Raw genomic sequence first — 144,179 nt, 5'->3', positions numbered from 1 at the left:
GAACTGAACTGACTTTTTTTTTCCAGTTTGGTCTGGTAAGGCTACAAGTTTCATGTCCAAATTTACTTTAAGGCACTGCAGAGTTGATTCCTGTGTGGTTATAAAGGGAATACTACCTACTAAGACAGGTGAACCAAAGTTCTCAGAGATTAAATTTGCTTTTTAACAGAGGGAATAAGCTCAATGATATTTGAGGGCCGGTGTGTGTGTGGTGTGATGATATTGTAAAGTCAGGCCTTCAACAGGCATGTTGTGTTCATCTCTGAATTTAATGCTTCTGAAACCCCATGCATTCTCACCAACGGCAGGAAAGAGGGCCTAAGGGCTACCAGAAGGGAAGGAGATTTATTACATTGTTATATTATTGATAAAAAGAAAGCTGAGTGATGAGTAAGACATTTCCCCCTAGAAACAAGACCATCTGGAAGGTCCTTGGCAGAATTGAAAACAATACAAAGAATATTAATGATCAAATCCTCCTTCAAAATTAAAAGCCATTCTTGTTTCTCAGCTAATGAGTAAAAATGCTACATATTTACCTGGAATATAAACTGCAAATGCCTGTCTCACTGTCCTTGAATTTTTCGAGAGATGAGTGGGGAGGATCGCTATTTTAACAATTGAAATAAAATTACTCTCCCGTTGAAATGATCCACTTCCTGGTGGGAAGCCTCGCCTGGAGAATGGAGCTCTCTGTAGCCACATACTCAAATTCAGTTAAGGAGACAATGAGAAATAATAGAAGAGTCATTTAAGAGGAAGTCAATCTTTTGACGAAAAAGAACAAAAGACTGCCCCCCAGGAGGCTTCACGTTTCCTTCTGTCATTTTCTGAAAAGGCATAGTATAAAGTAGTCACTAGTGAATGAGAACAGCTTGGTTCTGATCCAGTGGAGTCCTTGGATAGCCCGGGCCACAGTGAGAAAACACTGGGCTAAAATATACTGGTAACCTAGAGCTAATAAGCACACTGTAGAAGCCACTAATGTTCCCATGGCAGTAGCCCCCACCTACACCCCAAATTCCATCTGCCATAGATGATTCACCTGACTGTGTTCCTCCCACCATTTGAGCTTTTTTTTTTTTTTTTTTTTGGTTCATTCATTTATGCTTCAGATTAAGTGGCATTTAGTTGTGTGGGAGTCCTCTTTGGTTAACATGTGACAATCTTCTGAAGACTCTAGCCAGTCTTCACTCGGGGCTGACTGAACCTTCTCAGGAAGGAAGACTCAATGGTTTTTTGTTCTGGACTTACTGAAGTCCTCTGAGATCCAATCCAGACCTCCAATCAGATTCTTGAATAGTCACTGCTTTCCTGGTGTCCTCATAATTCTTGAGCTGCCCTAAGTGCAGGATGAAACTTCTAGATACAATAACTGTCTTATAAAGGGTTTCTAAACCTTACTTGACTTCCAGAAGAAATTTAAGGACCTCTTAAGCCATTCTTGGACCCAAGGATTTGGGATGAGTATACTTAGTGGTCTAAATATAGTTTTGGGGCAGGAAGTCTAGCCACCTTGCTTCTGGGGTAGAGAGAGAGAATACTTGTTACACTTAACACTTGATTAGTGCTTTACCGTTTTCAATGTGTTTAATATTGTCTCATTAAATCCTCCCAAGCTGTGAGGTGAGGGTGTGGGTATTCCCATAAAGAAACTGAAGTCAGAAGGTTAAGTAACTTCCTCAAATGTACTATTCCAAACTCTTTCAACTGGAAAGGTAACTTGAGCACAAAAGTGGATTTATTTGTTCTCATAACTCTGTGATACCTGGCAGAATTGAAGGGAGAAAATGTTGCCAGGAACCAGGGCCTCAGAGATTGAAATAAGGAATCAAAGTTACCAGAAATGTCTCTCTAATCATCTTTATTTCTTCTTGTCTCTGCTTGGATTCCTTCTATATGCAGGCTCTCTTTATATGGTGGGAAAGATTGTGGGTAGTAGCCCCAATCATATGCCCTTAAAAAGTCATGATCAAAGTGAGGACTACCTTTACTTCAGACAATTTTGGGTAAGGATTCCAATTTGCTTAGCCTAGGTCACGTGCCCTATCCCTTCGGCCAATCACCGTTTCCCAGGAGATGCTGTGCTATGGTTGGTCCGGGCCTGGACCATGTGCCCATTCTTGTAGTGCAGAGTTGAGGGTAAAGGGGGAGCACTTGATTGACAGCTTCACCAGGAAGAGAAGGAATGGGGAGAGGGTTCACTAAAGGGAAGATAATGTTACTAGGCAAAGGACGATGGGCAAGTGTGTGGGGTAGACAAGAACCACAACTACCACTGCCCACTACACCAATATTCTGGAAAATGCAGGTCACTCTTTCCAAAACACCATGCTAGGAGAGAGTGAAGAAAAACAAATTGGGTGAACACACAGGAGAATGTTTAAGGAATTTTAGAAGGCTAATTTAGAGCCCTTAGTCATTATTTTTGAGAAGTCATGAAGAAGAGATAGACCTGGAGATATGAAAAGTCTGCGTACAACCCATAATTGAAAATTTGTCTAGTTGAGAGTCATGCTTGGAAAGTTAAGAGAGCAGCAGTTTTCAAATATTTTGTTCTGAAGAGCCTCTTACACTCTTAGAAATTATTGAGGACCCTAAAGATAGCTATCCATGTTGATCAAATTAGAAATTAAAACTAAGGCAATTAAAAATATTTATTAGCTTAAAAATAAAAATAATAATGAATCACGTGTCAACAAAAATAACATTTTAATGAAAAATAATTTTAATTTCTACTGCTTCATCAAGGATATTCCTAAGCAAACTGGCATGTCTTTTTCTGTAAGTGGATGGTGGTAAAGACTACAATGACTAGTAGTATAGTTTCATGCCTCTGCCTTGATTCACACTAAGGCACAAGCAGTTTTACCCACCACTGCTTTTTCACCATCAGCACAAATGCCAACACTCCAGGAAAAGGAAATCCTATTTTGACCTCTCCAGTGCCCCCAAAGGGTCATGGGAACCCCCAAGCATCTGTGAACGATACTTTGAGAATCACAACTGCTCCAGGGTCAAGTACTGGATAGCAATCAGCCCAGCTTTATATAAAGGGAGTCATTCCATGACATTTTAATTTTCTTCTTTGATAGAAAAATAGGCCAAGGCGTTGAGTGAAACAGTATCATTGTAATGAAGTCACTTTGAAACTGTTTAAAAGTCTTGTTAGGTTTTCACAGTCATCACCATCAAAAAGCATTTGTTAAGCTTGCAGTTCCCTAGAATAGATCCCCGTTTCTTCTAAGGATTTAAAAATGTAAGCTAGAATATATTGACAGAGTTTGCCACAGGAATAAATATGTAAGAGAAGCAGGTGGCAAATTAAAAAAAGAAAGAGCTCAGATTTAAACATTGAATTTATATGTCAAATACTCAGATTAATTGATTGTCACAGTCTTGCCCATGATAGCATCGTCAATGGCAAGTTGCGTAGACTTGTCAATATGAACAGCCCAAGGGAGCCACATCTGTCTGGAAGCTCACACCCAGAAAAGAGATACACGGTGTTTCACACGCTGAGCCCTGGGGATGATATATCAAATCCATTCATGATTCCAAAAAGAAATGGATAGAGTGAGTAATATATCAATGTATAGCTCTAACCAGGGCACTTGGTTAAATTGGGACTGCATCTTGGGAACAGGCCAGGTAATTAAAAAAAAATGTATCAGGCCACTGGACAGAGTTTTGGGGCATTGAAATTCTAGAGGTGGAACTTTGTTATTATAGATTTATTTGTGTGCTTGTTTAATTGTCTGCCTTTTTTCACCACAGTATCCAGAGCCTAACATAGTGTTCAGTAAATATTTGCTGAATAAATAAATGAATGATTGCTTCTAGGTGTTTCTGCATGGTCTGACCTCTACCTCCCTTCCCAACCCCTTCTCCCACCACGTTCCACCTGGCTTTCTGGACTCAAGTCACAGTGACCTTATTTTCATCCCTTGACCACACCATACTTTCTACCACCAAAGAGCCCACGCTGTTCCCTTTGCTTGGAATGATCTTCCACTCTATTCCCTAATTACCACTCATTTGTCAGGTACCAGCTCCAGCTTTAGATTTATGTTCCTCAGGAAAGCCCACCTTGAGCTCCATGACTACAGCAAACCTCCTCTTATAAGCTTGGGCAGGACCCAGCACAGTTGTGGGGTTCCATTTATTTGTGTGGTTATTTGACTGATGTTGGTCCCTATTCCTACCTGATGAGATTGTAAGTCACATGAAGGCTGGGACTTGGTCTGTTTTCACTCAGCATTAGAGGTCACAGCACAGTGCCTGGGGCCTGGTGAGTGTTTCACCATTACTGGTGAAATGAAGGAGAGAATGAATGGAATATGCTCTTCCCTTGTCATGGAAGACATCTAATACCATGTAGGATGGGGGAGGCACATTGGAGGAGCCACTGCTTATCCTCCGGTTTCTTCAATTCTTCTCACTCCCTCTATTCCCCTCTGCAATTTATTTGCTTTCTGTGGTTACTCAGCTGAAATGGCCATTAGAATCCTGATAGGCTAGGATAATTATTTAGAGCAGGAGTGGGCCAACTATGACCCATGGGCCAAATCTGGCCCATGGCCTGTTTTTGTAAATAAAGTTTTATTGGAACACAGCTATGCCCATTCATTTACATATTGCCTGTGACTGTTTCTGCCCCACAGAAGCAGAGTCAAGTAGTTGCAATAGAAACCGTCCTGTGAAGCCTAAAATAACTCCCATCTGGCCCTTTACAGAGAAAGTTTGCTAACTCCTTCTTACAGAAATGTACGGGTTTTTTGAAAGCCCAGTATCTGAGTTTAACTTCCCATGTATTGCTGGAGTTCCTAGTTACACACTTACAATGATCACTGTGTGTGAGGGCTTAACACAAAAGGATATTAGGCAACTAATAGTCTTTCCACACAATCTTCACAAAAGAAGGTGTTCTTTGATTTGTAGCCAAAGTCGGCCCTACTGAGCCTGCAAATTTTGAGTACCTTGCATGATGATAGCTAATATTTATTGAGCACTTTCAATGAACCAGGCTTTTAACACCTTACATGGAATTTTCTCATATATTCCTCACAACAACTCTTTGGTGCATAGATTATTATTATTATTCCTGCTTTACAGATGAGGCAAGTAAGGCCCAGAGAGGTTACACTGCATGTCAATATCACACAGCTTGTGGAAGTACCTGAGCAGAATTTGATTTGGAAGATTTTGACTCCACACAAGATCTGTGCTTTTAACCACTCTACCATCCTTCCCATTTGATTCCTTCACTCCAAAAAAGCCACCCCGTTTCTGATTTCTAAATATGAAGACAGTTCATGTGCTGTTGTTTCCAAGAGGGACCACTCAGAGTTTTGAGGTTTGAAGGTAAGATGTGGAAAGGTTTTAAAAAAAAAAAAAAAAAAAAAAATCCCAGTGCTTGGCAGACTGCCAGACACATAAAAGTCAATCAATAAATGTCTTTATTATAGTTGGAAGTGAGATGGCATTGAAGAGGAAGAGGATGAAAACAAAGAATTCTCCACTAGGAGATTCACCTCATCCTAGGTCATTGCCAGTGGATGAGGATATAGTTCCAAGTACTGGATTCACTGCTTAGAGATCTGGCTACCTCTGAGCATGTGAGTGGAAGTAGAAATATCTCAATACTTTGATTAGTTCTTCCTTGTAAACAAAACGGAAGATGGACGCAAACAGTAATTAATTAACTATAGTACAGAATCAATAAGCCATACTCTATAAATATTAAAAATAATGAGAACACATTTCACTAAATGAATTATGAGTACAAAATCTAACCCATTTCATTCAAATTTTCTGATATGATTGAACGGACTTCATCAAAACAGTTTTGTCTCCACAATCAATGCTTAGCCCTTTTTTCCTTTCTTTTTTTCCTTTTCTTTTTTTTCTTGTTCATTGTTCTTATGGGCTCTGGTTAGTTCAGTGATGTACTCTGACTATCCCCTCCTCTCATAAAATGGTCATACGATCTCAGACACAAGATCATTTACAGAGCAGATGCCCAAATTGCAACAAAATTAAGATTCCCACACCTCCCCCCCCCAACAGACAGGACATACTGTGCTTCAGTTTGTGCACAAAGCTTTGCCTTGGCCTTCTGTGTTGATAACTGCACCATTTGGGGTCAGCATTGGCAGCAGTAAGTTTGGTGTCCTCTATTCTCTGGTTTGTGTTTCAATGAATTCAAGTTGTTTCAATGCCAGTAGCCCGGTTGTATTCCAGGACTTGGTTATTGGTGAATCTAACCTGACAATTAATGCTAAGTATAGCTTGTAGCTGACCCCAACACACTTAATTTGCTAAGATAACAAGCTTAAAGGACACCTAGATGAAATGTCCAATTCCCACTAACAGGCCCATATTGTTTTAGTAAGAGGGAACTTGTGAACCTGCTAGACTTCTCGAGGCAGCCAGATTTATTCAAAAGTTGCCGAAGCCCAGTTCTGTCGATGGCATTAAGGGCTTCGGTTAGGTCAAAATACCCTGTGTGATCTTGATGCCCTTCTCCGCATTTTTGCAAAACCAGCCTCATGATCGTGCCCAGCGGAAGCATCCTGCTACTTTGCATTCCATTCTGATTTCTTAAGTTCATGGTTTTGAGGTGCTGTGTTAGGAAGGACTTTGCCAGCCAGAGGAGTGGTAGGAATATGTTCTTTCATTCTTCCGTTCAACAGCTATTTATTGTGTACCTATATGCTCTAAGTACTAAGGATACAACAGTGGAACAAACCAGACAAGAATCCCTTGCTCTCATGGAGCTTACATACTTGTTGGGAGGAAAACAGAAAAACAAACTCAAGACGTCAGGTGGTTGTAAGTCCTACGAAGAATAATAAAGCAAGTTAAGAGGAGGGAGTGAGAGAGAGAGACATGGATGATCAGTGTTAGGGATATGTACTACTTTAGGGAGGGCAGTTAGGGTAGTTAAGGATCCACTGAGACCTGAATGAAATGAGGGATGTCAGAGGGAATTGGATGACTAGCAGCAAAGCAAAGTCCGTGGGGAAAGACAGTGCTTGGGTTGTTCAAGGAATAGCATGGAGGCCTTTGCTAAAGGGCAAAAGCAGAGTGAGGGAAGAGGGAAGTAGTACATGGGGAGGTCAAGGAGATAGTTGGGAGCTAGATAATGTAAGGTCTAGTGGGCTCAGGTCATGTTATGATAAAAACTAATCTTGGTTTTACATTTTTTCTTTTAGAGTTTCCATTTGTAAACTGGACCATTGATTAATATAATAATGTTTTATTTAGATATTTTTATATTTAGTTGCAGAGGTAAAAGCAGCCAGCTTATATCTCAATAGCTCAGAAACCTTTAGTTTCAAAGGAAACATGGTTTGGAAATAAAACAATTAGAACAGGAATTGATACTTGTGTGGTGTAACAAAGAAGTTGTGTCTTATTCAAAACAGACTAGTTCCCAGTGGATGGCTTAATTTTTGGCATGATAATGCCTGACATTTTCAAAATGCTTTCAGATCTGTGGTCTCATCAGACTCTCATAACAACCCCAAGAGATGGGGGAACAGGTGACATTGCTGATATGGAAACGGAGGGAGTTGATATGGTTTACCCCAAGGTAACCCAGTGTATGAGTCAGTATTAGAGCGAGAGACTCCTGACTCTGAATACCAGCCCCCCCCCCCCAATAATCCTTTTAGCATCGCCTGCTAAAAGGATTATTGAGTAACTTTTTGACTCAGAGGTCAGCATGTTGAATCAACCAAATTATTAGCTTGTTCCTCCCTTCTACCTCCCAAGGGCATAAAAAAATGCACTATAGAGTTGAGTAAGAAGGCAAGGGATTTCTCTCTGCCTCTCTGTCTCTCTGTCTATGTCTCTGTCTCTCTTTCTCCCAGAGCAGTCTTTGACCAGAAGCCTATAGAATTTGAAAGCATAGCTCTACACTCAGAGAAAGGTTGGGTACGTAGGACCCAACCATATTGAAGATCACAATAGTACAGGGGCTACCCTTTTCCCACCCTGCCAGAAACCACTCTGGAAGAGTACAGCAGCTCTCTCTGAGTCCCACGCATCTATGAATAAGGCTCATTACTTTAACAAGTTAAACTTCTGCCATCATATTCTCAACTTAACAGTATTTACACTATATATATATTTTTTTTTCCAGTTTTACTGAGAAGTATTAACAGTATATTTACTAACATCTTCCTAATGATATATGGTAAAAAGTAAAAGTACCCCCTCATAAAAATAGCACAATCCCCTTCAAGAAATGGAATGTTGATTTAAAGAGGGGAGAGTTATTTTTTGGACGTTATCAAGTGATTGAGTGGCAAAGCGAAAGAAAGAATTCAGGATTTTTGAATTCTGGAAGTGGAGAGAGAATCCACATATTGTCACAGCTACTTTATCATTACAGATGTTGACTTTTCCTGCGGCCCAGTCCTCAGTCGTCTCCCATCTCTATGCTCTCACCCTGGGCAAACTCACCCACATCCACAGCTTAATTGCTAATGCACACCCATGAGTTCCCCAATTTATATTTCCAGCTCAGACCTCTCATCTGACCTCAGACTGGTATATCCAAATGCCTAACTGGACCGGTCCTCTAGGATGTCCCAATGCCCCCTCAAACTCAACTTGCTCCCCAACCTGGTCCTCTTCTAGCCTTCCCTCTCTCAGTGGATTGCCCTGCCATTCTATCCAGTGGTACTTAGGGATATTTTGATACCTCTTTGTTCCTCCCCCACTTTGAAACCTGCTTTTCTGGGGTCAAATTTTGCTTATTTTACTTCCTAAAATCTCCAGAATCCATCCACTTCTTTCGATCTCCATTACCACCATCCTACCACCTCTTTCCTAGACTACTGCAATAGCTCTTCATCTACCCACATTCACTCTGGCTCCCCTCTAATCTGTTCTCTTGATTGCGGCCAGAATGGTCTTAGCATAAGGGATGCCATATTGTCTTCATGCTTAAAAGCTTTATGGCTTCCCATCACTCTTAAAATAAACACAAAGAAAACTCCTTAATGTAGCCTACAAGGCCCTGCATGACCTGGCACGTACTTATTTCTCCAGCCTTATCACAGACCCCTACACTTTCCTCACCTACTGCCACATTTGTCTTTAAGTTCTTCATGCCACCATGCTCCCTCCTGCTATGGGGCGTTTGCATATCCGGATTTCTTTGTTTGATTTCTTTGTTGTTCCTTCCTTTCTCACCTCTTATTCATCCTTTAGATCTCATTTTGAGTCCCCAAGCAGGTCAACTCCAGCTGTTATCAAGTGTCTGGGCACTGTGTACTAGCCTTTGTAGCACTTATTATAGTTCCCTTTTGACATCTGTTAGTGTGATTACTTGATTGTTGTCTGTCTCTCCACTAGATTGTTAGCTCTTTGAGAGCAAGAACTTAGCACAGTATTCCTAGAGCCTAGCACACACTATATGCCTGGCACATAGTAGGCACTTAATAAATATTTGTTGAATGAATGACTAAGTATGTTTAAGTACATTGGCTCAGTACTTTTTTCCCTGGAAAACAAACACTGGGCCTTTTCAGTTTTTTACATTCCTTAAAGCTACTGGCTGGATTCCATGGCCATGCCCAAGTTTAAATAGTTACTTATGTTTTGTAACAGTAGATTCAAGGATGGCAAAAAATAGGCCTAGTTAGGGCTCCCATAAATTTAAATACCAGTGAAATAAAAGGCATAGAGTTTTGCAACTGGAGTTTCTGATGTAAACCATTGAAAAGAATGCCACCTTATTAGTGCCATTAGAATAATTTAATTTTTAACATTTTGTCCATTGTGGTTTTTCCCCTTTTAAATAGACTTTATTTTTTAGAGCAACTTTAGGTTCATAGCAACAGTGAGCTGAAAGTACAGAGAGTTCCTATATACTCTCTGTGCCCAGGCACGCACGGCCTCCCCTGAACCAGAGTGGTACATTTGTTACAATCGATGAACCTACGCTGACACATTATAATCATCCAAAGTCCAGAGTTTACCTTAGGGTTCACTCTTGGTGTTGTATGTTCTATGGGTTTTGACAAACGTATAATGACATGTATCCACCATTACAGTATCACACAGAATATTTTCACTGCCCTAAAATTCCTGTGTTCTGCCTATTCATCCCTCTCTCCCCCCTTATTCCCTGTGTAACCACCACATTCACTCTGGCTCCCCTCTTTTTATAGTGACCTTTTTATGGCAACCATAATTTCGCCTTCTCCAGAGTGTCATATAGTTAGAATCACACAGTATGTAGCCTTTTCAGATTAGCTTCTTTCACTTAGTAATATGCATTTAAAGTTCTTCCTATCTTTTCATGCCTGGATTGCTTTTTAGCGCTGAGTAATATTCGATTGTCTGGATGTACCACAGTTTATGTATCCATTCACCTACTGAAGGACATCTTGGTTGCTTCCAGGTTTGGGGAATTATGAATAAAGCGGCTATAAACATTCATGTGCAGGTTTTTGTGTAGATGTAAGTTTTCAGCTCATTTGGATAAATACCAAAGTGTGTGAATGCTCTACCATATATTAAGAGCATGTTTAATTTTGTAAGAAACTGCCAAACTAGCTTCCAAAATGGCTGTATCATTTCGCATTCCCACCAGAATCTACATCCTCACCTGCATTTGTTGTTGTCAGTGTTCTGAATTTCGGCCATTCTAATAGGTGTGTGGTGGTATCTTATTGTTGTTTAATTTGCATTTCCTTAATGATATATGATGTGGAGAATCTTTTCTTATGCTTATTTGCCATCTGTATATCTTCTTTAGTGAGGTATCTGTTCAGGTCTTTTGTCCATTTTTAAAATTGAGTTGTTCATTTTCATATTGTTGAATTGTAGGACTTCTTTGTATATTTTGAGCAACTGTTCTTTATCAGATATGTTTTTTTGCAAATATTTTTTTCCCAATCTGTGGTTTGTCTTCACATTCTCTTGGTGTTGTGTTTCACAGAACTGAAGCTTTTAATTTTAATGAAGTCTAGTTTATTAATTATTTCTTTCCTGATTCTGGCTTTGGTGTTGTACCTAAGAAAATCATTGCCATACCCAAGGTCATCTAGGTTTTCTCCTACGTTATCTTCTAGGAGTTTTATAGTTTTGCATTTTACATTTAGGTCTATGATCATTTTCAGTTAACTTTCGTGGGAAGTATAACTAGATTTTTTTTTTTGCATATGGATGTCCAATTCAAGCACCGTTTGTTGACAGGATTATCTTTGCTCCATCGTATTGCCTTTGCTCCTTTGTCAAAGATCAGTCGAATATATGTATTTTTGTGGGTCTATTTCCAGGCTCTCTACTCTGTTCCTTTGATTTATTTGTCTATTCTTTCACTAATCCCACTTGGTCATGGTATAGAATTCCTTTTATACATTGTTGGATTTGATTTGCTAATATTTTGTTGATGATTTTTGCTTATATATTCCTGAGAGATATTGATCTGTAGTTTCCTTTTCTTGTCATGTCTTTGTCTGGTTTTGGTATTAGGGTAATGCTGGCTTCATAGGATGTGTTAGGAAATATTCCCTCTCTTTCTATCTTCTGAAAGAGATTGCAGAGAATTGGCATAATTTCTTCCTTAAATGTTTGATAGAACCCACCAGTGAACCTATCTGGCCTTAGTGCTTTCTGTTTTAGAAGGTTATTAATTATTGATTCAGTTTCTTTAATAGATATGGGCCTATTCAGATTGTCTATTCCTTTTTGTGTGAGTTTTGGCAGATTGTGTCTTTTGAGGAATTGGTCCATTTCATCCAGGTTAAGAAATATGTGGGCGTGGCATTGTTCATAGTATTCCTTTATTATCCTTTTAATGTCTATAGGATCTTTAATGATGTTACCTATTTCATTTCTAATATTAACGATTTGTGTCCTCTCTCTTTTTTGTTAATTAGCCTAGCAAGAGGCTTATTGATTTTATTGATCTTTTCAAAGAACCAAATTTTGGTTTTGTTGATTTTCTCCATTGATTTCCTGTTTTCAATTTCATTGATTTCCTCTCTAATTTTTATTGTTTTCTTCCCTGTGCTTGCTTTGGGTTTATTTTGCTTTTTAGCTTTGGAGGTTTCTATTGATACATCCTCAAGCTGAGAGATTCTTTCCGCACCTGTGTCCAGTCTACTAATGAGGCCATCAAAGGCATTCTTCATTTCTGTAACGGTATGTTTGATGTCTAGTGTTTCTTTTGTATTCTTTTTTTTAGAATTTCCATCTCTCTGCTTACATTGCATATCGTTTACTTTTTCTTTAGAGCCCTTAGCATATTAATCATAGTTGTTTTAAATTCATGGTCCTAATTCCAATATTCCTGCCATACTGAGTCTGGTTCTGATGCTTGCTTTGTCCCTTCAAGCTGTATTTTTTTTTTTTTTTTGCCATTTAGTATACCTTATAATTTTTTGTTGAGAACAAGACATGTTGTACTGAATGAAAAGATCTTCGGTATATAGGCCTTTAGTGATATGCTGGTAATGTGTAGAGGGGAGAGAAAGTTTTCTATAGTCCTATGATTAGGTCTCAGTCTTTTAATGAGCCTGTACCCTTGGGCTATAAAATTCATCAGTGTTTCTCAGTCCTCCCTTCTCACCTTAGGTAGGACAGGATGGCTGGAGGGAATTGGAGTGGGTATTTCTCTTTCCTCATGTGGAAGGCTAGAGTAAGCTAAAATTGAGTATTTCATTTCCTCCAAGTAAGTCAGGCTCCACTACAACCCTAATAGGTTAGGCTCTGGTAAAATAGATTCTCTTGAGGGTAAGTCTTGTTAAGAAGAACAGAATGCTCTGGCCTATTTGAAAATGGATACTTTTCCCTTCCTCCTGCCAGAAGCCTGAGGGACTTGCCCTCTTTTCCTCACTATAAGAACCTGGTAGACAAATGTAAAATAGATAGCTAGTGGGAAGCAGCCGCATAGCACCGGGAGATCAGCTTGGTGCTTTGTGACCACCTAGAGGGGTGGGATAGGGAGGGTGGGAGGGAGATGCAAGAGGGAGGAAATATGGGAATATATGTATACATACAGCTGATTCACTTTGTTATACAGCAGAAACTAACACACAATTGTAAAGTAATTATACTCCAATAAAAATGTTAAAAAAATAGTAAAAAAAATAGTAAAAAAAAAAAAAAAGAACCTGGTAGAGCTCCAGGAGATAAAACTCACAAAAGTGTGGGGTCTCCCTTTGAGTTTTTAACTCATAGACTTGTCCACACTAAGCCTCCAGTAATTCATCAATTACAATTCAGGTTTTCCTACCCAGACTGGTTCCTTTGGAGATTTCTGCTTAGATAAGCTGTGATTCTCTGTGTCTGCCTGTCTGTCTCTCCAATTTTAAGGGAACATTTTACCCTGTGACCTCACTTCTTCTGTGGATCTAAGAAGAGCTGTTGATTTTTCAGTTTGTTCAGCTTTTTACTTTTTGTCAGGATGGAGTGCCGACTTCCAAGCTCATTACATGCTGGACAGGAAACCAGAAGTTCCTGTTATGTTTTTAATGCCACCTTTCAATGTAGATGTTATCTCTGCAACGCTTAGATAAAAACCTTAAAAACAAAAAGGTAATCTGATCTGTGTTAAAGAGTGAGTTGCTTACTGAAATATTGGCAGGCTAGAATGACAGGCACTTCATTGTATATTAACTGTACAACTGATCAAATAGCTATTATTCTCCCCAGGCAAGGGTTAAGGTTTTTTTTTTTGTAAGAAAAGGACTTCAACCTCAATGGGTGGAGCAATAATGGTTAACTCTCAGAAGACAGGGACTACACCCTAAGCCATTCTTATTTATGATTACTTGCCTCCATCTCTGCATCATGATCACCGCCTCTTGTACTATTAAAAGATGCCACTGTTGGTGGAGTCTTCCATGTGTGGAAGAGTGATTGAAGGGTCTCAAAAGTGAGGCAGTTTCCTCTACACTCATGTGTGTAAGGAGATCTAGGTGCCGTTTCTGTGGCCTTTCACAGTTCACAGCTCTAAAAGTCTATTCCCGTTCGCAGTCTGTCTCTCCCAAACTTCCTTTCAACTCTTCCCAACATGAATCTTCTGCTCCAATCAGGCCAGTCTTCAGACTCTCCTTGACATGCCATGTTCATTCCCAGCTTCCACCATCACTCATATTGTTTCTTCTTCCAAGGAAGTATTCTGTTATCCTCTCTTGCCCTCCTTCAGGATCCGTCTGCCTCAAATCCAAACTTCTCGGTAAAACTTTCCACTACCTTGGCCTTTTTGCACTTGTTCTGACACTTCTAGTCAGTACCAGGGCATTTAGCCCATTTGTTTTGTTTTATAGCTTCCTCCGGTTTATGTATTCAAGTCTTGTCTCCACAATAAGAGATTATATCTTATGTCTCTTTCATATCTCCCATGGCACCTAGTACAGTGGAAGGCACGTTATCATAGTTTCTGCTTGTGGATGACTTGCTTGATTATTATCTGCCGAGGATGTCTGGAATTCTACAGTAATGGGAAAATCCTGAGGGTTCTGCTTTACTTCGACTTTATGGCATTTTCCTGGGGAGAGGGACTACCTGTCTATAGTTACCCAACTTGTACCTGCTATGTGGAAACTGTTAGAATGTGCAACAGGCCTAGTATAATTCCACTTACCTTCATTCTAAGACCTCTTTTTTTGGTGATCCTCGTTTTTCATTTGATTTTAAAGACAATGATGATATAGTTATTAAAGAAACCCTAGACCCAACTCTGAAGATCTTTGGATTGATCTAAAGATTGATATTGCTTTAACACTATTCTTGCCTCCTTAATCTCCTGAGACATCGATTTTATAATTTTGATTTTCTGCCTTGTCTAGATAGCAAGATTTGTCACTAGTTTTTAGTTGTCTATCTCCATGATTATCTTAGGATGTTATGTAATGTTTCCATTGATATAGCCAGTAAATGACCTCAGTGGTATTTGCATTTATTTCCTTGATTATTTGCACGTCATCTTGTGAATATCTTCCATGGCACACACTCAGACTACAGGAGCACTTGGATCTTGTATGAATTACATGCTTATTGAGAAGAAGATTGGAAGCTTACTCCAAAGATGAGTTTCTAAATTCCTTGCTGGGTTATTAGTCTTGGCTACCAAAGATAAAAATGGACCTACTACACAATTTTTTTTTACATCCTTAGTGACTGAGGGGAATGGTCAGGATACCAATATCTACAATATAACTGACCATATTATTATGGGATCTTATGGACATCATCTGAATCTTAGCAATAAGACAAGTGACTAGGGTTCAAGAAATCTGTGCTAAATCTTTTGTCAGTTGATAATATGTTCTAGAAATCTTAGTGTTGATGGAAATTTTTTTTGTATCTGTCACAATGCAAAGAGCATGAATGCCTGTTATTCCACATTAAGTAAACGGTTCAAAGAAAATGAGACAAGGAACAAAATGGTGTTATATTTATCCAAGAGTTGTAAAAGTCTGGATTTTCAGCAAAGTAATGGTTTGAAGCTATCTACTTTCATAAAAAGAAACATTGGTCACTGAAAGAAGCAAGTGGCTCCCTGTGTGAAGTGTTTATAAAAGGATATTTAGAGCTTACCACGGGAGATAAAGCTAGATGATTCCTCTGAAGGAGAAGAAGAATCCTTGTTGACTTAAGAGACTATCTGAGGAAGACTAACTCTTGGGAATTTACAGAGGATAAGAACTGTAGCCAGTTAATGACATTAGATAAGATAGCTTGAAGGACTCTCGGTGGAAACTGCAGTAGAATTCCTTTAGCTCTGGGAGGGGAGTGATGGCTTAGGCCTGGAGGAGTAGCAGTCTTCTATGATGGAGGTAGGCTTAAGAAGTCCCAGTTTTTATTAGAAGCGTGGCCTAGAAGACAAGAATTATTTAACACAAATATGCCAGACTTTTCCAGAGGGTGAAATGAGATCACATGAACACTGCTATCCAAATTTCATCAGCTGCAGGGCCCTGCAGGCTCGCAGAGGAATGTAACCCCCTTCCAAAGACTCTCCAGTTATTTCTAGCCATCCTCAGCAAGAGGGTTTACCGCATGTGTTTAAAACAGTATCATTCATATTCTTATAGCCCAGCCTACTAGACAAGGCACCTCATCACTACCTCTGCTGCTGATACCCTTCATGCAAATAGCACTGAGCTTTCAGTCCTTGAGGTATTGATATCTGGGACCCTCACCCAACTTCATATTCATTTTATCAATTAATTTTATCAATTTGGCCCTAAACAGCAATATTTGAGCCTAGAATCACAGAAGGTCCTTCATGAAAATGGTTTCTTCAGCTTTTGGCTCTGTCTTCCACACCGAGCCTTGAATCCAAAGGGCTAGCCAGAGCACCAACACTCTACCTTTCCCTCTATTCTTTCAAGCTCTCTCTTTCTTCTTTTGTGTGTCCCAGCAAAAAAACCAAAAAAAAAAAAAAAACCCAACAAACAAAAACCCAACTTATCACTCCTTCTTCAGGCCAAACCACAAGGTCTCCATGTATACAGAATTATGCTAATAGGTGAAGGAAGGAATAGGGGAAAGTGTCAGCTGATTGTTTTCAGACAAAGTTCTAGCACTAGCTTCAGCCTGGTCAAGATAGTCTCTTACACATATATTAAAAACATAGGCTATGTTTCTATTAGGGCCTGGGTGGAAATAGGAAGAGCATATCAGAGGAAGGAAACAGTGGTATAAAAGGAACCACCACTTCAGAAAGAGAATTCAACCTTGAAAGAGGTTTTGACTGTCTTTGTCATTCTTTCTTACTGCTCTCTTTCATTTTTTCAGGTTTAGTTTCAATATTGAGTCAAACTCTTTTGTTCCTTCCTCTTTAGATCCAGAAGAGTGCAGAGATTAATTAGTATTTGTGGCTGAACAACCATGAGTTAAGATGGGTTTTCATCATGAAACGCTATGGAAAGTGATGGGTGACGTTGAGTTTGGTAGACCTCTTTGCCTTGAATTAATTCTACTTTATATCTAAAGCAGAAGACTTCTGTTCCATAATTCAGTGGGGTATCTTTTCAGGAAAACCAGCCTTATTATGAAGATAATATCACTCTCGAACTACAGTTACTGCAACAGTGAAAACATGCAAGTACTCCCCCCACCCTTTTTTTTGAGCAGAGAAAGGTTTATTGCAGGGCCAAGCAGGGAGAACCCGTGGCTCGTGTTCAAAAGACCCAAACTCCACAAGTAGCCCTTTTAAATTAGTTATCTCACTATGAAGATTTTCAAACCATAAAAAAGAAATAGTTGAACAATTACCTCATGTCTTGAAATGGAAGAATTTACAGACTTGATTTGTTAGATATTGTTACCCATGAGGGAAATGACAGTAAACCCCACTTCAATAGGTATGTTGTGAATTGCCAGACAAAAGTGGAGAGGAGGAAAGTTCTGGAAGCTATGGGTCATGACTCAGGAGATTTTAAAGTTATAAGAAAAATTCTTGAACATCAAGAGTTGCTGACAACATAGAGAAGAATCTCGACTTGGTAAAATATTACAAGGGATGGAAAGTGCTATAACGAAAAAGCAAATGGTTAGATTGACCTAGAGCTCTGTTTCTCAATCAGGGGAGGTTTTGCCCCCTAGGCGATGTTTGGCAATGTCTGCAGACATTTAAAAAGAAGCCTTTTAAACTTTAGTATAGCTTTAGAGTTACAAAAAAGTTGCAAACACAGTACAGAGATTTCCTGAATACCTCTAGTTAGTTTCTCCTATTGTTAACATCTCACACTCGTATGATACTTGTTATGACCAAAGAAACAATATGGGCAACATTATTATTAACTAAAGTTCATGACTTATTCAGTCCTTAGTTGTTACCTAGTATCTTTTTACTGTTTCAGGATCCCATCCAGGAAACCACATTGTATTAATTGTCATATCTCCTTAGCTTTCTCTAAGTGACAGTTTCTCAGATTTTCTTCGCTTTTGATGATCTTGACAGTTTTGAGGAGTACAGGTCAGGTATTTTGTAGAGTGTTCCTCAACTGCTATTTGTCTGATGTTATTCTCATGATTAGACTGGGGTTGTGGGTTTTTAAGGGGAAGGACAATAGAGGTGAAGTGCCATTCTCATCACATCATATGTAAGGCTATCAACATGACATGACTAATGGTGTTAATCTTGACCACCTGTTGAAGATAGTATTTGTGAGGTTTCTCCAGTGTAAAGTTATTCCCATCCACCTCCCGCCCCGCCCATCCCATACTCTATTCTTTGGAAGCAAGTCACATGCTTGTGTAGCCCTCCCTTGCAGCGTGAGGTATGCTCCATCTTGTCAAAGGGGGAGTATCTACGTAAATTATTTGGAATTCTGTACAGGAGATTTGTCTCTTCTCCCATATTTATTTATTCATTGTTCACTTACATTTGTATGGAATCCTGGATATTTATTACAGACATTTAGATTTTTATAACAGTCTGGGTAGGGTGCTTATGGCATCTAGTGGGCAGAGACAGTGGTTGCTGGTCTTATAATGCACAGGACAGATCTCCACAACAAAGAGTTGTTTGACCCTAAATGTCAGTAGCACCAAGGTTGAGAAACCCTGCTTTAGAGTCTTGGATGTTCTACTATGCTAGATATTGCATATGGAAATACAGGTCTAATTTCATAATTGAAGTCAGTGAATAAAAGTTGTATTTTCAGAGAACTTTGTTGGAATACATAAAATGAATAATTCTTTTCGTGTTATATAGACATAAAGTAGGAGATTTAATGTCTCTAAGACTGTTCAAAATGAGCCGGAAAGTTGAGGCAGCTACCCAGACTATTCAAATCCAGTGGTATCCTCCACCTATCACCCTGCTATTGAAAAATTTTGAATAGTACGGAGTGGTAGTGTGCACTGAGTGAATTTACTGAATATTTACTTAGCACCAGTGTATGAGTTCTGGGAATCAAGAGAGGCTTTGGAATGACCCTGGAGGTGGGAAGGTGAAATGAAAAAGAAAATGCCATTTCCTTCAAAGTCTACCTCTGTACGTGCTCCTTTTCACTTCCTTGCCTTGTACTAGAATGGTGGTACTCAACCAAGGTCAATTTTGCATCCCGCAAAACATTTGGAAACATCTGCAGATGTTTTGGAGGAAGTCACAACCTCAGGGAAGGGGTGGCGCTGGCATCTAGTGAGACCAGGGATGCTGTTAAACATGGTATAATGCACAGGACAGCTCCCCAAATAAAGAATTATCCAGCCCCAAATGCCAATAGTGCCAAGGTTGAGAAACCCTGGACTAGAGGGGAAGAAAACAATCTTTCAACTTGATCAAATTAATTTCTCACAACCAGAGAAAGGTGTAGTTATCTTGGTAGAGCCCTTTTAAAATTGTGTGTGTGTGTTTCACCAAACTCTTTCTGCTACTTCTTTGTCCAGATGACTTCTGGTGCTGAAAGACATTTTCAGAGCATAGGTGCATCTGAGTAAAATCAAACTTCTCACGCTAGCCTATAAAACTCTGAAAAACCAGGCCCTCCCCACCTTTCTGTCTTCTTTCCATGCTTTTCTGCCCTTGGTTCTCTTGATCCATCCAACTGTGAAAGGTGCGAGCCCAGACTGCCTGTACCACCTTTGCATTTGATGATCCTTCTGCCTGAACCACGCTTCCCCGAGATTTAAGCATGGCTGGCTTCCTTTCATCAACCCCATCTCAGCTCAGACATCACCTTCTCAGTAAAGCTTTCCCTAATCACCCTGTCTAAAGTATACCGCCACACAAAACTCTTGATCCCACAGTTTTATATTGTCCATAGCACTTACCACTTTCTGAAGTTATCTTATTCGTTTGTCTTCTACATTAACATACAAGCTCTCTAGGAGCGAGAACCATGTCTCTTTAGTTTAGCTTGTATCTGTGTGCCCCACACTCAGTCTGGCACAGAGTCGGAGTTAAATGAATATTTATTTAATGACAAAATGGATAGATAAATGAGTTTGGAGTAAAGATTTTAAATTTCTGGAAATTCGAATTTCTAAGAAATTTTTTTTTTTTTTTTGCTTCAGTAGGCTCTTAAGAAAAAAATGAAAATTGGGGAGTAAAATTTCAAGTTCAGAATATTTAAAAAGAACTATTTGTAGTTTGAAGTCTTCATCATTTAGGAGCACACTACATGGTATATAAATTTCATTAGATCAGAAAATAGTTATGCTTGTTGTATTGCATATAAGTGAAGAATTTATTCAAGTAATTACAAATTTGGAATTGAATTAAAAATAATTAAAATTTCATTCCTAGATTATTTCCCATTTAAGAGAAGTGGAAAAAGCCTTGAGGACAGGTGAAAACATCAATGCTGGAGCTGTTAGGTTTTAGGGCTTAGGATCCCAAGCAGAGACTGAAAACATTCACTCTTAGAAAACAAGCCAAGAGAAGTGAGCAAGAAAAATACCTCACAACTCACTGAACATAGATTTTACCCCCAGGGAACGTTGTCTACTCAGTTTTATTTTCTGAAGTATTACTATCAGCGTGGAGGTATTACTGAGATATTACTGTCTTCTTTGATGCTCCAGTTCATGATCTTTTGAAAATAGAAAGTTTATCATCTTTTGCTTTGTTCTTTCAATGCAGATTTTTAATAAATAACTTATTGAGGTGAAATTCACACAGCATAAAATTAGCTATTTTAAACTATACAATTCAGTGACATTTAGCCCATTCACAATGTGGTACAACCGCCACCTCTATCTAGTTCCAAAACATTTCCAGAACTTCAAAGTAAAACCCTGCCCCCATTAAGCAGTGTCTCCTCTACCCTCAGCCTCTGACATTCACTTTTCCGCGTTCTGTCTCTATGGATTTATCTATTCTGGATATTTCATATAAATGGAATTATAGGGACTTCCCTGGCGGTGCAGTGATTAGGACTCAGCACTTTCACTGCCGTGGGCCAGGGTTTGATCCCTGGTCGGGGAACTAAGATCCCGCAAGCCACATGGCACGGCCAAAAAAAAAAAGGAATTATACATTATGTGACCTTTTGTGCCAGGCCTTTTTCACTTGGCATGCTGTCTTTAAGGTTCATCCATGTAGTAACACATATGAGTATTTCATTCGTTTTTATGGCCAAATAATATTTGGTTCTATGGTTATACCACATTTTGTTTATCCATTCACAAAATGATGGATCTTTGGGGTGTTTCCATTTTTTTTTGGCTATCATGAATAAAGTTACTAGGAAATTGGGTTGTACATGTATTTGTTTGATTACCTGTTTTCAGTTATTTGGGGTATATGCCAGGGGTGGAATTACTGGATTATATGGTAATTCTGTGTTTACATTTTTGAGGAACTGCTGAACTGTTTTCTGCAGCTGTACCATTTTGCATTCCCACTAACAATGTGGGAGGGTTCCAATTTCTCCATATTCTTGTCAATACTTGTCATTTTCCTTTTTCTTTTTTTATAGCCTTCTCAGTGAATGTGGTGTCTCACTGTGGTTTCAATTTACATTTCCCTAACGACTGATGAGGCTGAGCATCTTGTCCTGTGTTTATTGTACATTTTCAGTGTAGATTATTTCTTTTTTTTTAATTTAATTTTATTTATTTAGTTTTTTTATACAGCAGGTTCTTGTTAGTTATCTATTTTATACATATTAGTGTATATACGTCAATCCCAAACTCCCAATTCATCCCACCACCACCACTCCCACCCCCCTCTTTCCCCCCTTGGTGTCCATACGTTTGTTCTCTACATCTGTGTCTCTATTTCTGCCTTGCAAACCGGTTCATCTGTACCATTTTTCTAGATTCCACATATATGCGTTAATATACGATATTTGTTTTTCTCTTTCTGACTTACTTCACTCTGTATGACAGTCTCCAGGTGCATCCACGTCTCTACAAATGACCCAGTTTCGTTCCTTTTTATGGTTGAGTAATTTTCCATTGTATATATGTACCACAACTTCTTTATCCATTCGCCTGTCGATGGGCATTGAGGTTGCTTCCATGACCTGGCTATTGTAAACAGTGCTGCAATGAACATTGGGCTGCATGTGTCTTTTTGAATTATGATTTTCTCTGGGTATATGCCCAGAAGTGGGATTGCTGGATCATATGGTAATTCTATTTTTAGTTTTTTAAGGAACCTCCATACTGTTCTCCATAGTGGCTGTATCAATTGAAATTCCCACCAACAGTGCAGGAGGGTTCCCTTTTCTCCACACCCTCTCCAGCATTTGTTGTTTGTAGATTTCCTGGTGATGCCCATTCTAACCTGTGTGAGATGATGCCTCACTGTAGTTTGGATTTGCATTTGTCTAATGATTAGTGATGTTGAGCAGCTTTTCATGTGCCTCTTGGCCATCTGTATGTCTTCTTTGGAGAAATGTCTGTTTAGGGTTGTTTGTTTTTTTAATATTGAACTGCATGAGCTGTTTATATATTTTGGAGATTAATCCTTTGTTGATTTGTTTGCAAATATTTTCTCCCATTCTGAGGGTTGTCTTTTTTTTTTTTGCAGCCATTTATTTTACTTAGATCTGTCCGCATGCTGGTACATATAGATCAATTTCATTCACATAAATACATTGAATAAATATACCATATTTTATTCATCCACTGATGAAAAAAAATCTTCTTCATTAAATAAATCTTACCCATTAACAGAATGATAAGTACTTGTGTTTTATTGGAAAGACACTCTAATCCCCTTTCAAACATGTATTACAAGCATATCTTTTTAATAACCTTTTGAAGATTGCTGACATGTGATAATGAGGTCTGCTCTCCCCTCCCTGCTGAGTGTCATGAGATCCACCTGTATGTCAGAAGGCTTCTGAAAACCCAAAAAAATTCTTGAAGGGCTTTTTAAAGAAGTGCCATATACTAAAGAAAGTTTGTGATTTTTGACATGTTAAGGAACTGAGGTATGGTGTTTGCCTAGCCTCTGGATATTAAGCATTCCCTCCTTCCTTCCTGCAATGCCATTCTTAGTAAATGACCAAGTTTTGTTTAAAATTCTACATCTATGGTTCTCTTTTCATAGCACCATTCTTTGATTAATTGACATTACATTTTCCCCAGTGATGCATTGTGCATATTTTTATGTGTCTCTTTGGGCGGAGTTTCTGTGTAAGAAACTGTGTAAAAGTTGCTGTAGAAAAAATACTTAGAAGTTGAACTGTTGGTTTAGAGGGTTTGAGTGTTTTTGGGTTTATAGAATATTGCCAAGTTGCTTTGCTAGAGTAGCTATTCTAATTTGTCCTACTTTCTATATAAGATTTCCCTTTTCTCACCACTCTTACCAGCAGGTGGTGTTGTCAGACATTTAATATGGTTGCTGAAAGTGGTATCTTTTTGTTGTTTTCATCTACATTTACATGGTTATTTATGGTACTGTTCTCTGTTCTATACCGTTGATCTGTCTAGTCTTACATGAATAACACAATTTTAATTCCTATAACTTTAAGTAATAAAGAAATAACTTTAAATAATACATTTTGATATTGGTAGAAACCTATGTTCTTTCTATCGTGCAACACTGCCTTGATATCGTACTTTTTATATTTACTTAGCTCTTTCCAGTATCTTATCTCTGTAAAATATTTTAAGCTTCTGGAAGCGAAAGAACGTTTATTAGGCACCATCTGTATACTGAATATGGGTTAATTTCTGTTGCATCTTTCTTAGCACTTATTAGGGTGTGATACATATAACAGGTAAATGAATGAATGAATAAACTAGCAGATCTCTGCCTCAATTTGTCAATGGGTGAGTGAAAGAAGATCTCATTAGGCTGTGGCCTTGCCTGATGCATTAACTCATACCATTATTGTACCAGCACCTGGCACCTACAGTAATGGGTCCTCTCTTAGCTTTATCAGAGCTCCTGGAAGGAGTGCTATTAAAGCTGTTTCCTGAGTTCCTGCTTTAGTTTCTAAAACATTATTCCACTGTGTCTTCCTGCCCCAGACTCAAGAGAGTATCATTGATGAGCTAGGACAGTAAGGGACCATCTCTGAGTGATACATAGCACTGAGGGTTGTCTTTTTGTCTTATTTATAGTGTCCTTTGCTGTGCAAAAGCTTTTTAAGTTTCATTAGGTCCCATTTGTTTATGTTTGTTTTTATTTCCATTACTCTAGGAGGTGGGTCAAAAAAGATCTTGCTGTGATTTATGTCAAAGAGTGTTCTTCCTATGTTTTCCTCTAAGAGTTTTATAGTGTCCGGTCTTACATTTAGGTCTCGAATCCATTTTGAGTTTATTTTTGTGTATGGTGTTAGGGAGGGTTCTAATTTCATTCTTTTACATGTAGCTGTCCAGTTTTCCCAGCACCACTTATTGAAGAGACTGTCTTTTCTCCATTGTATATCCTTGCCTCCTTTGTCATAGATTAGTTGACCATAGGTGCGTGGGTTTATCTCTGGGCTTTCTATCCTGTTCCATTGATCTCTATTTCTGTTTCTGTGCCAGTACCATATAGTCTTGATTACTGTAACCTTTGTAGTATAGTCTGAAGTCAGGGAGTCTGATTCCTCCAGCTCTGTTTTCTTTTTTTCCTCAGGGTTGCTTTGGCTACTCAGGGTCTTTTGTGTCTCCATACAAATTTTAAGATTTTTTTGTCCTAGTTCTGTAAAAAATGCCATTGTTAATTTGATAGGGATTGCATTGAATCTGTAGATTGCTTTGGGTAGAATAGTCATTTTCACAATATTGATTCTTCCAATCCAAGAACATGGTATATATCTCCATCTGTTTGTGTCATCTTTGATTTCTTTCATCAGTGTCTTATAGTTTTCTGCATACAGGTCTTTTGTCTCCTTAGGGAGGTTTATTCCTAGGTATTTTATTCTTTTTGTTGCAATGGTGAATGGGATTGTCTCCTTAATCTCTCTTTCTGATCTTTCATCGTTAGTGTATAGGAATACAAGAGATTTCTGTGCATTAATTTTGTATCCTGCTACTTTACCAAATTCATTGATTAGCTCTAGTTGTTTTCTGGTGGCATCTTTAGGGTTATCGATGTATAGTATCATATCATCTGCAAACAGTGACAGTTTTACTTCTTCTTTTCCAATTTGGATTCCTTTTATTTCTTTTTCTTCTCTGATTGCCGTGGCTAGGACTTCCAAAACTATGTTGAATAATAGTGGTAAGAGTGGACATCCTTGTCTTGTTCCTGATCTTAGAGAAATGCTTTCAGTTTTTCACCATTGAGAATAATGTTTGCTGTGGGTTTGTCATATATGACCTTTATTATGTTGAGGTAGGTTCCCTCTATGCCCACTTTCTGGAGAGTTTTTATCATAAATGGGTGTTCAATTTTGTCGAAAGCTTTTTCTACATCTATTGAGATGATCATATGGTTTTTATTCTTCAGTTTGTTGATATGGTGTATCACATTAATTGATTTGCATATATTGAAGAATCCTTGCATCCCTGGGTTAAATCCCACTTGATCGTGGTGTATGATCCTTTTAATGTGTTGTTGGATTCTGTTTGCTAGTATTTTGTTGAGGATTTTTGCATCTATATTCATCAGTGATATTGGTCTGTAATTTTCTTTTTTTGTAGTGTCTTTTGTTTTGGTATCAGGGTGATGGTGGCCTCATAGAATGAGTTTGGCAGTGTTCCTCCCTCTGCAGTTTTTTGGAAGAGTTTGAGAAGAATGGGTGTTAGCTCTTCTCTGAATGTTTGATGTAGTTCACCTGTGAAGCCATCTGGTCCTGGACTTTTGTTTGTTGGAAGATTTTAAATCACAGTTTCAATCTCATTACTTGTGATTGGTCTGTTCATATTTTCTATTTCTTCCTGGTTCAGTCTTGGAAGGTTATCCCTTTCTGAGATTTTGTCCATTTCTTCCAGGTTGTCCACTTTATTGGCATAGAGTTGGTTGTAGTCGTCTCTTATGATGCTTTGTATTTCTGTGGTGTCCATTGTAACTTCTCCTTTTTCATTTCTAATGTTATTGATTTGAATTCTCTCCCTCTTTTTCTTGATGTGTCTGGCTAAAGGTTTATCAGTTTTGTTTATCTTCTCAAAGAACCAGCTTTTAGTTTTATTTAACTTTGCTATTGTTTTCTTTGTTTCTATTTCATTTATTTCTGCTCTGAGCTTTATGATTTCTTTCCTTCTACTAACTTTGGGTTTTGTTTGTTCTTCTTTCTCTAGTTCCTGTAGGTGTAATGTTAAATTGTTTATTTGAGATTTTTCTTGTTTCTTGAGGTAGGATTGTATTGCTATAAACTTCCCTCTTAAAACTGCTTTTGCTACAACCCATAGGTTTTGGATCGTTGTGTTTTCGTTGTCATTTGTCTCTCAGTATTTTTTGGTTTCCTCTTTGATTTCTTCAGTGATCTCTTGGTTATTTAGTAACGTATTGTTCAGCCTCCATGCGTTTGTGATTTTTATGTTTTTTCCCTGTAATTTATTTCTAATCTCATAGCGTTGTGGTCAGAAAAGATGCTTGATATCATTTCAATTTTCTTAAATTTACCACAGCTTGATTTGTGACCCAAGATGTGATCTATCCTGGAGGATGTTCTATGCGCACTTGTGAAGAAAGTGTAATCTTCTGTTTTTGGATGGAATGTCCTATGAATATCAATTAAATCTATCTAGTCTATTGTGTCATTTAAAGCTTGTGTTTTCTTATTAATTTTCTGTCTGGATGATCTGTCCATTGGTGTAAATGAGGTGTTAAAGTTCTCCACTGTTATTGTGTTGCTGTCAATTTCCTCTTTTATAGCTGTTAGCATTTGACTTATGTATTGAGGTGCTCCTATGTTGGGTGCATATATATTTATAATTGTTATATCTTCTTCTTGGATTGAACCCTTGATCACTATGTAGTGTCCTTCCTTGTCTCTTGTAACATTCTTTATTTTAAAGTCTATTTTATCTGATATGAGTATTACGACTCCAGCTTACTTTTGATTTCCATTTGCATGGAATCTTTTTCCATCCCTTCACTTTCAGTCTGTATGTGTCCCAAGGTCTGAAGTGGGTCTCTTGTAGACAGCATATACATGGGTCTTGTTTTTGTAGCCATTCAGCGAGCCTATGTCTTTTGGTTGGAACATTTAATCCATTCACATTTAAGGTATTTATCGATATGTATGTTCCTATTACCATTTTATTAATTGTTTGGGGTTTGTTTTTGTAGGTCCTCTTGTTCTCTTGTGTTTCCCACTTAGAGAAGTTCCTTTAGCATTTGTTGTAGAGCTGGTTTGGTGGTGCTGAATTCTCTTAGCTTTTGCTTGTCTGTAAAGCTTTTGATTTCTCCATCAAATCTGAATGTGATCCTTGCTGGGTAGAGTAATCTTGGTTGTAGGTTCTTCCCTTTCATCACTTTAAGTATATCGTGCCACTCCCTTCTGACCTGTAGAGTTTCTGCTGAGAAATCAGCTATTGACCTTATGGGAGTTCCATTGTATGTTATTTGTCATTTTTCCCTTGTTGCTTTTAATAATTTTTCTTTGTCTTTATCTTTTGTCAATTTGATTACTATGTGTCTCGGTGTGTTTCTCCTTGGGTTTATCCTGCCTGGGACTCCCTGTGATTCCTGGACTTGGGTGGCTATTTCGTTTCCCATGTTAGGGAAATTTTCAACTATAATCTCTTCAAATATTTTCTCGGGTCTTTCTCTCTCTATTCTCCTTCTGGGACCTCTATAATGTGAATGTTGGTGTGTTTAATGTTGTCGTAAAGATCCCTTAGGCTGTCTTCATTTCTTTTCATTCTTTCTTCTTTATTCTGTTCCACAGCGGTGAATTCCACCGTTCTCTCTTCCAGGTCACTTATCCGTTCTTCTGCCTCAGTTATTCTGCTATTGATTCCTTCTAGTGTAGTTTTCATTTCAGTTATTGTATTGTTCATCTCTGTTTGTTTGTTCTTTAATTCTTCTAGGTCTTTGTTAAATATTTCTTGCATCTTCTAGATATTTGCCTCCATTCTTTTTCCGAGGTCCTGGATCATCTTCACTGTCATTATTCTAAATTATTTTTCTGGAAGGTTGCCTATCTCCACTTCACTTAGTTGTTTTTCTGGGGTCTTATCTTGTTCTTTCATCTAGTACATAGTCCTCTGCCTTTTCATTTTGTCTGTCTTTCTCTGAATGCGGTTTTTGTTCCTCAGGCTTCAGGACTGTAGTTCTTCTTGCTTCTGCTGTCGGCCCTCTGGTGGATGAGGCTATCTGAGAGGCTTGTGCAAGCTTCCTGATGGGAGGGATTGGTGGTGGGTAGAGCTGGGTGTTGCTCTGGTGGGCAGAGCTCAGTAAAACTTTGATCCACTTGTCTGCTGATGGGTGGGGCAGAGTTCCCTCCCTCTTGGTTGTTTGGCCTGAGGCGACCCAGCAGTGGAGCTTACAGGCTCTTTGGTAGGGCTAGTGGCGGACTCCGGGGAGGGCTAATAGCAAGGAGTACTTCCCAGAACTTCTGCTGCCAATGTCCTTGTCCCCATGGTGGGCAACAGCCACCCCCTGCCTCTGCAGGAGACCCTCCAACACTAGCAGGTAGGCCTGGTTCAGTCTCCTATGGGGTCACTGCTCCTTCCCCCTGTGTCCTAATGCACACATTACTTTGTGTGTGCCTTCCAAGAGTGGAGTCTCTGTTTCCCCCAGACCTGTCGAAGTCCTGCAATCAAATCCCACTGGCCTTCTAAGTCTGATTCTTTGGGAATTCCTCCTCCCATTGCTGGACCCCCAGGGAGGAAGCCTGATGTGGGGCTCAGAACCTTCACTCCAGTAGGTGGACTTCTGTGGTATAATTTTTCTCCAGTTCATGAGTCACCCACCCAGCGGTTATGGGATTTGATTTTATTGTGATTGCACCCTGCCTACCATCTCACTGTGGCTTCTCCTTTGTCTTTGGATGTGGGGTATCTTTTTTGGCGGGTTCCAGTGTCTTTCTGTCGATGATTGTTCAGCAGTTATTTGTGATTCTGGTGCTCTCGCAAGAGGGAGTGAGCTCACGTCCTTCTATTCCACCATCTTCAGATTATTTCTGACTTTAGAATATTTCTGAACTTTTACAGTTTCTTTTATCCTGTGCAGAAGATAGAAAGATCAGAAGCAAACAGGAATGAGAGAGCTAGTGTTATAAAATTATATTTGGCAGATACCCCAAATGTCTTCCTGGCCTCAACTCCTGAGAATATCACAGTTTCCATAACACTGGAAAGTTCCTTTCTGATATCAGGTCTTACTGGCCTTGAATATTTGCTGATACAGTTACATTTAACTGTATCATAGCAGGGATGTCATAAAAGTGGCAGACAGGAAATATGGAAGGCATATAGATGGGGCAAGTTGACCACCAACTCCATGTATCCATTGGGTAAAGAGAAGGTTGCAACCTCCTCTACAAAGGAGTGGACCTTTGTAGAGTAGATTGACCACATGCAGAAAATCGACAAATGTATTGGAAGAGTTTACTTTTTTTCTTTAACAAATTAGGTAATGGAGAAGAAATCACCTTTCCCCTCAAAATTTCCATTTGCTTTCTCAGACACATTCCACATAAATAGAACAAACCATATTTTCCTGTTTTTTAAAAATGATATTCCTGATTATTCTTTTAATCTGAGCAATACAGGGCACTTTAATAAATGTGGTTATGGTAATTTGCTTATGGTTAGATTATCAAACGTCTGGCAAATTGACATGAGGTAGGCAATGTAGCAAAATAGGTTGAGCTTTGAGCCCAGTCAGGAGATTTGTGTTCTGGTCCCCAGTTCTGAAATAACTAGTTCTGTAAACTTGGATAAATTACTTAACCTCTTGAAGCCCCAGTTTCCTCATTTGTAAATAAATGAATGATTGGACTCTAGATTATCCTTAAAGTCCATTACAGCTCTAAAATTCTATTTGAGAAGTTCATGTGTTATGTTAAATTTCAGAGGCAATGCATACTTTTTCTATGTTTGCATATATAAAAATTAAAACTGTTGCCTCAGTTCAAACATGTATCAACAGAATAAGTTAAAAAGGAGAAAAAAAATAAGGCCTAGGGACACAGGCTTTCAAGTTCTGAAGCCATGCTCCTCTTTGTGTACTGGCTAAGTGCCTCGGTATTTTCTACATGTGATGATCTGTCCTCTGCCCTGAGGTTTCTTAATCTACGTTTTGCAATGTGTGTCGTAGATATTTGTTTATCAAACATAATGCAACTGGCTCAGACAGGACATAACACTATTTCCTAGTCAGTGGCTAAAACATTTCTCACCTCCTGAACTTCACCAGTCTTAAATTCCCTAAGTTCTGTGACCTCAAGTGAAGATACCTTGACTTTCACTTAATCTGATGATGCATTTTATGTTTTGCAGGAAGATACTGGGTTTTGAAACGATCCCACCCCCTTCACTTGCGGAAAAGGTTATACTAAATGATAAGGTGATTCTGCCCTGCCACCCATACAGCCTCCTTCCAGGCCTTGTGGCACAAGACCTGGGGAGCTCTGGGTCATTTCATTGCCGTTGCCAGGGGAGTAAAACTGACAACTTTAGTCCCTGATGAAGAGTCAAGAGCTTACGATCTATCTGGGAAGGGTTATGTTACATGTAGGTACAGCATGTTCATAATCTTGGGATTAATATACAAAGCCAATGGAAAGGGTGAAGCTGGTCATCTCAGATGAGAGAAGCTGACGTGGTCTTTGCATTAGTATTTATTTCCAATTTTAGAGGTTTCCTCACATTAAGATGCTACCAGAAAACTACTAGAGCTAATCAATGAATTTGGTAAAGTAGCAGGATTCAAAATTAATGCACAGAAATCTCTTGCATTCCTATACACTAACGATGAAAAATCTTAAAGAGAAATTAAGGAAACTATCCTATTCACCATTGCAACAAAAAGAATAAAATACCTAGGAATAAACCTCCCTAAGGAGACAAAAGACCTGTATGCAGAAAACTATAAGACACTGATGAAAGAAATCAAAGATGACACAAACAGATGGAGATATATACCATGTTCTTGGATTGGAAGAATCAATATTGTGAAAATGACTATACTACCCAAAGCCATGTACAGATTCAATGCAATCCCTATCAAGCTGCCAAGGGCATTTTTCACAGAACTAGAACAAACCATTTTACAGTTTGTATGGAAACACAAAAGACCCCGAGTAGCCAAAGCAATTTTGAGAAAGAAAAATGGAGCTGGAGGTATCAGGTTTCCTGACTTCAGACTATACTACAAAGCTACAGTAATCAAGATAGTATGGTACCAGCACAAAAACAGAAATATAGATCAATGGAACAGGATAGAAAGCCCAGAGATAAACCCATGCACATATGGTCACCTTATCTTTGACAAAGGAGGCAAGGATATACAATGGAGAAAAGACAGCCTCTTCAATAAGTGGTGCTGGGAAAACTGGACAGCTACATGTGAAGAATGAAATTAGAACACTTCCTAACACTGTACACAAAAACAAACTCAAAATGGATTAAAGACTTAAATGTAAGGCCAGACACTATAAAACTCTTAGAGGAAAATATAGCCAGAACCCTTTATGGCATAAATCACAGCAAGATCCTTTTTGACCCACCTCCTTGAGAAATGGAAATAAAAACAAAAATAAACAAATGGGACCTAATGAAACTTAAAAGCTTTTTCACAGCAAAGGAAACCATAAACAAGACGAAAGGACAACCCTCAGGATGGGAGAAAATATTTGCAAATGAAGCAACTAACAAAGGATTAATCTCCAAAATATACAAGCAGCTCATGTAGCTCAATATCAAAAAACCAAACAACCCAATCCAAAAATGGGCAGAAGACCTAAATAGACATTTCTCCAAAGAAGATATACAGATTGCCAACAAACACATGAAAAGATGCTCAACATCACTAATCATTAGCGAAACGCAAATCAAAGCTACAATGAGGTATCACCTCACACCGGTCAGAATGGCCATCATCCAAAAATCTACAAACAATAAATGCTGGAGAGGGTGTGGAGAAAAGGGAACCCTCTTGCACTGTTGGTGGGAATGTAAATTGATAAAGCCACTAAGGAGAACAGTATGGAGATTCCTTAAAAAACTAAAAATAGAACTACCATATGACCCAGCAATCCCACTACTGGGCATATACCCTTAGAAAACCATAATTCAAAAGGAGACATGTACTACAGTGTTCATTGCAGCACTATTTACAATAGCCAGGACATGGAAGCAACCTAAGTGTCTATCAACAGATGACTGGGTAAAGAAGCTGTGCCACATATATACAATGGAATATTACTCAGCCATGAAAAGGAATGAAATTGAGTTATTTGTAGTGAGGTGGATGGACCTAGAATCTGTCATACAGAGTGAAGTAAGTCAGAAAGAGAAAAATACCATATGCTAACACATATATATATGGAATCTAAAAAAAAAGAGGTTCTGCTGAACATAGGGGCAGGACAGGAATAAAGATGCAGATGTAGGGAATGGACTTGAGGACATGGGGAGGGGGAAGGGTAAGCTGGGACAAAGTGAAAGAGTAGCATTGACATATATGCACTACCAAATGTAAAATAGATAGCTAGTAGGAAGCAGCTGCATAGCACAGGGAGATCAGCTCAGTGCTTTGTGACCACCTAGAGGGGTGGGATAGGGAGGGTGGGAGGAAGATGCGAGAGGGAGTGGATATCGAGATATATGTATACATATAGCTGATTCACTTTTTTATACAGCAGAAACTAACACAACATTGTAAAGCAATTACACTCCAATAAAGATGTTAAAAAAAAACCGTACTAGATAAGATAAAGGCTCTATCAAAATTTATGATCACAGAACTTTATCAGAAAAGTGGTCTGTTCTGCACTATCTTAAGACCTGTTTTTCATATATTTATTACTTCTTGGCTATTTCTTTTTTGTTAATTCACAGGTGTACTTTGCATCAGTGCTTTCCTTGTGTTTCTGTATTTAGTCTTTCTCTTAGCCCTAGGTCAGCTTGTTTATTTCCCAGAAAGCAGCAGCTTCTGCAAAATGCCGGGAAACAGGGTAGAATATGGGGTGTGGGAGAGGGAGGTGTGATTGAAGCTGAAAGGGACTTTTAAGGTTAGTGTGTTCTGTTCAATTAAGCTATCCCTTTCTTGACTTTTCTTCTGCAGCAGAATGTTAAAATATTGTACTCCTGCCAAAAAATTTCCCAAACTCAAATTCTACACAAAAGAAACAACCTCTCTCGGACTTCCCTGGTGGCGCAATGGTTAAGAATCCGCCTGCCAATGCAGGGGACATGGGTTTGTTCCCTGTTCCGGGAAGATCCCACATGCCGCGGAGCAACGTAAGCCCGTGCGCCACAACTACTGAGCCTGTGCTCTAGAGCCCACAAGCCACAAATACTGAGCCCGCGCACCACAACTACTGAAGTCCGCACACCTAGAGCCCGTGCTCTGCAACAAGAGAAGCCACTGCAATGAGAAGCACACGCACCTCAATGAAGAGTAACCCCCTGTCGCCACAACTAGAGGAAGCCCGTGCGCAGCAACAAAGACCCAATGCAGCCAAAAATAAATAAATAAAATAAATAAATTTATAAAAAACAAACAACCTCTCTAAGCTGAACCAAACACTATTTATTTTGTTGGTGACTTATTTCAAGAATCATTATATTTAATTTAATTTAAAATTACCTTTGTGTGGGCTTCCCTGGTGGCGCAGTGGTTAAGAATCTGCCTGCCAATGCAGGGGACACGGGTTCGAGCTCTGGTCCGGGAAGATCCCACATGCCGCGGAGCAACTAAGCCTGTGCGCCACAACTACTGAGCCTGCCCTCTAGAGCCTGCGAGCCACAACTACTGAGCGCACGTGCCACAACTACTGAAGCCTGCGCACCTAGAGCCCGTGCTCTGCAACTAGAGAAGCCACCGCAGTGAGAAGCTTGCACACCACAACGAAGAGCAGCCCCCGTTTGACGCAACTAGAGAAAGCCCGCGTGAAGCAACGAAGACCCAACACAGCCAAAAATAAATAAATTTATTAAAAAAATAAGATAAAATTACCTTTGTGATTTTACAGCAAATAAGTACTTGCATTTGTTTTCTTATTGGGGTTTATTGATAAATGGGACTATTACTACAATTATTGTTTTCAATTTCTTTTGAAAATCAGAGAAAAACTGTTTTGGTGATATGATTCAATTATCTTGAAATGTATCATTTGATTCAGTAAGTCTATATCTAGGAGTTATTCTAACAAAATAATTAGGGAGACACAAATTTATGCTCACGAATGCTCAGAACATCATTTATAGTATTGGAAAAATTTATGACCCAAACTAAATGTCGGGCAAAGAATAGGTGACTAGTTAAGTAAATTATGACTTCAATATGCTAAAATACTATGCAATCCTAAACATTGTTTTAAAATAATTTTTAGTAACATGGGGGAGAGCTCATATTAAATGTCAAGTGAAAAAAAGCACACAATATCCAATTTTGGAAAAAAAATCCATAAGAAAAAACTAATAAAAAATATATCAAAATATTAACAGTGGTTCTCCCTGGGCTGCAGAATTGTGGATTTAAAAAGCATTCTTTATGCATTTTTGGTGTTTTCCATATTTTCTATAGTGAATAGTTATTACTTCTGTAGAAAAATATAAACAGTTATCAAACATTTTAATGAAAGCCAATTAAACAACAATGAGATGGCATTGTTTTCCTAGCAGATTGGCAAGATTTTTAAAGATTGATAGTATTCAATGTTTTCAAGAATATAAGGAAAATGGTACTGTTGTGCACTCTAAGTAGGACTGTTTGACCCTTTTAAAAGACAATTTGACAGTATCTTTTAAAATTTAAAACACACATACTCTTTGACCCAGCATCATTTCCACTTATAGGGCTCCACTATAGCAATGCTTGAACAAATACACAGAGATTTATGCATAGGGATATTAATTGGAGTATTGTGAAAAATTCGAGGAAAATCCTGAATGTACACGAATAGGTATATGACTAATACATTATGGTATATCCATACTATGGAATACTGTGCAACAGTGAAAAAAGGATGAGGTATAATTCTTTAGATATCTCTCTACATACAAACGTAATGACATGGAATAATGTTTGTGATATATTATTAAGTGCATAAGAGCAATTTGTAGAGCAATATGCATAATCTCATTTTGAAAAAATAAGTGTATGTGCCTGTATATGTGCACAGCAAACATTTAGAATGATATATACCAGATTGTTCACAGTTATGTCTGTGAAGAGGGATCAGAGATTCTTTTGCTTCATATACTTCTATTTGAACAAAAGAAGTAAACACGCACTTTGTTTGTAATAAAAAATATATATATATAATAAAGAGACAATCAGTGGAAAGCGGGGCTTGCTGCATGAAAATTTGCTTTGTAAATAGCTTTTCAGAAATGTACTATTCCATGTACAGTGGTGTACAGCTACTAAGAGTTTGTCCACCTTCATGTAGGACCTAATCTGCACCATGGCTCAATAAAGAGAGAGCATAGTCTCAGGCAGGAACTGATTCATAAACTGATCTAGACTGCCATACTTAAATTTTGCCCAGGGGCAATAAAATCAGATTTGTTGAACTCTTTCATAAATACCATTGAAATGAGCTTGCAGAAAGTTGAGGTTAGCCACCGATTCTGAAAGTTGCCTGTATGGATGGATTAGATACATATCATAGCTAAAAGTGACTTTCAAAATCTATGAATTCGCCTTCAAGGTATTTGCTTTAAATGTCTTTTTATAGGAAGGGTTTTCCCTGGGTCTAATATAGAAGTAGGATATTCCAAAATGAGACTTTGCTTCTCTCTTAGATGGGTTTATGTGATAATGAGATGGACATGTGAAACATTACTTATTCAGTCCTATGTACATTTCCTCTGGAATAATAATAGCATCCACCTCATGGGCTCATTGCGAGGGTAAAATGAAATAATACATGTAATGTGTTTGGGGCAGTGCCCGGCACATACTAGGTATTCAATAACTGGTGGCCATCATTATCCAATCACTTGCTAAAGATTTTCCATTTGAATAACAATAACTTGGCCTGTACCAGGTGCCATATATGGTCCAAGTGAAGGAGACAGATTTCTTACAGTATTTTAGCTTGAAAAAAGATTGCTTTGAATGAGTGTTCGAAGGTTTAAGCAGAGTGAATACCTAGGTATAATGATGGGGCTTGTGGATTTCACAGAAGGCATTAGAAAGGGTACATTTAGAGGGTTGAAAAGAATGGGGGTTGGCTTGGAGGTCAGAGAGTGATTTAGTGAATGAAAGTGAAGGTGGTGGTCGTAGACCACTTCGAAAGGAATTTAGCCCTTGGCTTTAAAGAAGTCACTCAATAAATAGGAGAATCTGGAGAAAGATTGGTGTGGTGTAATGGAAGGATACGAGTTTTGGTTCTAGTGTCCTTTTTTCTCACCTGTGAAATGAGGAGGTCAAAGTTAGTAATTAATAGGCACCATTTTCTACATGCTTGCCATAAGCCAGGCATCTTAGGAGCATGATTTCATTGAACCCTCCCTCAGAAAAGCCTTATGAATGAGGTACCATTATTATTATTATTTTTTTAATATTTATTTATTTATTTATTTTTGGCTGTGTTGGGTCTTCGTTTCTGTGCGAGGGCTTTCTCTAGCTGCGGCGAGCAGGGGCCACTCTTCATTGCGGTGCGCGGGCCTCTCACTATCGTGGCCTTTCTTGTTGCAGAGCACAGGCTCCAGACGCGCTGGCTCAGTAGTTGTGGCTCAGGGGCCTAGTTGCTCCGCGGCATGTGGGATCTTCCCAGACCAGGGCTCGAACCCGTGTCCCCTGCATTGGCAGGCGGATTCCCAACCACTGCGCCACCAGGGAAGCCCCATGAGGTACCATTATTATCCTCAACTTACAGATGAGGAGGCTGAGGCTCAGAAGAGGTTATATAACTCGGTCTAGGGTGGTCCAAGTCCAAAGCCCAAATAGTTTTCCTCCTGCCACTCTGACTCTACGTGGCCTCCTGACTCTAGTAGTCAATGATTCTGAGTAAGGGACATTTAAAAATTTAAAAATTTAAAAATTTGCCTTGTCTTTTAAGAATGGGTGATGAAATCAAATATTCTTGTATGTGAAAAGGAAAGGAAAATAGAGATTTAAGGCGAGTTATGATATTGATGACCTTGTCCCCTAACATTACTGGGCTAGAATCACTACAGAAAATGGGCAAAATATACAAAAGGTAACTTTTTGCAGATTTGATGACTACCACCGCCCATGAATTTGCCTCTGGTCTTATGGATAATATGAATATTTTGTTCTTTTTTTTTTTTTCTTTTTGGGAAGGTTGCTAAAGCAATTTGCAAGGATATTGTGGAGGATTTTATTTAGAGGGGATAGGAATTCGTTTTTCAAAAGAGAAAGAATGAGTTAATGAGAGACAGTAAATTCAAGTTTCATTAAAACCCTGCTGGGATTTTGATTTGGACTTTACAGATGAATTTGGGAAGAACTGAGTTTTTACTATACCGTGTTTTCCCATCCAGATGCGTTCAATGTCTTTCCATTTGTTTTGGCTTTTCAATTAATTTAAAAGCCAGTGAAATGTACTGGAATGACAAGAAATGGTTGTTTGAAAAGATAAAAAAGTCATTTCTCAAAAAATGACATTAAATCTAGCTGCAGTGGCTTTGGCCATTTTTGAAAGGAGTAGCCTAGGTTATTATTTATGTTCACAGTGAGAGCATCTTCTGCCTAGGTTTCTGATTTCACCAGTTGTTTCAGACATGCCATTGAAGACAATATTTGGCTTGGTTATTGGGTCTGAGAAAAAAAAAAAAGGTCTCATGAATGACAAAGCATAACATCATTTGTCTGTGCAAATATTATTATAAAGTCCTGCTGCTTGTCGTGGGACCAAAAAGGAAATTATTATTTTACAAACATGTGAAGTATGTTTAACATGCAAAGGCTTGTTACACAGTCAATGAAGAACAGTTGTTTTCTGCCCTTCCATAAATAACTAATGCCAAGAGCGGCCTGGCTATCTGTTTCAGCTTCTTGTTACAGGAGAGTAAAATGGGCAAGGCCTATGTATCAGTACCTGCTAACAGAGCTGTCTTGGTAAATTCTGTTTGCCTTCAGTTTAATTTCCATGCTTTCGGTGCCTTTTATGTTGTATTTTGAATCTGTCAATTGCACTGTACATTTTCCTAACTCTTCTCCATTTTCATATGTTTATCTCTTCTGTTTCTAATTGGACTAGTAGTTCTGGGCAAAACTTATTACCTAGGAAGCCTGATGTAGTGGCAGGCACCCTGGTCTAGGAGTCTTGGGAACTGTGGTAGGATATCCAGGCTCTGCTACTAGTTAGTTGTATGACTAGACAAGTCATTTAACCTGCATCTGTTTCTCTATTTGTAAACTAGGGATAATAATCCCCTGTCTTCCAAACTACTAAACAATGGTGCAAATGTTCTCTCTAAAATGTCAGACAGTTGGCTGGGGGAATGTTTTGTTCCTGGGTAGTTGTTCTGGAGGGTTTCTGATGACAAGAAATTAAGCAAGGTTTATTTTGACCCTGAAAAAGTGAAAAAAGAGCAGCTAGAAATAGTGTGGATACACTTGGTTTCCTTTTTGGAGATGTAGCTCTTTTATCCTCTTCACCCGGGATGTGGTTAACTGGAGAGGAAAAGGTGGGGTACAGTAGGCGATAAAAGTAGCCAGAACCGTCAGCATTAATGAATAGTGTAAGTGATAACGATCTTGAAAATTCAACTAGTTTCTTGTCTGATAAGTACCTCTATATCTATATTTACAGACATCCTTATACATAGGTATATATGTAGACATATTCATACATACAAACAAAAACTGATAGCTTCAGGCTCTTCCCTTTATACCTCGTAAAGTTGGAGGAACTTCAGTAACCTAGGACTGACTCAGTGTTCAGAGGAAGTTACCTAATGGAAAAGGTCTGGGCTCAGTGACTGCTAGTAAAGGAAATTGACAAGAGTACTCTTTCATTACGTGTTCTTTTTCATTTTGGTCTGATTTATGTGCTACACTGGGTCTGTTCTGTGTCTGTGTTTTAATTCCACCACTAGACACTAAGTTTGTTGAGGGCAGGGATGATCATTTCTTTGATTTCGTTTGTGTTAACCCTACTGTACATGACAGTGCTCTGTCACTATAGGTACCCAGTGAATTATATAGCTGAGAAATGATTAGTTATTTCTGGTATTACAACAAGATCTTGTAAATAAACATGACAATTAAACTTGTTGTTTGAAGTCCTGAACTTTCTAGGTCAATCTCGAAAAAGGAAGTTATGTGACTGCCATAGCAAAATTCATAGGCATATTATATATAAGTGGGTGGGCCTGTTGTAAATTGGATGAGTAATCCCACTTCAAAGAAGTAACATACAAAGGCTGTAGCTCTATGCTCTCCAACTGTGGGCCTCCAACCACGTACAGTGTCACCTGAGATGCTTATTAAAGATTCATATTTCTCAGCCCTGCTCAGATCCAGGTATCCATATTTTAACAATCACCCCAGATGATTCAGATGCATACTAAAGTCTAAGAACAACTCTAGCCTGTAATCTGAGGTGGTCACACACACACACACACACACACACACACACACACACACACGTTGTTACCTCCAGTAATTCTATGGGAAAATACAAAACAGCAAGTGAAATGACATGTCCATTCCTAGCAAGAAGAGGAAGCTAGCCCTCCATCATGCATCAGACAACTGGAAGCATACTGGCATTTTCTTTCTTTTGGTGATATATTCTTGGCAGTTTGTCGTGGCTCATTTGCAATTATGGTCTGTCTCTTTTGAAACCCCGAGACAGTTCGCCAGCATTTTATTTTTAACAACAATTTCTTGAATCTCTTAGGAACAGTATTTGTAGGACTGGCTCAGAAGCAACAGTCGGGGCCAGTAAGATGTCATAGTGCTGCGGTGACATTTCCTTATCAGTTATGAGCTCTTTTGCCATTATACCATCGTGGAAATGCAAGGCATTAAGTGAAAACCCTGCATTCTTGTGATATTTCATAAGTGGGGATGGCTGGATGGGGTCTTAACGCAGTGAGAGGCGAGATAAAGGGAAGAGAGGCGTTAGCTGGGGCTTGGAGAAGCAGGATGTCTTAGGCAAAGAACGTTAAGATCTCTCTCTATAGGAAGAGCAGTGAAGTCCCAAGATGAATATCTTGAAAGGGCAGCTGGAAGACGACCCGAGGGGAACTTTCATTCTGGGGTGGAGTCCTGGGAAGCGAGCGCAGGTGCGGGAGTGGGTCCATTCTGCACCTCGCTGAAATCAGGCGCCCGGACCTCCCGAAAACACGCTCAATCACCCGGCCCCGGGGACTGGAGCTGGACCCTGCGGTGAGCCCGCGGGGAGCCGTTAGCGGGCTCAGCTCCCCCGGAGCACACCGAACAACCCCCCCCCCCGCCACCGCCGCTAGCGGCCCGCTCGGGCCCTCCTTTTCGGCTGACGTCGGGGTGAGCGGAGGCGGGAGCGTGGGTGGGCCGAGCGCGCCTTCGCCGGCGATTCGGCCGGCTGTGCCACACCACCGCGCGCCCCCGCTCCGCCCGCCCCTCCGGGCGCGTCTTTTCCGGGCCCGCGCCGCGCTGCGCCTCGCTCCGCCTTCTCCTCCGCCGGCCCTCCGTGTGTGCGCGCGCCGCTGCGGCTTTTTCTCCGGCCTCCGTGGCGCGCCCCTCCTCGCCCCAGCGCTAGCGGGCACGCGGCTCCTTTCCACCAGCCTCTCGCGTGTCGAGCTTTGGCCGGCTGCGGAGACGCCGCAGGCAGCGCCTCCGGTGAGTAACCCCAGCCGGCGTGGCTCCTGCCCCGGCAACCCCTGCCCTGTCGCTGTGCCGGGGCCCCCGCTCCGGCCAAGCTGTCGTCCCACACCTGAGCCCGGAGGAGGTTGAGGGGACGTTTCCATTACCGGAATCCGCTCGCTTTCTTCTGGAGCCCGGGCGTTCTACCCTCCCGCCTCCTCCGGGGCCAGGAAGATTCCCGAGGTCCCGGTATCATCTCCTTTGCTGAGGTCTGGGGTCCTCGAGACCCTGGCCTGCCTCTTCCTGCCGCTCACCGCCCTCCGAGAGCCAAAAGCATCTTCCCGATCGGGGTACTAGGCTTTGCCATGACCCTTTCCAAATGAGCACATCAGGGGCTCGCCAGACCTCCAAACGACCTTTAGGGCGCTCCTGGACCTCAACTCCATTTTGTCCCCTTCGAGTCTCTCTATATCTGAGAGCTAGGGGATCTCTCTGGCCCTAGAAGCATCCGCCCTTCGAATTTGTGGGATGCCCTAGCTTCCGATATCCTCTTAGCTTCCGTATCTTTCGGTAGGTTAGAAGAACGGCTGGTTTCTAGAAGAAACATGCTCTTATTTTTTCCTGTTCTACCTATCTACATCCCTGTTCTCCATGGGTGCTGTATATTTAGCATCAGCTGTATTCACTTCCTCTTCCTCTCATTCGATTGCCCTACAGAAAAGAACTGTGGTCGATGTCAATAGCACAGAGAAGAATCGAGGAGAATATGATTCACTGCCTAACCCCCATTAAGGGGTTACATATTTTAAATAAGACGTCATTTCTTCTCTTCACTCCAGCCATCTCCTCCTTCAAAGGCATTTTTTTTTCACCCTCTTGAAATGACTTTGCTCTAATCGTTCTTTTCACCTTAAAAAAAAAAATCATCCCTCTAAGAAACGGCGAGATGGAGAATAAGGGCGAAATGGCATTTAAATGAATCCCTTTGAAAAAGTAAGCAGTCTGCTTTATTGGTTAATGGTTTAATCAACGCCTCAGTTTCCTCATTTACAAAAATGAGGATGTTGAACGAAGGTTCCTTCTAGTGTTTTGATTCTAGGACCTCTAAACTCATGCTTAGTAACATGTTGCAGCATAACGGAGATTTAACCTGATGAAATCCTCATTTCCCGGTAGTTGCTTGCCACGTTACTTTTTCTTTTATATCGCCTCTAACAAATAGTTTTAACTGCTCTTGATACATAAGGCTGTAAGCAGAGATCCAATGACTGTTCTGTCAATGAGCATATCAGTCAAGATTTTAATAGTGTGAGGCCTCTTCCTTGGATTGTAATATAGCTCATCTTTTCGATTGAAAAGAAGTGTGAGACTTGTAAGACTCCTGTAATAATTAACACCCTCTCTGCCATTTAGGTGGAGGATGAAACATTAAACTGTTAGTCTGCTCGCACCACAGAATAAAGTACCTTATTGTTCTGATAGGAGAAGTAATTTGACACCTAAAAATCCACAGAAGGTGTAATGCAACAATTAACATCTTGAATAAATTCAATTTTCCCCCTAAAACCCCCATTTTAAAAATAAGCGATTCAGATTACGATTTTTGTTTGAGTGTTTTGGGTAGGGGTGGGATGGGTGGAGAAAGGAGAGGCTTGCCCAATTCAGTGAGAAGAGAAATGAATTGGGACTCCGGAGAGGCTCAGGTGCCAGTTCCAGTGCTAGCTGATGGTATAACCTTGAATAAGTCGCTTTACCTCTCTTCATTTTTGCATCTGTCAAAGGGTCTTGATGTTGGCAGAATAATCCGTATAAGTCCCCCAATTTGAAAAAAAAAAAAATATATATATATATATCACAATTTGCGTTAAGGCTGTGCCGTAAATCCTTAGTTAAAATAAGCTAAGGTAAATCCTTAGTTATTTAGAACGTTTTTCTGAAAGATCTGCTTACACTAGTTCCAATCTATATATGCATAATTCTTAATTCATCCTTATCAAATGAATGACTATATGTGGAAGTCTATAAATTGGGAAGCATTTTACAAAAGTCAGGTATTGCTAACTTAGGCTTGCAAGTGAAGGGTGTGCATACCACACTTTTTTTTTTTTTTAAACATTCAGGGCTTTTAAGAAATTTGTACGGGAATGTGTACATACTGCCTTGTAACTGTAATTGGCTAGGCTTTTGAAAAGACTATGCAGGCATCTCAGTCATTCATTCATTTGTTCGTTCATTCAACTTATCTTGTTCCTCCATCTGCCACGTATTTTGTGCCAGGCCACTAGGATATGATGGTTAAGAAGACAATCCTTACCCTGCAAGGTTTAGTTTTATAGTCCAGGATGGAGGTGATGATGGTGGGAGTTTTGGAGAGACAGTTTTTAATGTCAGTTTATTTTTATTAACAACAGTCAAATCAGGAACAGAAGCAAAATCCTGGGGAAGTTAAGGCTCCCCAGGGGAGGAGGAGATGATTGTATTAATTGTAGCCTGTAGACTCTCTTCTTGGCATTCCTTTTTTTTTTTTTTTTTTCTTTCCTTGACTTTCAGTTATTGAGACTTTAGCAAAAATGAAAGCTTTATTTTTTCCACTCCTGCTATTGGCTGGTCTTATATATTCTTTTTCTTCCTTTCTCTTTTAACTGTTTAAGATAGTTGTAGCTTCTCATACAGTCATAAAAATAATCCCCTTTATTTTTCCCCAGTGGTAACATCTGGCATAACTGTAGCATAATGTCACAAGGAAATTGAGACAGATACAGGCCATCCACCTGATTCAGAGATCTCCAGTTTTACATCCACTCACTGGCGTGTGTGTATTTAGTTCTATGCAGTGTTACCATATGTGTAAATTTGTGTGGCTACCACCACAGTCAAGATACAGAACAATTCCATCACCCCAAAGGTCTCTATGTTGCCCTTTTATAGCCACAGCCATCTCCCTCCCTCCCTGATCCCTGACAACGACTGATCTGTTTTCCTTGCCTATAATTTTGTCATTTCAGGAATGGTATACAAATGAAATCATGTGATATGTAATCTTTTGAGATCGACTTTTTTTCACTCAGTGTAATTCCCTGGAGATTCATGCAGGGACTGTGTCTTGTATCAATAGTTAGTTCCTTTTCATTCCTGAGTTGTATTCCATGCTGTGGATGTATTACAGTTTAATCGTTCACCCATTGAAGGACATCTGGCTATTTCCCGTATTTTGTAACCTATCATGAATAAAGCTCCTATGAACAATTGTGTACTGGTTTTTGTATGAACATAAATTTCCATTTCTCTAGGATAGTTGCCCAAGAGTGCAATTGCTGTTCGTATGGTAGTTGCACGTTTAGTTTTATAAGGAACTGCCGAACTGCTTTCCAGAGTGACTGTGCCATCTTACATACCCCCCTGCCCGTGCCCCAGCAATGCGTGAATGGTGCTCCTCCTTGCTAACACTTGGTGTTGTCAGTATTTTTTATTTTAGCCATTCTGATAGATATGTATATAGTGATATCTTGCATAGTTTTAATTTGCATTTCCCTGGTGGCTAATGATGTTGAACATCTTTTCATGTGCTTATCTGCCATCTCTGTATTTTCATCAGTGAAATGTGTGGTCATGTCTTTTGTCCATTTTCTAGTTGGATTTTTTTTTTTTTTTTTTTTACTGTTGAGTTCTGAGAGTTCTTTATATATTCTTAATACTAGTGCTTTGTTGGCTACATGGTTTGCAAATATCTTCTCCCATCCTGCAGCTTGCCTTTTCGTCGTCTTCACAGGGAGGTTTCGCAGAACAAAAATCTTCAATTTTGATGAGGTCCAGTTTATCAATTTTTCCTTTTATGGATCATGCCTTTGGTGTCAAGGGGTCTTATGTACCTTTGTTATTTAATTTTATTCCTTGCTGTTCTATATAACATCCAGTACTTCTGTAAGCAGTGTGAATATTTTTTTCTTTGAGCAATCCTGGAGCTCAGATGTATTCTTCGAACTAGTGGTCTTGATGGCTTACAGTGTGTGTACATACTCATATACATGCTCTAACTATATTAAAATGTCTGCCATCCTTTTGTGCCTTAAAATATAATTTCTGCCTTACCAGGCAGTCAAATGAAACATTAAAATTAATATTTTAAAATTAAGTAGACACGTCATATGCCAAGGAGATTTTTGGTTTCACTTTCTAATTTTAAACTATTTTGGCAAAACTGTATAGTTTATAATCAACATTTGTGGTAAGTAGTCCAAAGAAAAAAAATCGTGTTTTCATTTAAATGTACTTTGAAAGTGTGCTTCTGCATTTAAAGTAGTGAAGTTGCGAATATGATGATAGATTTAGTAGGCTTTTGCTACTCAGAATAGTGAATAGAAGACTGTTGAATTTGTCTGTCTAGACTGCATGTTTTTCTTTTATAGTAGCTACTTAATGTTCATTTTATTTATCTTTTAAAATAAGCATTAGTTTTAAGGTGACTTACAGTGTTATATTTTGAAAAATATATGTGCTCATATTATGAGAACTTACAGGAAGAGCTTAGTGATCGATTTTTAGAGTATTCATTTCTGTAAGGTGGTACTGAAATTATTACTTGTCCCTTCAGCGTCGCCGTATTTGCTCAAATAAGTGTATAGCCAGGGTAGTGGATTTGAAAAAGATCAATCATTGGTATAAGACAAGGGCTGGTAAAATACTGCTGGTGGCCAAATCCTGCCCGCCACCTGTTTTTATGAATAAATTTCTGTTGGCATACAGGCACATCCACTCATTTATGTATTGTCTGGCTGCATTCAAAATACAATGTCAGAGTTGAAACAGAGAACTTATGGCCCTAAAAGCCAATTTACTCTCTGGTAAATTTTACCCAAAAAGTTTGCCCAGAGATAAAGCAACCTTAAAAATTATTGAGTCTCTATGTTATAAAGGAAATTTGACAAACTTTACCTTGACTTTTAGTATCTTTTAGGTATATTTCCATGGGAAATTGTGGTTCAGAACAGTGTATTCATTTTCTTTAACTAAGTCTGAAGGCACTGTGGTCTAGGAGCAGCATTAAGGAATGGATAGAGAGTTGGGAAGGTTGATTTTGTTGTTGTTGTCGTCAAGTGTGGGGTATTTCAGTGTGAATGTCAATTTACAAGTATGGCAAATAGTGAGATTCAGAAGCAGGCCTATCCAGTTGCGATGTCCTTTGGAGAGCCTGCTGTGAGCCAGAGTGGTAATGACGGAGCCAGGTATGGCAGTACTGTTGCTCCTGCTCCCCAAACTTCTGTGATCTTTAAATACATAGTAGTTCGAGCCTATCAAGCTGACCTTAAGACTGTTGGTTTATTATTTTGTTTGCACAGCTTCCTTTTGTAAGTTAGAAGTTCATACTTTAGTTCTTTTAAATGTCCTACCTACAAGTAATGTTGAAAATGGAAATTGAGTTAGCACCGTGGGCTGTATATTTGGAAAGAAATGGATCTCAGCCTCACATCATACACAAAGATACATTAAGGATGTATTTTAAACATCTAAGTATATATTTTTAAAATTTCTGGAAAGCACAAGACACCATAACAAAGTTAAAAAGGCATATGACAGACTGGGGGAAAATTAACTTCTGCATATGCAGTGGAAGCTTTTGTTGACTTCTACTTAACTGACTCACCATATTAAATGATACTCATTTCTTTTGTAAAATACACTGTGCACTGAACACTTGCTATTAGTCGGTTGGTCTCAGGTAAGCCAGGCTTGTGGACCCACCAGTACAACAGATGCTTTTATTACTGAACTTACATATGCTCGTATGAATTGGCCTTTCACATAAGAAGAGATTGAAATGATGATTAAAAAAGAAAAGATACCCAAATTCATTCTAGTAATTAGGGAAATGAAAACCTTTTTTTTTTTTTTTTTTACCAAATGCATTGGCAAAAACTATAATATCCACTTTTTGAAAGAAATGGGCACTCTCATACACTGTTAATGAGAGTGCAAATTGTGTAGCTTTTTGATAGAGAGTACCAAAATCCTCTCATTTTTTAAATATGCATATATTTTGACCCAGCAATTCTGTAGGAAGCTATTCTAAGGAAATATCTGCACATTTGTATAAAGATGCATACAAGATTTCAATGCAGTGAAACTGGTCATAACAGTGAAAACTTGGCAGCAACCTAAATGTCCATCAGAAGGGGAATGATTTAAATAATGACATGCTGTTCTATGGAATAACATGGGGCTATTAAAGGAAAGAAACCCTTCAGACCTATATAAACTGACATAGGAGTTCCAAAATATGTTGTTAAAGGTGGGGGGGGGGCAGAGGAGGGAGTTATAGAACAGTCCGTATACCACTTATCTAAAAGAACAAAACCTTACCATGCGTATGGTTAATACAAAAAAGTGTGATTGATATGCACCACAAATGGTTATCTCTAGGGCAAAAGGGAGTGGTGTTAGAGGAAGGCAGTATAGAGATACTTATACATTTTACCCTATACAATTCTACAATGCATTTTAATTTATGATTACTATTTTGATAGTAATTATACAGATTTCTCATATGCAACATTACACACTGGAGGATAGTTACAATGCGATTCTGAAATGGAGTGAGTGCCTTGTATTTGGAGAGCACTCAGGTAGTTTTTAAAACTAATTTTCTCCCTTTGTTAAAGTACTATTTGTATTATCTAAATTTTCTGCACTGAAAATATGAGTATAAAGAAGAATAAGAGCACCATAATCCCATACCCAGGGAGATCTATTGTCAACATTTGGGGACACGTTTGTGTACACACATGTATGGATGCTTGCATGCACACGTGTGCACACATGCATGTGTGCAAACATATGTGTCTTCTTTCTACAAAAATGGGTTCTTACTGTGCATACCGATTTGTAATTTGCTTCCTTTAACTTGACTGTATACTGTGAGCATCTTTCACGTTCGGTAACTCTGAATAAGTGAAAAAGACATCTTAGTGGGAAAAAGAACAACACCGTGCCATGTAAATGTAGTGTTCTACTTAAAATAACTGGTTTCTAGGACAAACTATAATCTTAAAGTCATGGCCACCAAAAGTAAATAACCAAGGAATTAAAAAATCCTCAATGTTAAACCAGTTCAGTTCTGTTTGGAATTTATGCACATGTTGTTTAAATTGTAGTTACTAGTAATGATGTATAAGTGCAATGTCATTAGGAATGTCATTAGGAATCTTTTGGGTGGAGTTTGGTTTTAATGAAGACTTTAAAACTGAGCTTGAACAGTTATTTTGGTTCAAAGAAAAACCAACCGCTCTAATTTTTGGTAAATGTGTGGGCTTAGTTGTGTTCTTTCACAACTTATAGAAGTAAAGAAAATCTAGGTCTCTGTGGCAACATGAATTTTTGTCTATGGTAACTCAGTCTATAGTGTATAAAATTGAACATCAGGAGAACTGTGTTTGATTTGGGCAAGTATGTACGTATTCTGCTCACATGTCCTCTAGAAGCATTTATTAAGCACATCCGCCGTAGGCTCATTATAACCTTTTCTGGGTTTATGCTGTGGGACTTAGAGGTGAAAAGACCTTAGTTTATGATGAATTCAATAGAGTATTTAATAAAAGAAGATTCTACCTTGTAGACAATGGTGTTAATGTGATGGCCCAGCATAGCTACTCATATTTTTGTTATGACGATTGAAATAGCATCGCCGCTCTCCAAGGCTGTGCATCTTGTGCATTTTGGCCTTTCTGGAATTGATTTCACAGCAAGAGGATTTTTCTTTCATAGGCGCTGTGAAGTTAGCAGATTTTATGTGGGAGTCAGAATAGAGGTTTCCCATTTCTCGCTTGATTAATGACAGGGACATGTGAGATGAGGCTTTTAACAGAGGTATTGGAAATATTTATGGTGGCTTCTAGTGGTTGCTAAGAAGTTAAGGCAGTGGAAGGCATGGTGAAATACCTGTTTTCTCTTAGGTATCCTGTTTACTACCTTCAATATGTGCCTAAAGCATTTTAATACTACAAAAAAAGTAATGATAGGGTTTTGAAGGACCACTCCCCTGGGGGTACCCGAGTGATGAGTCATCAGGGAAAACCTGCAGAAATGGGCAGAGCTGCTCCCGCTGAGATGGTGATCATTCGTTATTCTCAGAATACGTTAGTCATTTCTGCTTCTCAAATGAACTGAAAGCTGAACATTTCCCGCAGACAGGAAACAGGAACTTGGTTGAATGAGCTTAAAGTTCAGTTATGGCTTTGGAAACAGAAGAGAAGACAGAACTAGCACTAGTATCTCATGGAATGCATCCAAGTAAGAGATGCTATGTTCCCCATGACCACTGAAGATACTAAGTTGAGACATAGCTTAAAAGACTAATTGAAAAATCATCACTTGACTGAGGGGTAGAACTGGGCAGAACTAGCCATAAACAACTGTCAGATGAATGTGTTTCAGACAAATAGAGCAGAAAAGAGAAAAGCAGCCTAGGATAATGGTATTCTTGAACTTGGAACCACAGAGACCTTCAGGATTTGGTGCAAAGTTAGTTTGGGATGGTTTAAAGCCTTTGGTGAAATATTTGGGATTCCGTTTGTGCCCAGGCACTTCCTTACAGGAGTAGGTTAGAATTTCTGTGAAGCAGGTGGTTTCCATACTCTGGAAACTAGAAGAGTCATGGTTCAGGCTCACTGTTTGGTGGATTATAGCAACCTGCAGATGGAAAGCTGTGTAGTGTTTATTTCCCCCAATAGAAAGGAATGTCAGTATTAGCATATTCATTCAAATATAGTTATACATTATACATTTTTAAGCAGAATGAACTCGTAAGGACATTATATAACACAGATTTTCCACCAGAAATTTTTGGATTCCTTTGCTTAGATTTTGTTCTTAGTGTCAAGTATAAAGGCCCGGGTTTTTATGTGGAAGCAGGTTTTTAATTTATGCACATGTTTACATTAATTTTAATATTCTCTTGATCACCAAGAGATTGTTGAACATTAAACTGTTAGTAAGGGAGTAGCTTTCTTTGGGAAGTATCCCCCAAACAATTTACTTCTTTGCAAGTAATTTTAGAAAAGACAACTGCAAAATGGAAACTTCCCTGGTGAATCTCCCACCTCCTTTTTAAATCCATGTTTTGAAATGGAGTTCCCCAACCTCACTTTTTTTTTTAAAATTATTATTTATTTATTTATTTTTGGCTGCATTGGGTCTTTGTTGCTGCGCGCGGGCTTTCTCTAGTTTCGGCGAGCAGGGGCTACTCTTCATTGCGGCGCACGGGCTTCTCATTGCGGTGGCTTCTCTTGCTGAGGAGCACGGGCTCTAGGCACGTGGGTTTCAGTAGTTGCGGCGCAGGGGCTTAGTTGCTCCACGGCATGTGGGACCTTCCTGCACCAGGGCTCGAACCCATTTCCCCTGCATTGGCAGGCGGACTCCCAACCACTGTGCCACCAGGGAAGCCCCCCAACCTCACTTTTACGCCTTTCTTTTAGGACTGAGTAGAATTGAATGAGGGGTGATCCTCAACCCCAGAAGTACAAAGTGTTCATTAGGGTTAAAAAGATACTTGTACTTGCCCTGCCGGCTGACTTGAATCCTAGCTCAGTAGGGTCATTCTGGAGTCACTGTAAGCATAAGGGCTCTGCAAAGGTAGAAGAATATTCTACCTGGCTCTTGGGGGAAGAATATTCCAGTGCTCAGATAGCTTCCCAATCTCTGTCTTGTCTCAGTGGTACCCTGCATTTGAGCCGTTGTTATTTGGTTATATGAAATGTTTGTGTGGAGTGATTGGCCTGTGATTGCAGTGATATAGTACATGTGGTGCAATGGGAGAGTCGTTCCTAACTTAACTTTCAGACAGCTGATCTTTTTCTCAAAAAGCCCCTAACCCTAAAGATTGTAGGGTTTTTTTTTTTAACCTCTTAGGGAGAAAGTGCTTCCATACAATCTAGCTTCTAACTGTCCTCAACTGAGGAAGACTGTTGACCACCTCCCTCCCTGCCTTTGATTGAAGGGTCATGTTGCTTAGGGCACTGCCCACAGGAAATAGGAGGTCAGTGCTATACTAGGGCATGATCAAAGGAGTGAGAGTTGCCCATGAACATATGGTCTCTAGCCAGAGCGTACCTTGAGTTTTGAAAACTAGGAATCTCAGCTCCAGTTTGTTCTTTAGAGATGTATTTAAAAAACCAGCTGTAGCCTATTGGGTCCCTAAGCTAAGAGTGTGTTGAGAAGCCTTGCAGTGTTTAATCTGCTATCACAGTCTCCGGTGGAAATCTGCAAAAGTGAGTCAAAACTCTGTTTTTCCAAAGACAGGATTGTTGTTATGAAACACATATATGTTACTTTAATGACTTTGATGAGATGCAAGCAACTCATTTTGAAGCAGCTAATTTTGGCTGAAAGAATTGCTTTTCAACCAAGAGTTGATTTCTTTAATTTTGCATCATTCCTAGCTAATGTGACACTAAGGTCATTTTATTTGTCTGGTCTCTTCTAGATGTCATAACATTTTGTCATGAGATCATGAGAAAATGTTTCTTCTGCTTTGAGAGGAGTGATTAGGAGTCTGTTTAGGATGGAAAATCGATTCTTAGATTTGTTGCCTCTGCTGCTGACCTCTGCCTCCTGTGTGAAAGAAAATCAATGATGTTTCAAAGTCATACAGTTACATATTTGGGTTGCATAAAATTGTTCTGTGGAATGAGCTAAACTTTTAGAATTTGAGTTTGGCACTTGGCCAGATCTGGGGCCATGTCCTGCGATTGCTAGACCTTGTTTTAAAAAAAAATTTTTTTTTTTCTTGCTTTTACCGGCAATACCCCATTGCTGATGAAAGATTAGGATGTTGCCTGGACTTGGCACCGGGCGCCGAACCTCAATGCCTTTCTCTTCTACTTTCAGGCATAGCAACCCTGGAAACCATAAGATCAAGGTGCTGGAAGCATTCTGATAATCCCTTTTCTTATTCTTTAAAAATCTGGCCTGTTGCTGTCACACAACCATCAGGCCTCAAGATGTATGCTTAACAGAGAACGTTTGTTTTCAGAACGTCCTCTGTGTTGACCTTAGTTTTGCTTTTGAAGAAGAGTAAGCAGCAGGTTGCCCCGTATAGTACATGAGGAAGCGAACCGCCTTTACCTTTTACTGCTGCTCACATTGTTTGCAGATGCTTCCAGGAGGATTGAATTATACCCTAATTTAAAGATGATGTATTTTCGCTTAACTATTCACAGAAATAACTGCAAAGGGATGTTTTAAAGGCAAATTACCCATCGTAGATATAGCGGAAGTTAAATGCTTTAGGGATAAATGGGTGATATCTGCTGGTCGGAAATATCAACACTGTTGGAAGTTATAGCAAGTTTCTTGGCTGACCTTTTTATGGGGACACATAACTCCCCTTCCTTAAACAGTGTCTCATTGAGATGGGAAAAAACTTTTGCTCTGCTGGGGAGTTTTTAGTACACTGGTGCTTCTCTTTAAATCTGTTTTTGAAATTCTTGTTTTGGATCTCATCTTCTGCAAAAGTGCCTTATATTGACACACTGTCAATACTCAAGTAAGGAAACCTACAAGTAAGGAAACCTACGAGTAAGGAAACCTCCCTTGGGTGTGTTCTGCAGCGGAACTAACCTATTCCAAAGTTTACACTTGCTGGAGGATTAGAACCAGAAGGTTATAACCTGTTTGTAGCAGGTGGATAGTAGTCTGCAGATGAAATTGATCCAGACCTTTTAGTTTTCTGTTTGTGTTTTTAGCTCTGCATTGTCCTTTCCTTTATTCCTTTTCAGAACCTCACTTTCAGGCTTTGCATAATTTTCCTTGCCCCAATATTTAAAGGAAATTTTAAAAAATCCATTTTGAGCAAGCCAGCTGGTACCTAAGCATTAACAGGTATAACTGGATAATCCCAGAGGGTAGCTATTATTATTAACTTTTTTAAAAAGTCTGGTTGGGCTGTTATTATAGGGTTGAGGGTTGGCTCATGGGTATGCCTCCTTTCCTATTCTACGTATATGTCTGCTCTCTCTGTTAGTCTCATGTCCTCTTAAAATATTGTCTGTTGAACAGTAAGCTCCAGAAGGAGTGGGCTTGGTAAATGCTCATTGAATTTTTCTTGAATGAATGCATGTGCATGTACCTGTAGCTGCCCAGGATTTGGGAAACTAAATTTTTAAAAATATTACAGATGAAAAGGGTGGTTACTGGCTATACTTAATTTTAATTATTTCCCTCAAATGTCCTTATGGTGGTTAGTCTTCAGCAGTGATGATTACAAAACCAAAGAAAATAGAGACTCAACCGTTTGTTTCCTGCTTCAGTGAGCCTATGCCCAATAGGATAACATCACTTTCATATTATGAAAGCCACTGCATATGTCATTAAGTCTTTACAGCTTTCGGTTGTCATGCTAGAAGGCATAGCTTCTTCCAAGACTTCTTTCTACCAAAGAAGTTTTATTCCACCATATTCTTGTTTAAATGTAGGAATCTCTTAACCAAATGGATTTTTTCTTCTGGATTTAAAAAATGTGATCTTAATACATGGCTTATTTTTTAAAATAAATGTTTCATTTTGGAATAATTTTAGATTTACAGTGAATTTGTAAAGATAGTTCAGAGGTCCTGGATATTTTTCCCCAGCTCCCCCTAATGTTAACATTTTACATAACAGACACTGGTGCAATACTCTAAACTATAGAATTTATTTGGATTTCCCTAGTTTTACTACCAAAGTGTTTAATTTTTTTCCTGTTCCAGGATCCAAAATCGTTATACATGTTTATTTTAGAAAACACGTATGGATAAAAAAAACAAAGTACCAGTCGTCCCCCTACGCAGAGACAACTATTGAGATTTTTTAGTATATATCCTTGCATATCCCCCAAACCTTTTTGGATTCCCCTAAAAAACAAAATGTGTTTTATATACCGTTTTGTAATTTGCTTTTTTACACTTAATATAGCATTTAATTTTTTTTGTGAACATCTTCCCAGGTCTGCTATTTTTAATATAGTTTAATCTATTCCCTATCCTTATTTATTTATTTATTTGGCCATGCCAGTGGCTTGAGGGATCTTAGTTCCCTGACCAGGGATTGAACCCAGGCCCCCGGCAGTGAAAGTGCCAAGTCCTACCCACTGGACTGCCAGGGAATTCCCTGTCCTTAGTTATTTTGTTTCCATTTCTTTGTTCACTTAATTCTTCATGATTTAAGGCCAAACTATGCGTGTGTTCTCAACGTTTTCCCCCCCAACAAACCTGAGAAATAGGACACTCTTATCAGTAACAATGGCTCATTAACCCAGTGATTCTAAATATGTGTGTATTAGGTTGAACCATTTGAAATTGCTATATTTTTGTATGTAACAGCTTTTCAACTCTTGGCAATTTTATATGGTTCAACCTAATAGTTTAAAAAAGCTTTCTAGGTCATTCTGATCCCTTTCCTCCGTTCTCACTCCACGGAGAACCCCTGGCCTCTCACTCTACTGAGAATCTCTGCATTTAGAATGGTGAGCTGACTCTGAAACATTTCACCAGGCAAAAATGTTGACAAATCACCTTCCAGGTGTCTCTGATAAACACAACATCCTTATGACTTATGCCTATGTTGATGACATATGCAGAGAACTTGAACTCCGGTGAATTGTATCTGTCCATCAGCGTGTTGAAAATAGACTTCTGATCATCCAGCCGAAGCTCTGGAAAATACAGGCTGACTGACGGCTCTGCCTCCTGGTTCTGTATCTGTATTGGCTAGCCAGGGGCACTGGCGCCACCCAGTGGTACCTTGTAGACGAGCAGCTGATGTTGCTCTCACCTCTACTTTCACTTTTTTCTTTCTTTCCTGTTCTCCCATGTTTATGGTCTCATCTTCCTTTTCTTTTCTCCATCTGTGCCAGTTGCAGTAACGGGTTTCATTTAGCCCAGCTGATAAGAATCAGAGCGCTACACTAGCCATATAATTTTGCTGTGATATCCTTATTTAAGTAAAGGCCTTGGAATATGAGACATGAAATCATACGTGTAAACATACTGAGCAGACTTATTTGCTCTGCTTATGAAGTCATGATTCCTACCCAGAATGGGAGTAAAATCTGTACTCTGCCAGAATGTGGCCCCTCTTGTGTTTAATTTCAAGCTTGTCAGTGTATGAGAGGAAGCACGCCTGTGTATCTCAGATGTGAGGAGGCATACGCACATCGAGTGAAAGATTTAACTGGGAAATCATTCTTTGGTTTCCTTCCTCTTTAGTATGACTTGTTATTTCAGTCAAGAACTATTTAGTAAGCACCTACTGTGTACCTGGACTGTGCTAGGTTCTGGGGATTATAGCAGCGATGGGGACAGAGATGACTTCTGTCTTTAAAGAGCTTACAGCCCAGCCGGGGAACAGAAACTTGAACGCTTTTAGGTGCTGTGCTGGGAGAGGAAACAGCAGAGGCACCTGACGTAAAGCGGGGAGGTCAAGGAAGGCTTTTTAGAAGCGTCATTCAAACTGAGACCTAAAGGAAGCCAGGAAAAGGGAGAAGAGAATGTTCTTGGCAGAGAGAAAAGGATGTGCTAGACGCAGAGGTGAGACATTAAGCTTCGTGCTTTTGAGAACCTAAAAGAAGTTTGTGATGGCTCGAGCTGTGAGATCAACTCATTTATAAGTTTCACACCAGTCCCGGGAGGTAGGAGTCGTACTCCCTCCATTTTAGAGTTGTAGCAAATGAGGCACAGAGGGCACAGAACTTGCCCGAGGTCACCCCATTCTAGTAAGTGGTAGCGCCAGGAACTGGACCCAGGCCGTCTGGCTCCAGCACGTTGGCTCACAACTACCTCAGCAGGACGCTGCGTTATAGATACTGGCGCTTCATTGTCCTGCCCCCCTCCCCGGCTCCCCCCCCCCCCTTTACCCTTTGATGAAGCATAGCGCCTTATCCTGTTCATCTGTGGTCTTTTTAAGGGCCAAGTTAAATAAAATCTTTCTTAGTAAAACTGAACGTTAAGCTGTACTGGGTACAGCCTCTTCCAAGAACTAGAGCTTATAAATAATGTGAAAAATTCCTTAAGCTTACAGCATCTGGGTTAGCCCGGAAAGTCTCGGGTTTGCTTTAGTCTTTTATCATTGATGGGGAATCAAATACCTCATTTGATATGCAACTCTACGGTTGCTAACCCATGTTTTCCAGAAAATCATAGATGGGAAGTTGTAATTGGTCGTATTTTTAAACAATGAGTGTAAGGTATGTATTCCCCGCAAGGCTAGAATTTTTGTTTGCTTGCTAAAGTTGATTTGGCAATATCCTTTTCTCTGATTTAGGTTAAGTTAGTGAAAGGGTAAACACAACTTCTTAAATAGGACTATAGTCTTTAAAAGTCATATGAATTAAAAGCCTATTCGTGGAGATATTTTCTTACAACAGATCTGATTTGTCCTTTATGTACTTAATATACAAGTGTGTGCTTTGTAAGATGAGGAACTGACTTCGGTTTGAAATTATTAATTAAAATTTAATTCTAGATTTTAGAAGTTGGGTTATAAATAGTTGTATGTAAACTGTTTAAGATTCTAATTTGTTATCGTTGAAACACTTGGAATAAAAAGTTGTGTGTGTGTGTGTGTGTTAAATGGCACAAAGCTGGTTGTTTCATTTATTTTCCCATTTATATGTGACTGTGGATTCAGTCAGGACTTAGTACTTGCAAGTGTCTTTCCAGTAGTGAAGGTAGGCTTCTGCTGATGTAGCTGTACATTCTTGCCTTGTTCTCCGTGCGACCAGAGTTAGGGTTATTACTAGGGTCATCATTAGGGATGTTTTTGCCAAAAGGCGGGGGGACACTCTGATAAGAATTACTCTGGGACAACATGTGTAAACCAGGGGACAGACCTAGGCAAGCTGGGAAATGTGATTACCCTTGTTTTAACCAATTCACGTAGAGCTCAAATTTGTGAGCTTAGCTTCAGAAGCACTGGCTCAACCCGATTGAGGTAACCAGCAGCCACAGGTAGCTTTCCCTTTACTTTGGAGTAAAACCATTAATTTTCCAGTAAATGTATTATTGTATATTGCAGTGGAATTGTATGTGTAGCAGCTGTGTTCCTTTTAGAATTTTGGGGCATTGTGAACTCAGTGCTGCTAGGCCCTGTCGAGGTTACTGCAGGACACAGAGCTGTGTGGGCCTTACAGGAAGTGAGATTACTTAATGATACTTCACTGTTGCCTGAAACATTTTGAAATGAAAACTTTGAGGGAAAGAAATGATTCAGCCTTTTCTGCCTCCTACTGCTTTTTGAAGTCAGCTAGTACACATTAGTAAGCTGATACCACAGTTGATTGGAACGTCTGAAGCAAGACATTCTTAGGTAAGATGATAGCCTCTAAAGTTCTGAGTAGTTGGTCCCAGAGTTCAGGTTGTAAACAAGTGGGTACTGATGGAGAGCTGACTTCTGAAATCCCCTCCCTTCACCGTCCCTTTCATCACCTGTGTGGTAAGCAAAGAAGGGATACCCAGTTGGTGCCTTTTGCCCATGACACCTTCATCTGGTTAGCTGAAAAATGGTTTCCTTATGGGGCAGAGGAGTGCCAGTATGACTCTTCTCATACCTATTAAATCTTATGCTGGTATCATCTGGCATTTGCGTTCCTGTTTGTTTTAATAGGATAAGTGAGTGGAACTCTGGGCTTTAAGGAAATTATTGATACAGTATTTCCATCTGTATGGAACCCCTCATGATTATCTGGCTCTTTGATATTGTCTGTTCACTTGCCAGTAGTAGTCAATTTTTGTTAGCCACATTTTGACAGAGGGTACCACGGGGATGCTTAGCTTTAGGAAACATTTAACATTGTAGTTATAGCAAGAAAAAAAACCCACTCATTTTATCTCGCTTCATAGATCATATTACATGAGCGAAAGAAGTTTATTTTACTTTGAGTCTAGTTTAAAAACAGAAGTGTCAAATCTTCTTTCCGTAGTGGGGTTGAAGTCAACTTTTGGCTCCTTTTGTAGCATCTCTTCACCACGTGAGTGGGGCCAAATGCCTTAAGGGCCATACTCATTGTCACTTATCAACACACACATATATACACAGGCACACGCTAGAATTAGTTGAGACTGTTGCTATATTTTCTACTTATGTATTGAATGATAAAAGCAATATGTTCACTGTAGAAGTTTTAGAAAATGTAGGGAAAAATAGAAGGACAAAACTAAAAATCACCTATAATTCTACAACCCAGAGATTAACATTTCAGCTTGTAGCCTGCATATATGTGGTTAAGTTGCATCTTAAACCAATTTCACTTCATATATCTTGACCGTTTTCTCATATCCTTAAATATCTTTGACAACACTGCACTTGATGACTGTGTAGTATTCAATCATAAGGATAGATCATTATTTTACCAATCTCCTTTTGGGCATTTGATGTTGTTTCTAGTTTTTCTGTTATTTATATCACAATGGTGACTATTGTCTACATTTTTTGTGTGTGTGTGCATCTCGGACTATTTCCTTAGGATATTCGTAGAAGTAGAGAGTGAAATTATTCAGTCATGAGTTATATGTGACTTCAAGCGTCTGGATGCCTATTGCCAAATTGCTTTCTATAAAGCTTGTACCAATTTACACTTCTGTCAACAGGATAAAAAGTGCCTTTCTGTATACATTTGGCAACAATGAATAATTTCTTTATTCTTAATTGGAACTACTTTTGATGGATCCCCAGTGCATTGCTGTCTGTTTCAGCAAATAAAAATTATTCCTGGCAGAAATGAAAGTGGGGGATGTAATATTATAAACAGTAGTACTACAACGAACTGGCAGCCCCAGATACTTTGAGAATTGTTGAAACAGGCCATATTTTAGCTCTAAGAGTCTGTGTTTCTAAAAATATATTTTTCCTTTTCAAGTAGTTTATCAATCTCATCTTTAATGTAGAGGAAAATGCTAATACTTTTCTTCTAAAATTATTGCTTCACGAACTGTACAGCAGAAATTAACACAACATTGTAAAGCAACTATACTCCAATAAAAATTAATAAAAAAATATTGCTTCATGAGTGCTTATTGTTCATTGTGTTAGTGCTTTCTGTACGTATATTTATTGAGTCATGGCTTTGAAAACAAAACGTAACTTCTGGCAAAAATTGTCCAGGATTTTGGAACATTTGGTTTATTACACAGCAGTAATTCCTGGTCAAGGTCTCTTAAAGTAACACATACTTCTTTCAACTATTATTCAGTTCTTTAGTATTTTAGTAAAGGCCTTGTGAATTCAGAATCACCCATGTATCACCATACTACTTGAGTAAACTTGGAAGGAAGAGATTTGGTAAGTCCAATGTTTGATATTATGCAATCGATTTGTCCAAAACATTTTCTAAAATCAGTATCATAAGGTTGCTGGTCCTAGAGGGCAGACAGCAGAAGCAAGAAGAACTACAATCCTGCAGCCTGTGGAACAAAAACCACATTCACAGAAAGACAGACAAGATGAAAAGGCAGAGGGCTATGTACCAGATGAAGGAACAAGATAAAACCCCAGAAAAACATCTAAATGAAGTGGAGATAGGCAACCTTCCAGAAAAAGAATTCAGAATAATGATAGTGAAGATGATTCAGGACCTCAGAAAAGGAACGGAGGCAAAGATCGAGAAGATGCAAGAAATGTTTAACAAAGGCCTAGAAGAATTAAAGAACAAACAAACAGATGAACAATACAATAACTGAAATGAAAACTACACTAGAAGGAATCAATAGCAGAATAACTGAGGCAGAAGAACGGATAAGTGACCTGGAAGACAGAAGGGAGGAATTCACTGCTGCGGAACAGAATAAAGAAAAAAGAATGAAAAGAAATGAAAACAAACTAAGAGACCTCTGGGACAACATTAAACGCAACAACATTCGCATTATAGGGGTCCCAGAAGGAGAAGAGAGAGAGGAAGGACCCGAGAAAATATTTGAAGAGATTATAGTCGAAAACTTCCCTAACATGGGAAAGGAAATAGCCACCCAAGTCCAGGAAGCGCAGCGAGTCCCATACAGGATAAACCCAAGGAGAAACACGCCGAGACACATAGTAATCAAATTGGCAAAAATTAAAGACAAAGAAAAATTATTGAAAACAGCAAGGGAAAAATGACAAATACAAGGGAACTCCCATAAGGTTAAGAGCTGATTTCTCAGCAGAAACTCTACAAGCCAGAAGGGAGTGGCATGATATACTTAAAGTGATGAAAGGGAAGAACCTACAACCAAGATTACTCTACCCGGCAAGGATCTCATTCAGATTTGATGGAGAAATCAAAAGCTTAACAGACAAGCAAATGCTAAGAGAATTCAGCACCACCAAACCAGCTCTACAACAAATGCTAAAGGAACTTCTCTAAGTGGAAAACACAAGAGAAGAAAAGGACCTACAAAAACAAACCCAAAACAATTAAGAAAACGGTCATAGGAACATATATATCGATAATTACCTTAAATGTGAATGGATTAAAAGCTCCAACCAAAAGACACAGACTGGCTGAATGGATACAAAAACAAGACCCATCTATATGCTGTCTACAAGAGACCCACTTCAGACTCAGGGACACATACAGACTGAAAGTGAGGGGATGGAAAAAGATATCCCATGCAAATGGAAATCATAAGAAAGCTGGAGTAGCAATACTCATATCAGATAAAATAGACTTTACAATAAAGAATGTTACAAGGGACAAGGAAGGACACTACATAATGATCAAGGGATCAATCCAAGAAGAAGATATAACAATTATAAATATATATGCACCCAACATAGGAGCACCCCAATACATAAGGCAACTGCTAACAGCTATAAAAGAGGAAATCGACAGCAACACAATAATAGTGGGGGACTTTTACACCTCACTTACGCCAATGGACAGATCATCCAAAATGAAAATAAATAAGGAAACAGAAGCTTTAAATGACACAATAGACCAGATAGATTGAATTGATATTTATAGGACATTCCATCCAAAAACAGCAGATTACACTTTCTTCTCAAGTGCACACGGAGCATTCTCCAGGATAGATCACATCTTGGGTCACAAATCAAGCCTCAGTAAATTTAAGAAAATTGAAATCATATCAAGCATCTTTTCTGACCACAACGCTGTGAGATTAGAAATGAATTACAGGGAAAAAAAATGTAAAAAACACAAACACGTGGAGGCTAAACAAAACGTTACTAAATAACCAAGAGATCACTGAAGAAATCAGAGAGGAAATCAAAAAATACCTAGAGACAAATGACAATGAAAACACGACGATCCAAAACCTATGGGATGCAGCAAAAGCAGTTCTAAGAGGGAAGACTATACCTATACAAGCCTACCTCAAGAAACAAGAAAAATCTCAAACAAACAATCTAACGTTACACCTAAAGGAAGTAGAGAAAGAAGAACAAACAAAACCCAAAGTTAGCAGAAGGAAAGAAATCATAAAGATCAAAGCAGAAATAAATGAAATAGAAACAAAGAAAACAGTAGCAAAGATCAATAAAACTAAAAGCTGGTTCTTAAGAAGATAAACAAAATTGATAAACCATTAGCCAGACTCATCAAGAGACAGAGGGAGAGGACTCAAAGCAATAAAATTAGAAATGAAAAAGGAGAAGTTACAACAGACACGGCAGAAATACAAAGCATCCTAAGAGACTACTACAAGCAACTCTATGCCAATAAAATGGACAACCTGGAAGAAATGGACAAATTCTTAGAAAGGTATAACCTTCCAAGACTGAACCAGGAAGAAATAGAAAATATGAACAGACCAATCACAAGTAATGAAATTGAAACTGTGACTAAAAATCTTCCAACAAACCAAAGTCCAGGACCAGATGGCTTCACAGGTGAATTCTATCAAACATTTGGAGAAGAGCTAACACCCATCCTTCTCAAACTCTTCCAAAAAATTTCAGAGGAAGGAACACTCCCAAACTCATTCTATGAGGCCACCATCACCCTGATACCAAAAGCAGACAACGATACTACAGAAAAAGAAAATTACAGACCAATATCACTGATGAATATAGGTGCAAAAATGCTCAACAAACTACTAGCAAACAGAATACAACAACACATTAAAAGGATCATACACCACGATCAAGTGGGATTTATCCCAGGGATGCAAGGATTCTTCAATATACGCAAATCAATCAATGTGATACACCATATTAACAAATTGAAGAATAAAAACCATATGATCATCTCAATAGATACATAAAAAGCTTTTGACAAAATTCAACACCCTTTTATGAGAAAAACTCTCCAGAAAGTGGGCATAGAGGGAACCTCCCTCAACATAATAAAGGCCATATACGACAAACCCACAGCAAACATCATTCTCAATGGTGAAAAAGTGAAAGCATTTCCTCTAAGATCAGGAACAAGACAAGGATGTCCACTCTCACCACTATTATTCAACATAGTTTTGGAAGTCCTAGCCATGGCAATCAGAGAAGAAAAAGAAATAAAAGGAATCCAAATTGGAAAAGAAGAAGTAAAACTGTCACTGTCTGCAGATGACATGATAGTATACATAGAGAATCCTAAAGATGCCACCAGAAAACTGCTAGAGCTAATCAATGAACTTGGTAAAGTAGCAGGATACAAAATTAATGCACAGAAATCTCTTGCATTCCTATACACGAATGATGAAAAATCTGAAAGAGGAATTAAGGAAACACTCCCATTTACCACTGCAACAAAAAGAATAAAATACCTAGGAATAAATCTACCCAGGGAGGCAAAAGATCTGTATGCAGACAACAATAGGACACTGATGAAGGAAATTAAAGATGATACCAACAGATGGAGAGATATACCATGTTCTTGCATTGGAAGAATCGATATTGTGAAAATGACTGTACTACCCAAAGCAATCTACAGATTCAATGCAATCCCTATCAAATTACCAATGGCATGTTTTACGGAACTAGAGCAAAAAATCTTAAAATTTGTACGGAGACACAAAGACCCCAAATAGCCAAAGCAGTCTTGAGGGAAAAAAACCTAGCTGGCGGAATCTGACTCCCCGACTTCAGACTATACTACAAAGCTACAGTAATCAGGACAAAATGGTACTGGCACAAAAACAGAAACATAGATCAATGGAACAAGATAGAAAGCCCAGAGATAAACCCACGCACCTATGGTCAACTAATCTGTGACAAAGGAGGCAAGGATATACAATGGAGAAAAGACAGCGTCTTCAATAAGTGGTGCTGGGAAAACTGGACAGCTACGTGTAAAATAATAAAATTAGAACACTCCCTAACACCATACACAAAAATAAACTCAAAATGGATTCGAGACCTAAATGTAAGACTGGACACTATAAAACTCTTAGAGGAAAACATAGGAAGAACACTCTTTGACATAAATCACAGCAAGATCTTTTTTGATCCACCTCCTAGAGTAATGGTAATAAAAGCAAAAATAAACAAATGTGACCTAATCAAACTTAGGAGCTTTTGCACAGCACAGGAAACCATAGACAAGACGAAAAGACAACCCTCAGAATGGGAGAAAATATTTGCAAACGAATCAACGGACAAAGGATTAATCTCCAAAATATATAAACAGCTCTTGCAGCTCAATATTAAACAAACAACGCAATGCAAAAATGGGCAGAAGACCTAAATAGACATTTCTCCAAAGAAGACATACAGATGCCCAAGAAGCACATGAAAAACTGCTCAACATCACTAATTATTAGAGAAATGCAAATCAAAACTACAATGAGGTATCACCTCACACCAGTTAGAATGGGCATCATCAGAAAATCTACAAACAACAAATGCTGGAGAGGGTGTGGAGAAAAGGGAACCCTCTTGCACTGTTGGTGGGAATGTAAATTGATACAGCCACTATGGAGAACAGTATGGAGGTTCCTTAGTTTAAACTAAAAATAGAATTACCATATGATCCAGTAATCCCACTACTGGGCATATACCCAGAGAAAACCATAATTCAAAAAGACACATGTACCCCAATGTTCATTGCAGCACTATTTACAATAGCCAGGTCATGGAAGCAACCTAAATGCCCATCGACAGGCGAATGGATAAAGAAGATGTGGTACATGTATACAATGGAGTATTACTCAGCCATAAAAATGAATGAAATTGAGTCATTTGTTGAGACGTGGATGGATCTAGAGACTGTCATACAGAGTGAAGTAAGTCAGAAAGAGAAAAACAAATATCGTATATTAACGCATGTATGTGGAACCTAGAAAAATGGTACAGATGAACTGGTTTGCAGGGCAGAAATTGAGACACAGATGTAGAGAACAAACGTATGGACACCAAGGGGGGAAAGCCGTGGGGGATGGGGATGGTGGTGTGCTGAATTGGATGATTGGGATTGACATGCGTACACTGATGTGTATAAAATTGATGACTAACAAGTACATGCTGTATAAAAAAATAGAATAAAATTTAAAAATTAAAAAAAAAAAACAAAAAAACAAAAAAGCAAAAAAAAAAAAAAGATTGCTGGTCCTGAGTCAAGAATTTTCAATGTGGCAGCAATTTTCATCTATTAAAACTTTTCTTCCCCAGTGGTTGTTTCCTAATAGTCAAGCTATATCTTAGGTGGATCTTACAAGTAGATTTTTGATATTTGTTGCTTTAAAAAATTCTTATTTAAATGCAGTTGTTCTATTGAGAGCTTTTAAAAAGAATGTGCCTTTCCCTCTTGATACTGTTGTTAGTTTCATCCAAGGTAATCAAAAGGATAGGGATAGTGCACTTTTTTTTGTTTTCTACTATTCTTACATTCATCTTAAGAGTAAAACTAATCAATACTGATTAGAAAGAAATTCTTAATTTTGCTGTGTAGGGAAGCATATAAGTTGCTTTCCTAATGTTCTAGAAAGTAGACCCTATTTTAGTCCATTTGGAGGGGCGAGGGAGGAGAGTTTGATTTTAGAGACTAGTTCATTACTCTCATTTTAAAGCCTATTTCAGTTCTGAAAGTGTGCAACTTGGGAAGTAAGGAGTGGAATTTCTATGCATGTAGTTTATCTTCCCGTCCCAGGTGAAGTCTGGTACTTATATTGTAGGTTAGGTACTTGTCATTTTTATACACACACAATTTACATATGTGTGGTATGGAAATTGTGTGTGTGTGTGTATGTGTGCATATATATATAAAACCATACTAATGATAAAACTATATGTGTGTGTGTATATGTATATAATTTATATACATAATTTACCATACTAATTATAAGGGGAGAAGTTAAGTAACAGAATGGGTGATAATAGAATTCTTAGCTAGAGTTGAAGTATTTCTCCTCACATTCAAACTAGACTCTGTCTTTGAGCTAGGGTAAAGACAGTGGGTATAGTATAAATAAACATTGCTTCAAAACTTAGAAAGTGAAACAAAGAACTTACCCCTGGATACTGCAGATTTAACTACATAAAGAAATATTCATTGTTGTCATGGATATACAATTTATATGTTCTTCTAGCATTGAAAAGAATAATTTTTGACTTAGGAGTAAAATGAAGGATTTTCTGTTTGGCTAAAATTGATTATCATCATTCTAAAATATAATGGTACTTGTAGCTGTCCAGTTTTCCCAGTACCACTTATTGAAGAGGCTGTCTTTTCTCCATTGTATATTCTTGCCTCCTTTATCAAAAATAAGGGGACCATATGTGCGTGGGTTTATCTCTGGGCTTTCTATCTGTTCCATTGATCTATATTTCTGTTTTTGTGCCAGTACCATACTGTCTTGATTGCTGTAGCTTTGTAGTATAGTCTGAAGTCCAGGAGCCTGATTTCTCCAGCTCCATTTTTCTTTCTCAAGATTGCTTTGGCTATTCGGGGTCTTTTGTGTTTCCATACAAATTGTGAAATTTTTTGTTCTAGTTCTGTGAAAAATGCCATTGGTAGTTTGATAGGGATTGCACTGAATCTGTAGATTGCTTTGGGTAGTATAGTCATTTTCACAATGTTGATTCTTCCAATCCAAGAACACGGTATATCTCTCCATCTGTTTGTATCATCTTTAATTTCTTTCATCAGTGTCTTATAGTTTTCTGCATACAGGTCTTTTGTCTCCTTAGGTAGGTTTATTCCTAGGTATTTTATTCTTTTTGTTGCAGTGGTAAATGGAAGTGTTTCCTTAATTTCTCTTTCAGATATTTCATCATTAGTGTATAGGAATGCAAGAGATTTCTGTGCATTAATTTTGTATCCTGCTACTTTACCAAATTCGTTGATTAGCTCTAGCAGTTTTCTGGTAGCATGTTTAGGATTCTCTATGTATAGTATCATGTCATCTGCAAACAGTGACAGCTTTACTTCTTCTTTTCCGATTTGGATTCCTTTTATTTCTTTTTCTTCTGATTGCTGTGGCTAAAACTTCCAGAACTATGTTGAATAATAGTGGTGAGAGTGGACATCCTTGTCTTGTTCCTGATCTTAGAGGCAATGGTTTCAGTTTTTCACCATTGAGAACAATGTTGGCTGTGGGTTTGTGATATATGGCCTTTATTATGTTGAGGTAAGTTCCCTCTATGCCTGCTTTCTGGAGGGTTTTTATCATAAATCGGTGTTGAATTTTGTCAGAAGCTTTTTCTGCGTCTATTGAGATGATCATATGGTTTTTCTCCTTCAATTTGTTAATATGGTGTATCCCATTGATTGATTTGCGTATACTGAAGAATCCTTGCATTCCTGGGGTAAACCCCACTTGTAGAGTTTTGATTACTGTTTCTTAGAGCCAGGCTCAGTTACTTTTGTGAGATCCCAATAGCACGACTTTTAGTCATTTCTTGTTTTTCCTTTGGTACCTGGCTTATCATGCACAGGTAATGTGAAACAGCACGTGAGGTTTCTTTTTATTTAGTTATTTATTTTAAAAAATTTATTTATTTATTTTTATTTTTATTTTTGGCTGCATTGGGTCTTCGTTGCTGTGTGCCGGCTTTCTCTAGTTGTGGCGGGTGGGGGCTACTCTTTGTTGCGGTGCATGGGCTTCTCATTGCGGTGGCTTTTCTTGCTGCGGAACATGGGCTCTGGGCGCACGGGCTACAGTAGTTGTGGCACGCGGGCTCAGTAGTTGTGGCTTGCGGGCTCTAGAGCGCAGGCTCAGTAGTTGTGGTGCACAGGCTTAGTTGCTCTGCAGCATGAGGGATCTTCCCGGACCAGGGCTTGAACCCATTTCCCCTGGGTTGGCAGGTGGATTCTTAACCACTGTGCCACCAGGGAAGTCCGAGGTTTCTTTTTAAAGGGGATCTTTTCTCATGTCACTATACACATAAATGTTGTCTCTTATTGCAGATTGGAATCACGAAAGATATACGGGTTCATCTTAAGAGAAAAAGAGGAAATCTGTAAGTATTTGTCCTTTAAAAATTCTATATTTGCAATCTTGTCGGCTTTTGGAGAAAACTGAGTGACCAAACTAACAGGCATTTTTCCTCTCTTTATATTAGAAAAGCCCTGCCAGTATTTATGTTTGTGTTAAAAAGGCAACATTTGGGAAAGTAAAATAGGAAAGCTTTTTACTCTGGGCAACTTCTAAAATTTAAACTATCTGTCACTCACTTACGAAAGGGGAAGTGATACTTAAAATCCAAATACAATCTTTTTCTTTTGAGTATTACCAGAAAATGGAGTCACAGATTGGAGTTCCAATTCTGGCTACTGAGGCGGTGTGTCTTTGACAAGCTACTTAGCTTCCCTTTGCCTCAATTTCCTCACCTGTAAAATGAGCTTAATAAGTGTAAGTGTCCAGTGAATGGTTCATTAATATTGATGAAGTTGAATCTGTAGTAGTGTATATTTTCTCCAATAAATTGAAGCTTATTCTAGTTACTGTTTCTCAAACTGATTTACATATATTCCTGATCTTCAAAAATCTAAGCATCTATACTGTCCTTCACTGAGGCACCTACTCTAGACTATAATGTAGAATGAAAGAAATACAACAGAGCACCTAAAGTTAGAATTTTAGTGTTTGAGCCTTGGACCTTGAAAATTACCTAGTCCAGGGGTTCCCAAACATTGACCTTTAGACCGTGCCCTCGCCAGTGAAGAGTTTTTACTGGTCCATGGTGAAGTGAGGAAAATAAGACAACAGGCCATGAGATTTTTTTTTTAATTAATTAATTAATTTATTTATTCTTGGCTGTGTTGGGTCTTCGTTTCTGTGCGAGGGCTTTCCCTAGCTGCGGCGAGCGGGGGCCACTCTTCATCGCAGTGCGCGGGCCTCTCACTATCGTGGCCTCTCTTGTTGCGGAGCACAGGCTCCAGACGCACAGGCTCAGTAGTTGTGGCTCACGGGCCTAGCTGCTCCGCGGTATGTGGGATCTTCCCGGACCAGGGCTCGAACCCGTGTCCCCTGCATTGGCAGGCGGATTCTCAACCACTGCGCCACCAGGGAAGCCCCAGGCCATGAGATTTTTAAAGCTAAACTTTTTCCATTTAAAGGATTGCTTCTTCTTATAAGATATATCCTCCTAATTTTGAGGAGTTAGACGCATTCTGTATTTTATGAAATGATGGTGATAGTAAATGATAGGTTTATGTTTCTTGTTTTGGCCAAAAAAAAAAAAATTGGCAGCTGTGTCATTGCTGCCTTCTTTGTTTTTAAAACTTTTATTGGTCCATGATATCTTAAAATCTGAATCCAACTTTGTCATTGTACAGATGAGGAAAGAGACAGGAGGTTATTTAATTTGTTCCAGGTAGTGCAGCTCAGCAAGCTGCTGAGCTAGGACCAAAGCCCTGTATACAGTGCTGCCTCTCTTGTATTTCTGGTCTTCTGAGAATTGCTTTCATTATAATAGATTATGAAATTGAAACAGAAGGTCTAGTAGTTCTTATGTGCTAATTCAAAACACTCACTGTTCTTGTAAAGCTAAGGCTTAAAGTCTACTGATCAGCCTGCATTAGAAAAATCTTGAATATGACCAAAGATTTTCATCAACAGGCCAGAATTAGTTGTCCCTGAATTCAGCTACATAGGCAGCATGGTATCCCATGATTGACAAAGAAGATACCAATAAGTTTAGTGTTTCCTTTGGGAAATAGACCATAGTGCAATTGTGAGGGCTGTAGTATTCAGGCTTCTATAGTTATTTATCCAGAGAGTCTGTTTTCTCTTTCTCTCTCTCTCTATCTCTCTCTCGCTCTCCCCCCCTCCCCCCACCCCTACACACACACACACACACACACACACACACACACACACACATCCTACACACATAGATAAATACTTATAGTAGTTGGCCTGCAGCCCATCTAGATGTGTAACAGAAAAAACTACCAAGGTGAAGAGCTGGACTTGCCAGGAGCCTTAGCGAGACCATCTGGCCAGTTGTGTTCAGGAGTCAACAGACACTTTGGAGACTCCTCTTCAATTGGCGTAGCTCTGCCTTGGCTATCCCCAAATACACTTCAAAACAGAAGTACCTAATTCCCTCATCTCCCTTGCCTCACTCACGTTTGTGAAGCTCGCATGGGCCAGGTAAACAAATGAACGTGAAGAGAGAACAGAATGGAAAGTATTACCCATCCCTAACATGGAGACATTACCTCTAGGAGTACTTTTCCATGTCTTCTTGTGTTTGACTTCATGTGGCTTCCTTCTTTAGTTAAGAATTCTTTGATTTCTCAAATGTCAGGCACACACTAATGCAATGTCAATAATTTAAATACATATTGAATTAATAATAATGTTAATAATTTAAATACATATTGAATTAATAATAATGTTAATAATTTAAATACATATTGAATTAATAATAATGTTAATAATTTAAATACATATTGAATTAATAATAATGTTAATAATTTAAATACATATTGAATTAATAATAATGTTAATTTAAAAATACGTATTGAATTTTCGTTGTCTTTGGAATACCTGTGCCCTTTTCTTACCAACACTAATATTTAAGAGTTGACTGAATGGCTATATAAGATTTCAGTCTTCAACAGATTTATCACTCTTTGAGTTCTTTTATTAACCTCATTTATAAGGAATATTTACTACTGAAGCGCAGAGTGAAGCTTTTTTGTTTTGTTTTGTTTTGTTTTCTACCATGATACAGTTTCACGTCATGGTGGCCAGGTAGCTGAGTCGTAGTGACTTATTTAGCCATTTTGTAAGAAATGGTTTAAGACTACATTGCTGCATAACTTTTAACAGTGTGAAGTACTGGGAAACAACATTAGCAGAGAACCAACCTATTAAACTGGTCCCTCCTCTAGCAAAGGTGGAAGATAGGGCATGTGGCCAAAAAAGATGTAAGTTGCAAAATTCTCCCTATAACACAAAGGTACTCCCGTGGGAAGTATCACTGCTGGTTACAGATTTTTATTTGAACCTGAGTTCATGGTTGGCAGCCCACAGTTGTATTACTTTATTATAATTAGTAGATAAGATGATAGAAGACAGATGAGTAACAAATAGGTAAGATGACAGTAGAGTCTGCATATTTCTCACTCAGATGAAACACATTTGTAACTGTGAGCTAATTTGAAAGGTCAGATCTGTAGCCCAGTTGTTTTTGATTAACTAATGTTAAGATCATAAAGAAAAAATATCCAGTAAATGGAAGACTTTACAGACAAAATTAAAGTCTACACCATGCGTGATGGGCCGTCTAATGTAGCAGCAGGGTTTTGTCTACAGGGACCTGTAGCAGATCCTCTTTAGCAGCAGCTGTAGAACACTGGAATTGTCATTGTGCTGGCTGCTTCCCTTCTACGGCACTGAACCCTTATATTTCTCTCTAAACACATAACTCCTAGAACTTAGTTTGTCTCCCCTTTTTCATGATGTCTGATAAAGTTGGATTGTAACATCATGCTTTGTCAGTAGGTGCCACTTCTAGCATGATGTATCCTCAAAATTCCTTACATGTAAGCTTTGGATTAAATTATATCCAGCCCACTCTCAACTTTGGAAAGCTAGCTGGGACGAAGTGAGAGAGTAGCGTTGACATATATACAGTACCAAATGTAAAAATAGATAGCTAGTGGGAAGCAGCTGCATCACACAGGGAGATTAGCTCCGTGTTGTGTGACCACCTAGAGGGGTGGGATAGGGAGGGTGGGAGGGAGACGCAAGAGGGAGGGGATATGGGGATATATGTATACATATAGCTGATTCACTTTGTCATACAGTAGAAACTAACAAAACATTGTGAAGCAATTATACTCCAATAAAGATGTTAAAAAGAAATTGTGTGTTGCGATCACTTAAAATGAGGAAGAGATATGTAATTATACACACTGTGTGTGAAGTGCAGAAGTACAACGTGGGCTCCTAGATCTCATTTCAACATACTAGATCTCATTTTAACACATGTGAGTAGGGTCCCAATTATATACTATCCGATGACCTAGAAAAAGCATTATCTGATGAATTAATGCTGAGGATGTTCTTAAGGCGTTATGGGAGGGAACACGTGCTAGAACAAGAAAGAGCATCTTCGACATGGCAGCTGAGGTGCTTTCTTTGCTGGGGAAAGGTGGGAAGAGACTAGCAGGATGGCGACTTCAGGAGTTAATACCTGTCCAGGTGATGAAGTAAACGGGTTTGGTTAATCTTGTTAGAGACACACCCAAAGATCAGTCATAGTTGTGAGACACTCCTAGTCAAACTAGCTAGGCACAGGTGCAATGTGGTGTTAGAGAGCATCTATATATTCACCCTAGGTGTTTTTGTTTTGCTTTTTTCAGTTTTCAAATGTATTTATTATAATTACTGTATACCGGCTTAAAAGTTTGCTTGTATAAGCTATTTCATATTTATTATATTGGCTTACTAACTTTGAGTCAGATGAGACCTACAAGGGACAGACGGATGTATATTTCACATGATTATTCAGTCTTGTAGACTGCCTGCTAGCAAAAGATCCTGCTAGCTACTCTTAATGACTTTTATTTTCTTAAAATATTAACACTTAAAAAGTTTTAATGTTAAAATGTTAATTTTAATGTTTTAGGTTTAGTGTCAAGAGTTGACTGAATGGCTATAAGATTTCAGTCTTCAACAGATTTATCAGTCTTTGAGTTCTTTTATTAATCTCACTTATAAGGTATATTTACTACTGAAGAGGAGAGTGAAGTTGTTCTGTTTGTTTTCTACCATGATACAGTTTCACATCACGGTGGCCAGGTAGCTGAGTTGTAGTGACTTATTTAGCCATTTTGTAGGAAAATGGCTAGATAAGTCATTTGTCTACAAGTGTTTTAATGTTAAAAGTTTTAATATTAAAATATAAAGTTAATTATATTGTAATGTAGCTCCCGTAAAGTTTGATTTCATGAACCAAAGGCAACCAATTTCTTTACCATGTATATGAGCTTTCTTCTATATGTTTTAAAACCATTTGGAGCTTTTTAATAGTGTGTGAAAGAAAATAGGATTTTTAAAAAAAAGCACCCCAGCCCTTTACAGAAGTCTTGGTGATGTAATATCTATGTAGAAGTATGATCTTTTAAAGTGCAACCGGTATGCTTACCTGTTTAATCTCTTGGATTTTTTATAATTTTCTGATTTAAAGTTTAGTGAATAGAGCTTATCCTTTTCAGAAGGCAAATTATCTCTTTATTTGGTGTTTAAATTACCCTTAGGTGATGTGTGATTTGAAAATGTGATGTCTTAAAGTAGCACTGACATAGTTAATCATTGATTATCAAGTTTATATTTTTTGTGTTTTCATAAGGTATTATATCAAGGACAGATGAAGTTAATTTGCCCTACCACGTGTTTCAGCTTGGTAGATGTGTGCATCCTTGCTTGGTTTAGTCTATTTTATAAAACTTTTGAAAAAAAGTGTCTTGGCATTGACTTCAGTTTATTAGTTTTTCTCTTTAGTTCTTAAATGGGTGTTGTGTCACATGCTGCTGGGAAAGATGATTTCTTTTAAATTCAGACTTTAATCAGTATGTAGTATTTGTTTACTTTGTGTACTAGAGCTTAATGTATTACTAATGCTTTTTGTGTTTAACCTAACTATCTCAGAGCGTTTGAAGTAACTGGAATGAAATACTTAACATTAAACTTGACCTCAAAATTTAAAAAATTGCATCTGATTTTCACTTACACTTTAGGACTTACTAGACACCTAAAGGGCCTTTTTCCCCTATAAAAATGCCTTAGGCTGTAGGACAGATCAGTGCTTAAAGTTGTCATCAGGATTTTTTTCATATACAAAGTTTGTCACTCTCGCTCATTTAGGTTATACCAGTATGACCAAGGTCACAGACAGTACAGCTAAAAGTATGGACTTTAAAATCAGATAGACCTGGGTCCAAATCCCTACTTAGCTGTGTTAACTTGGGCAAATGATCTGTCTGAGACTGTTATATCATCAGCTATGTCATCAGGGTATTACTTCAAAAGGGTTTTCTGATGGACTAAATGAAATAATGTATCTAAAGGACTGAGCACAGTGCCTAGCTCCTAGTACAGGTTCAATAAGTCATTATTAATCTGATTCTCATATAGAATGCCGAACATAAACAGGAATGATTAGCTATCCCCTGGCTGAAGCCGATGCCCTGCCCTTTTACAGCTGAAATACAAATGCATCACTTGATTTCAAGGAAGCGCAACTCAGAGTTTATGTCCTCCTGGTGGGACAGCAGTATTTCTCTTCATACATGGCAGGACAGCATTCCTCTCTGAAAGGCATCCGTGAAAAAGCACATAGTAAAAATTCTATAACCCTCTTGCTTTTATAACAACTGTCTTTTCCCTCCATGTAGCAGGCAGTTTTTCCAGTTTCATATTTTCTCTCAAGCAACTAAACACATGTTCAAATTAATTACCAGGGACTTTAAGAGTATACCATTTCCTAGAGTGTTGGCACGGACAAGTGATTTTTTAAAAAGATGGCTAAGGTTGGTTGTCTTCCGGCTATTGCACTTACGTACATTTTTACTTTATAGTTTCAGAGCAATCCATGTCCATTCTTTTTTTTTTTTCTTTTGGCTGCGCTGGGTCTTCATTGCTGCGCACGGGCTTTCTCTAGTTGCAGCGAGCGGGGGCTACTCTTCATTGCAGTGCGCACGCTTCTCATTGCGGTGGCTTCTCTTGTTGCGGAGCACAGGGTCTAGGCGCTCGGGCTTCAGTAGTTGTGGCACGTGGGCTCAGTAGTTGTGGCGCACGGGCTTAGTTGCCCTGCGGCATATCGGATCTTCCCGGACCAGGGATCTAACCCGTGTCCCCTGCATTGGCAGGCGGATTCTTAACCTCTGGACCACCAGGAAAGTCCCCCCATGTCCATTCTTATTTCAGTCAACAAGCTTATTGAACAGTTAACACACAGAGGTACTGTTGTAGGAGGATTCAGCAGCAAACAATAAACTCTCTGCCTCTTGGAGCTTTTATGTTCTAATGGGGGCATTCATAATAAACATGAAAAATAAAGCATATGACATAGTAGTTACAAGTACTAAGGAGAATAATAAAGCGAGAAAGGGATAGGAGGTCTTGGGGTTTGATTTTGGAGTGGCTAGAGAAGGCCTCACTGAGAAGGTGATATTTGAGTAAAGACAAAAAGAAGGTGAGAGAATAAGCTGTGCAGGTATCTTAGAAGAACATTCCAGTCAGAGAGCATAGCATGTACAAGGGCCCTGAGGCAGGGTCATGCTTGGTGTGTCCCAGAAACAGCAAGGAACAAGTGGGACGGTAGCAGAATGAGACAGGGAAAAGTGTTGGAGATGAAGATGGAAACTTGAGGTGGAGGACAGATCCCATCTCCTAGGTCAGAGTAAGGACTCTATTTCTGAATGAGTCATATGGGGATTCTTTGAAAGATTTTGGGCAGAGGAATGGTACGATCTAACTTGCACTTGAACTAGAGCACTCTGGCTGCTGAGTTTAGAATTTAGTATAAAGGTGGAAGCAGGGAGATCAGCTTGGCTATTGCATTTATCCAGGTGAGAGAGGATAGTGGCTTGAGCCAGGATGGTAGCAGTAGAGGTGGTGAGAAGTAGTTGAATTTGATATCTGTTTTGTAAGTAGAGCTGGTAGGATTTGCTGTTGAATTGGGGGTGGAATGTGTGAGAAAGAGAGGGGAGTGAAAGTGAACCTGGTCATCGAAGACTTTTGGTCAAAGCAACTGGAACTACAGAAACAGGCAAGACTGGGTGTGCTAGGTTTGTGGGAGGACGATCAGTGGCTCAATTTTCAACATATGTATTAAATTTGAATATGTAACTGATATCTAAATGGATCTGTTGAGGAAACAGTTGGATATACAAACCTAGGTGCCTAAGGGAGACCTCCAGGCTAAGGGGGGAACATTGTGAGAGTCATCACCATATGTATGCTATTTAAAGCTGTGAGACTAAATGAGATCACCATGGGAGTGAGCATAGATAAAGAAAAGGTTCAAAGACTGAGCACTATAGCATTTAGAGGTCAGGGAGATGAGGAAGAAGCAGCAAAGAAGATGGAGAAGGAATGACCAGGGAAGGCGGAAGAAAACCTGAAGAATGGGGTCTCCTGGAAGCCAAGTGAAGAAGTTTCCAGCAGGAAAAGAGGGGTCAACGGGGCTAAAGGCTGGTGGTGGGTCAAAGGGGATGAGGACTGAGCTTTAATTGACCTTGGGATCTGACAACATGGAAGTCATCGGTGACCCTGATCAGAGCAATTTTGTGGAGTGGTAGAGGGGAAAGCCTGAGCGTAGTGGGTTCAAGAGGAAATAGGAGGAGGGAAGTGGGTGACAGAGCACAGAGACAGCTCTTCTCCTTCTCCTACAGAGAAGGAGAAGAAATGGGGCCGTAGCCAGAGACGAAGGTACAAGAGAGGGAGTGGTTTCTAAGATGAAAGAAATAATAGCCTGTTAGGATGCCGATGGGACCGATTCAGTGGAGCCGGAAAAATTAATGAGGCAGGAGAGAGAGGGAAGAATCGGTAGAGTGGCGCCGCCAGGTCTTTGTGGTCTAGACAGGGGTATCACACACAGGTGAAGGGGTCGGCCTTAGCTAGGGGCATCACTAGTCCATCTCTAGTCACGGGAGAGAAGAGAGCACGTGGCCACAGATCCGAGTAGATGGGAGTCTGTGGAAGTTCTCTTCAGACGGTTTCAGTTTTCTCAGCCAAGTGGGAAGCCAGGTCAGCAGCTGAGAATGAGGATGGCGGAGGAGCCTCGGTGGCCTGAAGAGAGAGAACAAAGGGTAACCCCAGGAGAGCAAGCCTGCGGGCAGCCTAGTGCAGGGCAGCACGGTTTCTGTGCAGCTTCAAGGGTCCATCTGCGGGAGCAATCACGGATCTAAAGGGGGACGTTCAGCACAGCTGGGTGTTTCTCCAGCCAAATTCAGCTGCATGGGGACAAGTGCAGATTAGGTGGCGGACAGGATTTAACCAGGTTGTGGTTTAGCCGAGTGAGTACCACGAAGACGGAGAGATGCAAGCGGGTCGGAAGTGTATTCCAGGAACTGATAGTTAACGCTCACGAAATCGAAGCTGGATCCCACGAAGGATTCTCCCAACAGTGCCATGGAGTAGATGACACGAGCGATATTCCTGTTTTACACACAGTGCCACTGGTACAGAGCTTTTAGGTGAGAGGTCATATATCTCACCCGAAGTCACACATAAGAGCAGACACTGAGGTTAGAAGCCAGACCTCCTAACTTTGTTTAGTCCATTTACCACCCAGGATATCAGACTTTCTCTTCTTTAGAGAACAATTCATTTTCCCCTAATATAGTAGCAGGGTGCTTAATCTTGAGTTGCCAAATCATCATACACGTGTCTCTTATAGTATAGTGGCGTTCTAGTAACGTTGACTCTGAAATAATTCAATTTTCCCATTGACTTAGATCATAAAAGGGGAACAGCACTTTACACAGAAAGCTCGAGAGCGTCTGCTACTCTACTTGGCTGTTTTCTGATACATCCTGCAGTTCTGCCCCCATCCATTCCCCAGTCCATGAGGACTGTCCTCATTTCCCAATCTTTGTCCTCTCCTTTTGAAAACATATCCATCCTCCATACTGACTCCAAATACTGTGCTATTTTGTGAAACCTTTCTGGATGGTTCTCCTTCCTCCCTCTTTTTGTCCCCCCAAAACTGGATGTAATCTCATCCCTCTTTTGAATACCTTTAGCGTTTTGTTCTTGTTTCTCTGATGGGATCTATCATATTCTACTGTATATATTTGTGAACTCATCTCCCTGCACCCTACCATACATATGGACACATATGTACATGCACACGTGCATATAAAGGATTGAGAGCATGTTTTACTCATCTTTGTGTTAAGTGCTCAAAACTTACACATAGTAGGAGTTCAAATCTTTTTTTTTTTTAAATGAATTTATCAATAGGCTGGATGTAACACTGGAAAACCTTTGATAAGGAAGGATTTTTAGATGATAGGCAGAACTGGGCAGAGCCTGGCTGGGGAGCTTGAAAGAGCACCAGACTCGGGGACAGGCCTTGGTTACAGTTTGTACTGTCACACATTTGCTTCTCTTTGAGATGAAAGATTAGACAATATCAGTGGCTCAAATATTCAGCTGAAATGGAGGTTCCAGTGTGCCCCCACCAAATCAACTCTGCCTTTTGCTTTTATCTGTACTTGTGTTTTCACGTCCACATAAGATTTTATTCAAATGAATGAGCCATGCCTCGCCCCCTGCCCCCAGTACCACCAGAAAGAATTAGAAAACTTCTGGACTAAATGACCTCTCTGATCTCTCTTTACCTGAATGTTCTTTGAGCCTTGTGTGCTCTGTGTGTGTCTGTGTGTGTGTGTTTATGTGTATGTGTCTCTGTACTATGAGGATTAAGTAGATGTTTCCCTACCTCCAAGACTTAAGGCAAATCTGTTTAAAAGATTAAGTGTATATAACAACATGAATGACTGAACACATACAATACAGTTTAAATCTAGCTAGATTGTAAGCCCTTCAAAAGCTGTCTTCTACTTCTTCAGCCCCAGGGGTGAGCCTGAGGTGGTACTTCTGGTATTGTCCCTGATAATTTACATATTGAAATAAGTATTTATTTTGAATTGATTTCCTTTCAGTACTTCTTTATATTACCAGTAAAGAATTATTTTAAAAAATTGTGTGTGTAGGTAGACTATCATCTGAGACTATCATCTGTGACTGGCCTTTAAGGTGTATAAAGGAATATTATAAAGTATTTGTTATAACAAAGAGGTGTTGGGTTTGATAGGGTTGAGAACTCCTGGTCTGTGCTCTATACTTAGGTGCTTAGATGTTTAAAAATGATGGTATAATCAAGGATCAGAATGAGTGGTAGACATTTCAAGTGATGTGGGAAATTAGAAAAAGGAAAGATTATCAAGGATTTGGGTAGTCATGGAATGTCTGATGGAGGAGAGGATTGTTAGACTTGTCAAAGAGACTGAGAAAGCAATTTCTAGGTATAATAAATCATAAAATTAAAGTTGGAAGGGCCCCAGGAAATCATCTAGGCCAGAAATTTTTAGTGTAAGGGTGGTGTCACCCTTTGGTGTTCATGGATGGATTCCAGGGAACTCAGGAATCCCCTGAATTTGTGTATACCATTTTGCATATCTTTCTGAGGGGAACTCGGTTCATAGTTCTCATTGGATTCTGAAAGGGGCGCATCACCTCTAGGAAGTTAAGGGCTACTGATCTAGTCAGATCCTAAGCTCAGACAGATTTTTTTGCCCAAGGTTACACAGCCAGTCGGTGACAGAGATGGGGTCTGAAACCCAGGTCTTTTCACCTGTAGTTTCTTGCTCATTTCACCACACTCAGTTGAAGGACATGAACAAAAGCAGAGGCAGGATTAAGGATTAAGCTACCATTTTATAGTAGTTGGTGTAAAAACGCACAACTCTCTTGGGGTCAGTAGTCCATTTCCACAAGAGTTGCAGAAGGATGCACTTCAATTTGTCTCCTCAAAGTGAACTAATATTTTAATTTTTGTAGTTGAAATACACTGCCACTCTCCAAAATAGCTTTCTCAGCTGAAGGCAGGCTCCTGGAGAGACATTATTCTCCCTGAGGCTGTTTCTGCAGTTCCTTTCCATTTGGCACTGTTTTTTCTGACCTGCAGTGGCCTCCAGTTTCCTGTCAAATCAAATCAAAACTACTTTGCCTGATCTGTCAGACCCTATACTACTGTGGCCTGTTTAGCCAGCAAGTACTCTGTGCCCCACTCAGGTGAGTGTCCTTATTTTTGGCAGTCTCTCCTCTCCCAAAGTCCTTTCATTTCTACCTCTTTATCTTTTATCATGTGGTTCCCCAGCCCAGAATGACCTCCATTCTTTCTCCTTTGTTTCCAGATCCCCGACATAAGGTCCAGCTTAAGTCTAATCTCCACAAAGCCTCCCCTAGTAACTGTGGACCATTTTGCACTTGCTCTGAACTGCTATCGCATTTATTGCTTGCACTGCACACCGTAGCACTTAGGTATTTCCACAGGCTTTTCATCGGAAAGGCTCCAGTGGTCACTTTGGGAGTGGGGTTCCAGGAAGTCCAGGGTGGGACTCTGGGCACCCCCAATCCCTGCTTCAGCCAGAGCAATTCCACTTTAGTGTCTATATATGGGAAGTCTGCATGAGTGTCTATTTGAAGAAATGGTTTCGCTGCCACCTTCTCCTGCAAACAAAGTTTGAAAAACACTGGATCTATCTTGTGTGCTGATGGCCTCACAAGTGTTAACTCGTGATGGGCAAGGGCCAGGACTTACACTACTGTGGACTTAATACTCCCACTCCCAGGCAACTGGTGCAATTTTGAGCACAAAGTGGGCAGGTAGGAAATGATTTTATGATTGTATTGCTCCAATTTGGGGGATAGGAGGTAGTGAATAATAGCATTACCAAGAAATTATCTTAAAGAAGACCTCAGAATAATATTTCTGGGTTGATCTTTGAGAAATAAACCGAAATTGGTGGATTTTTTCTCTCTTTTGGATACAAAACCGAATCCTATTTAGAGCTATCCAGTTTACATATACATATTTAAGAGAAACATCAGTATTGGCATTCACTACTCTCCCAAAGTGTAGCCAAACTTAAATACCACATGCCTGCCCTCATATAGGCGCTATAAGTGTTACACGACTGACTTACAGAGTGGTGTGTAGTATACCTAAAAACCTATAAAAATTAAATTTAAAATTTATGGCCGTAATGATTAAAACTGGAAAGTGCCAGTCTTTCAGACCAGTTATTTCCGCTTTCTTGTATCAAATCAATTATAGAAACTAATAAAGACCTGAGTATTTAAATCAATGGTCTATCAACTTGTTAATACTCTTTTGTTTTGTTTTTGTTTTGTTTTGTTTTCCCTGCTCTCTGCCTGGTTCACTGTCTTCACCTACAGGTGTACTTTATTGTCGGCTTCCAAAGATTACTAACTCTTATCTGTATCATTAAAATTGAACTGCCTTGACTCTTCTGCTACTCTTACTACCGCTTCCATTATTGCCTTCTTCAGCAAAATCAGGCTTTCTGAAGCCAAAGAATAACAAGAAATAAACACCATTTTAGAAGCCTTGCCGCTATGAAACTTAAGCAAAATGTGCTCACCATTATTTTGCTGCCTATCCACTTGTTAATAACAATATACAGTGCCCTTGTATTTATTCCGTGGTATTTTCTTACCAATGCCAAGAAGAAAAACGCTATGGCAAAGAGAATAAAAGCTAAGCCCACCTCAGACAAACCTGGAAGTCCGTATCGCTCTGTCACGCACTTCGACTCACTAGCTGTCATACACATCCCTGGAGTAGACACCCTGGATAAATTATTCGATCATGCCGTATCCAAGTTTGGGAAGAAGGACAGCCTGGGGACCAGGGAAATCCTAAGTGAAGAAAATGAAATGCAGCCAAATGGAAAGGTTTTTAAGAAGGTAAAGCATTTTTGTGCTTCCTATTGTTTTTAAAGGGGAAGGTACACTTTACTTTATTGTAAATCAAGTGCATTTAAAACATGCTGGCATTCCATCATAGTGCCCGTAACTAATTCTCAGAAGGTGCTCACAGCATCTGTGTATATTCACCTGAGGGTATTTTTAGAGTTCTACACTTTGAATAGTATGTTAATTGCTTGTTTGAGTACCTATGCTAATATTACAGAATGTCTCACTTTAACAGTTAATTCTTGGGAATTATAAATGGATGAACTATCTCGAAGTGAACCGCAGAGTGAATAACTTTGGTAGTGGACTCGCTGCCTTGGGACTGAAGCCAAAGAGCACTATTGCCATTTTCTGTGAGACCAGGGCTGAATGGATGATCGCAGCACAGACCTGCTTTAAGTACAACTTTCCTCGTAAGTGCCTGGTGTTTTTGGAGGGGAGAGAGAGTGGGCTTTGCTTACATGTGAAATTGTCCTGAGATCCTCTTGTTTTCCAAGCAAGTGTTCAGCCAGAACCTATTGGCCTTGAGAAACTGAATTGACTGATGATTTTTGCCCAGTTTGTGGCACTTCCAGTATTTCTGGGTTTCTTTAGGTTTAAAAAGTTAGAATCCCGAAAATTTGTGAGAAAGATTTGTAACCACCAGCAAGTTTGAGGCAAGGTTGAAGGGTAATAGCAGAGACTATGAAATCCAATTAGATTATAAAATGTCTTTGCATCTGTGAGTATATCTGTCATTAAAAGTTGACTTAAATAGTATATCTAAGAAATGTTTATCATTCAACTTTTGTGTTCATTTTTTATTATGTAGTTGTGACTTTATATGCCACACTTGGCAGAGAAGCTGTAGTTCACGGGTTAAATGAATCTGAGGCTACCTATCTGATTACTAGTGTCGAACTTCTGGAGAGTAAACTTAAGGTAAGTATGAAATTTTCTTTTAATTCATGGTAGTGTTTGACAGCATAGGAGAATATTCAAGAATTGAGTTTATTGCATACCCATATTTTTTTTTTAATTTATTTTTTTTTATGGCTGTATTGGGTCTTCGTTTCTGTGTGAGGGCTTTCTCTAGTTGCGGCAAGTGGGGGCCACTCTTCATCGCGGTGCGCGGGCCTCTCATTACCACGGCCTCTCTTGTTGCAGAGCACAGGCTCCAGACGCGCAGGCTCAGTAGTTGTGGCTCACGGGCCCAGTTGCTCCGCGGCACGTGGGATCTTCCCAGACCAGGGCTCGAACCCGTGTCCCCTGCATTGGCGGGCAGATTCTCAACCACTGCGCCACCAGGGAAGCCCTGCATACCCATATTTAATAACTGGATTTTCTTTCTGCTCAACAGAATGCATTGTTGGATATTAACTGTGTTAAACATATCATTTATGTGGATAATAAGACGATCAATAAGGCAGAATACCCTGAAGGATTTAAGATTCACAGCATGCAATCAGTAGAAGAGTTGGGATCCAAGCCAGAAAACTGTAAGTAAAGCAGTTAAAACAAATTGATTAATCTCTTCAAGGCTTGTTATTCCAGTAGGTTAGGAAAAGCAGTAATGCAAGTGAAAGCTGTAAAGTTCTCTGATTTAAATCAGTTCTCTGATTTAAAAAAAAGTTCTCTGATTTAAAAAAAAAAATCAAAGTTCTCTGATTTAGAAATCTTTAAAAATGTTTAAAAACTATCAAGACCATATATGACTAAGATTTTTCTCTCCCTTTCTCCTCAAAAAGGTAACCACTATTTGAAATATTACTAAATGGTTGAGGCTTATGGCAGTTGCTGCCAAACTTTTCTTTTTTCAAAGAAACCTACTATAACCTTCCAATCTGGACTCACGTAAGGCAAAGATCTCAGGCCTTCCATTCAGTAAACTTTTTTTTTTAAAAATGCTTAATGCTACTGATTTTCATCATGTCTCAGAGGATGCAGAGCTGTTTGCCAAAACCATACTTGGAGTATTCTACCACTGATATGGTAGTTGGTGTTTCATTTGAAACAAGTTAAGTGTGTCTTATATCAAAATGCCAGTTGGTCATCAGGACAGAGGGTTGAGCAAATGAAATACTCCACTGAAATATTTTTCCTTCTCATGTTTAATGAGAAGATCACAATACTCTACTAGATGAGTAATCCGAGTCTTTTATCACAGGCATAAGTATGCCTGCCCTTTGCTCTGGGGAGAGATATTATCTTTATCGTACTGGACAGTGCACATGCCTGCTCTTTGCTCTGGCGGGAGGCACTTTCTCTGTCTTCCAAGGCTGTTCACTGTGCAGTCATCCTTGCAAAGACAGTCTGGAACAGTCAGTGCCTCTGCTCGCAAGATGTACAGAAACTCAAGAGACCCATGGAGAATTATCTCTCAACACCAGGTTGACCCTGCAAGATCGCAGTAAACTTGACTGGGAAGTCCTGATTGGTAGGGATTGGTTGGCACAAAACTATGGGGGGTATTGGTCCTCATGATTTTGTGTGAGCCCGAGCATCATAGACCACAGGTCCCACCTAGTCCACTCATCTCTACAGTTAATAAGACACATATGTTTGGGGTGATACTTCACCTGAGTAGACAGTTGTTATGGTGATGACAGGAAGTGAAGTGTCACATGGTGTGCTTAGCCTGAGGAGACCTTAACATATCTACTGCTGCCGCTTCCATCAGTCATCAGAAGAAGGATGCAGTCCCCATTTGCTTGATTTATAAACTATGACAATAGATACCTTTAAGGAGCATTAACATTACCCCATTTAAGTATAGCTTTATCTTTGGTTATCTCAGTACTAAATCATACCGTTTAAAATGGTTATTTTAACTTGTATATAGAAATGTGATTCATTTTATAAACTGATTTGTAGCAAAGTTTATTTTGTAGAGCAGTTTTAGGTTCACAGCAAAACTGAGGGGAAGGTGCACACGTGCGCAGCGTCCCCCATTATCAGCATCCCAGAGTGGTATGTTTGTTACAGTTGATGACCCTACATTGACATCATTATCACCACAAATCCATAGTTTACATTAGGGATTCCTCTTGGTGTTACACATCCTACGGGTTTGGACAAATGTATACTGACATATGTTTCATCATTATAGTATCATACAGAGTATAAACTCATTTTTTAGAATCCAACAACCTTATTAAACTTTTATTTATTTAATTGCGATCATATGCCTGGGGATTCTTGGTTATTTTGGTGTATTCTAGAAAGGAAAGGAGATTACTAGGTTAGCACAATACACTGTCTTGAAAGTGGAAGCCCCAGTGTGCTGTTTAAAACTTAGCATGTTAGAATCTTAGAGTTGATGTCGCCTTAAAGATCAAATCAAAAACAACAACAACAGCAACAACAAAGGAACACAAGGAAACTTAGGGAAGTGATGGACACGCCTGTTGCCCTGATTGTGGTGATTGTATCACGGATGTTTGTCTACGTTCAGTCATCAAATTGTGCACATTAATATATTCAGTTCTTTATATTATCAATTATACCTCAGTAAAGCTATTAAAAAACTATATGAACAGTTTAGATATACATTATCTCTTGTGGGCAGCACTCTTGTCCATCCAACCTAGGCTAGATAGATTAAGAGCTGGAAGCAAATTCATGTCACGTTAAAATTTAAAATATTGACACACACACATATATATATATATACATACACAGTGTTTGTTTAGAGTGTGCATGTAGGCACTTAATAAACGGGGAATTGAAATTTCACTCAACTTTTTGTTTAGTTAGTATCGTGGAATGACAAAAAACGTTAAGTCTTGTAATAGCAGTTCTCTTTATTAGTAGGCTGGAAGATACTTTCAAGGAACATTTACAGTTTCTCTAATTCTTTTTCCCTGTGTATGACTGTTCTAATTATGTTTTTTGAAATGTGATTTGTTGCCTGTTTCATCTAAAAATGTTAAGCTTCTATGTTATGTCTTCTTAACTTCGTTGTTCCAGTAATTCATTTTTATTGTATTTTACAAATGCACCCATCCGTAAATTATTAGGGGAAAAAAGGGTCCTCACAGCAGATAGTTTGAGAAGCACAACTCTAGCAGACAGGTTAACAAGCTCCAGCCTGCCTCTGTTTCTCTAAATGAACTTGGATTGCAACACAGTCACATCCATTTGTTTAACAACTGCCTATGCTTCCTTTCACCCTACAGCAACAAAGTTGGGTAGTTTTGGCACAGACCATATGACCCTCCAAGCCTAAAATATTGACTGTCTGGTCCTTTGCAAAGAAAGCCTGCAGATCCCTGCTCAAGACGGCTGACTGTAATCTGTTGGGAAGACCTCTCTATTTCCCTCCCCCAATCATTCAATAAGCAGAGATGGCACTGGGGCTCAGGACCCTTAAGATGATTAAACGTTCCTACCTGCAGACAGAGGGCAAGAAGAAACGAAGTTTAGAAACTGATTAGATATTACCTTTGGTAGGAAATGAAGGGCTTGTAAACCCCTTTAAACTGTCTCTTTTTCTTAGTTTCCAAAAATTCCTGTCTGATTTTGATTAAAAAGAATCAAAGTATGGTATGCCCTGATAGGGGAAAAAGCACTAATTCTGGAAGACGCAAAAGAATCCCCAATCCAGACACATACCAAGTATTCTAACTACAGGAGTGAGTGAGCATATGTGTGTGTGTGTGTGTGTGTGTGTGTGTGTGTGTGTGTGTGTGTGTGTAGCAGAGAGAAAGGATCTCCTGCTATAATTTTAATCTCGCTGCACTTTCAATACTTTTAAACAATGATTTCCTGTGTAGATTTCAAGAAGCAACAATCAAACCAGTAGGCATTATCGTTTTGGTTTGATATCCTTTGGATTTTACTTGCTACTTGGAATCTAATAAAAATATGTTAAATGTATAATGGTTCTCTAATTCAATATCCATGGTTCAATTATTTTAAAATAAAATTATTTTTTGAAAAACTTGAAAACAATCAAGTCCAGTGGTTTTCAGTCAGGAGTGCGTATGAGTGTCACCTGTGGAGCCTTTGATCCATGTCACACATACAGAATCAGAATTTTCAGAACTAGGGTCCAGAGATAGTATTTTATTTAAGTTCCACAGGTGATTCTCATGCCCACCAGTGGTTAAGAACCATAATCTAGTCCAACTGTCTCATTTTAGAGATGAGAAAACGGAGGCTTGAGGAGCTCACACAAAATACTCTATCTTCCTGATTCTCCAAATCTTAGATATCTTTCCACAGCAAGGCCCTGTAAACAGCACTGTGCAGAGGCATGAACAGACAGGGATTAGGCTAAACATCCAGAAGATGGGCCAGATTGAGTCTGAAATTCTCATTGCAGGTAACCAGAATTTGATAACCATTTTCGTGGTGATTCACAGTAGAGAGTATTTGTTTTAAATAGTTTATCATTACGCCAAAATCTTAAAACTCTTACCTTTGCTTAGCAATTTGACCTGTAAACTAGAGAAAATTTGGTGCTTTGTCATTTATTTAGCAAGCGTTCCTCCAAGTAGACCAGCTCCTTCGGACTTGGCTATCGTCATGTATACCAGTGGTTCTACTGGCCGACCTAAGGGAGTGATGATGTATCACAGCAATCTGATAGCTGGAATGACAGGCCAGTGTGAGAGAATTCCTGGACTGGGGTAAGAGAGAATTATTCAACTTTCTTCTTAGAAATCAGAGCTCATGTTCGGCATTCTCTAGTCTGTATTAAAACGCTAAGGTCATTGATGTTTCTAAGTTACAGTGTCTTTGCAAGAATGGCTAAAATGTTTCTCTTACTTTGTTTTAGACCAAAGGACACATATATTGGCTACCTGCCTTTGGCTCATGTACTAGAACTGACAGCAGAGATATCTTGTTTTACCTATGGTTGTAGGATTGGATATTCTTCTCCACTTACTCTCTCTGACCAGGTGACAAGCTTTTCAGTATACTGGCATGACCATATTAAGTTACAGTGTTTGGCTGAGGATAGATTACTAAAACATGAGATATTTTAATTCAGCTAAAACTTTCTCCTTGGCTTCAAAAGTATGCAGCTGCGGTAAATAACCTGGAGGATTTGTTAGCATTGCTTTATCTACATATTTTAAAGTTATTTTGAGACAAATAATTACTTCCATTGTCTTCAGTGTTCTATCAACCAAAATGTTATCAAATTAGTATTTCTGTATGATGTTAGTTGATGTTCATAGTGGTGACTTTGAGATGTGGCTTTGCCTTTTGGCTAATCAAAGAAAGTTAAAATTATCTTCAGGCTTGTTTTACTGCTTTATCTACCTTAGTTGAAGTTTTTTGCTTTTTGTTTTTGTTTTTGTTTTTGTTTTTGTTTGAAAATGGATGGTCTGTGCTATGTGTGATATGTTATTAATAAAAATGCTCAGTTTACCAAAATATCCCATTTTCTTTTATCCTGGGTCAGAGTTTCTCCTCTAAGAAAGGCTGAAATGTGCTAGAAGAAATAATCTACATCATAAAGCACAAATGCACTCATACCTCAGACTTGTAGGTTATGTTAGTTGGCACAGATAACTCACAGAGCAGTAGAGATCAAATTCCATGTGTACATGTCTGTCTTTGCCCTAAATGTAGGGCCAGACACTATCAAACTCTTAGAGGAAAACATAGGCAGAACACTCTATGACATAAATCACAGCAAGATCCTTTTTGACCCAGCTCCTAGAGAAATGGAAATCAAAACAAAAATAAACAAATGGGACCTAATGAAACTTGAAAGCTTTTGCACAGCAAAGGAAACCATAAACAAGACGAAAAGACAACCCTCAGAATGGGAGAAAATATTTGCAAATGAAGCAACGGAGAAAGGATTCATCTCCAAACTATATAAACAGCTCATGCAGCTCATATCAAAAAAACAAACAACCCAATCCAAAAATGAGCAGAAGACCTAAATAGACATTTCACCAAGGAAGACATAGAGATGGCCAAGAGGCACATGAAAAGATGCTCAACATCACTAATCATTAGAGAAATGCAAATCAAAACTACAATGAGGTATCACCTCACACTGCTCAGAATGGCCACCATCAAAAAATCTACAAACAATAAATGCTGGAAAGGGTGTGGTGAAAAGGGAACCCTCTTGCACTGTTGGTGGGAATGTAAATTGATACAGCCACTATGGAGAACAGTATGGAGGTTCCTTAAAAAACTAAAAATAGAACTACCATACGACCCAGCAATCCCACCAATGGGCATATATCCTGAGAAAACCGTAATTCAAAGAGTCATGTACCACAATATTCATTGCAGCTCTGTTTACAATAGCCAGGACATGGAAGCAACCTAAGTGTCCATCAACAGATGAATGGATAAAGAAGCTGTGCCACATATATACAATGGAATATTACTCAGCCATAAAAAGAAACGAAATTGAGTTATTTGTAGTGAGGTGGATGGACCTAGAGTCTGTCATACAGAGTGAAGTCAGAAGGAGAAAAACAAATACCGTATGCTAACACATATACGTGGAATCTAAAAAAAAAAAAAAAATGGCCATGAAGAACCTAGGGGCAAGATGGGAATAAAGACGCAGACCTACTAGAGAATGGACTTGAGGATATGGGGAGGGGGAAGGGTAAGCTGGGACAAAGTGAGAGAGTGGCATGGACATATATACACTACCAAATGTGAAATAGATAGCTAGTGGGAAGCAGCCGCATAGCACAGGGACATCAGCTCGGTGCTTTGTGACCACCTAGAGGGGTGGGATAGGGAGGGTGGGAGGGAGAAGCAAGAGGGAAGAGATATGGGGATATAGGTATACGTATAACTGATTCATTTTGTTATAAAGCAGGAACTAATACACCATTGTAAAGCAATTATACTCCAATAAAGATGTTAAAAAAAAATGTCTGTCTTTGCTCTTGTTAATACTTGAATTATAACGTTTTCTGCTGAAGGTTTCTTTCCTTGATCCTATTTACTTTTTCTTTACTCTAGTCCAGCAAAATTAAAAAGGGAAGCAAAGGAGACTGTACTGTACTGAAGCCTTCGCTCATGGCAGCTGTCCCGGTGAGTACAGAATGTCTATGTCATTCACTGCCTGCACTTGGACTTTTAAAAAAGTAACACTCTTAGGTATTTTTCTACATTTTAAAATAATTTTACTTTGGGGAAATTATGGCAAAACGTGTCTCTTAAAATCTTAGCTAAGCACTGGGAAAAGATGAAATGGCAAACTTCTGAAGTGTATGCCTGTTAGGGTTTGCCAATTCTTGAAAATTAAGTGATGAAACTGACCTAGCTCAAATTACCTAGTCTGAGAATTGGTCATAATATTTTAAAGGTAGAATACACTCTAAAGATCATTTTGTTTAATCACTTGATTCAAAAATGAGGCAACCTAGGCCATCCTAGAGAACTGGGGCAGTGTATCCAAGGTTGCAGAGCTGGTTCATGGCAGAGCTGATTCTAGAATCCAAGCCTCCTGACCCTTATGGTGGCTAAGAAAGACTAAGGAAACTGTCATTTGAGAGAACTCCCAGACAAAAAAGTTGAATTCTAGATATTCAAAATCCTTATGTGAAATATTGCCTTTTATAAAAATAAGATGTTACATTTTATAGCCTTATAATGATAAATTATGAGATATTTAACACAGTGTTTCTAACTTGTATAATCAAATATATTCTAGCGCTTTAGGCTTCGGAAACTCCAGTGTGAGTATCACTACTGCTTGTATCACGATCAGACTTTACATCTTATCCCAGTATCTTTCAAAGAATTGTTTTTGCACACGGAAAGCCTGCGATTACGCAATGAAGTGTTCAGTCCAATTTTTTCTAAGAATTACAGATGGAAGATAAATTTTTTTTAGCTTCTAATTACAAAATTACCAAATAACCAAAGAATTAGAACAGATCAGAGTAGCAGTTGCTTTTTTGTTTAGAGGTGCTGTAGAATTCAGCAAGTTTACAAACTAAAAGGAGAGGCTTCTGATTAAAAGCATAATAAAATGCTAATAATAGGTAGCATCGTACTTAAGTATGTTCTAGACACTGTGCTAAAGTAATCCCCCCTAAGACTCTGCTAGGTGGGTCCTGTTATCCCCATTTTATAAAGAAAAAAAAACTTGCCAAAGGTCACAGAGCCCATAGGTGGTCATTAAAGCTTGAACTCTTTTATCAGTCTGATCGCAGAGACTTCTCAACCACTATGGCTGTCTATTTAGGATTGTCTTTGTTGTTTTGTTTTGGGAAACAGTGTGTTGGGTTTATTACCCAGGAGTTCCTAGGAAACAGTATCAGAGAACATAATTAGGGAGGGGGAAGGGCCGAGGGGTCTAGGAAGTAATGTCTGAATTTAGGCCTGAAAGATAAACAGGAGTTAGCTGATATGCTATGTATCCTTTAATTACCCATTGTTCATTCTTCTTGACTTTGTGTCTTGGGAGGCTAATTTCTGTGGATGAATTACCGGGAGGACTTGCTTGCCTTCTGATTTCTGGTGGGGCTTAGCCACTTGTTGGCACTCATGAAAGTTCAGAGGGCAGGGAGAGAGGTCTGCATACTTACTGCCTTTGCCTCTCCCTGCTGGGCTGCGAATTTTGGCACTTGTTGCCAGGTGCTCATTGGACAGTCTCTTCCCTGTTGGCTCTAACCAGGTCTTTCCCATGGTTACCATCCTCTACCAGGTTCCAGTAATACTTCTCTCCTCTTATTTCTTCAGGCCTAGGGATAGTCAGTGGCCTCCTATGTTGCTAGTGCATTGATGCTTCACCAAACCTTATTGGCTCCCTTAGCTTCTCCCACTCGTCTGTAGATAAGCCTTTCAAAAATCTTATTATTGAGAATTGTTTTGGATAGATTCTATTTTCTGAGTTTGTTTCTTTCCTGAGTCAGAATAAAAGATCCATTTAGTACTGTAATGGTCACATGTTCACAGTGTGAGAATTCAGAGGAAATCGCTGCTGATAAGCAGTGACTCCACTGAACGTCGTGTAATGTTAGGTTGAGGTAAAGGGTGACTGAATGTGCTAACAATAAACCCTGCCAACTTGTTGCAAATGTGTTGTGTTCCTTACTCATTAAGCCCTTTCTGTGCCTGTCATTGGTATATAGCGTTGGAAGGAGCGGTGGAAGTGGTTCTCACACATCTGTCTCACTCCCATATGCTCTCTTCCACCCAACATACTTTTTGAAAAAAAATGACATACACATGGTTTATTGGTAGGGTACACATGGTACAATTTATTTATTTCCTTTGGGGGTGATTTTTTAAATTGAAATATAGTTGATGTATAATATTATATTAGTTTCAGGTTTACAACATGATTTGACATTTGCAAACCGTACACTTTTTTTTTAACATCTTTATTGGAGTATAATTGCTTCACAATGTTGTGTTAGTTTCTCCTGTATAACAAAGTGAATCAGCTATACGTATACATATATCTCCATATCCCCTCCCTCTTGCATCTCCCTCCCACCCTCCCTATCCCACCCCTCCAGGTGGTCACAAAGCACCAAGCTGATCTCCCTGTGCTGTGCGGCTGCTTCCCACTAGCTATCTGTTTTACATTTGGTAGTGTATATAGGTCCATACCACTCTCTCACTTCGTCCCAGCTTACCCTTCCCCCTCCCTGTGTCCTCAAGTCCATTCTCTATGTCTGCGTCTTTATTCCTGTCCTGCCCCTAGGTTCTTCATAACCATTTTTTTTTTAGATTCCATGTATATGTGTTAGCATACGGTGTTTGTTTTTCTCTTTCTGACTTACTTCACTCTGTATGACAGACTCTAGGTCCATCCACCTCACTACAAATAACTCAATTTCATTTCTTTTTATGGCTGAGTAATATTCCATTGTATATATGTACCAAATCTTCTTTGTCCATTCATCTGTCGATGGACACTTAGGTTGCTTCCATGTCCTGGCTACTGTAAATAGAGCTGCAATGAACACTGTGGTACATGACTCTTTTTGAATTATGGTTTTCGCAGGGTATATGCCCAGTAGTGGGATTGCTGGGTCATATGGTAGTTCTATTTTTAGTTTTTTAAGGAACCCTCCATACTGTTCTCCATAGTGGCTGTATCAATTTACATTCCCACCAACAGTGCAAGAGGGTTCCCTTTTCTCCACACCCTCTCCAGCATTTATTGTTTGTAGATTTTTTGATGATGGCCATTCTGACCGGTGTGAGGTGATACCTCATTGTGGTTTTTATTTGCATTTCTCTAATGATTAGTGATGTTGAGCATCCTTTCATGTGTTTGTTGGCAATCTGTATATCTTCTTTGGAGAAATGTCTATTTAGGTCTTCTGCCCATTTGTGGATTGGGTTGTTTGTTTCTTTGATATAGAGCTGCATGAGCTGCTTGTAAATTTTGGAGATTAATCCTTTGTCAGTTGCTTCATTTGCAAATATTTTCTCCCATTCTGAGGGCTGTCTTTTGGTCTTGTTTATGGTTTCCTTTGCTGTGCAAAAGCTTTTACGTTTCATCAGGTCCCATTTGTTTATTTTTGTTTTTATTTCCATTTCTCTAGGAGGTGGGTCAAAAAGGATCTTGCTGTGATTTATGTCATAGAGTGTTCTGCCTGTGTTTTCCTCTAAGAGTTTTATAGCGTCTGGCCTTATTACATTTAGGTCTTTAATCCATTTTGAGTTTATTTTTGTGTATGGTGTTAGGGAGTGTTCTAATTTCATTCTTTTAGATGTAGCTGTCCAGTTTTCCCAGTACCACTTACTGAAGAGGCTGTCTTTTCTCCACTGTATATGCTTGCCTCCTTTATCAAAGATAAGGTGACCATATGTGCGTGGGTTAATGGCTGGGCTTTCTATCCTGTTCCATTGATCTATATTTCTGTTTTTGTGCCAGCACCATACTCTCTTGATTACTGTAGCCTTGTAGTATAGTCTGAAGTCTGGGAGCCTGATTCCCCCAGCTCCGTTTTTCTTTCTCAAGATTCCTTTGGCTATTCGGGGTCTTTTGTGTTTCCATAAAAATTGTGAAATTTTTTGTTCTAGTTCTGTGAAAAATGCCAGTAGTAGTTTAATAGGGATTGCATTGAATCTGTAGATTGCTTTGGGTAGTAGAGTCATTTTCACAATGTTGATTCTTCCAATCCAAGAACATGGCATATCTCTCCATCTGTTTGTATCATCTTTGATTTCTTACATCAGTGTCTTATAGTTTTCTGAGTACAGGTCTTTTACCTCCTTAGGTAGGCTTATTCCTAGGTATTTTATTCTTTTTGTTGCAATCGTAAAATGGGAGTGTTTCCTTAATTTCTCTTTCAGATTTTTCACCATTAGTGTATAGGAATGCAAGAGATTTCTGTGCATTAATTTTATATCCTGATACTTTACCAAATTCGTTGATTAGCTCTAGTAGTTTTCTGGTAGCATGTTTAGGATTCTCTATGTATAGTATCATGTCATCTGCAAACAGTGACAGCTTTACTTCTTCTTTTCCAATTTGGATTCCTTTTATTTCTTTTTCTTCTCTGATTGCTGTGGCTAAAACTTCCAATACTATGTTGAATAAGAGTGGTGAGAGTGGGCACCCTTGTCTTGTTCCTGATCTTAGAGGCAATGGTTTCAGTTTTTCACCATTGAGAAGGATGTTGGCTGTGGGTTTGTGATATATGGCCTTTATTATGTTGAGGTAGGTTCCCTCTATGCCCGCTTTCTGGAGGGTTTTTATCATAAATGGGTGTTGAATTTTGTCGAAAGCTTTCTCTGCATCTATTGAGTTGATCATATGGTTTTTCTTCTTCAGTTTCTTAATGTGGTGCATCACATTGATTGATTTCTGTATAGTGAAGAATCCTTGCATTCCTGGGATAAACCCCACTTGATCATGGTGGATGATCCTTTTAATGTGCTGTTGGATTGTTTGCTAGTGTTTTGTTGAGGAGTTTTGCATCTATGTTCATCAGTGATATTGGCCTGTAGGTTTCTTTCTTTGTGACATCTTTGTCTGGTTTCCATACACTTTTAAAAGCAGGATAGTTATAGGATGTTGAAATCATTTTAGGGAACTTCTGGGATTTCTCAGTCACAGATATAAACAAAGATTTCAGTTATCCAACAGTGATACCTTTTGTGGAAATGTAGAAAACAACATTGTACCATGCACCCCCCCAGCTGTACTGACATATAATTGATACATAGCATTGTGTCAGTTTAAGGTGTACAGTGTGATGATTTGATATACATATGTATTGTGGAATGATTACCACAGTAATGTTAATCAACACATTTATCACCTCACATAGTTACTATTTGTGTGTTTATGATGAGAACATTTAAGATCTATTGTTTTACCAACTTTCAAATATACAATACAGTCTTGTTAACTGTAGTCACCATGCTGTACATTAGATCTCTAGACTTATTCACCTGGAAGTTTGTACCCTTTGACCAACATCTCCCCATTTCCCCCGCCCCCTAGACCCGAACAACCACCAATTTACTCTCTGTTGCTATGAATTCAGCTTTTTTAGGTTTCGCATGTAAGTGAGATCACATAGTATTTGTCTTTTTCTGTCTGACTTATTTCACTTAGCATAATGCAAGGGCTGGTTCTGCTGTCCTCGTTTGTGAATGACTCTGTTCTAATATTGAAAGAGCCATCCATAGAGTTATTCATTATAGCACAACTGAATTTACATTAATTGCTATTTTAAATATTTAAAACTAGGTGTTTATAAATAGGTGTGCTTTATGCAATAACTCTTGTTAATTTGTGCTAAGTAATGCCAAGAAAACATCATTTAGTGATAGTTGGGGCTTTTATTGGTTTGTTTGGGTTTTTTTTGTTTTCTGTTTTGCATGTATTAGCTTGGGAGTCAGTATATCCCAAACCTAGTCCTACTTCTAATTTTCCAAGGAGCTGTGAACAAGAATCCTATTTTTTTTGTTGTTATCTTAGCTTCTATTAAAATGGAATAGACATGCCTAAATTGTAGGGACATAAGAATTTTAAGAAACTGTAAAACTCTCTGCCAGGCTGTAAGAGTCACCAGGTAGTAGTAAGAAAAACATCAGGAGTAGATTCAACATAGTTGGATGTTTTAGTGCTATTTGAGAATAAGTGAATATATTTGAAGAAAAGAATTAAAAAAAATTATCTTTATGTGGTAGGTGAATGAACTATTTATTCTCCAGTCAATGTTTAAAAAATTTTAGATAAACTTAGTGTGTAGAACTGAAGAAACCCCTATACTTGTCTTTAGTGTTTTTGAAATAGTGAACAAGTTAGTGAAATTAATCCTACAATATAATAAATATTTCCATTCTACTAAAGACTTTTACCTAAGATATTGTAAATAAGGTATTTTCGACTAAGACTGTCTCAGTGTTGGTGTAGTTCTTTTCAGATTATTTAATATGTTGCTTGCCTTTTAGGAAATCATGGATAGAATTTATAAGAATGTTATGAGCAAAGTCCAAGAGATGAATTATATCCAGAAAACTCTGTTCAAGATAGGGTATGATTACAAATTGGAACAGATCAAAAAGGGGTATGATGCACCGCTTTGCAATCTGTAAGTATATCTCATAGACTCTGTAGTTTGAGCCTTTAAATCTTTTTGTGTTTTTACATCTGGAAGATGAGGAAGTAACTGACAAGTTAATTTAGTTTGAGCATCACCACCATGATCATAACGTTGAATTTCTCTTTTATTCACTTCTAAGCCTCATTGCTTGTAGAGCAAGCAGAGGACCTTGAACTCTGATCTTGGCAAATTAACAAATGTTAATAATTGAGTACATATTTAAGATTTAATTATAATATTTGGTCTCATGAAGAAAAACTAGAGTAGACTTTTGTGTCAAGACAGTTGAGTTTAAAAAATGCCATTTCTAACTCAAAAAAGTGATTTTCAAGATTTATTTGGCGTGAAGGTTTCTGATGTATTGTATTCATAAAATAGCATATTAAGTGTATGAATATAACGGTTATTTTAAATGTGGTGCTGGGGAGTTGAGATGGGGAAGCATTTTTCATTGGAAGGGAAATAAGATAGATGACTAAATGTTCCAAAGGTAACTTTACATTTTTTCCTTTGACATCATCCTTTTCTTTCATTTACTGTGTGTCAAAGTAGTTTCCTGACACCATACATTTTTCTTTTTGCCTTTTTAAGAGTTTTTCTGGCATTTTTTTCAATGTGCTACTAGTTGTTGCTTTGTTCACCTCTCATTATCACAATGGTCCTGAAATATAGGTGTTCAACCAACGTTGAGAAATCTTTTCCAGAGCCTATAAATTAGTGTGTCACCAAGAATAATCTGTGCATATATTAAAATCATTTACCCCTTTTATCAAGGATACTGTTTAAAAAGGTGAAGGCTCTGCTAGGAGGGAATGTCCGTATGATGCTGTCTGGTGGAGCACCCCTGTCTCCGCAGACACAACGATTCATGAATGTCTGCTTCTGCTGCCCGGTTGGTCAGGGTTATGGACTGACAGAATCGTGTGGTGCTGGCACAGTTACTGAAGGTAAGCATTTTTAATGTGGCAAATGATTATGTTAATTGCTACTGGTAAGGCCAATTTGCATTGCCTTTGGGAACCATGGTAACTTTATACCTCTTAAGTAATATCAGATTCAATGAAAATCTACATATTTTAGTTTTAGAAACTTGTAGTTGAGTCATGTGTACCCTTTATTTTTAAGCCTCGTAAATACTTAGGACACATTGTCAGTCCTGAAAGTTCTGTCACCCTGCTCTTGTAATCTTCTTTCTCTAAATGATCACTTCCTTGGAGAACTGCACTCTTGGAATAAGGTATCACTTTTGTGCTCCCTCTCGAATCTGTATTCCTGCCCTGACTTCTTGTTTGCTTTCTGTTGTTTTCAACAGCCTATATATAGCAGGGTTTCTCAACTTCAGCACTGCTGAAATTTTGAACCAGATAATTCTTTATTGTTGGGAGCTCTCCTGCACATTGTAGGATGTTTAGCCACTAGATAGCCGCCAGATAATATGACAATGAATTATATCTTTAGATGTTACCAAATATCCCTTAAGGGGCAAATCACCCTAGGCTGTGAAACAATGGGGTATAGTAATTTTTTTTACTATCTCACTTTCACTTTAAACTGATGTCCAAAGTCAATGCCATTATCCAAAACCATCTTTCCATTGGCAAATTGTTTGACAGTGTTATTACCATCCTTAAAATCATTCAGGGCATTAGCTTTGAAGTTATTTGATTGTTTATTTTTAATATCTTTAACTTTCACCAGATCTTCCCACTTTTTCATTGGATTGCTCCCTCCACTGCCTGCCACCTGTGGCATCTAACCTTTTATTACTTCACACTGCCCTGTGGTAACAGCCTTTCAGCTGCTGTGTCTGCCTCTATTATATTACTTCTGATTCATCCTCTATTCTTCTGTTAGACACATCCACCTCAAACACTGCTTCATACCTGGTGAACGTAGCTTTCAAGATGTCTCTAACCTGGCACCATTGTACCTCTTCATCATTATTTGCCACCTGTGTACACACCAGGATTCTTGTTTCCAAATAAGCCAATCTTCTTACTCTCTCTTGTATTTTCTGTTCCCTTCTCTTGCAATGCCCTTTTTGCTATCTGGTCACAGCCATCTTCTCATGTGCAACTCTTCAATTAAGTGTTTCCCAGACATTTCATCTTACATTGATCTTTCTAGTCTCCAAGGTGCTATTGTTCTCACCATCAGTACCATGCAGTTTAGTATTTAAAAGTGCTCTAAATTATTTCACGTGCTTTTCTCTCCAGGTAGTTTGTTTGTAAGCTCATTGAGGGCAGTGTCTCCTTACCTTTAATGTGTTTTCCTCACAATGTTTAACATAATGCTAGGTACGTAATAGGTTGTCCATAAATACTTGATTACTGCAAGCAATAATCACAAACTACAAAAGGATAATATCATCATCATCATCATCATGTTGGATAATAGCTGCTAACATTTATTGAACACTTTGTTTTTTTGCCAAGAAGTGTTAAGCACTGTCCACGAATCATCTCATTTAACCCTCACAGCATATCCCTATATGAAATGGGTTCTGTTATTATCCCCTTTTATATAGATGAGGAAATGGAGGTTTAGAGAAGTTAAGTAACTTGTCCAATTTATACATCCAGTCAGTGAGTTGTAGAGGAGGACTTCCAATCAAAATCTGTCTTACCAGAATTCTCTGTAGGTAATGGCGGAGCCAGCTCTCCTCCCTTAACAGATTTTTATACTTGATTATCCGAAATGTAGCCATGAGAAGCCAAAATGATGTACCAACATTGAAATCAATTGCACTGTTAAAATGAAGCTGAAGGGACTTCCCTGGCGGTCCAGTGGTTAAGACTCCATGCTTCCACTGCAGGGGGCACGGGTTCGATCCCTGGTCAGGGAACTAAGATCCCGCACATTGTGCGGTGCGGCCAAAAATAAATAAATAAAAAAAAATGAAGCTGAATTATTGAGAAATGGTCACGCTTTGCATTCCTCTCACCATGGCCTCTTCTTTTGTCATCTTTCAGAATCTGGCTCCAACTTTAATATTCCTGTAATCACATTAGGGGGAGTCTGAAATGTGTTACACTAATTAATATCTTTGTTGCTCTTTCCCTTATAGTTACTGACTATACTACTGGCAGAGTTGGAGCCCCTCTTATTTGCTGTGAAATTAAGCTAAAAGACTGGCAGGAAGGTAAGCATTTTATGACAAGCTCTAGTGTTTCTAGATATGCTAAAAACTACCGCGAGCCTCTAGACTTCCATTTTTAAAAAGCATTAGGTTGTCTGCGGTAGCAAGCGAGTCTTTGCTGTTGCTTGTTCCCTGTGCTTTCTTTTTCTTCAGTAACATTGTTAGGTTCCCAAGAGGAAAGGGAAATCTCTAGAATCTAGGCATGATGATTCTGAACTTGGGAATACTCGATGGTAAAGAGGAAAAAATTCTTAGCAGGGCATTCCCTGGATTTGGAGAAGGATGTATATCCTATCTTTTGAAGCTAGATTTTGCTAGTGAGTAGGTTTGGGCTGGGAAATGAAACCCCATATTTTCAGGGGATAGAGTGACTAATCACACACACACACACCCCAACTTCTTAGCGCTTGACCCCAGCAAACATTTTTTTTTTAAAGAGAGTTAACTTTTATTAAATATCTTACAGGTTCCAGGCAAAGGACTAGACACTTGATGTGAATTATTTCATTAACTTCATCAGCTGTTTGTAGTGAGATAGGCATATACAAATAAACCCATAGACTGACAAACAAGTGAATTAAGAATTACTTAACACACAGCACATTCAATGGCCAAGGAAATTGAAATTCAGAGACATTAATTGCACAGCTAGTAAGTGGCAGACCATGAATCACACCTAGAACTGTTTGACACTAAAACTGATGCACTTTCTAGCATACTTTGCTGTCTCCTAAATCACATCCCTGGTTTGGCTCAATCAAACTTTTGGTAAACAGTGAATCACCATATGATTTTGCAGTGGAGAACAAGCTCTTGGCCAGATCTTATATCAGAAAAGATACCAAGGAGAGAATTATTTTGAAGACATTTTCCTGGACCTGACTCCTGGTACATCCTGAAGTTTAGTAAGGAAAAAACAGTTCCACTGGATTACTCAAGAGGCAAATGGGAACCTTGTGGAGGAAAATAAAAAGAATGGATTGGGTCTGAACAAGGAGTAAGAAAATCTCAACCTTAATCCAGGTTTTGCATTTAATTCACCAGTGCACCTTAAACTCACTTAGAAAATTTGCTATTCCAAACAACTAAGTGAAAAGAGGAAGTTAACAAACAGCATTATGTGAACAATATTAAGTAGTTTTTTACTGGCTTTTCAAAAACTACCTTCTTTACTCCCTATCTTATCCATATGGCCTTACAGCCTCACAGAGAATGTAGCAATGGGGACAGATTTTCACAGAACCTGGCATATAGAAGAGTGGTTCCTACTCTTTAGCATGCGTGAGAATCATCTAGAAAGCTGATAAAATACAAATTCCTGGACCCTACCTCCAGAAAGACTCATTCAGTAGATCTGAGGAGACCTGATAATTTGTATTTCTTTCTGTTTTTTTTTTTGCTTGGTCACTGTGCATGTTATTCAGTTCACATACAGACAGCAAGATCCATGTATTGCTTAGAATAGAACCATTTAACCTTCAAGTATTTTGGAATTTTCCAGCTTTGTTTTTTTTTTTTCACACACACACACTGTATTTTATTTTTACAAGAGATAAATAAACTGACACCAAGCATTGTAAATGGATGACCACAACAAAAGCAACAATGATTGCAATTACCAAACACGAAACACACTCATACTATGTCATAGTATTGACATTCAGTCCAGTAATCCTCCACTGTAACAGCTCCTTTACTTTGCAGTGAAAATTGATTTGTATATTTTTTGCCTCTGAGTCCTTGTGGGATTTTTTTTTATTCAAACAGAAAGTCACAAAAATTATAATCATCCTCATCAGTTCACTCAGTCCCATGTAATTAATTTTTTTTTCATCTTGATCTTTTGTTAGCGCTTTTATGAGTTCATCAGTTTTCCATTAGAGTTCTGAAAATGCTTATTCATTCAGTTCAGCAGTATAGTCAGTTACCAGAAACCAGTACTTGTCAGAGTCTTTTCCATGAATTCCTTGAAGATGAAACCCTTTTATAGGAACATTTTTGCAAAAGCATCAGAGTACACCCAGAACTGTCTGTAAATGCCAAAAGACTTAAAAATGACCACGGTTAAAGATTTGATGAAAGTTCATAATAATGCAATTGACAAGGAAATTTAGTTATTTCTGAGATATACATTTTAAAGTAATAACTAGAATTATGACTTATAACATTATACCAGAACATATAAGATTTTTAGAAATTTCATGTAATGTCTGAAACATTTATATTAACATATTTCCATACAAATAACCCAAAGAAAGTTTAGTATTAGTTGTTGTTTTTGTTTGTTTTTTTATACTGCAGGTTCTTATTAGTCATCAGTTTTATACACATCAGTGTATACATGTCAATCCCAATCGCCCCCAGCAAACATTTTTATAGTTGAGAATCAATTGCCCAGCTATTTGTATAGTTTAATTTTTATAAGTAACTGCAGAAGGCGAGCCACTTAGAGGAAACCTGTGCTTTACAGACACTGGTGATAATCTGCAAAAGTAAAGCAGTCTTCCTATGATGAAATTGTGAAAAATATTAAACATATTCATTAACTGCAAAATAATTAATAGCCTAGCCATGCCAGATAAAGGAAGAGTAATTAAAAAGCTTAAGATTTTCTTTTATTTTTAAAAAATTTATTTATTTATTTATTCATTTTTGGCTGCTTTGGGTCTTCATTGCTGCGTGCGGGCTTTCTCTGGTTGCAACGAGAGGGGGCAACCCTTCATTGCGGTGCGCGGGCGTCTCATTGCGGTGGCTTCTCTTGTTGCGAAGCACAGGCTCTAGGCGCGAGGGCTTCAGTAGTTGTGGCACGCGGGCTCAGTAGTTGTGGCTCGCAGGCTCAGTAGCTGTGGCGCACGGGCTTAGTTGCTCTGCGGCATGTGGGATCTTCCCGGACCAGGGATCAAACCTGTGTCTCCTGCGTTCGCAGGCAGATTCTTAACCACTGAGCCACCAGGGAAGTCCCTCTTTTATTTTTCAATTTAGTATATTTGACATACAACATTGTGTAAATTTAAGGTGTACAGCATGTTAATTTGATACATTTAAATGTTGTAATGTGATCGCTGCCATAGCGATATTTAGCATCTCTATTACATTACATAATTGCCTTTTTAGTGGGTGGGATAGTTAAGTTTTAGTCTCTAAACAAGTCTGATGAATATAGTACAATATTGTTGTGTGCAAAGAGCCATAGACTCACCCTTTAAAGGACCAGTTACCTTGTAGGACACATCCCTTAGGTTGTTTGAACCCAAGAAAATGAATGGGCTTTGTCTGACATAAATTCGAAGTTTCGAAAAGTGTTTGTCCTATGTGACTTTTTATTATGTGCATTACTGTGGTGCTCTATGAGCAAACAACCGTTCCTTTTTAAATACCACACTGAAAGGCCAATTTTATTCCCAAGCATTTTACATCTTGGGAATAAGTCCTCCTTTCTCCCATGGTAATGCCTTTCCAATTTTAGAATGAAAATCTTAAAAAATATAGGGAGTGTGTGTCTATGTATATTGGGCATCAGCATCAAAATTGCTTTACTAAATGGGTTATTTATTAAGCAGTGGAATCAGAGAAACAAGGTATATTGTAAAACTTGGTAAGGAGAATTTTGCCTTTAATTTTTATTTTTCTGATTTTTCTGGTACTGGGCTTTAATGTCAGTTTTGGAGAGTGGGTCCATATTTGGAGTTTTCCTTGCTATGAAAGAACCTTTGCTTTATATAATAAGAATGAGTTTAATGTTTCATGTACAGTGGGTTTTGTCATGCTGAAATATCGAATAGTTTTAAATTTATAACTACCTATGCTCTTTGATTAAAACCTCCTTAGAATATATCTGAAACACATTTGATATCAACATATTAATAATTTACTTCTAACAACTTCAAGTGTTACCCTTCTTGGGGGTGATTTTATCTTAACAGAACGCTATGAACCCTAAGCTTTAATGATGTTCTAAGTGTGAAATTTTATGATCCTGGGAAATATTAACTAATATGCTCCCGTAAAGTGAAGTAAAATTTGATCAGGGGAACAATAGTAGCAAAGGATCTTTAAGAATTAATACAAGTAAATTTGTTTTAGAACAATAACTAATTTGCTTTTATGACATCCAGGTGGTTATACAGTTCACGACAAGCCAAACCCCAGAGGTGAAATCGTAATCGGTGGACAGAATATCTCCATGGGATATTTTAAAAATGAAGAGAAAACAGCTGAGGATTATTCTGTGGACGAAAATGGCCAAAGGTGGTTTTGCACTGGTGATATTGGAGAATTCCATCCCGATGGGTGTTTACAGATTATCGGTCAGTGTATTCTCTTTTTTGTGCTTTTCTTTAGTTTTTGCAACTTCCACATATATGAAAGGTAATATTGGTCAAGTCATTAATAGGGTTGATGATTCCATTGGTTTAAACTTTAGAAAAGTTATTTAACTTCGGTCTGTGCTTCTCCATCTGTGAAATAGGGACAGCAATACTGACCTGGTAGGGGTTTTGTTAGGATTAAATGAGTTGATACATGTAAAATGTTTAGAGCAGGGCAGTACCTGCACCTTACTAAGTGGTAGCAGAAGCAGCATTGGGGTAGGGAGGGTGGGCAGGAAAATAGCAGTTGGCAGTGAGAAAACAAAAATTGCTCAGAAGAGGTTTTCTTTGTTTGTTTCTTTGTTTTGTTTTCTTTTGGTCAACTATTGATACATTTGGTTCCGTATAACCATCTACTGTAACATACCCTATTCTAGGCCTTCCTCACCATTTACCTCCCCACCCAAGAAGCATTGTGGACATGTTATTTTCCCTAGTGGCCATTTATATGACTCTAACTAGCCTGGACTCTTAGAAAATTATAATGTCAGTCCTCAACATTAATCTGTTCTTCTGAGAATGTCAGTTGGCTTGGCACTGCCCTTATTGAGCCTACTGAAATAGACTAAGTTCAGAGCTACTCCAAAATAGCCCTTACACTACTCATTTTAATCAGGCAAAAGTTAAAAATTTGACTAGCTGATAAGGACCACTCTGTTGGGTCCCATTCAGATCCTTTTCAAGCCATAAAATTTCCTCAGTCATTATCTCTAGTGGTCCATTTAAGTCTGTCTCTGGACCCATATGTGACCTGAATATAGTTAGAGATTTCCTGGGAAAATTGGTTCTTTGCCTAGAAGTTTGATCTGCCAGTGAAATTCCCAGGAAACATGGCTCAGTCTAGAACCAGTAACTCCCCCACCTACACCGCCACCGCCTTTTTCCCCTTGATCCTTAATTGTGCTGGAATCAAAGGCTGGCTCTGGTGGCATGTAGACTGGGTTCCCAGCCTATGGGTAGGCAAGTCAGCACTCACACAAAGGATGTAAGGCAACCTGGTGATGTGCCATCCTATGCCAGCGTGTTATTAGTGCACTGTCATTTTAACAAGATAATGACAAATCCGGAAAATGGGGAATTAACATTTATTGACTGTGTTCTGTATGTCAGACATTGTGCTACATGCCAGTATGAGGTAGGCATCATTATCCCGGATAAAATTTGAGGGTTGGAGTGGTCAAATGACATGTCTAGGATCACATAGCTAGTAACAGGCAGAGCTACCATTCAAATCTAATGCCCCAAAGTCTTTGTTCCTTCTATTAAATTCATTATAATATTAAACATTATAGTAAGATATTAAAGCTTTTGGTGTAGGATATAACATTTTAGCCAGTACTTCTTTAACTAGGCATTTTCTTTTTAACTGATGTGTATGGGCAAACATTAGACATAACAAGATTTTAAAAGAAGTATCTTTATAAATAAAGATTAAGGTGATGAGACTGAAAGAAAATCAGAATTGGACATACCTTAATAAATGTACTATGGATAACATAACATGCTTCATGACTTACAGATCGTAAGAAAGATCTGGTGAAGTTACAAGCAGGGGAATATGTATCTCTTGGGAAAGTAGAAGCTGCACTGAAGAACTGTCCGCTTATTGACAACATCTGTGCTTTTGCCAAAAGGTAATTTTAAAGTTGCATTTGTGTTTCATATACTTACAGTAAAAGGATAATTGGGAAAAAATTGATATAATCATAAGGGAAACATCAAACTTTCAGAGTTGGGGAATGTTATAAATTTATGAAAGTTCTTGAATTTAACAGTTTAAAGGTCATTTGAGATAATCCAGATATTTTAACTATTTACTGGACCACCTACTATGTCTTGCTAAATACTTAGCTATGCCACAACAGTTATTTCATTTAACATCCATAACAACTGAAACTTAGCATAGGTAATTTTCCCAAGAGGGTAACACAGCTAGTACAAGTTTTCTAAATTAAAAAACCTGAGAGATTGGACCATTTTCTTTCTTTATGTGTTAATATGGTTTATTTTTCTGGGCTTTATTACTCCCTTTAAAAAATTTAATTATAAAAAACACAAAACCTAAATTTACCATCTTAACCATCCTAAGTGTACAGTTCACTAGGATTAAGTATATTCACACTGTTGTACAACCAATCTCCAGAACTTTTCAACTTGTGAAAATGAAACTCAATATCCATTAAACCACTCCCCATTTCCCCTCCCCCCACCCAGCCCCTGGCCACCACCATTCTACTTTCTGTTTCTGTGAATTTGACTCCTCTAGATACCTTGAATAAATAGAATCATACAGTGTTTGTCTTTTTGTGACTGGCTATTTCACTTAGCAGAATGCTCCTCAGGATTCATCTACATTGTAGTATGTGTCAGAATTTCCTTCCTTTTTAAGGCTGAATAATATTCCGTTGTATGTATAGACCACATTTTGTTTAGTCGTTCATCCATCAATGGACAACTTGGGTTGCTTCTACCTCTTGACTATTGTGAATGATACTGCTATGAACATGGATATTCAAATATCTCTTGAAGATCCTGCTTTCAATTCTTTTGGATATATACCCAGATGTGGGATTGCTGGATCATATGGTAGTTCTATTTTTATTTTTTGAGGAACTGCCATACTCTTTCCATTATGGCAGCACTATTTTTTTTCCTTCCCATCAACAGTGTACAAGGGTTTTACTTTCTCCACATCCTCAGTAACATTTGTTTCTACTTTAAAAATTTTTTTTTTTATAGTAGTCACGGTAATGAGTTTGAGGGGATATCTTGCCCCCAAGGATTAGTGATGTTTGAGCATCTTTTCATCTGCTTGTTTGGCCGTTTGTATATCACCTCTGGAGAAATGTCTAATCAAGTCCTTTGCCCATTAAAATTTTTTTCCCTCTTATTTTTGATTATACAATACAGTGTTATCAGCTGTAATCACCATGTTACACATTAGATCATCAGACCCTATTCATCTTATAGCTAAAAGTTTGTACCCTTTTATCAGCCTCCACCCCCAGCCCCTAGCGACCACTTTTCTACTCTCTGTTTCTATGAGTTTGACTTTTTTTTTTTTTTTTTTTTTTTTAAGATTCCACATTTAAGCAATACCATGCAGTTCTTGTCTTTCTGTGTCTGGTTTGTTACACTTAGCATGATGCCCTCCAGGTTCATCAATTTTGTCGCAAATGGCAGAATCTCTTTCTCATGGCTCAGTAATATTCCATTGAACATATACACCACATCTTCCTTATCCATTCATTTGTTGATGGACACTTGGTTGTCTCTATATCTTGGCTATTATGGATTAATGCAGCAATGAACATGGACCAGATACCTCCTTGATATCCTGTTTTCATTTCCTTTGGATTTATACCAAGAAGTCTCCATACTGCACCACTTTGCATTCCCACCAACAGTGCACAAGGGTTCCCTTCCCTTTTCTTCACATCCTCACCAAAACTTGTTATTTCTTGGCTTTTTGATAATAGCCATTTTAACAGGTATGAGGTGATATCTTGTTGGGGTTTTGATTTGCGTGTCCCTGATAACTGGTAATATTGAGCACCTTTTCATGTACCCGCTGGCCATCTGTATGTCTTCTTTGGAGAAATGTCTATTCAGTTCCCCTGACCATATTTTAATTGATTTTTTTTTTTTTTTGCTATTGAGTAGTATGAGCTCTTTATGCGTTTTGGATATTAACCCCTTATCATATATGATTTTCAAATACTTTCTCCTATTTTGTAGGTTGCCTTTTCATTTTGTTGCTGGTTTCCTTTGCTGTGCAGAAGCTTTTTAGTTTGATATACTCCCACTGGTTTAGTTTTGATTTTGTTGCCTTTGCTCTTGGTGTCAAATTCAATAAGTCATTGCCACGACCTATGTCAAAAGAGCTTCTTCCCCCTATGTTTCCTTCTAGGAGTTTTATGGTTTCAGGTCTTTGCCCATTTTTTTTTTTTAAAGCCAATTCCTTACAGTTTTGTTTTTTTTTTAATTTATTTATTATTTATTATTTTTTTTTTTTGGCTGTGTTGGGTCTTCGTTTCTGTGCGAGGGCTTTCTCTAGTTGCGGCAAGTGGGGGCCACTCTTCATGGCGATGCGCGGGCCTCTCACTATCGCGGCCTCTCTTGTTGCGGAGCACAGGCTCCAGACGCGCAGGCTCAGTAGTTGTGGCTCACGGGCCTAGTTGCTCCGCGGCATGTGGGATCTTCCCAGACCCAGGCTCGAACCCGTGTCCCCTGCATTGGCAGGCAGCTTCTCAACCACTGCGCCACCAGGGAAGCCCCCTGCCCATTTTTAATGGGGCTATTTTGTTATTGTTTTTGTTGTTGAGTTGTAGGAATTCTTTATACATTCTAGATATAACCCCCTTATCAGACATACGATTTGCAGATATTTTATCCAGTTCCATAGATTGCCTTTTTAGACTCTGTTGTGACCTTTGATACACAGAACATTTTTTATTTTTGTTGTACTCTTCATCTATTTTTTCTTTTGTTTCCTGTGCTTTTGGTGTCATATCTAAGGAAGCACTGCCAAATCCAGTGTCATGAATCTTTTCCCCTATGTTTTCTTCTAGGCATTTTATAATTTTAGCTCTTATAGATTTAGGTCTCTGATCTATTCTGAGTTAATTTTTGTATGTGTTATAAGGTAAGGGTCCAACTTCATTCCTTTGTATATGGATATCCAGTTCTTTTAATACCACTTGTTGAAGAGACTGTCCTTTCCCCATTGAGCGGTCGTGGAACCCTTGTTGAAGATCATTTAACCATATATGCAAGGGTTTATTCTGGACTCTCTATATCATTGGGCTATCTATGTGTCTGTCTTTATGGCAGTACTATGGGCTTTATTACTTCTTAATGAAGCTGTAACAAATAAGAGAAATATATATTCAGAATTATGTGTACTATTCCTTTGAATAATTTATGAATAATTGTTCTTAATGTTTTAGTTTCTAGTTTGTTTTATTTTCTAATTTTTTAGTGACCAGTCCTATGTGATAAGTTTTGTGGTTCCTAATCAGCAAAGGTTGACGCTTTTGGCACAACAGAAAGGGGTGGAAGGCACTTGGGTTGATATCTGCAATGACCCTGCCATGGAAGCTGAAATACTGAAAGAGATTAGAGAAGCTGCAAATACCAGTAAGTAAGAAATGGCTTATCTGTTGATGTCCCTAAAAGTTATCTAATGAGGTCCTGTGCATTAGACTCTTCAAGATGTCTATTTGGTTTTGTTTGTTTTAAATTTTTATTGCAGTATAGTCGATTTACTATGTTGTGTTTTAAAAAACCTGCCTCTTAAATATACATAATGAATTTCCATGTTGGAAGGATCTTTAAATGTTATATGGTAGAATAACCTAACTAGTTCTTTTTTTTTTTTTTTTTTTAAATTTTTATTTTATTTATTTATTTATGGCTATGTTGGGTCTTCGTTTCTGTGCGAGGGCTTTCTCTAGTTGCGGCGAGCGGGGGCCACTCTTCATCGCGGTGCGCGGGCCTCTCGCTGTCGCGGCCTCTCTTGTTGCAGAGCACAGGCTCCAGACGCGCAGGCTCAGTAGCTGTGGCTCACGGGCCCAGCCGCTCCGCGGCATGCGGGATCCTCCGGGACCAGGGCTCAAACCCGTGTCCCCTGCATTGGCAGGCGGATTCTTAACCACTGCGCCACCAGGGAAGCCCAAACCTAACTAGTTCTTATTGCATGTCACAGCATCCCTGCTAGGTGGTCATCTAGTCTGTGTTTGGAATGGTCCATCTTTGTTCTGATAGTTCATACTAATGTGCCCTGGTGTGAATGTTTTATCATTTACCATTGCGTATACTTACTTGGTGTGGGCCCTTTCAATCTAGAGATCTCTGCCCTTTGGTTCTGGGAAATCTCCATTTACCTTTTGTTGTTTGTTTGCTTTTCTTTCATTGCTTTTCCCCTCTAAGTTTTGTGTTCATGTTTTTATCTGGGACTACTTTTATATGGTTGTTGACCTTCTACTTTCATCCTCTAATTTTATTATCTTTTTTTTTTTTCTTTTGTAATCTATCTTGTCCTTTTTTTTTTTTGCTGGGGGTGGGAGGATTGCAATTTATTTATTTATTTATTTATTTATTTATTTATTTTACATCTTTATTGGAGTATAATTGCTTTACAATGGTGTGTTAGTTTCTGCTTCATAACAAAGTGAATCAGCTGTGCGTATACATTTATCCCCATATCTCCTCCCTCTTGCGTCTCCCTCCCTCCCACCCTCCCTATCCCACCCTTCTAGGTGGTCACAGAGCACTGAGCTGATCTCCCTGTGCTATGCGGCTGCTTCCCACTAGCCATCCATTTTACATTTGGTAGTGTATATATGTCAGTGCTACTCTCTCACTTCATCCCAGCTTCCCCTTGCCACCCTGTGCCCTCAAGTCTGTTCTCTACATCTGCGACTTTATTCCTGCCCTCTCACTAGGCTCATTTGTACCACTTTTTAAAATTCCATATATATACGTTAGCATACGGTGTTTGTTTTTCTCTTTCTGACTTACTTCACTCTGTATGACAGACTCTAGGTCCAGCCACCTCACTACAAATAACTCAATTTCGTTTCCTTTTATGGCTGAGTAATATTCCATTGTATATATGTGCCACATCTTCTTTATATCTTGTCCTTTTTGTTTTATATTCTGGCAGATCCCTCAACTTTATCATTGCCTCCGTCTATTGAACTTCCAACTTCCAAAATCAGAATTTCAATTTTCAAGAGCTCTTTCCTGCTTTCTTAGTGTCCTTTTAATAGCATCCTGTTGCTCTTTCATGGGTGCAGTCATCCTCTGAGGATGTTGAAGGGATTCCTTTTATGAAGTTTCCTTCTCCTGTTATTGTTTCTGTTTCCTTCAAGTTCCACTTTCTGCTTGCTTTGGTCAGCCTCGCATATATCTGCTGATCCTTGTCTGTCCATTCATATTTGAGAATGAGGTTCTAAAAAGCTGTTTGGAAAGCTTGCTGGGCTTCACTGAAAAGTTATTCAAATGTTAGTGTCTTGAGTCATTCCACTTCTCCAGAGGAGACTTCTGCAGTCTCTTACCTGGGGGATATTAGCATGACTGCCAATATTCTGGTAGCCAAAAAAAAAGGGCATTGGAAGGGGGCTGGGGCTGGGGTGGGTAGGTCTTCCCCTCACTGAACCCTTAGGTTTTCAACCTTACCCCCTCCCTCTATTGTAAGTGTCCCGAGTCCAGAGTCTCTCTAGGTCAGTTTTTCCAAAAGGTAAATCTATCTCCAGCCTGGTTGGGGAAGAGCAGGATGAGGGAGAACTGTCCTCTGAACAGATGAGGGCCAGCCCTGCTGTTTTCAGCATGCCCCTCATCTCTGTCTTCTGTCCCTCAGCTTCTGTCTATGGGCTCGGGAGATTGGTTTGCCTCTTGCTGGCGTTCTTCGATGTGGGCAGTTAGATTTCAGCTCTCTTGGCTCCCAGTCAGTTACTGCTGGCCTGTTTGCTTTTGGTCTTCTAAGATTTTGTTGGGCCTTCTCACTCAGTGTCCTCTTTCTCTCATTTCGGTTTTTTCTTTGTGGTTAATACCTTTTTAATTTAAAAAATTATTATTATTATTTTTTAGAATTTTGGTAGGAACTTTTAATAAATTTATTTATTTATTTTTGCTGTGTTGGGTCTTCGTTTCTGTGCGAGGGCTTTCTCTAGTTGCGGCGAGCGGGGGCCACTCTTCATCGCGGTGCACGGGCCTCTCACTATCGCGGCCTCTCTTGTTGCGGAGCACAGGCTCCAGACGCGCAGGCTCAGCAGTTGTGGCTCACGGGCCCAGTTGCTCTGTGGCATGTGGGATCCTCCCAGACCAGGGCTCGAACCCGTGTCCCCTGCATTGGCAGGCAGATTCTCAACCACTGCGCCACCAGGGAAGCCCTAAAAAATTATTTTTAAACTGTTTATTTTCCAGGGGAACAGAGATAAACTGTGTACTCTTCATGTTTAATTGGAAGCTATTAACCTAGTTTTAACCTATTGCTTTCCCTCCTAAGAAATGAAAATATCATTTTTCTGATTACAGGTACCTATATTCATTATAAAGTACTGGACAATACAGAAAGTTTAAAGGAGGAAGTAAAAATCACTTAATGGTAGTTACCTTTGGGTGGTGACATTACATTCTGTTATATATATTTAACTTACCAGTGTCATCGACTTTCTTCTAAGTCAGTACATATAGAATTGAATTACCATTTTTTTAAGCTAAATAGTATTCCAGTATAGGAGTGTCCACTTAAGTCCTTATTGTTAGACTTTTTCCCTCCACTGTAAACAAATAGAATATATATGTTTTAATCTAATTTATTTTCTTATGTAATTATTTTCTTAATATGGATTCTTAGAAATGGAATTTCTGAGTCAAGAAAAATGTATATTTTAAAAGCTTTTTTCCCTTATGTTGCCAAATAACTCCCTCTTCCCCCAGAAAAACTGGACTAGTTTATACTCCTGTCAGAGATACATGAGCACACCTATTTCCCTAACTAGGCTACTATTATTTACTTTTTAAATTAACTACTTGGGTTCCATTTTGGTTAAAAAATATAGTTTGTAACATTTGTTAGCAAGTTCAAGTTGAAAAACTGTTTTCCCCAAGAAGAACATTCTTCTAGTTAACTCTGGTCACTGTAAAGTTTTAAATAGCAGTTACCTATTAACATAATCTGCAAAGTAAGTTACTGTATAAGCATAAAGACAGTAGCTTAATTTTTTACTTAAAGTTGGTTTTGTTAATTATAGTATTATTGATATATCACACTTTTTAATGTTAATATCACCAGGCTTCCAGAATTTTCTTTGATACAAATCCTCATTTTTTTTCTTTAAATGTAGTATTTTAAAAAGTATTTCAGCCAATAGGCTGTTACCCTTAGTCACTCTCTGAACGTACTAATGGAGCAGAATGTGACTTGAATAATTTGTCATTGAATGTTCACCTGTGTAAAAGCAACAGTGGGGAAAGTTTTTCAGGCTGGAAAATGGAATAAAATTCTAGGACCTGCTAGGCCTACATAACTTTCCTGTGCTTGGATTGAGGCGTGAAATCGAACAATTCATGATTTGGATAATGAACACTAATCATGAGCTAAATCTAAATAACTCATAAGCTCGCCTGTGCCACAGAAGATTTATTTTACTAACCTTTTGCTTCAAATTATAATTTCAGAGACTTAGGCCAAAAAGTATAAAATAGTTTTGATTGTATTCAGTTAAATCTGCCTGAAATCATACATCGTTCATAGCAGGCCTCTTCATGTTTTAACTATAAGTGCAAGGTATAGGTAGTATCATAAGAATGCAAAATGATGGTTTTGGGGTGATTTGACAACTATCATTGGCTAGAAAAATTGACATTTGCTGCCACCCGCAGGTCACATTTCATCATGTCCTAGGTAATTCTGATAAAATGCCACGTGTAAAATTGTTTTTGTTTTTTTCTTCCCCTAATCTTTTTCACTTGTTTGCAATTTATAAATTTATTTAATTTATAGGAAACTGTGTGATTGCCTGTTGCTCTCTATAGCTTGTGGTTCTAGATAATGTTTAGGAGTTTCCAAAACTATGAAACCTCTAATGCAGCATTAAAAAAAAATGCTTAATTTGCTTGTGTGCAATTGAAATAATGTGCCTGCTTTGTCCCATTGTTGTCAGTGTTTCTGGAATACGACCTATGTAAGTAGGTAAAGTAATATGAAATAAAAGGTTTTGGAGCCAGATCAATATCTGAGAATTTAACTATTCCCTTCCAAATGTGACCTTATTTCAGGTACCTCTGTATAACTGAGCTATAATCTATCATCAGAGTAGATATGGTTAATTTGAACAAGTTTTATATTCCTTTATTACCTTTTTAGGCATTACTTTTAGGAAGTTGGTTTTAAGTAATTTGAAAGATTACTTTTCCCACTCAGCTTTATATTTTTCTCTTATTTTAATGAGAAACTCGCTAATTCACTCAAGCTTTCGTAAAACTCAGACTAGCCTTAGAACAAAAACTTCATTGAATTTGAGTTCTTTGTGCTTATCACTGAAACCAAGTTGTTTCTCAAGTTACCTAGGCTGTTTAGCAGTAGTTTTAAAACATGCAGATGTTTGCTTCTTCGAAATTGCTATTTTAAATAATTGCATATAAAATAAAGTTCATCTGTAGATTAACATTACTGTTAGTAGGCCTTCAGAATTTTAAGGATGACCTTGTATTAATAATAAGTAACTTCACTGAATATAATTTATTGAATTTAAAATTATTGAGTACTGTATGGATTGCTTCTATGTCCTTATTTTCACCATTTTCTTACGTTTCTTTCAACATGTGTTGTGTTGTCTAACTCAAATCCAATATGTGCTGCATCAATTCTTATATCATTTAAGAGTATGAAACTCACAACCCCCCTTTTGATTCTTATTTGAATATAGCTTATGAAGAACAGTTGTCTAGAGGCTAATTTTCTGTAGAATGAATGAATAAATATGTATGTTTCTTGAGGGCTCAGTGTAGCCTATGGATGGCAGTGAACAGAACAAAGCTTCTGCTTTCATGGAGCTTACATTCTAGTAGGTGACATAAATATATAATATATGGGGTGGTGATAAGTATTTTGAAGAAGACATAGCATAAGAGGATACAGAGAGACAAAGGGACTTCTGTTTTGTTAGGAGTGGTCAAGGGAGTCCTCTCTGAGGCGGTGGCATTTGAACAGACACCTGGATGAGGTAGGGAGGCGAGCCATGCAACTACAGTGGGGAAGGCCATCCCAGGCAGAGGGCGCAACAGATAGAAAGACTCTGAAGAGGAGGGTGTCTACATATATATTAGGAAAAAATACTGCATAGTCCAGAACCATCCAACTGAAACAAATGATGTGTACTTTGAGAAATACAAAATGAAATTGTAAGGTGGTGGTATCATTAATTAACTATAACATACCATTACGTTTGTCTCATCACCTGCATCATCTAGGTGAATCCTGCAAAATTCATGTTTTATTGTTTCTCTCTCTCCTACTCGCCCCCATTTTCCCAACCCTCGTCACTCTTCCCCCTCCTTTCCCCTCTCTCCCTCCCTTTCCTTCTTTCCTACCCCCCCCCCCTTTCTCATTTCAGTGAAATTGGAGCGATTTGAAACTCCAATCAAGGTTCGCTTAAGCCCAGAGCCCTGGACCCCTGAAACTGGTTTGGTCACTGATGCTTTCAAACTGAAAAGGAAGGAACTGAAGAACCATTACCTCAAAGACATTGAGCGAATGTATGGGGGCAAATAAAATGCTGCTCTCTTACTTACAGTTGTGCAGGAGGTGGCCTGGTGGTTTTTCAGTTCTGGAGTTTTCAGCCTTGTTGAGCTGTCTGTTAGAATGTAAAGTGTATCATTCTAAAAACATGGTAATAAAAAAACAAAACCCAAAGTGATTAAAATAGTTGTCGAGTCTACTTTAACTTAGTTTTGCATAGTTCTAGTGAAGCTGAAACTGAAAAGTTATTTCCCTGTAGCTGTGTTATTAATTTTAGAGCAAAATTTCTGTTTTTAAAAATTAGCCTAAGATATACTTGTTTCATTAAAGAAAAAATATTTAATGTTGAACAAAATAAGTTGGAGCTGGAGTAGAATGTAGTCTGAGGAAATTTGCAACTTCCGATGTCTATTGTCTTCCTAGTTCAGAAGGTGCATCAAATATTAAGCATGACCAAAAAATACATTAACACTACTCAAAGCAGAAGTGCTGCAGGGCTTTAAAATTCTCTTCCAATCATTTGTATTGAATCATAATATAATATACAGAATCAAATAATACCTTGGAAACCATTTTAGCATTCATAATTGTTGTGTAGGTTACTCATAGAATCATTATAATATTGTGAATAATTACAGTGCCTGAAGTAAGAATAAAACAATATAAACGCACCAAAAAATATCTAGTAATATATTTAAAGGGAAATTCAACTGCTTTTTTGAAATTTGGAGATGTAAAATCAGTAACTGTAATTATTTGAATGAGTTAAGAGTAAAAGTACATCTTAAAAAATGCTGAACATTGCGTTTCTGTTTGTTCAAAATAAGACAAACCAAGAGTTAAAATAATAGAAAGTTAATCAAATTTTAACAGGAAGCATTTTCTCTGTTAGGTGATAAAATCATAAGTATTTAGAATTCCAACCCTTGCACAGCACTGAACCTGGGAGAGGATTTAGACTTTGAACTTATCTTTGATAACAGGGATTAATTTTAAAGTGTATTAAATCACACTTGTAATTTAAGGTCTGTTTGCTGTTGCTGATTTGATTCTTGATCAATTGTTTGTATTACCAAAAGCCTTTCATTTTGCTTTAATTTTAGCAAAAGCGGGTTATGATGAATGACTTCCCTACTATCTTGTTTTAATCTATGAATGATTAATTAACTTGGATGAGTTTTGGAAACTTAAAGGGAAGAACACACTGTTACCACTTTTTTTCTGTTTGAGAAGAGTTTAGAAACTGGAAATGCTGGATTTGGGAGAAGGGAAGTTACTAAGGGACTGATACTTGTGCAGTAACTTGGGTATGTGGGCTTCTTTTTGAATCTTTAATTAAAATCTGGGATTATATATCCCTGATAGGTATTCACACTTGAACCATAATTACTGTAAAAAAAAAACAAAAACAAAAATTCTTAATACTGTTATTCTTTGCACTTTTTTCTTAATCATTTTATATATATATATATATATATATATATATATATATATACCTATATATATATGTTGCTTACATTGCTTTGTACAGATGTGGGCCACCACTGCAACAAAACACATTCTGTTTGCTCTAGAATATTTATAAAGAAAATATTTAAATGTTATGTATATGGTGGTAAAAAGGAAAAATCACCTGGTGTTATTATAAGCAAGAATGGAGGTTTTTGTAAAGAATGTTCAGTGTTCTGCAGTGTAAAATTTGAAGCAAGGTCTCCCTGAGTTATGTGTATGTGAGTATTCTCATTCTTCCCAACTTGCCTTCTAAGAGTGAAAAATCCTTCTTACCAAGTAGACTACTATTCAGCTCCCACTGTTCCTGGCCCACTGTTGATCCTCTAAGGATGATGTTCTTCGACTTTTTCAGTAGGTGAGTCCCCTCCTCTTGGAATGGTGATTTTAAATGTGTGAGTGCATGCGTACTCAGATATTTTAACCCTCACCCGCTCCCATCTCCCAAAAGCTAGAACACTGCCAACTAATCTGTTGTATGGGTCCTTTAGAAACGCGTAATTAACACTTAAGGTTGGGTGCTGCTAATTCTTTGCGAAAATCCAAATATTATTAAGGGACCAGGGAGATGCCACTACCCCCTGATTTTTCCTCAACAAATATACGTGTTTATGTAAACAGATCTTTCCATATTCATAGTGACTTTTCAAGTATTTGAGCGTAAAGATTTTGATCCTACATTTTTATACCTGTTTAAATTGTTCACTGTTATTATTACATGTCAGCCATCAAATAAAGTTGTACTTAAAAATTTTCCTACAATTATGTACATTTCTAAGTCGAACACTTGTGACTTTTGCTTTAATTACATGAAAGTACCTTGCCTCCTTGATATTTGTATTGATTTTTTTTTTTTTTCTGGAGTAGAGGTACAATTGTGTCACTCTTTGGAACTGAGATACACATGAATGATTCAAAAAGTCAGAAGTTAAGGAGAATAATGTTTCTTTGGTCATAAAGACTGATTAATAATCCTTGCCTATATTTTCCTGATAGCATGTGACAGATGTTTCTGGAGTAACAAGATGAGAACAGATTAAAGATTGTGTGGTATTTGGGATTTGGAGAGAAATATTTTAATTTTCAAATGTAGTTACAAATTAGAATGTATTCATATTTCTACTTTCTGTTAAAATGCACGATTGCAGCATTGTTACTTAGGTTTTCATGTTTTCCTTGATGAAAAGCTTCGTTTGTTCTGGTTTTTAAGTTTGCACTCAAATCTTAAGAAATAAATCCACCCACGTTATCAAGCCAATTTGTGCTTAATTATGCGTCAAGATAAAATCTGCAAGTTTGAAGAATATTAGCCAAACTTCTAAACACATATTTCAGAAGTACTCATCTCTAGGTTTATAGAATTGCATTAAGCAGATAACCTGGGTTGTATAAATCATATCTATTAGTTTGGAGGATTTGCACCCAAAGCTGTTACTTTCGTACAGTTAATAGAGTAGAGTCCCTTTGCAGCACTGATACTGTGGGACAAAACATAGTCATGTTGTGTGGATTATTAGTACGTGCTAATAAATGGTAACTGTTACCTTTAGGCTAATTAAAATTTAGGGAGAAATTAATTTATCTGAGTTATACAACGGTGTATGTAAAATGGTATTAGAGCTCTGGAACCATTGCCTCAATCTGTTTCCTGGCTTTGCCACTCACTCGCTGTGTGACTTTGGGCAAGTTCATTAACATCCCTCCACTGCGTTTCTCCTTCCCGAAAAATGGGGTTGCTTGATAAAATAGGATCTACTTCAGAGGATGGTTATGAGGGTAAAAATGAGTTAATCCATATAAAGTGTTTAAAACATAGAAAACATATGTTAGCTGTTATCATTATCATTGTATCCAGGTAACATTCATGAGTCAAGTTATTTAACATATTGGTTCGCACCTCAGGGCCTTAAAGGATTGCTTGCCCCTGAAGACTTTGAAGAAAAACTTCTGGATTTAGAGGTGAGGAGACCTGGGCTCATTCTATCACTAGGTTTGTAGCCATGGACAAATCTCAAAATACCCCCCTTAGCTTTAGTTTCTTCTTCCTGTATGAAAGAAAGAGAAAGAAAGAAAGAGAGAGAGAGAGAGAGAGGAAGAAAGAAAAAAAAAGAAAGAAAGGGAAAGACTGGACTTCAAAAAAAGATGCTCTTTGTAAAAAGGGAAAGATGAATGACAGAAGAAATAGGGAGTGTAATTGTCCCTAAGGCCCATCACATCTAGCTTTCATATTGTGATTTTGCTGTCCCAAGGTGATTTTTGGTTTGTTTTTTAATGATGCCCTAGGTCCCAAGTTTCCTATAGGGATATGAGGCTGTGGCTGATGCCATCACAAGAAGTGAGGATTCTGCTAGGTACAAGGAGTTTCTGTTACTCTCATGTTCTCTCTCTTTAAAAATCAGAGTTGTGCACATATAATTTAAAGCAGTGCTTTCATTTTTTTTTACTGTGATCCACGATGCTGTGCACACACGCTTATGTGTATATAAAACAATATTTTATGACAATGTTTATGTGAAAAAACAATACTAATGAGACTTTCTATTTCATTTATTTAAATATTGGTTGTCACCCTCTAAACTGATTTCATGACCCCACAAGATAGTGCCGTCCGATGGAACTCCTGTGAGGTTGGAAATGTTTCATATCTGTGCTATCCATTATAGTACCACTAGTCACGTGTGGCCATTGAGCATTTGAGATGTAGTTAGTGTGACTGAGGAACTGAATTTTTAATTTCACTTCCACGTTGGACAGCACGGCTTTAGAGAGTCTGCAAGCCACAGTTTGGAAAGCACAGGTTGAAAGCTATCCTACGATGTCCATGAAAGAAAGCTATCCCCTGCCATCATACTCCCACCTCTTCTACCTCAGTGGCAACCACACTCTTAGACCTCCCAGTCAGTACTAGTACTCTCTTCTTAAATGAGAAGGCAAGGATTACCAAACCTTGGAAGACTAGAGATAAAAGCAAGGAGAAAAAAGCAAATTGGAGTAAATTGGTTCTGCAGGGTAAATAAAGAAAGCTTTAAAAAAAAACTTTTAAAACTACCATTAAACAACATAAGGCTGCAAAAAAGGAATATATAGAAAACAAAAAAATATAAAAACATCTCTTAGAAATTATGAACATGATGGCTGAAATGAAAAATTCAAGAGAAAGGTTGAAATAGCCAGTAGAGGAAATCTCTCAGGAAGTAGAACTTTTGGAGGGGCCAAATGTTTTTTATTGTGGTAAAATGTATATAATAAAGTTTGCCATTTTAGCCACTTTTGACAGTTGGTTAGGTGACAATTATACAGTTAGTTACAGTACAGTTAGTGCACAGTACAGTACAGTTATACAGTTAGTATACAGTACAGTTATACAGTTATACAGTACAGTTACACAGTACAGTTATACAGTACAGTACAGTACAGTTACACAGTACAGTACAGTACAGTACAGTACTGTACAGTACAGTACAGTACAGTTACACAGTACAGTACAGTTATACAGTTAGTATACAGTACAGTTAGGTGACAATTATATTCACGATTTTGTACGACCATCACCATTATCTAATTCCAAACAGTATTTTTTTAAAGATGAAAAATAGGAACAAAAAGATAAGAATATTAAGGGATCAGCCCAAGTGATTCCTCATTTGAATAACAGAAGTTCTAGAGAGAGAGAACAAAAAAAAAAAAAAAAAAGGGATTACAAGAATTCAAGAAAATTTCCCAAAACAGTGTGGGTGGGGCTTGTTAAAAAAGCTTTGCTATAAGTTGATCCCATGTCAGCACTATTCATAATGACCCACAAATTGGAAACAACTATAATGTCCATCAACAGGAGAATGGACAAAGAAGTTGTGGTATAGCCATACAAGGAAGTGCTACATAGAAGTAAAAAGAGTAAACTGCTACATGCAAAGACATGGATAAATTATGTTCACATAATTATGATGTACGAAAGAAGCTATTCACAGTACATTATGATTGTATTTATATGAAGTTCGAGAATAGGCACAACAGACCTATGGTGATAGAATCCAGGGTAATGGTTTTCTCTGAAGAGAGTGGTATTGCCTGGAAAGGGGCATGAAGGAATCTTCTGGCATGTTGAAAATGTCCCATATCTTGTTTACATGAGCATCCTGGGTAGGTAGGGTCAGACATGTCTGGCATGAGCAGGTAAGATTGATAGTATAGAGGAGAAGTTGAAAGTTGGGTGTATTTGGGTGTGTTGGAGGAGAAGAGGATGAACCAATCAGGTACGTCATATTCTGCCCAGCATGTACTAATCATCAAGCTGTTCAGTCTTTGGAACAAGTGTGTTTAATTAAGGGTGTGGGAGAACCTGAAAGGTTCATCTGATGAGAAGCATCTTTGTGGGCTTGATTGGGAGGAAGTAGACCTAGGCAGCTGTGAAGTAAGGGACACAGACAACTTGGGTGAACTTAAAATACCTGAAGTATGTCAGTATATTTCAGTGTTTGCACCCACTTTCAGTCTCAGTTGGGCTTAGTTTTTGAGAGGAGACATCATGTGCCTAAAGTTCATTTCTTACTCTCTTCCTGCTATTACCACCCTAGATCAGACCTTCACCCCTTTTCACCTAGAAGAGCTATACCGACCTCCTAACTAGTTTCTTGGCAAGTCTTTTCTTTCCATCACTGCCAGTATACTCAGTATACTCCATCTTGTATAGAGATCTGCCAAACTTACCTTCTTAAAATACCACCTTGTTGACGCTGTTCTTATTCAAATCAAAATGTCAGCTTGGTATTCAAGTCCCTGAATCAGAAGATCTCTCTTTACCTGTCTTACCTTAACTCCATTCTCTTTCACTTTAGTGTTCTCCAATCTGCCAAGCTCATCCCTCCAAGTTGTTCTTCACCCTGGCTGCACTTAGGAATCACATGGGAAGGTTAACAGCAATAACAACGACCGAAACCCAAACAAACAAAAAACAGTACCTGTGCCTCGTCCTCTCTCACTGGCCAACAGTGACCTGTTTGCTAGATCTGTAAATTCCTTTATTAACACCTGTCCTTAGGATTAAACTACAAAATAATTCACAGAAGAGAGGGCAGTCTTCACAGGTTACCAAGGAAGGCGGCTCCTGGTTAACTGCTGGTTCCCCTAACCCTCTCCTGTTGATAGGGGATTGATTTTTCTTTTGTGTTGATAGATTAGCTATTTCCTTTGACACTTGAAAACCTGAGAGATTCTGAGAGAATGAGATCTAGAACCAGTTTACTTTCTTGGAAGACACTCCTAAGGGTATCAAGAATCAGAAATGGGCTCTAGTGGTGGGACCACTTGGCAGTGCTAAACATCAACTTTACCTAATTCATATTTTTGCCTTGGGGCTGTGAGAAATCAATAATAAAAAAAAGTCAAGAGACTCCTAGGGACAAGGGAAAAGAAGAGAGAATATGTTGACCCATCCATGTATCTCTTTAGAGTGACTTTTGAAGCAGAATTATGAAAATGATTCTTTTGAAGTCAGGTATTTCTTCTTGTGCCCAGCTTTTTCTAGCTCATGGAGTTATAAGAAGCTCAACAAGATATATATACGTATACATATGTATATGTTACAGACACGTCCGCACATATTTTCTTCTTTTTATGGTCAACAGCTCTACCTTAGCTGTATCTTTGACATTCCTTAGGATAAGGCATTCCAATGCCCACGTTCAGTTTGGGATGGTGAATTGTACGCATCGGTATAGGAAAGTAGCAATGTAGCTCCCCAAGAGTGGGAGAGAGACGGAGCCAGAAAGGGAAATCAGGAAGGTTTCCTGCCTAGTGACTGAATCACGAACTATTTGAGCAAGCAATGCACAGAGAAGAGTTAAAATTTGTCAGATTTGCCCCCCAGCCTTCCTGGAGGTTGCATCATTTCTAAACTGGATCTGCATTTCATTAGCCATCAGGATTCTTGATGGTGAGAGAATTAACCTTTCTCAGGGAGTCCCAGTGAAGGAAAGGATGTGGGCTCTTCTGTTTCATTTCAGCAGGAGTCTTTGTTTTCTCTGCAAGACGCCCCTTTGGCTCTCTTTGCCTGTGAATTCTTCCCTTTTGCTCATGATATAAACAATAGCTCTCTCGACCCCATCTCCTGGGGTTGTGGGATATCTTGGTTGGCCTTTGGTTGCGCTCAGAGAAGAAGAACTCCAAACTGGCCTGGAGCTGGATGACCTCATTCTCTTACAGCTTTGGGATTTTCTCTCTGAAGTTTTAAAAGATGGCTTGGGCACTGAACTTTTCTTAGATAGCAAAGCCATTTCCATTTGAAGGCCCTCTTAAGTTCCAATAAGACTTCTTTTGTCTTGAAACATGACACTTAAGAAGTACTTCTGAGCCCTCTCATATGTAGTATTGCTATAGAGGAGACAAAAGATGGTCTTATGCTCTCAGCATACAATGTCAGACTATGGGGGTGAATTAGAAGCTGAACTGTGAGCTGAAGACTCTAAATATGTAGGAATTTGGAGAAGACAGAGATCCTTTTAGGCTTCAGTTGTCTGGGAAGGCTTCCTTGGAGCCTCCAGTCCGAGCCTAGTGCTGAAGAGGCAAGAGTGACTCTTACCAACTTCTAGCAAATAACAAAGAGTGTGTATTCATCTGCAGCAGCTTCCCTTCTGTGCCCATCAGCCTGCAAGGACAAAGTGGGGTGAGGGCAACAGCAATGCCATGGGCCATAGCTTGAGATTCTCAACCAGAGATCTCCCAGAGATGCTAGGTGTGCCTGAGGTATTGATGCCCTCTGCCCTTGGAGTGGCCAGAGCTCCCTGGCAGGCTGCTTTCTTATCCATTTATCCTAGGGGGTCATATATGTTATCTATGTGTGCTATGTGGTGAAAACAATTGGAAAGCACTATTCTAGATATATCCCTCGTCTGAGAAAGCCCTGGTAACACATGGTCACAATGCTTTGTTTTCATGTCTGTAGCTTCAGACAGACTGTCAGCTCTGGGAAGGTAGACAGATTGTGTCTGTCTTGTTCACTGCTATATCTCTAGCGCCTGCCACTGTGCCTGGCACAGAGTACATTCTCAGAAAATATTTCATGCAAGTCAAAACCACAATGAGCTACTACCTCACACCTGTTAGGATGGCTATTATCAAGAAGACAAGAAATAACAAGTGCTGGAGAGGGTGTGGAGAAAAGGGAACCCGCGTGCACTGTTGGGTGGGAATGTTAATTGGTGCAGCCAGTGTGGAAAACGGTATGGGGGTTGCTCAAAAAATTAAAAATAGAACTACCATGTGATCAAGCAATTCCACTTCTGGGTGTTCATCTGAAGAAAATGAAAACATTGACTTGAAAAGATATATGCACCCCCATGTTCACTGCAGTATTATTTACAATAACCAAGATATGGAAACAACCTAAATGTCCATTAATGGATGAATGAATAAAGAAAACGTGGTGTATATATACAATGGAATAGGTGAAATAAGTCAGACAGAGAAAGACAAATACTGCATGATCTCACTTATATGTGGAATCTAACATAAAAAAAAAAAAGCAAGCTCATAGATACAGAAAACATTGGTAGTTGCTGGGAGGTGTGTGGGAGAAAAGGGTGAAGGGGGTCAAAAGTCCAAACTTCCAGTTATAAAATAAATAAGTCCTGGGCATGTAATGTACAGCATGGTAACTATAGTTAATGACACTGTACTGCATATTTGTAAGTTGCTAAGGGAGTAGATCTTAAAAGTTCTCATCACAAGAAAAAAAATTTTAACTGTATGGTGATGGATGTTAACTGGCCTTATTGTGGTGATCATTTCACAATATATACAAATATTGAAGCATTATGTTGTACGCTTATAACTAATTAATGTTATAGGTCAATTGTGCCTTAATTTTAAAAAGAAAATATTTCATGAATGAATGAACAAATGAGAAAGTCTAGACCTTGAAGGATGAGTAAAACTTGGACAATGTGGAAGGGTTAAGCGTTGGCAGGGAAAAACAGTATGAACAGAATCAGATGTGGTCATGGTGCGTGCCAGGCAAAATTTCGAGAGCAGCTGAGGGGCCCAGAATTATTCATGTTTTGAGGCAGTGGGAAATGAGCAGGCTCCATCAGGCCTATTGAACATAATGTTGGATGAATAAAGAGCCACTGAAGCATTATTGCCCCCAAACAAAGTCAAAATTAAAACAAACACGTGGTAGTTGACACAACTGGTCTTGATTTTTGTCTTAGCGTCTAATTTCAAGTCAAGCTTTGCCTACCCACTGTGGGAACCAATTTCTCACTTGGTCTGGGTCCCGATTCCAATAATTGCTAAATGTTCCCACATCATCTTCCAGCTCAGAGGCCCTCGCTGAAACCCCTGGCACCCCCGAGGCAAGGATGCTGTGCCGTCCCTCGTGATGCAGGGGTGAGGGGAGGTGAACGCTGTTGTTTTCCTTATTCATACGTTGCGGATATTGCTTTCCACGTGGAGAAAGGGTCCGAATGGCTACTTCCTATTCAAAACATCTCAGATGTCAAATCCGCGGGGACGTCTTCTCTGAGCTCTCCGAGGTTGAGTTCAATGCCTCTCTTCTGGGCCTCACAGCACCGTATGCTTATTGTTAATAATGAAGTAACCACTGCTGACATTTTTGAACATTTAATATGTCCAAGGCACTATGCTAAGTGCTTTCCCAGCATTATCTTATTCAGTCCTTGCCACAAAATCCTACAGGGAGCGCTTTCTATTATTACTTCCATTTTACAAAAGAGGAAACCGGAGCACAGAGAAGTTAAGTGACTTTGCTCAAGGTAACACAGCTGCTAGGTAGCCAAGCCAGAACGAAAATGCAGGTTTGTCTTATTTGCCTCTAATAGGGCCTTTACCACATGGCGTTGTAAGGGTTTGGGTAGCCCCCACCCCCCGCCCCCTGGAGTTTTAGCTCCATTACGTCCGGAAGCAAGCCTCATCTGGATCCCCGGCTCCTAACGCAGGGCGTGGCACAGAAAAGGGCAACAAACGTGTGAGCAGAAAAACGAAGAAAAACAAAAACGCAAGGCTTCCACCAGATGGCGATGTGGGAGTCCAAGAGAAAAGTGCCCTCCGGCTTCTTCCTTTCCCATTCCTTTCCCACAGACTACCCCAAGTCTTCACATTGTTTTCCAGAGAAGACTGAGTGGGCGGGAGAAACATTTTTCATGATAACGTTTAGGTATGAATTGACACAAATTTGACAATTTAATGTATGACCTTATGTTTTGGCCCCAAAAGGAAGGTTGACCTTACTCCACCCTCTTACATTTACGGGCTTCTTTCAAAGATCTCAAAGTGATTTTCAGACTCTTGTCACACACTAAAAGGCTAGAAATAAAATTCGAATTGCCCAAAGCATTGAAGGAGGCTGGGCACTGGAGTGGAAAGATTTCCTGACTGGGAGGCAGGAGACTTGGATTCTGATGGCTCTGCCATTAACTAAATAGGGGACTTCAGGCAAGTCCTTTCTCCTCTCTGGACCTTCGTATCCTCAGCTGAAAAATAAGGGGGTTAGATGAGGGAACACAGAAGCTCTTTTTTTTTCCCTGCTAGCCTCTGGACAAAGGACCTTAGGCAGCAGCATTATAGCATGACGGTAATAGATTACGGACTCTGGTTCAAGTCTCGACCACTTACAAGCTATGTGGCTTTGAGCAAGTTAACCTCTCTGGGCCTCAGTTTCCTCATCTGTATAATGGGGTTCCTGTAAGGATTAAGTGAGATAATGCATATAAAGTGCTTAACACAATGCTCGGCACACATAAGCTTTCAGGAAAAGCTATTATCTCATAGAGTTGACTCACATTTTAGCAACTCCACCTAGAGTTTGGCTATGCATTTAGTAGTCAGGAAAATGGGGGGGGGGGAGCTTTAAGTAATAAACCACAAACAATCAGGGTTGGCCCTATCATAAGAGTAAATGCATGTCATGTGTACAAGACAAAGTTAAGTGTGCGATTGAAGCAAAGAGCTGCAAAAGTAACCACAAACAAATGGAATCCTCATACGTTACTGGTGGGAGTATAGAAAAATACAACCACTTTGGGAAAAGGTCTGGCAGTTTCTTATAAAACTAAACTACATCTTCCCTGTGACCCAGCATTTCTCCTCCTAGATATTTACCCAAGAAAAAGGAAAACATATGTTTACAAAAAGATCTGTTTGAGAACATTCATAGCAACTTTACTTTTAATAGACAGAAACTGGAAACAACCCAAGTGGCCATCAGTAGGAGAATGGATAATGGATAAAAGGATAATCAATAAACAAACTGTGCTATTGTCATACAATGGAGTACTACTCAGCAGTAAAAAGGAACAAACTACAGGTACATGCGACAACGTGGATGATTCTCAAAAACATCAGGCTGAGTAAAAGAAGTCTTATACAAAAGACTTCATACTATATGATTTCATATATATGAAGTTCTGTAACAGGCAAAACTAATCAATGATGGAAAAAAATCAAAGCAGTGGTTGCCTCTAGGGGTGAAGGGAGGGGATCGCCTGGGAAGGGGCAAGAGGAAACTTTCTTGAGTGGTGGTAATGTTCTACATCTTAGTAGGGGGCTAAGTTACGCAGTTACATATGTCAAAACTCAGCAAATATACAATTAATGTTTGTGTATTTCATCGAACATATATGTTACTTCAAAAGGAAAACAAAAGAATAATAAACAAATATTAAACTCTAGTTAAGGATGGGTATGTGGAAGGTGCTTAAGGGTGAAGTGTACTGACGTCTGCAACTTCAAAACGAAAAGACACTGGATAGACAGACAGATGGATAGGTGGGGGATGGATAAAGCCAGTATCGGAAAACATTAGCGGTAGAATCTGGCTAGTAACAAGGCACCACTGGAAAATTCTTTCAACTCCGCTGTATGTTTGAAATTTGCATAAATTTTTGGAAAAAAATGTATCCACAAAGTTCCATATCCTGAACGGAGCCAATTTTTTTTCAAACTTAAAAGCCTTCGTTGGAGGAAGGCAGACCTCAAACCCAGGTAAATATTTCCTGATCACCTACTATAATGCCAGGCACTGTTCCAGGCTAGGTGAGGAATACGAAGAGGAAGAATACGGCCCTTGCCCTCAAAAGGATTGTCGGGGCCATCTGACAAGCACACATATCACTGTTATCCTATGCTGTCGAGTTGCTAAGGACAGTGAGATTTCATCTAGTTGAAAGAGTGTCTTAAAAGTTCTCCCCACAAAAAAGAAATGATCATTATGTGAAGTGATAGAGGCATTAGCTAACGCTACGGTGGTAATCATATTGCAATACACATGTACCAAATCAACACATTTGACACCTCAAATTTACACAGTGTTACATGTCAATTATATCTGAATAAAAAACAATTTGTAAAAAAAAAGAAAAGGTTTCTGGTATTGGAGACATGTGGGTAGTTATTGCTGCAAGTATGATTGGAAGGTGTCTTCAAGCCAGAGCACAGAGAGTCTTGAAGTCCACACTAAGGTGATAATTTGTCAATCCGATGGGGCACATTCAAGAATTTTGAGCCAACAAGTGGCATCCTTAGAAAATTGCTGGGAGAAGGGGGCAGCTGCAGTAGATATCATTGCTTTAGAGGAGTCAGCAGGCGAGGGATCTTTTCACTTTCCTGCTATGAACACAAGGAGCAGTGGAGGCATCCACAGGGAGGAAGGGGGTTCAGAAAGACCTGGGACAGCTCTGAAGTCCAAGGAGATGAGATCTTGGTTTCATCTTCTGGGAAACGGGAAGCTATTTGGTCTGTGCCCGTCTCCTACCTCTTTGCCCCATGATGTTGTGCCTCTGTAAGGCTATACTGGTTGTTTACAGCCAGCATCTATTCTGATTGTATGCTAGTCCATTCTGATTGGTCAGTGTCCAAGACATAAGGCTGTTAGATAGATTTTTTTAAATTAATTAATTTATTTATTTTTGGCTGCATTGGGTCTTCATTGCAGCACGCGGGCTTTCTCTAGTTGCGGCTAGCGGGGGCTACTCTTCGATGTGGTGCATGGGCTTCTCACTGTGGTGGCTTCTCTTGTTGGGGAGCACGGGCTCTAGGCGCATGGGCTTCAGTAGTTGTGGCACACGGGCTCAGTAGTTGTGGCTCACGGGCTCAGTAGTTGTGGCACATGGGCTTCAGTAGTTGTGGTGCCCAGGCTCAGTAGTTGTGGCGCATGGGCTTAGTTGCTCCGCAGCATGTGAGATCTTCCTGGACCAGGGCTCGAACCCATGTCCCCTGACCTGGCAGGCAGATTCTTAACCACAGTGCCACCAGGGAAGTCCCTGTTAAATAGTTTTAATATCAACCCTACCCACCTCATAGGGTTGCTGTAAGGTTAATTAATAGCACATGCTAGGCATTTGATAAATGAGATCAGGGACTATATTTAATGCTCCAGTATGTGGCCTGATATAGGGTGACCCCAGCACAAGCCCACCAAGACCGCCAAGAAATCTTTAAGGTAGGCACTTGAAGCCCCTGGGGTCCATTCCAACCCATAAATATCGATCTTTATCAAAGCCCAGTCCCCCCACCCCAAATATAGCATATATTCCCATGAAGCAACTGAGAAGCCCCAGTTGGACCGAGGAACTGTCCCATTTATTCTCCTCCCTCTTTTGAATAAAGAGGGATCTTCCTTTTTCGAACAAGGCTTTGGACTCTAGTACTTGGGTCCAGAGTCAAAATTCTCTCCAAATCAGAATTCTCGCTGGATTTCATGCCCACTGCTCATCCCTCTCCAGATCCTGGCACTCCCTGCTTTTCCCCAGTTCACAAAGAAGTGGCTGTAAGCCATCAAAGCCACAGACAGTTCACCAGTGTGACTTGTTCACTGATGTGTCTCTAGGAGCCAGCACAGTGCCTTGCACAGTGTAACATGCAACAAGTATTTGTGGAATAAATGAATGGATGAATGAGTGATCCTTTCTGGGTCTGTAGTTGGTGCTTCACGAAGACGTTTTTCCTCCCCTCCCTCAGAGCCCATTGTGGCTTTGCCAACCTCCTGGACTCCAACAGTGCTTACCATCTGTGCCCGTCCTTTGGCAACTAGCCAAACTCAACTCAGTTCAATTCAACCAACTTCCATGGAGCTGTACTATTGGCAGGAAGCATTCACAGTCTCAAGGAATGGTGAAAGCATTTCCTAGCCCATGGCGCCTCCATTGTACTTTTAAAACAACCTTGGCATGGAACAGAACCTTTTCCAAGACTTTTTGAAAGTCTAAAATACATGATTATAAATTACTTCCCTTTGTCAACACACTTGATTACCGTTCAGGAAATAAGTGAGTTCGGGACAAGAGATCAACAGATGATGATGGGACAGGTATGGGACAGGTGTAGAGGGGCTGGAAGTCTGGGGAGGAATGAGACTCAGTCCTTGTCTGATGGATTCGGACTTTCATCAAGTGTGGGGAGGAAAAGGGGCTTGGCATCTCAGCCATTCAGGGCTGGGATTGAAGGGATGTCCAGCAGCTCCTTGAGTGAAAAGAAAGCCAGAGTCTCCCACACACACACCTGTTGTTTTTTTCTGAGGGTTGGGCCTTTTTAAATTTTATGACTAGTCTCCATTCCTGTTTCCACCCCCTTCTATACATCTCTTGCTCCCTAAGGCAGTCTTCTGTAAATTTCTAATTTGCTTTCTCTCTGGTAATTATTTCTTTTAATGGAATTAGAATTGGCCTTGTATGTGTTCATTAAAACATTATCTTTAATAGCGAGAACCTGGAAATTAATCAGAAATCTTACAATAAGAGCAAATTTAAATACATAATAGCAGATCCATAGTCTGGAATACTGTATAGGTAGTAAAATGATGTTGTAAAAAATAGTAATTGACATGGGGAAAAATTCCCAGTATCTTGTTAAGTGAAAAAATAGGCTACAAAACAATGATGTATAGTGCCTGCGTGTGTGTGTGTGTGTGTGTGTGTGTGTGTGTGTCCATGTGCCACCCATGTGCGCTATTGTTGACTTTTCTTATTGGTGTTTTTCTGTGTTTTCCAAATTTTCTGCAATGAATGCTGCAGTCTGAATTGGGGCGCTATCAGGAGGGGTGCATTGTAGGGGCTCTGAGAGCACAAATAAGGGGAATCAAGCAAGACTCCCTTTTGTGAGTGTATTTTGAGGAAGGTGAAAGGCGCAGAGTATTGGAGAGGAACTCGAGGAATATGCTGTTTTTCAAGTGCAAAGGAAGAAGGCGGTGTCTACTGGTGGTGGGGACTTCGGGTCCACCAAAGAAGATTGGGCTCCATTAAAGAAGCAGTGGGGAGCAACTCTGGGTCTCTGAACACAGGGGTGAGTGGATGGAAGTGTTGTTGGCAGAGGATTATTCCAGCCATAGCGGGGTGGACGGGGCTGTAGGCAGGGTGATCTGCCAGGAGACTCTCAGTTTGCATATTTGACCTGAGGTAACGAGAGCTTGGATTAAGCTTGTGGCAATAAAACCAGAAAGGAAGGAGCGGATGGATTTGAGAGATGTTACCAAGAAAGAATCAGAGCTAGAGATTCAAATTTGGCTAAATATATGCCAGGTGGTAGGTGAAAGCCTGTAAGGAGACACTTTCCAAGGAAATGGCTGTTAAGAGAGAATAGCTGAGGATTGAGTCTTCGGGAATTCCAACAGTTAATGGGAGGAGGAAAGAAGAGGAGCCAGCAAAGGAGACAGAGAGTGATGCGTCAGAGAGATAAGAAGAGAAACTTGAGAACGCAATGCCATGAGAGCCAAGGGTAGGACAGGAAGGTGTGGGTGGTTGATGGTTTCAAATTCATCCTTGAGGTCAAAGATGCAAACTGAGCAGAGACCCTTAAATTTGGCCGGGAGGCCGCTGGTGAACTTACTTACAGGGAGTGGTTTGGGCAGAAAGCGCTGGACTCTAGAAGGTTCCAGGGAAGGGAGTGGTGGGGAAATGGAGGCAGCCCATGTGACAAGAGTCACGTGTTATGACATAGAACAAGCTCAAACTTTATTATTCTAGTTCTGCTGCTTCGCCATTTGAATCTACTGGGTCATAAGGCTGCTGAAAGTACAATACACGTTTAAATGATTGTTTTTATGCTACAGTGAAGGGGCTTCTTCCTCCCACTGCCCCAAACAAACAAACAAAAAAAACCCTAGAGATTCTGGGCATGTTTTAACAGATCAGAGGAGTCTTTTAGCTTAACAGTCCTGTCGCTAGGTTGGTACTGCTTTGAGAATTGCCTAGCTGTGTCCTCTGTCGTTAGTCACGCCAACTCCCTTGAACAATTCTTCCCTGAGCCCCTCTGAGGCTAGGACATTGAGGCAAGGTGATTAGGAGGGAGCCAGTGGTCAGGGGCACGTGGAATGTCTCTAAGATGTATGCAGAGGCTGTTAAGCAAGGCTCTGTTTGAGACCCTGGATATAGTTTGGTGCCAACCTCCCTCCAACACACAGAAGGCTACAGCCCGGAGTGGACAGAGGGCTGAAGGGTGACCGAAGCAGAGGCATCAGAAACCCTTCTTTTTTTAACCCGTGGTCCCTGAAGATTGAATGGTCCCTGGACCGAATGGTCTTGAACAGGCACCTTGGTTTGCAAGGGATACATAAAGGCATATAGCTTTGTTTCATTCCTTCTGTTCTTACTTGGCAATCATATACAACCCGACCTGACCAGCACTACTACATTTGTTTTTTTTTTTTCCCTACTCGCTGTCTAGAAATCAATCCTTTGAGCACTTTCCCTTTGTGAATCCCAGTCTGTTTCCAGTTTGACATACTATGGATTTATTTCTGTCTTAGTGACTTGTTTTCCCCTAAAGGCAGATACCCTCTGAGAAAAAAATGGCTGCCTCGTGAGCCAGCAGGGCCTAGACCTGTTCCCAAGCCCCAGAGAGGCACAGAGCTGAGTATCTGGCTAACTGGATGTGGAGGTAAGCATATTCTCTAGAACTGGCACTTTTCAGATCCCGAGACGTCTAGGGAGCGTAGCCAAAGGGCCATTTAAATGTCCCTGCTCCTTTTAATGGAAGAACTTGGTCGCATTTCTGGGAAGATGGCTTGCCGCCCACGGGAAACAGGGTCATATCATGGATGGTACACTCACACGCTAAGATGTGGAGGCCCCTCTAAAAATGTGATAGGGACTCAGAGCAGGGGTGCTTCCCAGGAGGCTGGTATAATATCAGAAACCTCTTTTGGAAGCCCCGGGCGTCCTACTCCACTTCAGTCACCAAATTTGTCCTGAGCATCTTCTGAATAAGATGCTCACCTCGGTCCAGGGGAAGCAGTGAGGGCTGGAAAGATAGGCCAGGCTTCTTGTCTATGGGAGTAATCACCCGCCCTGAGATGTGGACCCGCGGTCTCGGCTGCCACGTTTCGTGAGTGCTGATGGAACCCCGGTGCAGGGCCCGCCTCGTGGGGGCCAGATGCTGTATCTGGGCCAAAGCTGGGCCTGCAGGGCAGGTGGCCAGAACGTGGAAGGAATTCTCTTCCGCAGCCCGGGGTCCACGCTTGGCCCCAGCAAGCCGCCCTGCCAGCCTCTGCCGCCCGGGGCCCCGCGCATTCCGCGCGCCCCCGCCCCCTCCGCCCCTCTCCCGGCCTCGCCCCCTCCCGCGTCCCCTTCTCCTCCCCCCACCAGCTGTCCCCTTTCCCCGGGGCGGCGAGACAGCCGGAGCCTGGGAAGAGGCGGCCTCGGGCCGAGGGGGCGTGGTGGGGAAGGGGAGGAGGCGCCGGGGTGAGGGGATAAGGAGGCCCGGGCGGCGGGGTCCCCCAGCCACTGCGTCGCCCGCCCGGGAGCCGGGTGCAGCCGCCGCCGCTCGCCCGCATCCCCTCGGCCCGGCCCGGGGGGCAAGGTCAGCAGCGATCTGGAGCCGCCGTGTCACTCCCCGACAGCTATGAACTGCAGCGAGAGCCAGCGGCTGCGGACCCTGCTGAGCCGCCTGCTGCTGGAGCTGCACCACCGGGGCAACGCCAGCGGCCTGGGCGCCGGCCCCGGCCCGAGCATGGGCATGGGGGTCGTGCCCGACCCCTTCGTGGGCCGCGAGGTGACCAGCGCCAAGGGCAACGACGCCTATCTCTACATCCTGCTCATCATGATCTTCTACGCCTGCCTGGCCGGAGGCCTCATCCTGGCCTACACCCGCTCCCGCAAGCTCGTCGAGGCCAAGGACGAGCCGTCCCAGGCTTGCGCCCAGCACGAGTGGCTCCCGGGCGGCGCCCCGGCCGCCGCAGACGCTGAGACAGCCGCCGGATCGCCCGCCGAGGACCGCCGCCAGCTCGCCCCCGCCGGGCTGCCCGCCCCGGCCCTCGCCCGCGGCGCCGAGGGGGTCTAGAACCGCCGCCCCAGCTCGCTGGCTCGCCCGCGCCCTCCTCAGCTCGCTCCTCCCTGGGCGCGGCACCCGCCTGCCTTGCCGCCTTTTCCTCTCCTCCCCTTCCAGGGCTCTCCTCACCTGAGGCCCGGACAACGTTGAGAGGCAGGAGACCTTGTCTGGAAGGCCCTGGAAGAAGCACCACCCTACCCCCTCTGGGCCAGCCTCTCCCTCTTCTCCCCCGCCTCCCCCAGACCCCGCACAACCCACGGCACTAAACTGCCTCTGCTCTCTCGTCTTCAGACGGCCCTGACAGCACGCTCCAGCCCTCTGGGAACTGAATCCAACACGTCCAACACTTGGCATTGAACTGAAGCAATGAAGTCTATCCGAACTCTGGGCCGTCTAACTGGCAGCTGTTCCGGGGGCTGCCAGGGACTGCTCACTCTGCAGAGCCAACGGGCTTGCCATCACTGCCAGGCCGGCTGGGGCAGCTCCAGCTTCCTGTTGCCTTAGGGACAGAGACAAAGAAAATGAAGAGAACTCAGACATCTTTTCCCTCCCTCCTCCTTCAGCAGGGAGCTAGCAGGACACTAGGACCAGTCTGTGGCATAGAATGGACTTAATGGGACTGGAGGGGGATGGGGGGCTCAGAGGGTGGGGAAGACCTATTACCCCCAACTGTATGGTTTTCTTGCATCCAGTTGTCGTCCTGAAGGTAACTTGCCTAATTTTGAGTAGCTCTGCCATCTTTTGCCATGGGGAACCATTGCTGGGCGTATCACCCTAATACTTCCCAATGCCTCTCCTATATCGATTCAGTTGTCATGGCAGCTGTCTGCTTCATCCATGGAACATGAGGCTCAGTCGTCTCCTGCTCTGTAACCTGGGGAATGTCAGAGGCAGGTAATAAAGGTCGTTTAAACAATAACCTGAGACTCTTTTCTCAAAGATCCCAGCCTTGAGACCCAGTACTATATAGAGAAGGAACCCTTTTTGCTTTTGGAAATAATGTTTAGATTGGGGAGTTGGGTTGTTTTGTTACCTATATCTATATATCCAGTTCCAATGCAACAGATATCACTGTGCGTGAAGAAAAGGTTTATGTATGGCTAAATGGGTTGTTTTTTCAAGTGTTTCCAAGTGATAACTACTTTCTTACTTCTCCACTCCTTTCCCCTTAATTCTGAAGCACTTTCAAATATCACAATGCTAAGTAAGGATTTCCCACTTACCTCTTGCAGCTTTTCAGGATACACTTTAAATTAAAACAACCTCTCACACCCATCACTATTAGCTATTATCAAAGTTAATTTTTAGAAGCCACCTTCATAACTCTCTCAAAGAAGCGGCTTATTAAAAGAGAAAAAGCCACCAAAGAGTGTAAATCTTAAGTCAGAGAGGAGATGCTTGAACTAAGCTGTCTTAGCCAATGATGGGTAAATTTAGAGGTGTATGCTTATTGATTTATTCTCCTTCTTTGAAGGTCATCAGAAACTTGCCTGCCTGCTTAGGGCTTAAATGCTTATACCTGATGGTGGCTGTTTGGGCCTCATCAAACACACATAAAATCACCTCTTAGCATTAAGCCAACTTGCTTCAAGACAACTGGTTTCTCAGTAATAGCAGGACAAAGATATTACGGGTTACTTAAAATGCACTGATAATACACAAGCCTCATTCAAGGCATTGGTTTTGACCTTGCAGCCCATATGGTATTTTACTGGAGCTATTAATAAGTTAAATGAACTTACTTTCATTCCCAGGATTCACTCCTTGAAGATATACCGGCCTTACCCCATTGGCTCCTCTCCAGTCCTAGTTCCAGCCCTAAGGTCGACCCCTTCCCTTGCAGGTGTGGGCCAGGGATTGGGCAGTGGTCCAAGATAACGAGACGAAGAGAGGTGATGCTGTGAGAGCCATCTCAGGGCCAGGCAGGGAGGCCTGAGTGGGATGCGGAGGGAGGGCACAGATACCCAGCCATGCCAGGGGCGTGTGGGGGAGGGCAGGCCTCAGCCTTGTATTTCTGGTACAACAATGTCCCCCATTGATCTGGCATAACTGGGGACACGAGGTTGTTTGGTAATAAAGCATCCTCACTGCTTCAGGTGTTGAAATTTTGTAAACATCTGTACTATTTTTCATAGACATTAAAAAATATATATTGCCCAAAAAAAGGCAGCTGGGAGCAGTTGGGATAATGCCCATAATAAGCATGAACGTGCCAGCTGTGGGAAACAAATCCCACTGCCAAAATAGTCCTGCTTTTCAACACATCTTAACCTTTTTGATGATGATGACGTTCCTCATTAAGCACATGTAGTGAGAGTAGCCACAGAGTTTTCCCAGTGAGAAAAGTGAGCTGGTCTGGGGAGAGCGATTTGCTCGACTGCCCACTTTCCCCAAACACTTTCAGGGTTGCAACTGTGTCCCAGATAATGAAGTTTCCCAGAAGTTTGGACACTTGACTCTCTACCAACCAGTGTGGGTGTCAACAGCATTGAAGTGATCACACTGTGGTCAGCAAGAGATAGAAGAAAGAAAAACTAGAGGCCTGGCCAGCCTGCAGTTTTAATAATGTGTTCCTGAATAGCGCGAGCTGACAGTACAAACTGGGAAATTTTTAGCCTTCTCCTTAATGTGATTCTAATCAATTAGAGTGAATTTTTTCCAACTCCCTCCCCCAGCAGTCTATTTCTTCTGTGTAAGCAGGTCCCGTTTCAGTTCAGGTTCAGATCTTTGCTCCATAATAATAACGAAGAAGACGACCCGTGCTTCCTTACTTGTAACTTGAGGCTTTCAACCAAGTGGGGCTAGGAGATGTTTTGAGTTCCAATGTCTGGAAGCGCTCATCGACGGTGCAAAAATAAACAGAAGCTTTTCTCCCACTACAGACATAATTCTGTGCTGTCGAATCACTTTCCTAGAGGGATATAAATGGGGTCTTTCATTTGTTTGTAGCTACCATCTCCTTTTCAATTTGTCATATCCTTTAGAAACCAAAGATCTGCACATGATTTGTATTAACAAAGAGAAAAGGGAACGGGCTGCTTTCCAAACAGTCTTGCCTGATGGCTAAAGCAAGTGCACTGTGGTGTCGTGGAGAGAGCGTAAGACGAGAATCAGGAGAACTGGGGTCCAGCCTTGGCTTTGCCACTTAACAAGCTTTGTTTCTCAGGGTCAGCTGCTTAACCTCTCTGGGCCTGTCTCCACAGCTGTGGGAATCTGAGGATCAAGCGAGATAACATATGGGAAAGGAGAAGTGCAGCAGCTATAGAAGTATAAGGTGTTACATTTATATTTTCCTTTTCCTTCCTTGGGGGAGTGCCCTTGGGCAGTGTGGGGAAAGTGGGGAAGAGAAAATTCTCTACTGCATAGTCTACTCTTATTTTATAAAGAAGAGGATTGCAGTGACTTGGCCACTAGCTCCCAGATTTCTGGGCCTTTTCCCCCCATTCTCAGAACCTTGGATGACTAGGAATCTGTGCATAACTGTCTCACCGTCCTACTCTACTCCCCTTTACCTGTAGGCTTGCAAGTGCCCTTTCAAAAAAGAAAGACAATACGTACTGTACTTTCAGGGCTCCACCAGAACTGATGTCTAGACACTGAAGACACGGGTCAGGGACTGAGAGAGGGCATAAGAGAAGAGAATGAAGGGAAAGAATCACAGGCTGTGGGCTTCATGAGAGAGGTAGGAGGAAGGGCAGTCTAGAATGTTCTGTGAAGGAGCATGAACGAGGACCCCCAAGGGTGAATAGATTAGATCGGTCAATAGCCAAGCCCAGGTGAACTTGAACCACCCATCGGAATGGCTTTGAGAGAAGAAGTTGGTTGGAAAGTCACTTCACAGCCCCTTTTGTTACTTAACCTACACTACAGCCTATCCAGGAAGACAAACGATGTGACTGAGGCAACTCTTCTTTTCTCTGCTAGATCTCAGAGCATGGGACCAGATGACCCCACCAGTCCCTCATCAGATGTGTTTTTTTTAAATTGAACGAAGGATTCTTTCAACTCTATAGTGCTTTACAATTTTCAAAAGTTTCACACACATGATTTCATATAATCCCATAATAAGCCCCTTTTTCCCCCACCCCTATACTGCCCCTCCCCCCTTCCCTCTCCCCACTGGTAATCACTAGTTCGTTCTCTATATCTGCCAGTCTCATCAGAGAAATGCAAATCAAAATAACAATGAGATATCACCTCACACCTGGTAGAATGGCTGTTATCAAAAAGACATGAAATAACAAGAGTTGGTGAGGATGTAAAGAAAAGGGAACCCTCTTGCACTGTTGGTGCGAATGTAAATTGATACAGCCACTATGGAGAACAGTATGGAGGTTCCTTAAAAAACTATAAATAGCACTACCATACGACCCAGCAATCCCACTATTGGGCATATACCCTGAGAAAACCGTAATTCAAAAAGAGTCATGTACCACAATATTCATTGCAGCTCTATTTACAATAGCCAGGACATGGAAGCAACCTAAGTGTCCATCGACAGATGAATGGATAAAGAAGATGTGGCACATATATACAATGGAATGTTACTCAGCCATAAAACCAAACGAAATTGAGTTATTTGTAGTGAGGTGGATGGACCTAGAGTCTGTCATACAGAGTGAAGTAAGTCAGAAAGAGAAAAACAAATACCGTATGCTAACACATATATATGGAATCTAAAAAAAAAATTGGTTATGAAGAACCTAGGGGCAGGACAGGAATAAAGACGCAGATGTAGAGAATGGACTTGAGGACATGGGGAGGGGGAAGGGTAAGCTGGGACGAAGTGAGAGAGTGGCATGGACATATATACACTACCAAATGTAAAATAGATAGCTAGTGGGAAGCAGCCGCATAGCACAGGGAGATCAGCTCGGTGCTCTGGGACCACCTAGAGGGGTGGGATAGGGAGGGTGGGAGGGAGACGCAAGAGGGAGGAGATATGGGGATATATGTATATGTATAGCTGATTCACTTTGTTATAAAGCAGAAACTAACACGCCATTGTAAAGCAATTATACTCCAATAAAGATGTTTTAAAAAAACGTTAATGATGTCCCACCTAGTCAATCATTTTTTAAAATAAATTTATTTATTTATTTTAAAAAATTGTGATAAACTACATATAACATAAAATTCACCATCTTAGCCATTTTTAAACGTATATAGTTCAGTAGCATTAAGTACATTCATATTGTTTCTGTCACAGTGCCCTTGAAGTCAGAGAAAAATGCAAGCAGCTAAATTATATAGAAGCAGCAGGGCTTAATCAATGCTCAGATGACTCCCCCCTCTAGGGTATTCACACTTTATAATAGACCACTCAGGGCGATGTAAAGGTGAAACCCAAGGAAAAACTCTTGAGTTGTGAATTTCAGTGGAATCTGGAAGGAGAGCTATCTGGAGATGTCTATGCACGCTGGGGAAGGTCCTTGGGGGAGAGGTGTACTGAACTTCCCACAACTTCTCAAGTCACATCCTACTCCTACTGCCAGATGCTCTTAGAACCCTGGGGAGGACCAGGGTGGCCATGGATGCCTGGATTTCAGTACGAATTCGCTGAACTCCCGCATAACTGACTCACAAGATGTCCGTTCATGAAAACACTTCAGGTCTCTGGAAGGACAAGAGGCCTTCCCCTGGCTCTTTTTAGGATCTAGATATGATCTAGCAGGGGTTGCAGCTCCCGCGAGCCTGGAAGAGAAAGAATGGAGACAAGGGGGCACATTAATTTTGCTCCTCTTCTTGTGGGGCCACTCCTCTGGGGGCCGCTGTGGTCGGGACCAGCCCTCGGCAAAACTATGGAACTGGGATTCATCTCATTTTCCCCCTTCTTGTTCCAAGCTTCCCCTTGACATTCTCAGTCCTCCAAAACTGTTTCTTCCCTGCTGCCAGGGTCTAATGATCTTATTCATTTAATCGAATCTGCTATTCATCCCAGCGATGATCCAAGGAGTGTATCTTTAACGGTGGCTTTCAGACACTGGATGAAAGAGAGAGATGTCAACGGGGACTTGTCCTAGGACTCTCAAATCTGATTTGGGTAAGGCGTCTCTGACAGTCACATCATTGTGGTAAGCTCAAGGACAGAACTTTGGCTCTTTCTTTATCCCCACTCCTTCTGGGGGTGTTCAGGAGACTGTAAACTTTAGCCATCTAGGAGGGCACCTGCATTTCCAGGTGAGCCTTCTGGGGTGGAGGGTGGGATGGGGGTGAGGATAGGGGTAACTAGGACAGGCAGAAGGGTGAGAAACCCTTGGCCTGCTCCCCAGTTAGGTCTCTCTACACTGGAAGGCTAACTTAACAAACAGGACACCAGAGAGGAATGGCTGAGGTGAGTGAGAAAAGAAATATTAGGATGGATCCCTGGAGAACTGTCAAGATGGAATTCCTATTATTTTTCTGCCATCTCCCTATACATCTGTGCCAAGCCAAGGCGGCAGCCAAATGACAAGCCCCGCTTGGCGGAAGCTGCTCTAGAATCAGCTGGGTTAGTCCCCATCCCGGCCCCAAGTAACTGACGCTAACCATCAGAGAATTGGGCTTTCCTTCTAGCAAGTCCAGGGGGCTGGTCAGTTCAAAAGCCCCCATCTTTTGACTTTCTCCTTCATCCAGTAAAGTAAGATAGTGTAGTGCATAGGGTATGGGCTCTAGAGCCAGACTGCTTAGGTACACATCTATCGTCTGCCTTTCATCAGCTATGTAATGTCAGGAACGTTACTTGACTTTCTCTAAGCTTCCTTTCTCCATCTGTAAAATGGATGGAAGAAATAATACCTACCTCCCAGAATTGTGAAGATTGAATACTTAACATAGTGCCTGGTTCAGGGTAAAAGTTCAGTAGTGGTAGCTTCCAATCTTGCCCCAACCCAAGCAGGGTTGTCACCTATACTACACCAATGAAACTGCTTCGTCACAGTCACCAGTGACCTGCATGCTGCTGAATCAAATGCTCAGTTCTCAGCCCTCATTTTCTATGACACTTGGCAGCATTTAATGCAATCGATCACTCCTTCCTTGAAACTTTTTTCTTGACTTCCAAAACACCTTAGTCTCCTGGTTTGCCTCCTTCTTCACCAGCCCCTTTTCTTTTTAGTCTTTCCTTTGCTGGTTTCTCGTCATCCCCTCAACCTCTCAATATTGAGTTGCCCCGGGCTCTATTCTAGGACTTCTTTTCTTTTTCATCTATTCTCTCTCCCTTGGTGATGTCGACTAGTCCCAACATGCAAAATATCATCTTCATATACGAATACCATCTTTACAATGATATATATTTTTTTATCCCTAAAACCCACTACTCTGAGCTCCTGGCTTTCATATCTGACTGCCTACTTAACATCTTTACCTAGATATCTATACCTGTCTCAAAGTTTACATGCCCAAATCAGAGCTTTTGAGTCCCTTCCCTCAAAATTTACTCCTCCACCTGAGAAAGAAAGTTTCCTGCCATCTGGGAACTGGTCTGACGTTTGCATCTAGGCCTCACTGTTGGTTAGAAGCTGTTCACACGTAAGCCATGTTATTCTCCTGTCAGACAGTAATCATCTCACAGAGCACCCACATCAGACAAGACAAGACAAGACATGTTTCTGTGACTGTGATGGAATGAGACAAAACAAGAATGTTTAATAGTGTTATCTAAGTACAGACAAAAACAAGGTTACTGTGAAACTCACAAAGTACCAAACATCCTCTTCTCCCAGCCAATCTGAGTGACCGCTACTTCTCTACCCATCACAGCTTTAGTCTTGCTCTAGCTTTCCTTCATTTTGGATAAGATTTATTAAGATACCCAATCACAGAATTAGCCTCATTGCGTAATCGCATCCAACCTAGAGTGAACACTTGCTTCCTTGGACCCACCCTAAAAACACCTAACATAAGCCCCAACCCAATAATAATAAGTCTTTTCTAATATTTCTTACACTTCTTACTTAGATACCCATGGTTCACCATGCTGTGAATTCTTCATTTCTGCCATGAGTAGTAAAGCTAACTTGTTCAACTGCAGATTCGTTCCTGGTGCTTGTTAGCTGGAAGGCATTAATGCATTAATCTCTCCGCCCCCCCCCCCGTTTTTATAAATGTTTAGGCCAAAACAGGAGTCATATTGATTCTGCTCCTTCCCTCACTATTCCACATTCAGTTTAGGAGCCAAGTCCTTTCAACTCTACTTCCAAAAAGGAATCTAAATATGACCACTTCTCGTGATCTTCTCTTCTACCACCCTAGTCTACACCCCCATCATTTCTTACCTGGACTAATATAACACTTTCTAACTGGTCCTCCTGCAGTCAGTTCTTTACACAACAGCAAGAGCAATATTAAAGCATAAAGCAGATCATGTTCCATCTCTCCTTAAGGCCCTCCATTGGATGACCCATCCAATTAGAATACAATCTCAACTCCTTATCGTGGTCTACAACAACGGTCTCCAACCTTTTTGGCACCAGGGACCGGTTTCGTGGACGACAATTTTTCCACGGACGTGGGGGGTGGGTACTGGTCCATGGCCCGGGGGTTGGAGACCCCTGGTCTACAAGGCTCCATGCAATCTGACCCTTGCTGACCTCTCTAAACCTCATCTTCTGATACTCTTCCACCTTGCTCACTAAACTCAAGTTACACTAGTCTTCTCGTTGTTCCTTGAATACATCAAGCTCATTCCTGCCTCAGAGCCTTTGCGTGTTCTGTTTCCTCTGCCTGGAATATTCTTCCTCCACATCTTCTCAAGGCTGTTTCCTCGTTATCATTCAGTCTGAGCCCAAACATCACTTCCCCAGAGGCCTTCCTTGACCATCCTATACGCAGTTGCTCCTTTTTCTCTGCCCCACGCTATTCTCTATTCCATTACCCTATTTATTTTAACTTCACAGCACAAAGCACTGTCTAAAAATATCATAGTTTATTGTCCATCTTTCCCATGTAGGCTGTAGGTTCCATGAAAGCAGGGCTTTTTTAGGTCAATTAAAACATTTAAAATTTATTTTTGTAACTTTTTGAGGTATAATTAACATTAAAAAGCACACACGTTTAAAACACATAACATGGTTGATTTTGACATATGTATACACTTATGAAATCATCATCAAAATCACATTAATGAACATACCCATTACCACTAAAAGTTTCCATGTGATCCTTTCTTTGTGCCTTCTTCCTACTGGTCCAGACCGTCAATGATCTGCTTTTTGTCGCTATTGATTAATTTGTATTTTCTAGAATTCTATATAAATGTAATCCTGCAGTATGCACTTCTTTTACTCAGCATACTGATTTTGAGATTCACCCATGTTGTTGCATGTATCGAGAGTTTGTTTCTCTTTATTACTGAGTAATTGTAGAATGTACCACAGTTTGTTTATCCATTCACCTGTTGAAGGATATCTGGGTTTTTTCCAGTTTCTCACAATGCTGGACGAAGCTTCTATTAACATTTGTCTACAAGTCTTTATGTAGATATATGTTGAAGGCAGAGATTTTATGTGTCTGGTTCTTTGCAACATCTCCCATGCCCAGGTACCTGTATAATATTTATACAGCATGTGGTGGTTAAATGTCTGTTGAACGAATGAGTGAGCCTTCATTTTTAGCCCAGGTTTGCGGATGTTTCCACTGTTCCTGTGCCCACTGTAGAATCCTTCACCGCCATAACGTGTATCCTCCTCTTGCCCTTCCAATCTGCAGCCCTGGGTGACCCCTTGAGTGGAAGGTGAGTGTTTCCACTCTTGGCTTGTTGGAGAAACCCTGCTCATTGGGTTCACTGCCAGCGCATGCTCTCTACCCTAAGCTGGCCCCTCTGGCTGTTCAACAATCCGTTCATTCCTCGCTTGCTGGCTCCCTATCACATTCCCTGCAGCAGCTGCTCCAAACTTCCTGCCCTCTCCTCAAGCCCCCAGCCCCAGCCCTCCCCCTCATTCTCAGGAGATGACTTCACCTCCTTCATTACTGAGAAGATTGAGGCCAACTGACAGGAGCTTCTTCGGCTTCCATTGGAGCCATCTCCACATAGCCATCTCAGACGCTTCCGGCTCTCAGGAAGACGTGCTCCCTCACCTTGCCAAGGTTAAGCTCTCTGCCGGTGTGCTTGATCCCAGCCCCAGCTTTAAAAAAAAAAAAAAAAAGGATTTAGCTCTGGATATGGAGCATACACTAGGATAAGTACTGATAGAACAACTCTGATTTTCGTTGAAAAACTATGTTTTTAACATGTCTCATTTCTCTCTTTTTCCCTGTAAGCTTAAAAACACATTTTATTTTACAAAAGCATTGCACTTGGCATGTGTTATCTAACTTAATCTTCACAGCCAGCTTGCAGCGTAGTACCATTTAAAAAAAAACGAATAAGAAGACTGGGGATCAGAAAGGTTAAGTAACTTACTTTGGGTCATAGAGCTAGTAAATGGTGAAGCTAAGATTTAAGCTAAGATCTAAATCCAGAGCCCTCTCTTTCCTTCTTTCCTCTCCCTCTCTCTCTCCCTCTTGCTCTCCCTCTCTTGAAGTTCAGAGGGTTCTCCTAACCCTAATCCTCAGTTCATGGCCAATTATCATCTTTGGCCAAAATATAAAGTAACTATAGGAAAAAGTAAAATAAAGGGGAAGAGAGACACATTAGTGTCATGAAGGATCTTGCCAGACTAAGGAGTTTGAACTTCATGCTGTAGGTAGTGCTTCCCAAACTTTAGTCAGCCGTCTGTGGGGTGCTTGTTAATAGGGCAGAATTCCAGGCTCTACCCTCAGACCTACCAGATCAGTACCTCTGAGGGTAGGCTAAAGTGGAAGCATGAAAGACCAGTTAGGAGGCTATGGCAGTATTCCAGAGGAGATGGCAGTGGCCTGGACTATGGTGGTGGCTATGGAGGTGGAGAGCCGTAGACAGATTTATTTTTAAATTGTGGTAAAATACACTTAGCATAAATTCACCCTTCGAACCATTTTAAAGTGTACAATTCAGTGGTATTTAGTACATCCACATGGTGTGCAAACACCAACACTATCACTTTCAAAACATTTTCATCACCCAGATTGGAGAATTCGAAAAGGTAGAACTGGCAGGGCTGTGTAATGGATGGAATATTGATGGTGAGTGAGAGGCATGGGTCAAGTTCATTAGGTTTGGATGGCATGCTGATCAGGATAATGGTGACCTCTAATAGGGGTGAGTAAATAATGAGACCTCGCACAGGTAGAAATGAAGAAAACATGAAGGCCAATTATGAACATGTTGAATTTCTTAGAGACCTGCAGGGGCAGATATGAAGCAACCAGTTGGAGTGAATCTGGAGTACAGGTGAAAGTTAGGGCCTGGGGGTCCAGACTCTACAACAGCAAACACATGAGGCTCACTACTTGTCAGACACTGGTGCAAGTACTCTATATACATGATCTCAGTTAATCCTCATGTTACGGATGAGCAAACCGAGGTACAGAGTAATTTGCCAAAGTTACTAGCATGTGACAGGGGTAGAAGGGATTGGAACTCAAGCAGACTGATTTTAGGGTCAGTGCTCACAGCCATTATACTGTGCTGCCTTTCGCAGGGGTCATTTCGTCTGCAGAGGGATAATACTCTG

General features: G+C 39.7%; 2 protein-coding genes across 8 annotated transcripts; both read left to right on the top strand.

Annotated features, from left to right (window-relative positions):
- Window positions 1-40,558: 40,558 nt before the first annotated feature.
- ACSL4 (acyl-CoA synthetase long chain family member 4) lies at window positions 40,559-114,007 on the top strand. Of its 7 annotated transcripts, XM_068532476.1 has the most exons (18): window positions 40,559-40,738; window positions 67,005-67,057; window positions 78,755-78,861; window positions 78,984-79,455; window positions 80,029-80,559; window positions 80,804-80,981; window positions 81,380-81,489; window positions 81,908-82,046; window positions 86,030-86,180; window positions 86,330-86,453; window positions 88,504-88,575; window positions 94,918-95,057; window positions 95,844-96,016; window positions 98,137-98,211; window positions 102,324-102,515; window positions 104,095-104,209; window positions 107,557-107,714; window positions 113,699-114,007. In XM_068532476.1, the coding sequence occupies exons 5-18, from the start codon at window positions 80,209-80,211 to the stop codon at window positions 113,854-113,856; spliced, it is 2,136 nt and encodes a 711-aa protein (XP_068388577.1). In that variant the 5' UTR covers window positions 40,559-40,738; window positions 67,005-67,057; window positions 78,755-78,861; window positions 78,984-79,455; window positions 80,029-80,208; the 3' UTR covers window positions 113,857-114,007. The 7 variants fall into 7 exon arrangements, with proteins under 7 accessions (XP_068388577.1, XP_068388578.1, XP_068388579.1 ...); XM_068532477.1 differs by lacking the exon at window positions 78,984-79,455; XM_068532481.1 differs by lacking the exon at window positions 78,984-79,455 and having other exon boundaries at window positions 40,560-40,738; window positions 80,323-80,559.
- Window positions 114,008-132,180: 18,173 nt separating this feature from the next.
- Window positions 132,181-132,618, top strand: KCNE5 (potassium voltage-gated channel subfamily E regulatory subunit 5). Its single transcript, XM_068534156.1, has one exon. It carries the CDS (start codon window positions 132,181-132,183, stop codon window positions 132,616-132,618), a length of 438 nt encoding a protein of 145 aa, XP_068390257.1.
- Window positions 132,619-144,179: the final 11,561 nt, after the last annotated feature.

The sequence above is a fragment of the Eschrichtius robustus genome, chromosome X (assembly GCF_028021215.1).
Source record: "Eschrichtius robustus isolate mEscRob2 chromosome X, mEscRob2.pri, whole genome shotgun sequence".
NCBI classification, from domain to species: domain Eukaryota; kingdom Metazoa; phylum Chordata; class Mammalia; order Artiodactyla; family Eschrichtiidae; genus Eschrichtius; species Eschrichtius robustus.
The sequence above is the reverse complement of the archived record's forward strand: the minus strand, read 5'-3'. Positions and strand labels throughout refer to the sequence as shown.

Bases quoted from the DNA above. Each gene is read 5' to 3' on its own strand.
- ACSL4 (XM_068532478.1), top strand. From the start codon at position 80,209: ATGAAACTTAAGCAAAATGTGCTCACCATTATTTTGCTGCCTATCCAC. The intron at 82,047-86,029 runs GTAAGTAAAGCA...TCATTTATTTAG, and splicing joins GGGATCCAAGCCAGAAAACT to CAAGCGTTCCTCCAAGTAGA. The intron at 86,454-88,503 runs GTGACAAGCTTT...TCTTTACTCTAG, and splicing joins CACTTACTCTCTCTGACCAG to TCCAGCAAAATTAAAAAGGG.
- KCNE5 (XM_068534156.1), top strand. From the start codon at position 132,181: ATGAACTGCAGCGAGAGCCAGCGGCTGCGGACCCTGCTGAGCCGCCTG.